Source organism: Erpetoichthys calabaricus, chromosome 3, assembly GCF_900747795.2.
Source record: "Erpetoichthys calabaricus chromosome 3, fErpCal1.3, whole genome shotgun sequence".
NCBI lineage: Eukaryota > Metazoa > Chordata > Cladistia > Polypteriformes > Polypteridae > Erpetoichthys > Erpetoichthys calabaricus.
In genome coordinates, this window is record NC_041396.2 from 98,716,152 (window position 1) to 98,832,780 (window position 116,629).

General features: G+C 38.6%; 3 protein-coding genes across 4 annotated transcripts in view; all 3 read right to left on the reverse strand.

Moving 5' to 3' along the window:
- Positions 1-3,496, reverse strand: part of kif25 (kinesin family member 25) — a 37,987-nt gene extending 34,491 nt beyond the window's left edge. Inside the window, exons 1-3 of one of the 2 annotated variants that reach the window (XM_028797224.2) lie at positions 3,259-3,492; positions 3,001-3,066; positions 349-471 (exon numbers count right to left, since the gene is read on the reverse strand). In XM_028797224.2, coding sequence (XP_028653057.1) covers positions 349-471; positions 3,001-3,066; positions 3,259-3,327 — 258 coding nt within the window. In that variant the 5' untranslated portion in view covers positions 3,328-3,492. Of the gene's footprint in view, positions 1-348; positions 472-3,000; positions 3,067-3,258 lie in introns of both variants that reach the window. The other variant, XM_028797226.2, reaches the window with a different exon arrangement.
- A 9,221-nt stretch (positions 3,497-12,717) lies between these two features.
- On the reverse strand, positions 12,718-22,402 carry hebp2 (heme binding protein 2). Its single transcript, XM_028797229.2, has 4 exons — positions 22,249-22,402; positions 19,641-19,776; positions 18,759-18,939; positions 12,718-13,680 (listed from the first exon to the last, which is right to left on the reverse strand). The coding sequence occupies exons 1-4, from the start codon at positions 22,321-22,323 to the stop codon at positions 13,503-13,505; spliced, it is 570 nt and encodes a 189-aa protein (XP_028653062.1). The 5' UTR covers positions 22,324-22,402; the 3' UTR covers positions 12,718-13,502.
- Positions 22,403-39,423: 17,021 nt separating this feature from the next.
- On the reverse strand, positions 39,424-98,053 carry serinc1 (serine incorporator 1). Its single transcript, XM_051924305.1, is given in 12 exon segments — positions 39,424-40,575; positions 41,016-41,243; positions 61,561-61,702; positions 65,146-65,236; positions 73,049-73,218; positions 77,287-77,424; positions 77,609-77,689; positions 77,990-77,997; positions 82,001-82,074; positions 82,076-82,195; positions 91,676-91,837; positions 97,907-98,053. Coding segments are annotated over 12 exon segments (1,392 nt in total). The 5' UTR covers positions 97,946-98,053; the 3' UTR covers positions 39,424-40,436.
- Between the last annotated feature and the right edge of the window lie 18,576 nt (positions 98,054-116,629).

Here is a 116,629-nt window from a genome sequence, read left to right on the forward strand (position 1 = left end):
TGTTAAAACCCTTGAATTAAAGCTGAAACTCTATACTTCAATCACATAGATTGATTTGTTTCAAATCCATTGTGGTGGTGTACAAAGCCAAAATTATGAAAATTGCATCACAGTCCAAATACTTATGGACCTGACTGTATTTTGTTAATGCAAGACCATTTTTTTGGAGGTCAGATTGCAGGGTCTGCCATTTTATAATACCCCTGGAGCAATTTTCAGGTTAAGAGCAGGATCTATTCTTGCAGTAACAAGATGTGAACCAGCAACATTCGAGTTGCCAGCACAGATCCTTCCCATCAGAGCCACTACTCTGCCAGGTTATGCTAAAACTCGGGGCTTCTCCAGTACCTGAATTTCTTCCAACAGTCTGGAGACAGCTTGCATTAGAATTCTCTTGCAGGTCTTCTGTTCTTCATATAACTGGCAAAGGCGGCTTTTCTCTTCATTGCCTCTTTCAAGTTTTCCATAACACTGTAACATTGAACAGTGGACCCTACTCAGAGCATGGTTCAATACCAAAATAGGGTTTTAACAATTAACATAATTATAAGCAGCCAATGGTTTAGTAATCAGAAATGCAGCGACAATATTACTGACTACAAGCACATTCATTCAGACTTAAAAAGTTAAACTTAAGATGTTCTATAAAAAAGTACTCATTAAAAACAAAAACAGTAATTTAAAATGTGACCTCTGCATTGCAGTGTTTGCAGTAAGCAAAGGTTTATGGATGTGGTGAGAGAAGACATGCAGGTGATGGGTGTAACAGAACAAGATGCAGAGGACAGAAAGATATGGAAGAAGAACAAGATGCAGAGGACAGAAAGATATGGAAGAATTTGATCCGCTGTGGCAACCCCTAATGGGAGCAGCCGAAAGAAGAAGATGACGGACAGATTATGCAATAAATTTGAACTCTGTATTATTCCCATTAGGGCAGGACAGTGGTACAATGGTTTGATCGCCTGCCGCAACATTCCAGAGACCTAGCTTTGAATAATGGCTGTTCACAATACCTATGGAGTTTTCACATTCTCCCCATGTCTGTAGGCTTTTCCCCCATATCCACAATGCCTGCATGTCACATTAACCAGAGACTCTACGCTGGTCAGGATTTTTGTTCTCTGCAATGGACTGGTGTCTAATTCAGAGACAATATCTACCCTGTGTTCAATGTCGCCAGTACAGGCTCTGACTCCTATTGTCCCTATAATGGAATAAGCGGATTCAAAAAGTGGATAGGTTACTTACAGTACACCATTAAAATGCATCTGTGGTCAGTGTCCTGTCTTTTTGTTTTTCAACCAAGACTTTCTTTGAATGATTTGGTAGATTTAATAGTTTTCCTTTTATTTTGTAAAATTTCTTAAATGTTCTTTTCAGTCTTTTCCAGGCTGTCTACTTTCTTTTTACTTCCAAGATATGTATATTAGGCTAACTGGTACATCTAAAGTACCCTAATTACACAATAATGTATATGAGCAGCAATTTCCTGGCATCCCTCCTAAGATTGTCTCCTGCCTTGCACCATGCTGCCATAAGTGGATGGTACCGATTACCTGGTAATGGATAAAGGAGGTTCAGAATGCGAATGAATAGATTATCACAGGAAGAACAGTTTGTTTAATAAGTGCAAGATGCTATTGATGCTTTTTTTGCAAAAGGTTTTCCAAGGTACTACATTTTTTTAGATCAAAATCTCTAATTATACATAATATGAAAGAGTCAAAACACCTAGAAAGTTTATTTTAGTGCAAGACATCTTTGTCTACCGAACATGAAGTCACAGATTTGTGTTGGCACCTTTCTTTCATTTTAGAAGTGAAATCTGGAATTCTAAATAACTAGCTGTGATACCAATCTAAGATGGGTTGAAATCTAAGTAATCAATATACACCTCATAAGTTAACATTTGCACTGCACCATGCAATGTTTATCTTTCTGTTATATGCAAAGTGGTATGGGATTTGTAAAAGCAGTACTAATGTTTGTGATGAGCCATGAATTAAAATGTGATTTCAATGCATTTTATTACTAAAAAAATTTTTTATGTGCCTTTTATTGGAATGACAGAGACATAGCAACCAGACAGGCTACAGACAAACATAGTTTAATTCCAGCCTGCAGTACCTATGAGGTCTGTTGTGTAATACCCCAACATTAATCGTGAAAACCATGCCTGACTACACCTATGGTTAAGATTAGGAATGTGGAAGGGTTACCTGACTCAAGAGGGTGTTCCATGATGTTGTGGGCGTTACATGATTTTTATTAAAGTAGATAAGACAGTTCAAAGTTGCCACTCCAGAATGTGGGAAGGGTGTATTACCCAGACTTACAGTATTTTAGAAAGGTACGGTATTTAAAAAAAATTTGGAAAAAAAAGAAAGGGTACAGTATTTTAGAAAGGGTAGTTAATGTGTGGGTGACATGGTGGCGCAGTGGTAGCACTGCTGCCTCGCAGTTAGGAGACCTGGGTTCGCTTCCCAGGTTCTCCCTGCGTGGAGTTTGCATGTTCTCCCCATGTCTGCGTGGGTTTCCTCCGGGCGCTCCGGTTTCCTTCCACAGTCCAAAGACATGCAGGTTAGGTGGACTGGCGATTCAAAATTGGCCCTAATGTGTGCTTTGTGTGTGGGTGTGTTTGTGTGTGTCCTGCGGTGGGTTGGCACCCTGCCCAGGATTGGTTCCTGCCTTGTGCCCTGTGTTGGCTGGGATTGGCTCCAGCAGACCCCCGTGACCCTGTGTTCGGATTCAGCGGGTTGGAAAATGGATGGATGGATAGTTAATGTGCTTCTCTGCATCATGTCACATAAACTTCCTCATTAATTACATTTACTCATATATGTTTTTACTGGACCTGCTAAATCAAATTTTGGGGACACATGGAGACTGACTCTATCATGTCTGCTATAGGAGCAGATTGGCAACATTCTAAACAGAATTTCAATGCCTCGATATGAATTACAATAAGCAGATTGCAAAGGAAAAAAAAAAGGTTACTTCAGATAATTTAAGGTGCATCAAGGCATTTTCAGTCTCCAGCTCTGCAATCCGCTCTTCTTTTCTCTGTAATATAAAATAAAACAAGATGTGTTAAATGGGTTGTACGACCAGCACAGCCACAGCTCTTCTTCTCGGCGGCCCTGTCTCAACCCCTAAATTCGGCTCCTGAACGCCGGCGTCGTGTTGATGTCGCCGTCTCCCCGTTAATCCCTTGTTTTTCTCTTGTCAGTCCCATACAGTTTTTATCATACTCACGCGGAGTTTGCTCTCCAACAAGTGTAGTCGTTGCACGCAGGCTTCATTTGGACTAATGCAGAGGGGCATGACTCGTACTGCTTGTTATTGTTTATAGTAAAAGGCGAACGATATAAACGCATCAACAAGTAACACGTCCATAAAATAATCGCACTTGATTATGTGCGAGCGAGCGCTCTGTCACTTGAGCTCCGTTTGTTACGTCAGAGCTCAGCGTGTAACGTGATTGGTTCAAACCTCACCGGGCAAAAGGTGGCCATTTGATGTCTGTCGGAGCTTAGGCTGCTGCTCGAAAGTGGATCTGAACGAAAAGTATCGCAGTTCCTGTTGCCTTTGTATGATTGACATAAATGATGGAAAACAAAGTGAAGGAAAGTCGTGTTTATTAACTGTGCGACAGGTTCCCCAGCAGCAGTTCTGAAGGTTCGTGCCTAATGTAATAAAAAGTATTTACCAGGTGTCTTTTGTAATGAATTGGTGTTGTTTATCTTTAACGTGTTGATGTTGCCTTCTTGAGAAAAGTAAGAACAAAATATTCCCACAGTTCAGTCAAATTAGTACAGTTGAACCCAGTTGTTATTTTAAAATCAATTAGTAACACTCGGACCTCTGGTCCTCGAAGAAAGGTGGTACAGAACACATCACCCCAGGTCACTCCACCAAGGTTGCTGCAATTTACAAAAAATTAAGAAAAGAATTAGTATAAAATGAATTAATATGGTAGACCAAGTAGTTATTATAAATTACATTTTGCAACAAGAACACCTGAACATGGTTGGAAGCATGTTAAGGGTAGGTTTTGCACAAATGTTAGAAAATTTTTCTTTATGCAAAGAACCACAGTCACATGGAATAAATTACCAAGTAGTGTGGTGCAGAGTAGGATGTTAGGAACCATCACATCTTGAGTTGATGTTATTTTGGATAATCTAGCAGATGGAAAAGCTTGTTGGACTGCACACAGCTTTTCTAATGTTCTGATAGTCTAAAAGGCAGCACTGTGTTTCCAGATCTCTCAAAATAACTTGTTTATTTCCAGATTTGTGAAATACATTTCAAGATATTTAAAAATAACTGCAAATTTAGAGATAACTGAAATGCATTTCAAGATATCGTATGGAAATGACCACTAACAAACTTTTTTCTTTTTCATACTAGTACACAATGCAGTGTACAGAGCCACCTGGAATTTTAGGAGGGCTTACAGGCTTTTACTGGCATTTTTCACTTGTGTGCAGATAACTGGAAGGGCAGAAATGGTGACAAACACTAGTCTAAGGAAGCAGGCAGATACTTAGTTTTTTCAAATTATTGCACCCCTTGGTAAGCGGGGCCAGGTATGTAGCACTGACTTTATTTAAAAGCATTACTGAACTTTCAAAGTTGTGATTTAAGTTTATTGAAAATATGCTGTTGTATTGTGTTCTATTTTTTCCTACCGTTAAATATTTTTGTAAGATTCTAAATATAAAAATTACAAAAATTGCTACATATTTTATTTTGCTTATAGTTTTCACAATGATCGGTGAATGGTGTCATGTCAAGATTTTTAATCTTCATTATTTAAATATTATGATAATCAATGCATTTTGATTATTAGTGTTAAGGGGCTGCTACAGTGAAAACTTGAAGCAGTATCTCATCCAACCTTATTTGTCTTGTGTTGCTCATTAACTCAAGGGATTCTTAGCACCTGATGTCCAGCAACTAATGTGCACTCAGTTAAGTTCAGAAACTGTCAGCAAAGGAAATATACAGACACTACAGATGCAGTAAGAGACTTTGGTTGATAAGAGGCACTGAACATTGATTACATATGTATACAGTACTGAAACCCATTTGAAATATGATACAATGATGTTCAAACAAGAATATTTAACCATTGAAAGCTAAAACTGTTTACCAAATGAATAGTTTTTAACTATTTAATAACTAGGAAGCTTAAAAACCACTATATTTTAGAATTTAATCATTTTAAATGTAAAGTTCTGTATATTTTTAGATATAAATGTTTAAATTCATAGGGGTTAAGTCAAGGTGAAAGTCAAAAGGGCTAAAATGTTTAAAAAGCGAAAAGTTTAATGCCATAATATGAAATTGTAACTCCTGAACCTATTACATAGTAAAAACATTTCTAACTGAAAAAAATTCAGACATTCACAGCACATTCCGTTTATGATTTTCACCCAGTCCAGTTTTGCTCAAATCTTTGGGCGTTTAAAGGTTATAAATGTCTGGTGTGGGGGGATGTTACTCAGAGCTACTCACTGTTGTTTCACTGTTCACTGAAGTAAGTCAAGTTAGTCAAACGACTACAAAGGTAAAACAAAACGTTGTCTCCTGCAGAAGAAACAGGCAATCCTGTAGAGAATCCGCAAGTCAGATCCAGTTCCCATGAGAGAAACCACACAGAGAAGAGCCAGGAGCTACATGATGAGGTAGTCGAGAAACATGAAAAGGCATTTACCAAGGCTTATGACTCAGAAGCAGATAGCAAGGGAGACTAGAACAGGACTGAAGATATTCTGTATACAAGAGGACCTTGATAAAACAAAACAGGGTCTGCAACATTATGAGCATAGTTGATACAACCATACAAATACTCCAGACTTTGTTAAGGGAATGGATATCTGTGCGACCTGGACTGCTGTAATCTATGAGCTCATGAGTAAACAACTAGAGGCTATTGATGAGAACTATAATGAACAACTGGAGAAAGGAAAGATGAGTATTGGTCTATCTTTGATCACACAAAATCAGAAACCGTAATCTTAGAATTATCACAAAGATCAAACAACTGCTCAGAAGTCAATTCCAGGGTTTCTAGTCAGCATGCAAATGCAGGAGCAGAGATGGTAGGCAAATCAGAACAGGGGAAGGCTATGCAGAAAATTCATGCTCAGCATCCAAGATTTTACAAACTGGAGAGTGAATGGAAACTCCATGAAACATAAATGTTGGGAGAAATAAAGCAGAAAGAAGCAGAGTGACATCTAAAGCTGGAGAAGAAGACAAAACTTCAGTAGCTCCATAAAGATAGAGAACTCAGTGTAGCAGCAGCCCCAGGTAAGTGCTTACAGCAATGTCAAAGGTGCTATCACTATCCACATATACACACTACGCTAAGGTGACCTAGTTAATTTAAATCAGGCTTGGGTTAACAATTTAAAAATAAACAGTGAAAGCATTTACTCAGCATACAGTATGTAAGTTTTGAAGGTAAAGTGGCAAAGAAGAAGAGAATTATGACATTTCAAATCCATTGAGCAAGAGTAGTTTTTAAAGTGATGACAAATTAAGAAAAAGTCATGTTCATTTTTCATGAAAGGAAGACAGAAATTTTGAGGAAAGGCAGTTAATTAAGGTAAGGTAGATAAATGTTCTGAGGTAAGGTTGTTGTACTCACTAATCATGGAAAGGAGAGCAGCAACATGTTGTATGTTGATTAGCATATTTAAGTAAACATTTCGCTGTGTTCTGTAAAAGTGACATTAATGACCCAATGACAATATAAAACCTATAAACCTGTCTGTCCATTTTTATTTGCAGGCAATAACTGTGTGTGTGCAGTGTGTGATTGTGACTTGAAGCAATAATTGAGTTCCTGTCTTTGTTTTTCTGTCCACCATGATCGCAATTGTTAGGAATAGCCAGAGTTTCATACTTATCATTTATTGTGTTATCATTATTGTATGATGCACAGTCTCTATATGCCTTTTTTTAGTTCTTTTTCTTGACCCCAAGAAAGAGGGGCCCTCCCTGACACTGCTGCCATGGGACTGCCCCAACCCTGTTTAACTGACTAGCAGGTCATAAGGTAGCTTGCTTTGGCATTAGTGAAACCTTTTCTTGTTTAGCTCTTTGTTGAATTTTGGACTTAGTTTTTTTCATAAGTGCTTTTTTTAATATTCCAGTTTAGATTTACAGTATATGATTGGATTTTGGTTTCAATTACTGAGTTACAGACTGGACTTTTTAAATTTTGGATTTCCATTTGGGCTTTAGTCTTTAAACATAAAGGAGCTTTGTTTTCATCATTTGGACCTGTTGTGATTCTTGCAAAACAAAACAGCTAAACAGGTAAGGCCTTCAAAAAGACCCACAGGAAGAAACTAGATTTCTCACTGGCTATAGGTTTCACCCCAGGCAAACCTAACCCTAGGCAGCTGAGAGGCTTCGGTCTACTCAGGCCGAAATGAGGCTCAGGACATACAGCACATTTCAAAAATAATCCAAACAGTCTATAAAACATGTCAAAAATATCTTACCAGGGAGAGAAACCATAAACATTCTGGCTCTAAGTAATCCCAAACAAACAATCTTAAAAAAGGAATTTATTTATTTAGCAAAGAGAAATATGATTAATTGCGCAGGAGTGAGCCTTGCAGCAGCTTGTTACAACAGCTCCGTGTCTTGTCTACGTATTTTAGGTTTTTTTAGACTGTTTTTTGTTTTCCTAATGATAGCTTAAAGTGCAATTAAGTATTCATAAGTGGAGCCCTCTTTGACCATGAGGTTTAAGAGAGTTTTAATCACTTTTTTTTACTTTTTGTTTGGTTTTCCTGAGCGCCACTAATGTTAACGTGGCAAGCAACATGGGACGGCTTCTGGTTTACTCACAGAACCAGTTACTCGCTCTGAAGCCAGATGCAGAACAAAACAGAATCATTTTGGATTTACCTGCGTAGAAACGTTGGGGGAACAAGCAGGTGGGATTGTGCAACAGGCGGGTAAGAGTGAAATGAGAAGAAGATACAAGCCGTATCTCCCCTCTGTGATCATGGGCAATGTTAGATCGTTTGATAATAAGATGGACGAGCTCATGGCATTGGTTAAGTATAACAGAGAATTTCGCAAGTGCAGTTTAATGTTCTTTACTCAGACATGGCTGCACAAGCTTATTCCTGACTCTGCTGTGGACATTGGCAGCTTCCAGTGTGTAAGAGCGGATAGAACACGGGCTGAAAGTGGAGGTGGTGGGCTCGCTGTACTTGTAAATGAACGATGGTGCCACCCAGGTCACATTGTGATTAAAGAACGTATCTGCAGCCTGGAGATTGAGTTGCTAGCGATAGGACTACGCCCATACTACATGCCCAGGGAGTTCTCAAATGCGATCGCCATTGTTGTTTACATTCCTCCTTCAGCAAATGCAGAGACAGCGTTCGATGTCATCCACTCGGTCACCGCAGGACTCCAGACAAAACACCCAGATGTTTTTATCCTCATTTCTGGAGACTTCAATCACGTTTCCCTTAACAACACACTTAGCAGTTTCAGCTAATAATAATAATTCTTTACATTTATATAGCGATTTTCTCACTATGCAATGCGCTCTCCACACAGGGAGGACCCGGGAATCAAACCCACAATCTCCTTACTACAAAGCAGCAGCACTACCACTGTGCCACCTGTGACTTAAACTTAGTTTGTTAGTTGTCCTACCAGAGAGGATAAAACACTGGATCTGTTGTATGCTAATGTTAAAGAGGCATACAGTTGTTCAGCCATCCCACCTCTTAGGAGATCAGACCACAACCTTGTGTACCCTCTTCCTCTTTATGTGCCACTTGTGAAGAGGCAGTCAGCCACTGTCAGGACTATGAGGGTGTGGTCAGAGGAAGCCAGTGTAGCTTTACAGGACTGCTTTGAGGCAACAGATTGGGACGCTCTCTGTGAGCCTCATTTGGAGGACATTGATGGTCTCACTGACTGTATCACAGAATATGTTAACTTCTGTGTAGATAACACGTTACCTTTAAAATCTGTACACTGCTTCCCTAACAACAAACCATGGGTCACCAAGGACATTGAAGCTCTTCTGAATGAAAAGAAGACAGCATTTAGATCAGGTGACAAAGAAGCAGTGAAGAGGGTACAGAAACAGTTGTCTGTTAAAATAAAAGAGGGGAGGGACAGCTATAGGATAAAGCTGGAACAAAAGCTGCAGCAGAACAACACCAGAGAGGTCTAGAAGGGCATGAGGGCAATGACTGGTTTTAATTCAAGCTGCCAGAGGACTGAGGGTGACAATGAAAAGGCAAATTAATTTATCCAGTTTTTTAGTAGGTTTGACAGCATGCCTCAGTCCTACCTGCCCTGCAGCTCCACCTCTGTGGCTGACAATGTATCCCTGGACACCACCATCAATACTTCACCTGCTAACTTTTCCCTCTCCCACCACTCATTACAGGGGAAAGTGTGGTGAATCATTACCTCCTACCCCCTCCTTACCAGCTGAACCCTACTCTGCCTCTTGTTCTATCCACAACACTGACACAACCAGACCATCCACCACCTTTATAGAAGACCAAGTCGTGAGAGAATTACTCAGACTTCGTTCTGACAAGGCGGCAGGCCGTGATGGCATCAGCCCAAAGGTGCTTAAAGTCTGCGCCTCACAACTCTGTGGTGTACTACTTAGGATTTTCAACTTAAGCCCGAGTGTTAAAAAAGTGCCAGTGCTATGGAAAACATTTTGTCTGGTTCCTGTTCCAAAGAAAGCACATCCTAGTGCCCCTTCTGACTACAGGCCAGTGGCGCTCACCGCACGCATCATGAAAGTCTTAGAGAGACTAGTCCTGGAAATACTTCACCCCCAGGTTAAATCAGCACTGGACTCTCTTCAGTTTGCCTACCAGGCGAGGATTGGAGTTGAAGATGCAATCATCTACCTGCTGCACCATGCCTACAGTCACCTACACAAGCCAGGATGAATTCTCAGGATTATGTTCTTCGATTTCTCATGTGCCTTTAACACCATCCAGCAGCCAGACTGGAGATTAAGCTATGCAGGTGGATGCTCCCTTAGTTTCGTGGATCATGGACTATCTGACGGGAAGGCCACAGTTTGTGCGGCTACAGGGCTCTGTGTCTGATACTATGCTGTGTGGCACTGGTGCTCCACAAGGGACAGTTCTGTTATCATTCCTCTTCAACCTCTACACTACAGATTTTAGTTACAACACAGAGGGCTGCCATATTCTCTGATGACTGTGCAATAGTTAGTAGTATCAGACATGGAGATTTAACGGAATACAGGAAGGTAGTGGACAATTTTGTTGACTGGTGTGAGCTGAATCAACTGCAGATCAACACCAGTAAAACTAAACTAGTAGTTGATTTAAGAAGATCGCAATCTCCAGCCACTCCCCTGTCTATTAAGGGTATGGAGGTGGAGATAGTTGAGGAGTATAAGTATCTAGGGGTGCATATGAGCAATAAGCTAGACTGGTCCAGGAACTCGCTGGCCATATACAAGAAGGGTCAAAGTAGGCTGTATTTCCTACGCAAGCTCAGATCTTTTAGTGTCAGCAGCACTATGTTGCGGATGTTCTATGACGGTGTGGTTGCCAGTGCCTTTTTCTTCGCTGTGGCATTCTGGGGGAGCAGCATGAAAGTGGCAGACATCAGGAGACTAAACAAACTAATTCAGAAGGCTTCCTCTGTTGTAGGAGAAAAACTGGACAGCTTGGAAACTGTGGCAGATCTGAGAATGTTATCTAGGCTTTGGTCTATTATTGAAAATGCTAATCACCCACTTCATAGTGTTGTGGTTGGACAGAGGAGCGTTTTCAGAAGTAGACTGACTAGCATCAAGTGCTCCACTGAACGTTACAGAAAATGCTTCCTCCCCACAGCCATCAGACTCTAGAACTCCTTTTCCAGTCACTCACCCATACTTTAAGCTATTACCCTTTTTCTTTATTGGATATCCAGGTACATTTTTCAAGTACTTGAAATATGCAACATACTATCTGTTCTTGTGCAATAAATTGTCTTCTCTTCACATGAGAATAACCTTATTTGTTCTCAGAATGTGCAATATTAACTTAAGGTGCAACATTGCACTCTAGTTTGATACTTACATTTATTATACTCTATTTATATTTACATGATTGCTTTATACTTGCTCTTAGTGTAACATGTCCCTTGTCTGTTGTTAAGTTGTAACATAAGTAATTTCCTTTGGGATTAATAAAGTTTTCTGATTCTGATATGTGCAAAGGCTCTAAAGAGCAAAAAAAGAAATTGCCTAAAAGGTAATCCAAAACAAACAAAACCAAATCAAAATCAAAAAACAAAACCAGAAAACAAGGGCAAATGTTCAGAAACCAGAAAAATTAGTACTAACAGATTATTCATTCATAATAACAATCAATGAACTGCTACTTCCCAGACCCAGTTTATACGATGAGAGCAGTCCCTTAGCAGTGATGAAAGGGTGGTCCTGCCTCTTGGGGGTTTTACCTTTAAAATACAAGGAACATCAGCAAACACATCTTACATAGGTAATAAATAATAAGCAGAATAATATTAACAAAAAACACATAAACATGAAACATACTTTAAAACAAAAATACACATAAGCCAAGTAAACAAAACACAGATTAAAATATAACAGGATTAGAGGTTTTAAATGGTTCCCCTCTCCCATTGTAAAGTTGTAGTAAGTCATTCAGCCTTAGCTCCATTTTGGCATGTGTAGGTTGTCATTTACAACTTGAGATCTGAATTGTTTGTAGCTTAAATTAACATTGACATTCTTGTGTAAAAGTGCTACTCTACTAATAATTTAACTCACTAAGAACATTATTTTCAGTGCAAAGTGTAATTTCTTTCTTACTAAATTTTGGGTTTGCGATACAGACAACATTCCATTGGTCAAGCCTTGTGCCAGTTTTATTTTTTTTTCAGTAAATCATGCACCAGAGATTGAACTGTCAAATTGTTGTGATTTTTAAGAGAGTTCTAAAAGTAATGCATAAACAGTCTTTATCAAATATTTAAAATAATACTCCACCAACATTATGCCTTTTGGATTAACTACCTTTTTACACCATTGTTACAAATGCTTGATAATTTTGGTGGACTGTAACTGTAATTAAGTGTTTTCCTTTCTGCTTGATAATTCATGTTTAGTAAATGCCAGATCTACAGTCCTTCCATTTCATAACTTGCTTATCCAATTTAGGGTCACAAAAACCTGTTGCCTTTTCCAGAAGCATTGGATGCACAGCAGGAACTGACCCTACATTATGCTCCTGTGCAATACAAAGCAACAGTCCAGAGCCAAGTTAAGCTACCAATCATCCTGTCCTTACATGTCTTTGTGAACCAAAACAGGAATCTGCTAGACAAGGCATATTGTACAGTGGGTGTCCTGGAGGATCTGGGTGGATACAGTGGCTAAATATTGTGTGGACATTCCTCATTTAGATGATCTAAATCAAATCTCTCTTGTTGTCTCTTCTACTCTAATTTAGAAATAAAAATCTTCCAGAAGATGCAGTGTGTTACAGAATAAGGCACTCTGAACATGGAACAAGAAGACATTAGATGCCTGTTATGTCTGTAATAATCCATACTCAGCCTTGATGGAAATATATTGATGCTACTTGACAGTTTAAATTGGGTGGAGATAGTTCAGCTCCAGTGGCTTTTCCCCAAGTCTTTAAAAAACAGACAACAATTTTTTGATTTATGGGATATGCAGTTTAAGCTCATAGTCCACTCCCTAAGCCTGATATTATGCTGTGCCACTCTGTTGGAATTCAGCAAACTGTCCAGGCTTTAGGTCTTTTTCCAGGCAAATCAAGTCACCTGCAGACAGCTTAACAGCGAAGAAGTCAGCCACCTGCAAGAAACTTGCACTTAATCTGAATTTCTCTGATGACATGCTGCCTTTTGTGCAACTGATGTTATTTGATTCAAGAAGAAATATCAGCATTAAAAGTCAGACTCAGTTTTTCTCTGATATTCAAGTGTATTTATTTTCCTTTCATATGAAATTGGAACAATTTCTTTGTGAAATATCAATTTTCTGAAGGACAAAAAAACAAAAATTAGTTCCATATTTGTTTATGATGTGGATAATAAGCAATAAAACAACAGTAACCATCTGTTAGCAAATATACATTCTTATTATCATTCACATTAGCTGCCAAGTATTTCTGCAATGTGTCAATCTTTTAGTTAGAAGCAAAATCATAGGTTCAGGAATGCTCTTTTGTGTTACCCGTATTAAAAGATACAGGTATACAAAGTTGTTTCATTTTATTAATACAAAAGTGTTTTATTATTCTACATAATAAAAAATAAATTTTCCATAATAATGTAATGTTAAATGACAGCTAATGTTTATAAAATTTAAAACATAATATAAAGGCATATTCATATTGCTGTTAGTAGGGTTATAGAATTACAGCATCACAAAGCAACTACAGTGAATGTTTTTACTGTTGTTAGTGTTTTTTTATTAGCCACACTTCATTCCGTCTGTTAATTATTTTGAAAGGACTGTCATAACCAGCTGTATAGTACATTTTGTCTTCAAACTGTTGTCCATCCCGAGTTAGACTAGTAGACAGTTTCATCAGTTCTTCTTTATATTTTTCTGCATTGGCAAAGCCACCAAATGTCCTACAATGCAATGTAGTAAAATGTGTTATTAAGCTTCTTCATAGGTGTGCAGTACTCCTTCTTTCCACACAACTTAGAAATGTTGCTTGAGTGTTTTTTTTTGTTAAAAGTATACCAATATTCACATCAACCATCAGAGTACAAAGACAAATTGAATGTAAAAAAAAATTCTAAGTATACAGAAATGTAATATCATATATAATATAAGCATGTTTAAAGGGTGGTCAGAAAAATGCAATGAAAAATGTTTATGAGAAATCTTATAGTTTATGATGCTGTATTTGAAGAAGCTACATGTTCTGTCACTTTTTAATATGAACTTGTTTTTTATAAATAAAATAAATACTGTGTATTACTGAAAACTTGTTTTCATTAGGGCTCCCACAATTAATTTGATGTAATCGACTAAAAACTATGAACAAATTGTATTTTCATAACTAATTGTCCCCATCCTTCTTCCACATTGCACATCTGTATTCTAATGACCTTCTGTACCGTTTCTGATTAAGTTATTCATGGTGGCAGATGCACCACATTCAGCGGAGGAAGGTTCCTCCAAACATTGGGGAAATTCTCCTCTGTGTGGGAGCATTCTGTTTCAACATCTGAGAAAATGGTTGTTCACGGAGTGTAAAAAACAGATTGTACTGCATAACAGCACTAGGTCAATGCATGAATACTTGAAGAAAAATCACTTTGGAAATATAGCACAGAACAAGCTAAACAATACCGTAAGTAACTGATCAACATTAGTTCTTTTACAGTTGTGAAGCTGGTTAAGTTCAGAAATTCATGCTAGTGACTAGTGCTATGAAAAAAGTTAAAGCCACAGTATTAGACAGAGCAGATAAATTGTCTACTAAATGTATTTGTCAGTGTCCACCATTATTACTAGCAAATGTACTGAAGTAAAATAATGTTTCAGTACACTGGCTAGCTAAATACAATAGACTAGTCTGTCAAGTGTACATATTTGCTAGCTTTAATTCAGACGGAACTGCATTTTCACCTTTTGCTAGATATGTTATGCCAGGGCCATTAACTTGTAACTCTGTCACCTCACCTGAAAGAAAACTACTCATCAACTATTGTGTAAATTGAACAGCAATAACATCCTATACAAACCATAGGTTAGCTTTAATAAAGCTGTTTTTAGGTGTCCTCCAGTTATTAAATCAAAAATTAAAATCACATTCAATAAATGATCACGCCAAATCAGTAAGTGTTTTTTTTTAATTCAGACACAGTTGATCAAAACTGAAAGAGAGTTTGTGGCATAGCAACACACAGCTGTCTGCTTGCTGGGGAACAGCTGCTGCTGCTGGGATGTTGTCTTTTTTGAAAAGAAATAATTGTTTAACTGCTGTTTAGATTGCTAAATGTACAGACAGTGTAGCTTAGCAAAATCATGGTCTTAATATTAAAAAGGTATGTATGTGTTAAGAAACTTAGTTCTGGGCTCTTTCTATAGTCTCTCTTTAGATGGTGCAGACAACCTGATGACCATCCCACTGCCACAGAAAAGCCACAAGCGTTCTGTGGTGTAGAGGTTTACCTCTAATATCTGAAACAAAGAGTATTTTTCTTTTAACAGAAGAACTCTTCCGAATGAACTCATTTGCACAGAACCTTTAGCGCAGGATTTTTGACGTATGACAAATTCACATTTATGTGGTAACCCACTGATTAAGATATCTAGTAGGTGTGATAAGTGGCCCATGGCACTGTACTGATTTTTTTATATAAATAATCAAAACCCTGTGAGGTACATCCTCCAATCGTGCATGGGTGGGTACATGAATGTGCTTTGCTCCAGGGTCAGCTGAAGAGCCTGCATGATCGTGCATGCACGTGAGAATGCAAGTGTCAGTCAGATATCTCATTATTGCCTCGGAGGGAACGGCGCATCACACCTGCATTCGATCAGGAAGGCAGAGTATAAGAGGAGCTTGCAAAGCAGTAAAAGGGGATCCACAAAGAGACATTCATAGACAGAGAAAAGATGACAAGACAGAGGTTAAGGAAAGGAGAGAAGCAGGCAGGAAGGAGAGAGAGTTGATGCGAGAGAGAGAAAAGAGAAGGCAGGCAGGTAGCCAGGAAGCGAGTGGCCAATGCTCAGGGACTGAAGCAGACCAATCCAGCTGAGCAGCTCAGGGAGCTGGAGTGACACAGACCCCGCTCCTGTGTAAGTCCAGGGAAGACAGCAGGAGTTGAAGAGTGGCTCAAAAAATGATGTGTGTAGCAGGTATGCCTAGTTATACAATGTAGATATTCAAACAATTATAAAATAAATTACTACTGATTAAAAAATTACTTTACCGAACTTTTTGGGAAACCCTATAAGGCAAAATTGTAGGCACGGTTCTTATTGTATTTACTTTATCTGTACATGAATAATCTAGTTTTGTTCATTGATAAAAGTTTTTGATATACAGTTGAATATAGAATCTTACACACACTTGGAGAGAATTCTTTAAAACTCACTTTATAATCCCTCCACAGATTATATACTAACAAACTATAAATTTGGCATATTGTTTAAGACATCTGCTTTGTGCAGGACAAAAGTCATTTTTTCAAAATTTCACACATGAAATTATTTAACATTTTACTGATTATATCACAGTTTCAGTGGGACATAAGTTTACATACTTTGTTAACTGTGCCTTTACACAGCTTGGGAAGTTTTAAAGAAGTCACCCTATGTATGTAAAGTTCTGACTTCAGCTATATAAACTGTGTTAACTGAACTCCTTACACTACAGCAACCCTGTGTCTAAGATGGACTTTCTGCAGCACGGGGTGCTCATAAGCTCTACAGGACCAAAGAGACTGCAACATATATACTTTAATACGTACTATCCTTCATTTAGTATGTATAATTACTTTCAGTACAGTTTTTGATTAGAAAATTCTGGTGTTGGAGAAGGATGAATTCATAAGAGATGGGTCCATCCTGAGAAGCAATGTAGAAAGTCTTGAGTATGAGTGACAGAGGGGGGATAAAGCTTTTAAAGAGCAACACTTATTATTCTGGTGGAATCCACTGGCCAGGCATGTGGCTGCTGGCAATCTCTTGAAGGATCCTGGCTTGAAACAGTTCAGCTCATAGAGAAGGGGAAAGTGAAGAGTTTTGCCTCTGACCACATGGAAACGAGTGGTATGAGGCAAAGCCAGCAGGATGAATGTGCAGGCAGGGGATGCAGTAGAAAAAAAAAATTAATTTGTGCTGGGTAAAGGGAGCCATGGAAGATTGGTCATGCGAGGGAGTAAGTAAGAAACATTAAGGTTCACAGTGAATTAAACCACCAGCACAAGTTACAATAAAATGTTAGACAAAAAAATGACATTAAAAAACATACAAAATGAAGATCTATCAACATACTGTTGTGCAGTACAACCACCAAAGGACAGTATCGAAAGATATCTAAATATTAACATAATTAATTAAAATTAATCAAAAGCAGAAACCATTAGTTTCTCATTTTTGTTCAGTAAGCAAAATGTTAAATTGTATTGCACCTAGTGATATATGATAATGATGACAACTACACCAAAATAGCAAGATGTAAAACTTTATGCATGTTTTAAATTGTGGCACAAAACATTTAAAGGGTCACTTAAAAGGATTATAAGTGTTCAAGCCACAAGGAGAAACTGAAAGGTTCACACTGCACATGTGCATGCATGAGAACAGGTATGCATAGAAAGCAGCTGATTCAATACCTAAGCAACCTGGAAACAGACAAACAGCACCAGGCACAAAGAAAATTTCACATACTGTTCAAAGAAGTAAACTGCATAGAGTATATCATGAAAAATTAATGATATACTTATCATTAATGGCAACTAATTTGAGTTTGTTATAAACATTTTGACAACACTAAGCTAAAAACTCTCCTGTTATTTAATTTTTTCACAACACTGCCATCTGCTGGGAAATAGGGAAGTAGTATCCTACTTTTCCTGAAAACAGAGACCCCACTGATGATTTCAATTTTAACTTTCAAAGAGCAGACTCTAACAAAACTCCTTATACAACTGCACATAGGGCATTATGTTATGTGTATGTGCCTCTCCAGTAAAACAGTACACAATACCCATCACTATAATATTTTGTTGTACATTTTTACATTGTTATAAATGATTAACTCCTAAGGTTAAGTCCTTCTTGGGGTCCTGGAATTAATTTACATATTGTTTTCATATCATAATTTCCATCTATATAGGTTTGTAGGATTACTATCATGTACAGAGTATAGTGAAATTCTTATTTTCATGTCATGTACTAATCAACCTCCTAAACTCATTTAATTCAAGTGTAAGGTTAAGAAATACGGTACATCTAAAAACACAAAAGCTATAACTGTAAGATAAATAATGATTAAGTAAGTTACGTCATGTCCAATAAAATTCAAAGTGTATATTGTACCAGTTGAACTGTGGGTATTTGTAAAAGAATGTAACAAGCAATTATAAACTTTATGTCTCATTGTTAAAATACAATTGCATGCTTTGAATGCTTATTCATTTTTTATTTATTAATTATACTCCTCAAGTGCAACATACTATCTGCGATGCTTCTGTCATTACTGAGACACTATCGTTACACAGTATGTATTTTATGAATGTGATATTACTTTAACATTTTACTAGTAACACTCGGAGCTTCACTTCTCAAAGAAATACCTCTAAAGAAACACAGCACCCTGGGACACTCTGCTGAGGTTACTGCAATTTTGTCACTGCCATCCGATTTTGCTATGGCCCTTTTCCTGACAGACATTCCACATACAACGGACCCAAATCCAAATAATGTGGGGAAGGAAGCCTGCACATCCAGCTCTTTGATCGTGTATGGATTTCTGTTGTGGTTAGAATATTTGACAAGTTGGCCACCACTGTGCTTTTCCTGTCTTGCCATGAAGTGGCAGCCACTTTGCTGCCTGCCTTGAGAAGGTCCCAAAGTCCAATTTCGTGGAATTCACGGGTTGTGTTACATGCATCACAGCATAAGCTGCCAACTGAGACCAAAGTGAAGTCTCGAGAATGCTTTAAGAGAATAAAACTACAAATACCTCACAAACACTGTCATATCTTTTCTGTCTTCAATGAACACGTCTGCTTCAGTTGGCTTGGGAGGGTCACACTGGTGTTCCTCAGGTACATAAAAGGAGATGGTAAAACTGCTTTTGCAGAAAGGCCCTTCACCAGCTTGAACTAAACAAGTCACCGGTGCAGTCATTTCAACCTTCATCTCTGTTATGACACAAAGGTAAATGAATTCACAAAGCAGTTCAGACACGTGTTGGCAAAACCATACATGACTTGAACCATTATTGTACAACCCCCAATAAAGTACTTGATTATTTGCATCAAAAGCACCTAAACAGTTCTCTTGATGTTTATTTGAATCGTCATGGATGAAGAGAACAGTCTATATCACAATTTCACTGCTTTACATTTATTAAAACATGAATAAAATGTGCCTTTCAACATTCTGGCTGCAATTACTATTCTGCAGACAGCAGGAGGGAGAAAATACAGATGTGTTTTCAGTTCACTGATTAGCTGAAGACACCACATACAGTATGTGCACACAAGCTTTTTAGATCCATGCTTTTGAAATTAAGCTAACAGCACCCTCTTTTGAATGATGTGGTTTCCCAAACATGAGTTTTAAAAAGATCTAAAGTGAGGATTAAGAAAAGGTAAAAGTAAACATGCTCATTAAATAATTTTTAAAGGGATACTTCCTATAATCCAGCCAACATTCTTGCAGATATTTTACAAAAAAGGAAAACAACCTTGGATAGGGCACAAGTCCAGCGTAGGGCTCATTCAGTCACACACTCAATTATAAGAGGAGTAATTCACAGAAATCAGCCACTAATAAATTATTGTCTAATTTAAACTTAAACAGCTTTGCTACAAATTCAAAGTTATAAAAATATTATTACTTTTGTCATTGTTGCCTTGGATGTAATTAAAAAGCCTCATGAATCCTTTGTTTAGAGCCGAATCAAAATCCATTTCACTCACTGATGTGCTGGCCCACTTTGTGGCGTCATAGTTTCGAACTTCATAATCTTCAGCCTTAAAAAATGGTAAAAGTAAAAATAATAATATTAACACCTTTAGGATTTTGCTGTTGGGATATATCAACCCCATCTTTTCTGTCACATGTTGAATCAACAACAGAAGAGGTTCTTAGCTCTAGCTGGAGATATTATTTTCTATAATATATATTAAAATTGGAGGCTGTTGTCTTTTGTTGGCTGAAAAAATTCTTAATCATTCTTTTTACTGTTCATTTGTTCAGTTTTCTTATTCACATTTCCAGCATATGGCTGGGGGATGTTCAGGTCTATTCAAATGTAAGATAGGAACAAACCTTGGATAGACTGCCAGTCCACTGCAGGGCGCAGTTACTCATACAGGGCCAGTTTACCGTCTGCAATCAATTTTACTGGAGTGTGGGTGGAACACAAGACATGGGGAGAATACATAAACTACATTAACAATGACTGGGCCCAGATTTGAACCCAGTGTCCTGAAGGTTTCAGTAAAAGTAAAAAAAAAAACTAATGTGAATTTAGTCTGACCTGTAAATTAAGACAAGATATCAGCTTTAGGTGTTTAAAGAATAAACTTCATTATAAATAGCTATAATTCTGAGATTAAGAAAATTACCTGAAATATAAGCAAACACAGTGCTGCTCCGGAATTAAGAAATTCAGGTCAAATTGCATTTCTTATAAAACAACAATTTTGGCTGTGAATATATATCAATATTGATATGTATTAAATGGTTCAGTCAAAACAAGTTTTTTGATTGCCAAAATCTCAAATAAAATTCCCACTGCCTAATCTGTCAGCAGGAAACAGCATACAGTGGTGTGAAAAACTATTTGCCCCCTTCCTGATTTCTTATTCTTTTGCATGTTTGTCACACAAAATGTTTCTGATCATCAAACACATTTAACCATTAGTCAAATATAACACAAGTAAACACAAAATGCACTTTTTAAATGATGGTGTTTATTATTTAGGGAGAAAAAAAATCCAAACCTACATGGCCCTGTGTGAAAAAGTAATTGCCCCCTTGTTAAAAAATAACCTAACTGTGGTGTATCACACCGGAGTTCAATTTCCGTAGCCACCCCCAGGCCTGATTACTGCCACACCTGTTTCAATCAAGAAATCACTTAAATAGGAGCTGCCTGACACAGAGAAGTAGACCAAAACCACCTCAAAAGCTAGACATCATGCCAAGATCCAAAGAAATTCAGGAACAAATGAGAACAGAAGTAATTGAGATCTATCAGTCTGGTAAAGGTTATAAAGCCATTTCTAAAGCTTTGGGACTCCAGCAAACCACAGTGAGAGCCATTTTCCACAAATGGCAAAAACATGGAACAGTGGTGAACCTTCCCAGGAGTGGCCGGCCGACCAAAATTACCCCAAGAGCGCAGAGACGACTCATCCGAGAGGTCACAAAAGACCCCAGGACAACGTCTAAAGAACTGCAGGCCTCACTTGCCTCAATTAAGGTCAGTGTTCACGACTCCACCATAAGAAAGAGACTGGGCAAAAACGGCCTGCATGGCAGATTTCCAAGACGCAAACCACTGTTAAGCAAAAAGAACATTAGGGCTCGTCTCAATTTTGCTAAGAAACATCTCAATGATTGCCAAGACTTTTGGGAAAATACCTTGTGGACTGATGAGACAAAAGTTGAACTTTTTGGAAGGCAAATGTCCCGTTACATCTGGCGTAAAAGGAACACAGCATTTCAGAAAAAGAACATCATACCAACAGTAAAATATGGTGGTGGTAGTGTGATGGTCTGGGGTTGTTTTGCTGCTTCAGGACCTGGAAGGCTTGCTGTGATAGATGGAAACCATGAATTCTACTGTCTACCAAAAAATCCTGAAGGAGAATGTCCGGCCATCTGTTCGTCAACTCAAGCTGAAGCGATCTTGGGTGCTGCAACAGGACAATGACCCAAAACACACCAGCAAATCCACCTCTGAATGGCTGAAGAAAAACAAAATGAAGACTTTGGAGTGGCCTAGTCAAAGTCCTGACCTGAATCCAATTGAGATGCTATGGCATGACCTTAAAAAGGCGGTTCATGCTAGAAAACCCTCAAATAAAGCTGAATTACAACAATTTTGCAAAGATGAGTGGGCCAAAATTCCTCCAGAGCGCTGTAAAAGACTCATTGCAAGTTATCGCAAATGCTTGATTGCAGTTATTGCTGCTAAGGGTGGCCCAACCAGTTATTAGGTTCAGGGGGCAATTACTTTTTCACACAGGGCAATGTAGGTTTGGATTTTTTTTTCTCCCTAAATAATAAAAACCACCATTTACAAACTGCATTTTGTGTTTACTTGTGTTATATTTGACTAATGGTTAAATGTGTTTGATGATCAGAAACATTTTGTGTGACAAACATGCAAAAGAATAAGAAATCAGGAAGGGGGCAAATAGTTTTTCACACCACTGTATATTCCCTGTTGATGCCTGTTCTAAGGCAGTTTTTTTTTTTTTTAATTAGCATACCTGAGTTTCAACTGGAATAAATTTGGGCATCTGCAGGCCTGTCGAAAATAAAGCTTGTTGTACAGTCTTCAACATCTTCTACAAAATAATAAACAGTACCTTAAAAATGACAACATATTGAGTCATTACACTTAAAATGTTTAACATCCAACTCATTTATATTCTATGAATATAACTATATTATTCTATATTAAACAAAATAAACAGTACATAGTGAGATTACTTGCACTTTCTATATACTGTAACCTCATAGCTCATTTGCCATCTTGTTTGAAGATTCCATAATCATCTTCAAGGCTCTTATTATTTATCCTGGATGTCACAAAATCTAATATTCAGCTTATATTAAACCATGGAATTAATGAGATCTTCTCAGACTGGCTTTGTCGTGAGTTTGTCCCAAAATTATGACACACTTCTTTTAGACAACTGGCCATTTAACCTTCCAGCACCAGACCTTGGAACTTGTGCCATCTTAGTTCTTTTCAGGCTCACCTCTTCAGAAATTAATTCTAAAGGCCAACAATCTTATAGTATATTTCATTTCATGGTTGGTAACCACAGATTTTCGGCAAAATACTGCAGCAAATTTTGTGTAAGCTGTCTTTTAGCAAGCAAGGGATTCTACAGCACAAAAATTGATCAAAATCAAAAGCTATAATTAGCATTTAAACCAGTCAGGATCAAAGCACTCGTGATCCACATAAACATCTTTGTTCTCATGAAGTATCGATCCAGATTATTGCAATGTGATAGAATTTAATGTTATTAAGAAGTAAAAAATAACCAGTAATCATTATAGATCTACGCCTAAATACACACTGACTGACAAATTTACCTTGTACTTATGTATTGTTTGTTGAGTTACCCAGCATTGCCTGGGAGAGTAAAATTATAAAGAGTGAGAAGGAAACCAGACTGTCTGGGTTAAAAGACAAGTTTACCAATAAGTAGAATGGATGATTCCAATTTATTGTGAGATTTGACTGTAGTGTAACAACCACTCACTATGACCCGGAGTCACTCTCTCTACACCAACTGTAGGCCAAAAGTTATGTATCAGAAACCTAACTTACAGTGAGAAGTACCTGTATGCCACATTGCAAGTCTGTGGCTTGAAAAACAAAGCTATACATAAAGAACTAAGAAAGACTGTGCTTTAGTAATGCAGAGATAAAGAAGCATTTACCATGTAGGAAAAATCATTTCACTTAATCTCAACTGAGGTAGATGATTTTAAGCAGATTTTTTAGGATGTAAGACAACATTCATTTCAAGTGTAAATATTCAAAGAACGGCTACAGGAAGACAGATAAAGAAGAAGAGAAGCCACAAAATCTTTTGGGTAACCCAGAACTTCCTAGAAATTTCCAAGCTACAGAAACACACAGAGACAAAAATAGACAAGTTTTGAGTAAATTTTGTAAACAGCATTTGAAGAAGAGGCTATAAAGAGCAGTCTTCTAACTCCCCCGCTGGTTGTCTGTCAGGCTCAATGGTTTAATGTCTGACTGCCATCCCGATCCAGCCTTTGGATGACAAAGTCATCTAAACTCCCAGGAAGTAGAGCTGTGCACAGAAGTTGTTTTTTTTTTTTACCCAAACACATTGTGACTGTCTCTCCTGTTCCCACAGATATTATTGACACTTCAGCCAGGTTCTCCCTAGGAAATGTCTAGTGAACTCACTGTAAACAAGATAGTATTTGATTATTAGAAAATAGTGGATTTGTTCCAGGTACAGAGATATACCAATGGAGCGTTTGTCACATGGATTGAAATATTTCAGTTAAATTGGAAAGATTTTGTCTTTATACTGTAATATATGGCCAAAACTGTGTCCCAAAGCACTCTAAAATGTGTTAGCTGGATAATGATGTAATACAGATTAATTATAAAAAGCAAATTGGGAGAGATAAGAAGGTGGTGTCAGGTATAACTAAAGTGACCAGGCTGCAGACTATTACTTTTGTGCCCATACAATAACTGCAATGGCTTAAAAATGCTGAGGCATAGTAATTATCTTGTTTATTTTAACAGTTACAAAAAGTAAAAAAAAAAAAAAAAATGTAGGCGGCATCTTCTTCAGGGTCAAATGCACTAGCGTGCTCACTAGTATATAACAATATAAATAACTAGAATACACAGAAAGGTGAAGTGAAAATCATGATAATGATAATAATAAAAGTCATAAAAACCAAAGATAAAAAAAAAAATCTAAATTATCTCCATGTACCACACATACTATAAATGTTACATTCCCATAAAATTTAGCAAGCCCAGCTTAGGAAGAAACTTCTATTAAGTATTTTATCATTCTGTCATTTGCTATACTGTCTAATGTATTCACAGTGTGAAGGGTGCCACCTGAAAACCTTACCTGGCCAGAACAGCATGGAAAAACAGGGGGAAGAGAACTTGCTCATGGCTCTATCTTCCCCGGAGCACTAGATAGCAGCTCCCCTGGGTTGCATCATTGTCAAAGAGACCCATAGAGCATCATGGGACTTGGAGTTTGTCGGCTCAGTCCTGTTGGGTTCTGTGGGGACTGGGGTGCCCTGCTTCATGGGCTCCAGCCTTACACAGGAATGCTCCCGGGCCAAGCTTTGGAAACACTGGAAATAATAACAACATTAAATATAAATATAAAAGAATCTGCCTATTATAGCTCAAGGAGCCAGAGTCGGAAGGAAGGATACGAAGCTTGCAGAGAGGAGTGGAGGAGGCAGTGATTGATGCAGAGAACCAAAGTCAAGAGGAAGGAGACAAAGTATTGTTGTGTGCTATTACTGTGCTCTGTACTGTGTCTGTGGCATGGCAAATACTTATAAAGAAAGAGTGTCCCACAACAAAACGTTCTTTGTGTTTTCTACTTGTGCCCAAGCCTTTGTGTTTGGGGAGCTGGAGCACCCCCTGGTGGCCACAACTGTTATTTGTCATAATTAGGATACATTTAAGGGAGCTTATGCCACAGAAAACAGTGACTTAATAGGATAATGACAAAAACAGAGTTAGGACCTTGAAATTATGTCAAATATGTGAATATTTATAAATTTATTTTGAATATAAATCTATCACTACAGCCCTTTTCTAAATGCAGAATAAGGGAATAAAATGCCAACTAATTAAAGAGTGAGATCGGTTAAAGGTAAAATGACTTGCTGATGAAACGGAGTTCAGTCCCCAGAACTGAACTTGGAAACCACACTGTAGATTCAAATTTGAGGACCATCATGGAGACATGATGGCTGAGCAACTGTTCCATTACAATGAATGCTTCCACTGATTTTTCTTGCAGTACAAATTCTGAATGCCCCCAGCCCGACTCGCTCCACACAGCTCGACTCACTTGAACATTTATTTAGTCCAAGCCAATATTACACTGTTAATATTTTTTTTAATTCAATTAGTATTGTTGTGCTGATTCTCAAAACACCTTTTAGATATTTTAGTTATTGGCCTTTAGGGCTCCTTTTTTAATTACTAGAGAGCTAGATCCCTGACCCAGGATCAGACATCAAAAACAACATACTTGTAATCATTCACTTTGAAATAGTCTAAAATGATGCACAAAATGCTTGTGTTTGAAATCTGTCATTTTTAACTTTCTGGGAGTGGGTCTTACAGTGCTAAGACCACTGGTAAACAACTAAATATCAAAAATATATTCATGATCAGTATTCTCAATATAGCATAAAATGACTACACATGCTATACTACTGATCCCCGTTGTTTCAAAGATTTGTTAAAATGAGTAACTTTGTCTCTCATTAAGAGTGTGAACCCCTGGAGTCAGTTAATAAGCCCTTCCGATCATTTTTGCTGAAGATAACAATTGGTTTAATCTTCTCCATAAGGGTGTAATTTCTAACACAAAATAGGTTCCAAAAATAATTTCTAAATAAGAATTTTTTGTCTACAGGGCAAAAAATGGAGGGGGTGTTCTGACACCTTGCTGATTTGAACATCAAGACAAGTCAAACAGAATGTCGTATGAGAGGATTTTCTTGTACTGATGAGTCAGAAGTCACTGGACAAAAGTGATTTCAAAGCATTCATAACTAATTCTTGAGAACACAAAAAAAAAACTTGAAAAGGCCTGCAGTCTCACTTGTACACACACACACATTGTTCGCTGCACACTAACCTGCCATCACATTCTCCTCTGACAAACACCAGATCCACATGCAGCAGACACCAGCACCAAACTAAGGGGAAGAAACTCAAAACAATCCTGGTAAGTTCAAAACAAAACAAGGAAAATTTTCTGCTTTTATCCCTCATAAAACTGTTGTTGTGAACTGTGCATAACAGGAAAATCTTTAACAGGATTGACTAGTGAAGCGTTTTTTCCCAGTTCAACATATACTGTAATGGCACTAACCGGTTGCGTCAGCCAGGCGATGAGCAGCCAACAGCATGAGGTAGCACTCCATCATGCAAATGAGTAGCAGTAGGGGAGTCACCTGCTAATCTCATTTAAATTCTAACTAAAGCCTTATTCAAATGGGATTAGTTTTACACCAGGAGGTGGGATAATTATTACTAGAGGACCTGTGTAATTTTAGTCCAGCCCAATTTGCTCATGTCAGTAACTTTTTATGGACTGTGCATTCACATCTCAGTAAAAATTATGAAGACATTTATTTTCTATAAAAAATCCATAACAAAAATAGCCCTGGGTTAAGCTACACCTGTGTGAATCAACATGTCTGTTAAATATCATCATTTAAATGATTTAAAAGGGACTAAAATTACGCAGGTCCTCTGGTAATAGTTACTCTACCCTGTTCCTGAAGTGGAAAAAAGAGCTGCCTATACTCCTTGTGTGTACTTAAGTGGAGGTATGGGGTGGGGCATGTTTGGAGGTAGGTTACATTCTCTTGGAGGTCCAAAGGCATGTACTGTAATATATACACAATTTATATAGAAAAGCAGGTGTATGTGGGGCTGGACCCCTTGGAGTTGCGAATGGACACATTGTTCTTATGCAAGGGTGTCAAACTCAGATCCTGGGGGGCCCAGTTTCTGCAGGTTTTTGTTTTCGATCACATCCCTCATTAGTAGCCAAGTACTGTTGCTAATTCAATGAATGCCTGTTGTCTTAACTTTAATTAACTTGCTTTTTTAAGATCCTTAATCATTAATTTTTCTCCACATCTTAATTAGCCTCCAAACAATAAAATCAATTCATCAACAGATGACCAGCTAAATAAGGCCACAAACTCCATTCCTGGAGGGCTAGGCTACCATTTACACTCGAATCAGATGGCAATTCTTGCTGTTAACGAAACATAGCTTCTTAGTACTGTACTCTCATTCTTTAGCAGACACTTCTGATTTCTTTTTTTCTGAGAGCACTATCAAAATGTTTTGAGGACTATATATGAGTAACAGTGCTTTTTCTTTTAAGAAAGAAGCAATTAACACTTCTGAACTGTAAAAAGCAATGTCAATTAAAATGAAGGTAAAATAAGCACATTCTATTAGTAGCAGTAACTGGTTACACATTTAAAATGTCTGAAACAAAACCCCACAGCTTGTCAAACCCTTACGACTGAAGTTTGACACCTCTGAAATATGGGTTGCTAATGTGTTCCAAACTAACGACACACATGCATTAACTACAGGAAAGAGGGAAATGCTGGTAACAGAGAACTTATGTGTATCGGCCCAATTCAAACACCTCCTAGTATAAAACTAATCTTGTCTGAATAGCGCTTTAGTGTGGCTGAAGTACAGTACTGCATTCTTAGTAGTGAGCTATCTATCAGACAAGCTACCATGTACAGTATATACAGTGCATCCGGAAGGTATTCACAGCGCATCACTTTTTCCACATTTTGTTATGTTACAGCCTTATTCCAAAATGGATTAAATTCATTTTTTTCCTCAGAATTCTACACACAACACCCCATAATGACAACATGAAAAAGGTTTACTTGAGGTTTTTGCAAATTTATTAAAAATAAAAAAATTGACAAAGCACATGTACATAAGTATTCACAGCCTTTGCCATGAAGCTCAAAATTGAGCTCAGGTGCATCCTGTTTCCCCTGATCATCCTTGAGATGTTTCTGCAGCTTCATTGGAGTCCACCTGTGGTAAATTCAGTTGATTGGACATGATTTGGAAAGGCACACACCTGTCTATATAAGGTCCCACAGTTGACAGTTCATGTCAGAGCACAAACCAAGCATGAAGTCATAGGAATTGTCTGTAGACCTCCAAGACAGGATTGTCTCATGGCACAAATCTGGGAAAGGTTACAGAATAATTTCTGCTGCTTTGAAGGTCCCAATGAGCACAGTGGCTTCCATCATCCATAAGTGGAAGAAGTTCGAAACCACCAGGACTCTTCCTAGAGCTGGCCGGCCATCTAAACTGAGCGATCGGGGGAGAAGGGCCTTAGTCAGGGAGGTGACCAAGAACCCGATGGTCACTCTGTCAGAGCTCCAGAGGTCCTCTGTGGAGAGAGGAGAACCTTCCAGAAGGACAACCATCTCTGCAGCAATCCACCAATAAGGCCTGTATGGTAGAGTGGCCTGACGGAAGCCACTCCTTAGTAAAAGGCACATGGCAGCCCGCCTGGAGTTTGCCAAAAGGCACCTGAAGGACTCTGACCATGAGAAAGAAAATGATTGAACTCTTTGGTGTGAATGCCAGGCATCACGTTTGGAGGAAACCAGGCACTGCTCATCACCAGGCCAATACCATCCCTACAGTGAAGCATGGTGGTGGCAGCATCATGCTGTGGGGATGTTTTTCAGCGGCAGGGACTGGGAGACTAGTCAGGATAATGGGAAAGATGACTGCAACAATGTACAGAGACATCCTGGATGAAAACCTGCTCCAGAGTGCTCTTGACCTCAGACTGGGGCGACGGTTCATCTTTCAGCAGGACAACAACCCTAAGCACGCAGCCAAGATATCAAAGGAGTGGCTTCAGGACAACTCTGTGAATGTCCTTGAGTGGCCCAGCCAGAGCCCAGACTTGAATCCGATTGAACATCTCTGGAGAGATCTTAAAATGGCTGTGCACCGACACTTCCCATCCAACCTGATGGAGCTTGAGAGGTGCTGCAAAGAGGAATGGGTGAAACTGGCCAAGGATAGGTGTGCCAAGCTAGTGGCATCATATTCAAAAAGACTTGAGGCTGTAATTGTTGCCAAAGGTGCATCGACAAAGTATTGAGCAAAGGCTGTGAATACTTATGTACATGTGATTTCTCAGTTTTTTTATTTTTAATAAATTTGCAAAAACCTCAAGTAAACTTTTTCATGTTGTCATTATGGGGTGTTGTGTGTAGAATTCTGAGGGAAAAAATGAATTTAATCCATTTTGGAATAAGACTGTAACATAACAAAATGTGGAAGAAGTGATGCGCTGTGAATACTTTCCGGATGCACTGTATGTTTACACACACATACTGTATATATATATTGTAACAACCCAAGACTTAGTACAGGAAGGATTGACACATAGATGCAAGCAGCTGTTTAAGAACCTTGAAAGGACCATTTATTAACTCTTTAAGAAAGGGGACCCTATAACAAACTCCCAGCATTTGGCATCAGGAAATGCTGCTCTTTATCTTTAAGGAAGATCCCTGTCCTGTCGAGTCTTCATGCCCTACCAGCTGCCTTCTTTTCCTTGCCAGGTCTGACCTACCACAGTATTCATTGCACCTCCTTTAAGTTACTTCAGTGCACATGGCACCACCCTCTCCCGAGTCTTATCTAGCCCCCTGGAGTTTCCCCAAGCCTGTTCTCCCACTAGTCGTGTTGCTACAATATAATTGCATATAATGTATATTTGCATATGTATTGACGAAAACGAACAAAGGTGCCGGTTCATACAATGGTACGTTCCATCTTCCTTGATGAGAAACTGCACCGGTAACATCACTCTACTTAACCCTGTTGAACCAACTCAAGTCGACTGAATTATTGCGTCCACTAAGGAGTCACGCGCACAGGTGACAGCGTCTGCAACTCAAAAGCGTGCGTTCGAAAAAAAAAAAAAGAAAAAAGACGCGCGTTGCAAGTTTCCCCGCAAATAAACACGCGCGCTCAACTGTCCTGTGCCTTACCTGGGAAAGATTAAGAGTATTTTTAGCTGCAAAGGAGTAAGAGGTTTTCTTCTAGCAGAACTGCAGTCGCACGCGTGCCCTCACTCGCAGGTGCAAAATAATCAAAAGCAGCTAACCACAGAGACAGCTGTTAAATAACCCGCTGTTTTGTAACGATCTTGTGTAACGCAGGGTGCAGCTGATGCGCATGCGTACAGGCAGAGCGTTGCATCGTTTTTAAATCATTTAATTTACTTTGGCTCGGCGTTACGTTTTCTGACTAAGTTTTTTTTTTTTACTTGTTTAAATAATTCAAAGACAAATACACAACAGAGTTGTTCTGCGATTTGAGGAACCGTTTGAAAGGGCGCCCGAGCTTCTCTGAATTATTTAAACAAGAACTCAGTAGTCGAAGAGGGTACTGCTGCAGCTCGGAGAAGTTATTAGCGGGTCGGGGGATAAATGTCAATCATATTCGACTTCAGCAAATTACGTTGTTGCCAGCACATATCAATCAAACGTCCATTTGTACTGACTTCAACCAATGTCTTTGCGGGCCTGTATTGGCGGTCCCACCTACTTATTTAAGAGGTAATTTCCTTTACGCAACATTGTACAAGGACGCCATAAACAAAACACAGTCATACGTCTGATATTAATGATGTGAAAAAACAAAATATACATTGAGGTGAAACACAGGTCTGCAAAATTAAACTCATTAAAGTTGTTTTAATTGTGAAGTTGTATTTATTTGAATTTAAAAACAATAAAAATACAGAAGGTATAGAAAGCAGAAGCTGAGCCAGGAATGCCACAAAATAGACGAAGGAAAACGGACATTAGGAGTAAATAAGAACTACTGTTATAAGAGATTTACTGACTTACATTACTGCAGATATGGAATAACATTGTGATGAAGAATATAGGAAAGCGGGGTAAAGTGACAATGTGGCAATGAGAGAATGTTTAAAGTTGGTGTCTGACAGACATAACAGCTGGCATGAAAAATCTAAAGTGTAAGCAGAGAAAGCAGAAGAAAAAAGTAGTATAGGCCACCCATTGTAAACGGTAGGGCATTAATAATGGTATCTGAATGAAACCCAAAGAAATTAGACTAATGTGAGCTTAGGTAAAAGAGTGGGAAGAAAAGGAGAGGACTGCCAGAAAGGAAAAAAGAGCAAGTACATTACTTTCCATTATTCTCCATTGCCCTGCATTTCCTTTGCAATTCTGTGGTATTTAAAGAACTTTCTACAATAGCTGTTAAGCAACTGTTAGGAAAGGTAGCCGGTGCTGCGTTGGAATTTAATTTAGGAAAAATAAATCATATTGTAGACAGAGCAGCTGGCAAGTCTGAATGACTGTTGTTGACTACAGTGCATGAACTGGATAATTTAGTCAGAGGAGTGAGGAAAATGTGGATTTAAAACAAAAGACAGTACATTTATTTATTTGGCTGATACCTTTATCCAAAACAACTTTACTACAGCATCTGAGATACAATTGGTTATATTTCCTTTCTTTTTCTAATTGGAGTACAGGCAAGTGAAATGACTTGCTCAGGGTCACTCAGTGTCAGTTGCAGGACTTGAACCCACAATTGTGGTATATTGTGAATTAAGGTTTTAAATAAAGTTGTTATGAACTAGATAACCAAGGCAAAAATATGAATAAATAAGGGGAGTGGTTAGTAACAAGAGTAATGGAGACAGGCGTCTTTTGTAAAGTTCTATTTCATGTGCTCTAATAAATTAATCGCTTTTCTGAGTTATCCATCTGCCTTGCACTGAATCATTTACGGAAGCTTCCAGAGCGAATAAAGAATATTACAACAATGTCCAGGTTTGAAGTCCAAAACCCTACCCACTCCCCGCAGTAGAAATGACAAATGTAGGTGCTTGTGTGTGAAAGTTTTCAAAAGTAAACTAGTACAACAGTGGCTCGAGTTGGAAGGAAAGTGGACTGATTTATAAGTTGGTTTGAATGAAACAGGGCAAAGCACTGGAGCAGAGGGGCACTTGTGGCCAAGCTGTTCCACTGAATTCCCAGAAGCAAGTGAGTGTTAGCACCAGGCCAACAGCCAAGATGATGAGATGGATAGAAATTGCTTTGTCATCTTCTGTTTTGCAGAGCTGCCCACAGAGCAGAATAAACACAAAGAAAAAAGACTCAAGACAAAGGCACAAAGAAGAACTGAAGCTGCAGAGCAAAAACAATACATCAGTTGGGGTTTTAAGTAAGTAGCAAGTCCACAGGTTATGCAATAATAGGACAAGCCATTAATAGTAACAGATTTAAAAAGGTATTCCAACATAATACATTTGCAGCAAATTACCATTCTAAGATTTGGAAACTCTGCAAACTAGTTAAGAATACCAAAAGTAAGGGTAACAATTTTGGGCTCAGAAAGTGTTGATACTGGGTATTAATTAATTTGAGATCACTAATACAATTGATATTATTATTTAGGAAGAGTAAATTGGTGACATTTTTAAAGAAGCAGGTGCAGCTGTTACAGTTACAAGTCACATTACGTTTAATTAGGTCAAACACTCAAAAAAAAACATAAGCCCTGCTGCAGTTGTCAGTTGTACAAGCACAGGACCAATTCTCAACTGAGGTGTTTATCACAGCAGGTATGCATGTGGTGATTAAACAACTATAACGGTGGCCTACAAGGAGAATGGTGAGGGTTGTATAGTAATCATGTTTCTCCTGTTGGACAGGAAGACACTTGGTACCCATGGTGGTGATGCCAGTGTATACTGGTAAAGGCTGATGGCAGTCAACTAGAGTTACAGCACACCATGCACGGAAAAGCATAAAAGGCAACTAACCTAGCAACTAAGTCAACACCAAATTTGTAAAGAGTGGCCACAAGGGTTGGTTTGTGACCGGTTAATGCAGAGGCACATCATGTGCCCCACATGTACTCTCACATGGGCAGAGGTGTGTGGCACTGGCACTTGCAGCATGTAACCTTCCAAATTTTGAAGTTAATAGTACAGCAGCATATGCTTTAAGGAATACCTGGAAACAGTGATCTAATTAGCAGTTAGACACAGGACTAACAAAGATCAGGTTAAAGAAAAAATAATTTTTCACATAATAGACTTAACATAAAATCAGGTCAGTTTAGTCAAAGGCTTGGACTTGTCTCATGTTGAACCACCAGATTTGAGGACTAATAAAGAGCTTACAAAAGCTTAAAAAAAAAGCAGCAGCAGCAAGCCGGGGCAGAGAAAAGGCATTAGTCACATCCAAGTTCTTCAGATTGAAAAAATAAAAGATAAAATTAAAATAAAAAAATAAATATGTAATATTCGATCATTTTCCTTAATAAATAAATGACCAAGTATAATATTTTTGTCTCATTTGTTTAACTGGTTTCTCTTTATCTACTTTTAGGACTTGAGTGAAAATCTGATGATGTTTTAGGTCATATTTATGCAGAAGTATAGAAAATTCTAAAGAGTTCACAAACTTTCAAGCACAACGGTGTAATATTTTGATAATTGTAATTTGTCATTAAAGAATTAACAGAAGAAAAGAAAGAAGTAGCATTCTTTAAGATATAGTAATTTAGTTCCCCTGCAAGCTTCAAGGATACCATTACCTTTTGCTATGTGCTGCTTTGGAAGTGTATTTATTGTAGGGGTTGTGGCAAGCCTCAAACCAGTTTTTCAAGGGTGGTGCTGTCCAGGACATTCTATAAGCTCATTCACCACACAATGATCATAAACTGCCTAGCTGGCAGGAGCAAGCTACAACTGAACAAAGCAACTGTGGGATGGGTTGTACCAGAGCACTTTCATTAGTGAATGGTCCAGAAATGGACTAGACTCATTCAAATGGTCATTGGAATTGGGATGTGTCTGAAATAGCACTGCACAAACCAAGGGAGTTTACCTGCACCCATTGGTCTAAAGGTATTCCAAAAGTTGGACCAGTAAAAGACAAGAATCGTATTTCCCCCTCAGTCAATTTTCTCTGTTCTCGTTCTCACCATCTGACCGTGAATAGAGGACCATCTCTCTCGATCATACAATTTCTCCATGATGAAGATAACTCTATCACAGCAGTCACATTGAGACAGGCATGAGGTCTGTTCCAATACTCTATTCAAAGGCCATGTGGTAGTAAAGTCAAAACTAGACTGACGATAATCTGAGTCAAGCCAATGGACGCAAGGTACATTGCTACTTAGGCTGTAATGGTCTATTTTTGTCTCACTTGTTTCATTTTGGTTAATAATTTGGGCATATCATCCATAACACAATTAATTTATAGTGCAACTCTCTCCTTTATTTGTTCTTTCTCTTGATCTGATTGCCTGAACTTAAAGATAAAAGATGAGAAGATGGGAGGAAGTGCTAAAATACAGTACCTGACCACAGAGTGGTAAAAGTATGGAATTCAAGACATTTTATTAAGGCCTACACAATAAAGAGTATAAAGGAAAAAACAGGGTCACAATAGGACCCTACAAGACAATACAGATGTACTAACAGCAGGCCTTATGCAAACAATCACGCAGCAAAACCAACTGATTGGGCCACGTGAATAGCACCAGTAACCAATAGGGTGGATGAACGAATGAAGATGAGGCGGTGTCCTCAACAGGAAAAAAGACATGTTATCATGTTGTGACATTGAAAGAGAAAGTCTGGCAAAGCTCAATGGTTAGTAAGTGCTGTTTTTATGATGTTGACTATTGGCAATCTTAAGATGCATGCTGACTCTCATCTTGGTTATCCGTGCTAATGTGTTGCCCTCCAAATCCTGGTCATGCTGAAAACTACAATATGGACTGATAGCAGCCCCGCATCCACCCCTTGCTCTTCAATCGCAATGCTGCAAACTCCAGTAGAGACCGACTCTTCACTGTTAAATCACTTAGTACTGCAGCATCAGACAAAGAAAATAACATCAGACACAGAGACATGTCCTAACGCACTCTGGGCTTTCATTGCAAACTATGTGCAGAATTTTTTCTAACAACAAAGCAGTTCTGATGTGGCGTCATCTACTCTAAATGATGAATTTTGAGCAGAGGATGATTATGTTGATGCCAGAATGAACAAAAGCCTGAATTTGGCATAACCGGTTATTGCAGCACAAGGAAGACATACAAACATATTTGAAATGCATCTATTCATGTACAGTAGCTCATCCACTCATAAGAATATTATACTTGCCCTTGCTCTCCTAAATTTGGTTAATGACTCAGACACTCCACATTTTTCTTTTTTCCCCCCTCTTAAAAGTTAGTAATAACAGGTACAACTCTTCTTCCATCTGTAAAGTGTCACTTCTCTGCTATGACAATATTAGATTTGCAACACTGACCAAAAACTATTACCCACCTTGTAATAATAATAATAATACATTTTATTTATACAAGGCGCCTTTCAGGGAACTCAAGGACACCGAACAACAATAAATAAATAAATAATTAAATAAAAGACACAATTATAAAAAACTTAAACCATCAGAAAATCTAGAAATTAAAACCAAACAAAACCATTATAATCAGGAGGAAAAAGAAAAAGCCATTTTAAACAGATGCGTTTTAAGTTTACATTTGAAGGATGAATATGATTTGATATTTCGGAGATCCGCAGGTAATGAATTCCAGAGCTTGGGAGCAGAACGGCTGAAAGCTCTGGTTAGACGGGCGGGAGGGACAGTCAGATGGGTGGAGGAAGAGGATCTAAGGTTACGGGATGGAATGGCAACATGAAGAAGGTCAGACAGATATGGAGGGGCGAGGTTATGGATGGCCTTAAATGTTAATAGTAGAATCTTAAAATCAATACGAAACTTAATCGGGAGCCAATGAAGCTGCTGCAAGACCGGAGTAATATGGTGAATAGATGGGATTTGAGTGATGATACGTGCTGCAGAATTCTGGACTAACTGAAGCTTATGAAGAGATTTATTCGGGAGACCAAAGAGGAGTGAATTGCAGTAGTCCAGCCGAGAAGTGACAAGACTATGAACAAGAATGGCAGTGGTGTGAGGAGTGAGGGAGGGGCGAATGCGATTAATATTACGTAGGTGGAAGTAAGCAGACCAGGTGATGTTATTAATGTGAGATTGGAAGGATAGAGTACTGTCGAGGATGACACCCAGACTCTTGACCTGAGATGATGGGGAAACAACAAAGTCATCAATAATAAGAGAAAGATTATTGGTTTTGGATAATGATGATTTTGAACCAATGAGGAGAACCTCAGTTTTGTCACTGTTTAATTTAAGAAAATTCGAAGAAAACCAGGATTTAATTTCAGCAATGCAGTCAATAAGCGAGGGTGGTGGAAAAGAGGAGGTGGGATTACCAGCAAGGTAGAGCTGGGTGTCATTAGCATAACAGTGAAAATTAATGTTATATTTGCGAAAAATATTGCCAAGGGGAAGAAGGTAAATAATAAAAAGAAGAGGCCCCAGGACAGAGCCCTGGGGCACACCAGAAGTAACAGTGGTGGGTTGGGATGTGAAGGTTTTAAGTTGTATGAACTGAGTGCGGCCTAAGAGGTAGGATCTAAACCAATCAAGTGGAGTGTGAGTAATGCCAATCAGAGATAATCTATTAAGGAGAGTGGTATGACAAATAGTATCAAAGGCCGCACTCAGATCAAGGAGGATGAGAATAGTGATTAGACCAGAATCAGCAGCCATAAGGAGGTCATTAGTAATTTTAACAAGTGCCGTTTCTGTACTATGAAGGGGGCGAAAACCAGACTGGAACTTTTCATATAGATTATTGTGAGATAAATGGGTGTGAAGTTGGATAGCTACTATTTTTTCAAGAATTTTGGAGGTAAAGGGCAAGTTAGAAATGGGGCGAAAATTATTGAAATTAGTAGGATCAGCACCAGGTTTTTTTAGTATTGGGGTTATAGCAGCAGTTTTAAAAGATGAGGGAATAATACCAGTAGTGAGAGAAGAGTGAATGATGGCAGAAATGAGAGGGACTAGAGAGGGGAGGCAGGCTTTAACCAGAACTGTAGGCAGGGGGTCCAGCTGACAAGTAGATGACTTGGATTTGCAGATGAGATCTGAAATTTCAGAGGAAGTGGGAAGCTGGAAAGAAGAGAAAAAGTGAATAGGCGAGTGTAGTTCAGAAGGAATATAGAGAGGATCTGGACCAAGGTGCTGATGTATCTTTTGGATTTTCTCGTTGAAAAAAGACATAAGAGAATTACAGAAAGCAGTTGAGTAAAGGTGAGATGGTAAAGAGTCTGGAGGTTGTGTAACATTATTAAGTAAAGAAAACAAAGTCTTGGTGTTACCTGTATTACGAGTAATTAACTGAGTGTAATAATTAGACTTGGTTTGAGCTATACAATCCTTATAATAGAGAAGATGATTTTTATACATCTCTTTGTGGACAAGCAGGCTATCAACAAGGCAATTGGATGGGCTGCTACAGTTATGAATGTGTTCAGGTCACTGACGGCACATGTACTTTACCTTGGGGTCTATACAAAGGCTTCATGCAGTAAGTATTAACAAGCCCTGAGATAGGGGTGCTAGAATTTCTAATGGGGAAGCCACATAAATTATGTCTCAACACTTGAAGCTACAAGCTCCACGCTCTTCATGCTATTAATATAACACATAAGGTACCAGTGCTTATGTATATCCACTTGAAGCACTGCTTTGCATATATATTCACATCTGCAGATTTTAAACAGGCACTACATACAACTGGTAAAAACACAAAAGTACTGTATTTGAGTGAAAAACATTAAAAAGCGAGAACTGTATAAACATTTAATAATGACAATATACTAACATTTCACATTATACTTACTGAATACCAGTTTCAATTCAAAAGAATATGACCATTAACAAAAGTCAAGTCACTAGGAGAAGGAATGTTTTTCCCATGGGCAATTGTGTATGGATGTTCGAGAGTAAGCAGCTCCAGTTACCCAATATTATTATTACTTATTATTTGGTGCCTTTATCCAGAGACTTACAACATTTGAAATACAGTTGGTTACAAAAAAAACAAACAAAAAAACCCCAGATACATATAGTATATATGTACACCTATTAAAAGAGACCTTTGGCTGGTCATCTCTCTCTCTTCCTACCACCAAGTCTATACAAAGCGTTCAGTTTTGACCTTTAATATATTATATTTACCTAGTACTACTTTTCTATACAGTGCTCATTTTTTGGCCACTACATCTTACCTTTGTTTACTTTACAAGAAATGTAACCATTAAGGCCAAATCCAACTACTATAATTATCTTAAAGAGAGTGTTATTTTTCCCCCCAATTATGTCTTTTTATGAAAACTAAAATATAACATATTCAAGCTGATTTAACCAGTATAGTACATACTTCTCTGAATGTTTCTTAATAACTGAGGTATGTCTTTGGAGCTCTGTTCTGAAAGAACACTTCTCAGATCCACAGAAATCTACAACTCTCACCACTGGCAGCTTTATCTACCATACAGCCCCTCTTTGACTCAAAATCCAAAGCAGGCCCCACTTTCTCCTGCCAGTCTTTCTGTGAATCGTATGGCTAACATGCATGGTAAAACTTGTTATTGACATTTACTATAGGTGTATGCTGAAATCTCACAATGTAGCATTATTTATAAAAATCCACAAAACACACTCCTATTCAATACATTTTAAAACTTGCACTATTTAAATACTTTGAAGAATTATTACATTTGTTTTGTTTTTAAACATAAGTATCAAAATCTTACCTGTTATGCTTCTACACAATTAAGTGTAAAACCTGTACATTGGTACATCTGTGTATACTAATCTATAAATACAAACACATTTACACGCAGAGAGAGTAACTTTATAGTGTTTTCTCTGATTTTGTTCAAAACAAGTCCTAGAATTAAGAACAGATAACAAAGATAAATCAGCTTCTATAAATAAATTAAAGAAACAATGAATATGCATGCATACATTTTCAATACGGAGTTTTGGGAAAGGCAGAGCTTATCCTGGCAGCATTATGAAACATACGGATCCAAGTGTACTGTTAAAAATGCAATTTACATTGTTTTTTACATTTTGATAAAGTCAGATTGCAGAGTGGTCCAAATAAACAGCACACAGTATGAAGCCAACATTAAATGAATTTAATTGCACTATGAAATGCAACATTTACAAAGAAAACACAAAAGTATGAAGCAAAACATATTTTTAAAGTGCAAAATGTTTAGCATTGAACCATGCCACTAATCTATGAGCAGACTAAGATCTGCTCGTTACAGAAACATAAATCAGTGAATTTAAAGGTGTTCTTACTAGGTCACCATATAAAATAAACATACAACCAGTGCAAAAATAACCAATAACTTATATGTAGCAACAGAACCAGTAACAGAAACACTAATGTTGCAACATATTCCTTTCTTACCAACTATATATCCGATACATAGACATTAATAAAAGGAAAAGAATTGTAAACTATTTAATAAACCACAATACATCAGAGTATATTGTATGATGTAAAGGAAATTTCTAGCATATGACATTCAGCAAATGAAAAGAAGCCACTAAGTAATGAGGTTGACGGTATACATGTATACAGTTTAAATATAAAGCTTACTAATAATTCCAGACTTCTGCTAATAACACAATTACATCTTTCTAGTGATTACACTACAACTGATAAAATGAGAAGACATTATTATAATATTCAGAAATGTAAATGTTACCCTTGAATGTTACATTTTTTAAAATAATAGTAATAATAATAAAAAAAATCAAACAGCATTGAAAAATGGAAGGGACACATCACAATCACATTAGCGGTTTCCTCATTAGCCTTTCAAAATTTTTAAATTTTTACTCATATCTTATACTTACGGTAATCGTCAATTCAACATTATTCAGAGCTTATGAGACTCTTTCGCTCATTACTCTGATTTTATTTGTCATTTTTCTAATTGCAGCCAAAGTATATGCCTCATATGCAAGCTACTTAGTACTTTCTTACATGCAATTAGATTAATGTGGAAGAATATCCATATTCCATTATTATTTTACAAATGTGATTATATTTAAATACTGTTTATATTCACAAGCACAAAACTCATAACTCTTCAGTACATAGCTGCAAAATAAGCTAGTCAAAATCCCTGTTTGTGAGGACTAATGGTGCAACCAATGTCCAAACATAAAGAGCAATGCAGATCCAGGACGAAGAGATCTTGACCCAGACAGATGGCCACTTACTGATCATTGTTTTAAACGTAGAATCAGGGCTGTTAAATAAACAAATAAATGGTTAATACATGACCAAGAAATTTCTAGAATTTAACAAGGTACTCTACTATGAATACTTTCTGGATTTTTCACTCTCCACCATCGCAACTACTTTGATCAAATAATCTGAAAGAATAAATTAAATCTCAGAACAAGGCACCTTACGTTTACTTTAATTATTCATCCATCTATCCACTGAACTCAGTTACTTTAAATGAGGACTGCTGGAGCCTGCAGCATGGGATCAAGAATCTGTAGTCAACCTAACACATTATTTTCTTCAGGCTGTAGCAGAAGAACTCATGTAGATATGGAGGGAATCTCCAAATGTCCCACTTTAATTATGCCCGGATATAAACCTAGCTGATTACATTAGCATTGCTGACTCACAGATATAATTAAAATGTCTCTACTTGTATAATAAAAGATGTATCCTCACCTATACCAGTTAGTAAGAGTCATCATAATGTACAGAGAAGCCAAGAAAAGCATGAAATGAAAAAAGGAGTAGCTGTAAGTAACTCCATCCTTTTCATTGTCTACTGCACGGTGTACACTGTCTCCTTCTTCAAAGTTGTCATTATGACTGTCACTTTCCTCTATCAATGTAGATTCGTCACTTGTAAGAGTCAACTTGTTTACTTGGCTGTTGGTTGAATTTCTGAAGCTGTAAGAAAAAAAGAAAAACACAACACCTTCTGTGAATGTCCCCTATCCCAGAAAAATACAACTTCATATATGTGTACTTGCTGATCTGTATTACAACAAGGACTTGTAGTCATGAATAATGATAACAACAATAATAACAATTATTGCTATTATTATCATCATTAATAATACATTTTATTTATATAGTTAAAATCAGTGACTTCACAAAAATAAAAACTCGAAACACTAACATTATTATTAACTTTCTAACACCAGCATTACACTAAAGTAATAAAATCCAAAGAATAAAGATAAATCACTGAAAGGTACCAAAAGCATACAGAAAAAGTTTGACAGCTTTAAGAAACTCATTTCAAATTTCATAGCCAACAGACCAAAATGATCACCTATGGTGCACAATCTCACTTGCAGGACAACCAAAAAAATAGAAAACCTGACCTAGGGAAAACAGTAGACATGTATATGCATTAAGTAAGCAATTTCTGAATTTAAATAGAAGGAACAGCATTACTTCATTTACCATTTTTACTCATGTACCACGTGCCCTTGTGTATGATGCGCACCTGATATTCTAATGCTAATTTTAGGGAAAAAATGTGCGCGTGGTACACACATAAATATGGTATACATAACAACTATAATGTTGAATCACATCTTCTTAACAAGTAACTGATATACAGATGACAAAACTGGAGTAATCTGAGAATTTCTTTCTGTGTTCATTAATATATGCAACCCAGCCACAGGGGATGCACAAACCAGTGTGTTTCTTCGTGCCGGTCCCAAGGAGGAGAGAAAGAAGGTAAAAAGAGTGGAACTGAGGGTAGGAACTTTAAATGTTGGCAGTATGACTGGTAAGGAGAAACAGTTAGTAGATATGATGGAGAGAAGGAAGGTTGATATAGTGTGTTTGCAAGAGACTAAATGGAAGGGGAGTAAGGCCAGGTGGATCAGAGGTGGATTCAAATTGTTCTCTCAATGTGTGGATAGGAGGAGAAATGGGGTAGGGATTATTTTGAAGGAACAGTATGTCAAGAGTGTTTTGGAGGTAAAAAGAGTGTCAGACAGAGTAATGATTATGAAGTTGGAAATTGGAGGTGTGATGATGAATGTTGTTAGTACACATGCCCCGCAAGTTGGGTGTGCAATAGATGAGAAACAAGATTTTTGGAGTGATTTGGATGAAGTGATGAACAGTGTACCCAAGGGACAGAAAGTGGTTATTGGAGCGGATTTCAATGGACATGTTGGTGAAGGGAACAGAGGAGACAAGGAGGTGATGGGTAGGTATGGTGTCACGGAGAGGAATGAAGAAGGTCAGAGGATAGTGGATTTTGCCAAAAGGATGGACATGGCTGTGGTGAATATTTTAAGAAGAGGGAGGAACATAGGGTTACGTACAAGAGTGGAGGAAGATGCACACAGGTAGATTGCAGTCTTCAATCTCCTTCTGCATTGGATGTAAAGTGGTGGCAGGGGAATGTGTAGTTAGGCAGCACAGGATGGTGGTCTGCAGGATGATGTTGGAGATCAAGAAGAGGAAGAGATTGAGGGCAGAGCCAAGGATCAAATGGTGAAAGATGAAAAAGGAATACTTCAAGGTTGAGTTTAGAGAGAAGGTGAAACAGGCCCTGGGTGGTAGTAAAGAGTTACCAGACAGTTGGAAAACTACAGCAGATGTAGTAAGAGTGACAGCAAGAAGGGTGCTTGGTGTGACATCCGGACAGAGGAAGGAGGAAAAGGAAGCCAGGTGGTGGAATGGGGAAGTACAAGAGAGCACAGTAGACCTCCGCAAAGTCGTGGTTCAGGGTTCGCGGACTCAAGTCGTTCGCGGATTTTACCTTAGAACATAACTATTAATTGTTAGTGGAAAGCGCAAATATCCTCCGCAATTTTTTATGGCTTTTTTCGTGGCAATACTGTGCTGTAGAGACAACAGGAAGCAACCGCTGAGGGAAACGCAGGTTGGGATAGTGAAAGCAGCCAATCCGAGAGCGTTATTCATTTCTCCTTGCTGCTGATTGACTGCTGCCCTGTGATGCGTCTCCAGCTGAGTGGGTTTACCACCACTGAGGGAAACGCGGTTTGGGATGGTGAAAGTAGCCAATCTGAGAGCGTTATTCATTTCTCCTTGATTCTGATTGACTGCTGCCCTGTGATGCGTCTCCAGCTGAATGTCCTCGTGTTTTCTACTTTGTTATTGTATTCATTTTCTTATTCTTAAATGCACAAGACGAAGCCGAAATGCAGTGCACCTTCTAAGGCTTCTGGCACTGAGTCTAAGCGCCAGAAAAAGTTTAAAACACCCCAGGAGAAGGTTGAACTACTGGATTTGCTCCAGGAACTAAAACGTTATGCTGCAGTAGCGCCACTATGGCATTAATGTAAGCACCGCATGCTACATAAAGAAGAGCGAAGCAACGATCTGGAGTACCATATCTGTAAGTTTTGGAGTACCATATCTGTACGTTTCTATGAAAGTGCCAAAAAGGTAACGACTGTAAGGAATAAAAATATCGTCAGGATGGAATCTGCCTTGGCATTGTGGATCACCGACTGCAGGAAGAACAACATCCCCTTGGATGGTAACATAATCTGTGAGAAAGCACGGAAATTGTACCAGCAGTTTGCTACAGGAGACAATGTAGCAACTTCCCATCACAATGTTCCTGAAACCTATAAAGAAGCCAACACGAAACCCCACCAGAAGAAGACCCGTTCAAAGATACGACTCATCCTGAATCACATGAAGAAGAGGCGTCACCCGAGAAGTTTTAAATCCTCTGCATCGTACTGCACAGCTACTTCATTATCATCATCTTCAATATCATTCATCATTGGTGAGTACCCATACATTTTACTGTATTTTAATTAAATGAAATTATTATGTATTTACTCTACTTATACCAAAGAAAACGCGCTTGTATGAATTACAGTACGTATAGTAGGAACATCGGTATTTTACATTCTAGCACCACGGGAGACATAGCAGTACAGTACTGTACAGTATACGGGTTTAACTTTACATTCTTTTTTTAGGTAATGTATTAAGCTGAGTTTGCAACGAAATTAAAGTGCTTTGGAGGCATAATACATTTAGGGTTTAAACTATAAAAATATGAATTTAAAAGGCATTTTTTAACCACATCCAAAAGTCACAGTTTTTCACAATTCACAGGTGCTCTAGGAATGTAACCCCAGCGAATTTGGGGGGTGTACTGTATACAGAGGAAGAGGATGGCAAATAAGAAATGGGATAGTCAGAGAGATGCAGAAAGCAGACAAGAGTACAAGGAGATAAGGCGCAAGGTGAAGAGAAAGGTGGCAAAGGCTAAAGAAAAGGCATATGATGAGTTGTATGAGAGGTTGGACACTAAGGAGGGAGAAAAGGACCTGTACCCATTGGCTAGACACTGGGACCGAGCTGGGAAAGATGTGCAGCAGGTTAGGGAAATAAAGGATAAAAATGGACATGTACTCACAAGCGAGGAGAGTGTGTTGAGCAGATGGAAAGAGTACTTTGAGAGGCTAATGAATGAAGAGAACAAGAGAGAGAAGAAGTTGGATGATGTGGAGATAGTGCATCAGGAAGTGCAACAGATTAGCAAGGAGGAAGTATGGACGGCTATGAAGAGGATGAAAAATGGAAAGGTCATTGGTCCAGATGACATACCTATGGAAGTATGGAGGTGTTCAGGAGAGATGGCAGTGGAGTTTTTAACCAGATTGTTTAATAGAACCTTGGAAAGTGAGAGGATGCCTGAGGAGTGAAGAAGAAATGTACTGGTGCCAATATTTAAAAATAAGGGGGATGTGCAGGACTGTAGTAACTACAGGGGGATAAAATTGATGAGCCACAGCATGAAGTTATGGGAAAGAGTAGTGGAAGCTAGGTTAAGAAGTGAGGTGATAATTAGTGATCAGCTGTATGGTTTCAAGCCAAGAAAGAGCACCACAGATGTGATGTTTGCTCTGAGTATAGACAAGGCCAGAAGGAGTTGCATTGCGTCTTTGTTGACCTGGAGAAAACATATCACAGGGTGTCTTGAAAGGAGTTGTGGTATTGTATGAGAAAGTCGGAAGTGGCAGAGAAGTATGTAAGAGTTGTACAGGATATGTATGAGGGAAGTGTGACTGTGGTGAGGTCTGCAGTACGAGTGATGGATGCATTCAAGGTGGAGGTGGGATTACATTAAGAATCGGCTTTCAACCCTTTCTTATTTGCAATGGTGATGGACAGGTTGACAGACGAGATTAGACAGGAGTCCCCGTGGACTATGATGTTTGCTGATGACATTGTAATCTGTAACAATAGTAGGGAGCAGGTTGAGGAGACCCTGGAGAGGTGGAGATATGCTCTAGAGAGGAGGGAAATGAAGGTCATTAGGAACAAGACAGAATACATGTGTGTAAATTAGGGGGGGGGGCGGTTAGTGGAATGGTGAGGATGCAAGAAGTAGAGTTGGTGAAGGTGGATGAGTTTAAATACTTGGAATCAACAGTACGAAGTAATGGGGATTGTGGAAGAGAGTGCAGGCAGGGTGGAATGAGTGGAGAAGAGCGTCAGGAGTAATCTGCGACATACAGGTATCAGCAAGAGTGAAAGGGAAGGTCTACAGGACGGAAGTGAGACCAGCTATGTTATATGGGTTGGAGACGGTGGCACTTTACCAGAAAGTAGGAGACAGAGTTGGAGGTAGCAGAGTTAAAGATGCTAAGATTTGCATTGGGTGTGACAAGGATGGACAGGATTAGAAATGAGGACATTAGAGGGTCAGCTCAAGTTGGACAGTTGGGAGACAAAGTCAGAGAGGCGAGATTGCATTGGTTTGGACACGTGCAGAGTAGAGATGCTGAGTATACTGGGAGAAGGATGCTAAGGATTGAGCTGCCAGGGAAGAGGAAAAGGCCTAAGAGGAGGTTTATGGATGAGGTGAGAGAGGACATGTAGGTGATGGCTGTAACAGAACAAGATGCAGAGGATAGAAAGATATGGAAAAAGTTGATCCGCTATGGCAACCCCTAGCAGTAGCAGCCGAAAGAAGGAGAAGTTCATTAATATATGCACAGCTCTATTTTGGATATATTTAAACCTCTGGAGTTAAGAGGAAGAATTATAAACAATGAGAGATGCAGTAGTCAAGGTGAGATAATATTAATGCTTAGACAGAAGTGGTCTAAGTTTTGCTACACTTCTAAGATGGTAAAATGAAGTGATCTTGCAATTGTGCACTATGATCTTGCAATTTAACTATTCAGTCATATCTGACCCCAAGCTTTGCAATTAATGAATAGTGGTCACAAAATTATTTTCCAGCTGCAAGTGCCACAACTGATGTGAACAGGGTTGTGGAGTTGGTATACAAAACCTTTGACTCCAACTCAATTTATGGTACCACTGACTATAACTCTTAACTTCTCTATTTGTTATTAGACTACTAGATTTACTAAGTTGTCTGAAAGCACACAACATACTAGATACAAGGCATTTCATCACTGCCAAAGCAAATCACTGGGCTGCGTTTTACTACCCTAACCTGTTAAAGTTTGGATTTAAAGGCTATAGCGATGCAGTTGTGGCATTTTTGTTATTTATTAAAGAAATTACAAACATTAAACTAAAGACAAAACCAACAAAATTAAAAAGGCTGTATTTTTTATCAAAAGACTAGAAGAAAAACAGCTTAATCAAATTAGTAGAAGTAAAATTAGAAATCTGAACAGATTACAGTGATCCCTCGCTATATCGCGCTTCGCCTTTCGCGGCTTCACTCCATCACGGATTTTATATGTAAGCATATTTAAATATATATCGCGGATTTTTCGCTGCTTCGCGGGTTTCTGCGGACAATGGGTCTTTTAATTTCTGGTACATGCTTCCTCAGTTGGTTTGCCCAGTTGATTTCATACAAGGGACGCTATTGGCAGATGGCTGAGAAGCTACCCAACTTACTTTCTCTCTCTCTCTCTCTTGCGCTGACGTAGGGGGGTGTGAGCAGGGGGGCTGTTCGCACACCTAGACGACAGGGACGTTGCTACCTTCTGTGTGCAGCTGCTTCCTGAAGGACATGCTGCACGGTGCTTCGCATACTTAAAAGCTCGAAGGGCACGTATTGATTTTTGCTTGAAAAACAAACACTCTCTCTCTCTCTCTTTGTCTGCTCCTGACGGAGGGGGTGTGAGCTGCTTTGTGCCACGGTGCTTCGCATACTTAACACTAGAATTACCAGAGCTTACGAAAAAACTCGTATATCCGGCCCACCTTAAATCGCTTCTTAAATCCGTTCACACCTCTCCGCCAGCATCCTTTGTCCTCTAAATGTGCTGATAAAAGACAAGCTGCCAGCAGCCGGCTATTCCATCCCCCCACCGACTTAGAACGTGAGCGAACTTTTCCCAGCTCACGCCTTGATTGTTTACCTGGGAGTGAAGTGCAGTTTTACAGTGGAAATGATAGATCGTTATTTGGAAGACACGCATGAAATGCGTGTTCCGTTTCTAAAGTAATCTGTGTAAACACATTGTTAAAACAGAAACTTTTTCATATTTTAGTAATAAATGTTACAAAATGTAGTAGGCATAAACAATAGAATATATAAAGCCCGAGTTCCAAAGATCAAATAAACACTTTCACAAAAGCTTCAAGAATGATTCAACAGCTTCTGTGGCGCAGCGTGCTAAGATTTGCCTCTTAGCGCAGAGCACCTTTTCCTTGCCTCACAGACCTGAGTTCGATTCCCCGCTGGGGATGAAGTGTTGCTTTTTTTTTCTTTTCTTTTAAACCTCAAACGGACATAAAATTTATACATTGGTATGCACTGTCAGTTACTGAGATCGTTATATTTTCATGTGGGATGCTCCTTTTCAAATATTTTTTTAACAATTGAGACTGCAATTAACAGGAACAACTGTCCTTATAACTTATTTTTAAGATCCATAACACACAGACAGACAGAGCACTGCGTAATAGAGAGACAGACAGGCAGAGAAGTCACTAGATATATAAATAAACAGGGAAGCCACGTGTACTGAAAGAAAAAAAGAACAACATGTGCGTTGTCCCTGCTGCACTGAATAAGCGCAGGCGCTCTAACATCACCCCTCCCCCGATCTTACTTAGAGAGTCAGATGGGGGGAGGGGTGATGTTAGAGCGCCTGCACTTATTCAGTGCAGCAGGGACAACGCACATGTTGTTCTTTTTTTCTTTCAGTACACGTGGCTTCCCTGTTTATTTATATATCTAGTGACTTCTCTGCCTGTCTGTCTCTCTATTACGCAGTGCTCTGTCTGTCTGTGTGTTATGGATCTTAAAAATAAGTTATAAGGACAGTTGTTCCTGTTAATTGCAGTCTCAATTGTTAAAAAAATATTTGAAAAGGAGCATCCCACATGAAAATATAACGATCTCAGTAACTGACAGTGCATACCAATGTATAAATTTTATGTCCGTTTGAGGTTTAAAAGAAAAGAAAAAAAAAAGCAACACTTCATCCCCAGCGGGGAATCGAACTCAGGTCTGTGAGGCAAGGAAAAGGTGCTCTGCGCTAAGAGGCAAATCTTAGCACGCTGCGCCACAGAAGCTGTTGAATCATTCTTGAAGCTTTTGTGAAAGTGTTTATTTGATCTTTGGAACTCGGGCTTTATATATTCTATTGTTTATGCTTACTACATTTTGTAACATTTATTACTAAAATATGAAAAAGTTTCTGTTTTAACAATGTGTTTACACAGATTACTTTAGAAACGGAACACGCATTTCATGCGTGTCTTCCAAATAATGATCTATCATTTCCACTGTAAAACTGCACTTCACTCCCAGGTAAACAATCAAGGCGTGAGCTGGGAAAAGTTCGCTCACGTTCTAAGTCGGTGGGGGGATGGAATAGCCGGCTGCTGGCAGCTTGTCTTTTATCAGCACATTTAGAGGACAAAGGATGCTGGCGGAGAGGTGTGAACGGATTTAAGAAGCGATTTAAGGTGGGCCGGATATACAAGTTTTTTCGTAGGCTCTGGTAATTCTAGTGTTAAAAGGCAAACAGCCCTATTGATTTGTTTGCTTTTGTCTCTCTCTATCTCTGTGACATGATCTGCTCCTGACAGGCACTCCTTTGAAGAGGAAGATATGTTTGCATTCTTTTAACTCTTTTAGGGCGGATGTCGACTTTTGTCGACAGGAGGGGTTGAAGGCGAATGTCGACAAAAGTCGACATCCAGGGATAGGGGGCGACAATCAGCTGTTAATGGCGACAAATCTCACTGTCACGTCACAGGCATTCCCTCTGTGCTTGGAGGAATGCTAGACTCGTTGACTCGGCAAATAAACATTGCGTGTGCGTGAGTTGCGAAATGTAAACAAAGGCAAGATGGCACCGACATGTGAAAAGGCAAAGAAGCAAGTGCAGAAAAGAAAACACTCGGCAGACAATGTTTTGTGCATTATCGCGGAGTCGGACTCTTGACTTTTCAGAATCGGACTTTATTGGCAGTGATCAAGAGATCGAGCAAGAGAGTTAGAAGCAGGCATCAGCTGATCAGACACCAGCCGATGCCGCTTGAGCGGATCTGCTGCCAGTTGAGTGCCTTCGCGCAGCCGATGCATCTACGGCAAGGTTCGCATGGGATAAATACACAGACATTGAAAAGTTGAGAGCCGATCTGGGTACCAGAGTTTACAAGACAGCATGGCTTGCTGTTGGACATGACAGATCACCAGCTGCTGTACTTCAGGCTGCTCTCTCCTGATGCTGCTTTTCAGCTACTGTCAGACGTGACAAACAGGTAGGCAGAGATTTTTTTTGAATCGCGGGCTGCGTTTGCATCGCATTCTCGTTTTTCAAAGTGGAAACCCACAATGAAAGACGAGATGAAGCGCGCTGTGGCATTACAAATAGAGATGGGACAGAACTGGTGATATAATTTCAGGGAGCATTGGTCCAAACGTGTTTTGTCCCCTGGTGGCTTAGGTACGTGCTGCTGCAAAGTTTTATTCACTTCTGTAATAAACAGAAGCAAATCCCATGGGGTGAGCCAGGCTATAATGCCATACATAAAGGTTCATAAAGTTTCAGAAGATGAAAAGAGGTGACAATACGGTTTTCATGCAGGCAGAAAACTTGGTGGCAGTGGCATGACATGATGGCAAATGTGTGACTTGTCTCTCTACAGTACACACTAACAATATATGTGAGAAAGTGCAGCAACAGACAATTGAAAAATAGGCACCAAAGCAACACATATTGTAAGGAGTGCAATGTGGCAATGACTGAAATTGGCTGCTTTGAGCGAGATCAGACGTTGCTGTGTAAAATGTATGTGATATGTATGTGAAATCATAAAGTAAATATTTTTTGTTGATTTGATATGTTAAACAATTGCTTTGTGTTCTTTTTTAAAAAATGTTAGTTTTTGGAAAAATATTCAGCCCTGGGAGAAAAGAAACAAAAAAAAATTAGCCCTAAAAGAGTTAATTGTGAGATGGAACTGTGATCTCTGTCTTGTCATGGAGCACAGTTTAAACTTTTGAAAAAGAGACAAATGTTTGTTTGCAGTGTTTGAATAACGTTCCTGTCTCTCTACAACCTCCTGTGTTTCTGCGCAAATCTGTGACCCAAGCATGACAATATAAAAATAACCATATAAACATATGGTTTCTACTTCGCGGATTTTCTTATTTCGCGGGTGGCTCTGGAACGCAACCACCGCGATGGAGGAGGGATTACTGTATATTACAACTTAACAATTCCAGTAATTCAAAAACTGCTTCTGACTCCACAGCTATAGATGAGATCTAAGAAAAATGTCTCACTTTCTTTATTGGGGGGTGAAAGGTCCACACTAAATCTCCCATCTTATCTGTCTTCACTTTTCCCCAGTACATAATTTCAAAGTCACAGCAAAGTATATGTATATGGCTCAAGTATATTATAACAAGAACACAAACTATCCTAACAACTAGTTATGAAATTACTATGTACTCATGTTCTATTTCCATTAAAAAGTATTTCAACATATATTCAGTTCTCTTAGTCAGCATGGCTTTAAAAAAAAGCAGCCAAATTATAAGTGGGGATGAACAGTCTCCCAGAAATCGAACATTCCTACCAGATTCCACAAGAAAGAAAGAAAGGTCACTATAGCCAAGGCCCTTTTCCTTCCAAACGGCACTTACTTTGACACAGAAGGTTTAATAAAGTCCAGAATAATTTGTGAAAATAAACCTTTTTGAAATCTATTCAATTATTCTGTTAAATGGCTTATATTTAACTACCTCGGCTTCTTTTTTACCTTCATTTCAAAGATTCTTCAAAAACTCTTGATAATTCATTTTAAAAACAATTCTAGTATCGCTTCCTTCAAGACAGATTGTACCTTCACACTCCAACGCATCTATGGCAGAGTCACACTTAAAAATACACATACTTTTAGTCCATTTTACAATATGCCAAAAGTGGAGTGCAAAATGAGTGATATCTATCGTACAAGTTGGTGAATATTTTTATGTCTTTATTTGTAAGCTAAGCAAAGGAAATGCAATATTAGATAGTGTTTCAGAAGACATGTTTTCCTTCATTAATAAGAACAGTGGTGCTTTGATGTTTACCTAAGCCAAGGCACCACCGAGTCTTTAGGACTAATCCAAAATGTGGCAGAGTGACTATGTTTGAACTTACATGAGCCTAAAGGTCATCTCCCTCAGGAAAGCCATAAAGTGACTAGCTGGCAGGAACAGGGTCCACCTAAACAAAGCAACCGAGTTTGCTTCCAAGTGTTGCTTTGGAAGTGTAGTTATTGTAGGGGTTGCTACATGCCTCAAATCAGTTTGCCAAGGGTGATTCTGTGCAGGACATTCTATAAGGTCATCTACCCTAGGAAGGCCCAAACTGACTAGCTGGCAGGGACAACCTACAACTGAACAAAGCGACTGGGAGATGGGATGTATCGTGTTTCCCCGAAAATAAGACAGGGTCTTATATTAATTTTTGCTCCAAAAGATGCACTAGGGCTTATTTTCAGGGGATATCTTATATTTATTCATGTACAACAATATACATTTATCCAAATAGTCATGTCATCTTCTGGAATATCGTCGTAAGTCTCCACATTCAAACCCTGAATTTCTGCCTGAAGTTCTTGCTACTCCAGCCACTTTTAGGATCCTCCAGGATCGATGTGCGTGCTTCGATGTTTGATGAATGGTTCAATGTGGTGAAGCAAAATGGCGACATACAAATGCATTCGTAGTGCTTTGATATTCAAGGGTTACATATTCCCCAAAATAATGACACGATACAATTTAAAAGTCTCACGCACCATCTTCTGTGTTTTTTTTTTTTTTTTTTTTTTGCACCTTTACAATACCATCAGAATGTACAGCGGTGTATTTGAGCCACAGAGGAGGAAAAAAAAAAAAGGACATAATGAAAATGTCTATTTTGTGATTAAAGTGGAAATTTCAGCTTTAAACTTGAAATGTCCTCTTTAACCTCTTAATTTACTTTATCATTAAAGTAGACTGTTGTAAACATCATCTTAAAACCAACCCAGTTGTTAAATCGCTATGCACTTCTGGGGCTTCCTCCTGATCTGACAACAGCGGCAAGCAGCATCATCACACAGAACACATTAAATTTATAATATTCCAGCTCTCTGCACATTTAGAATTCTTAGATTTATACTTCCTCTCCTCGAACTGCGACCTTATCGTGGCGGAGGGGTTTGCGTGTCCCAATGATTCTAGGAGCTCTGTTGTCCAGGGCTTTATGCCCCTGGTAGGGTCACCCAAAGCAAACTGGTCCTAGGTGAGGGATGAGACAAAGTGCGGTTCAAAAGACCTTCTATGATGAATAAAAAATTTGGATGGCGTTTTCCCTTGCCCGGACGCAGGTCACCGCGGCCCCCCCTATGGAGCCAGGCCTGGAGGTGGGGCTCGATGGCGAGCGCCTGGTGGCCGGGCTTGCACCCATGGAGCTCGGCCGGGCACTGCCCGAAGAGGCAACGTGGGTCCCCCTTCCTATGGGCTCACCACCTATGGGAGGGGCCAAGGAGGTTGGGTACAGTGTGAGTTGGGTGGTGGCCGAATGCGGGGACCTTGGCGGTCCGATCCTCGGCTACAGAAGCTGGCTCTTGGGATGTGGAATGTCACCTCTCTGAAGGGGAAGAAGCCTGAGCTAGTGCGCGAGGTTGAGAGGTTCCGGCTAGATATAGTCGGGCTCACCTCGACGCACAGCTTGGACTCTGGAACCAATCTCCTTGAGAGGGGCTGGACTCTCTACCACTCTGGAGTTGCCCCCGGTGAGAGGCTCCGAGCGGATGTGGGCATACTTATTGCCCCCGACTTGGAGCCTGTACATTGGGGTTTACCCCGGTGGACGAGAGGGTAGCTTCCCACTGCCTTCGGGTGGTGGGACAGGTCCTAACTGTTGTTTGTGCATATGCACCGAACAGCAGTTCAGAGTACCCACCCTTTTTGGAGTCCCTGGAGGGGGTGCTAGAGGGCATACATTCTGGGGACTCCCTCGTACTGCTGGGAGACTTCAATGCTCACGTGGGCAATGACAGTGAGACCTGGAAGGGCGTGATTGGGAGGAATGGCCCCCCCGATCTGAACCCGAGTGGTGTTTTGTTATTGGACTTCTGTGCTCATCACGGATTGTCCATAACGAACACCATGTTCAAGCATAGGGGTGTTCATATGTGCATTTGGCACCAGGACACCCTAGGCCTCAGTTCGATGATCGACTTTGTGGTTGTGTCGTCGGACTTGCGGCCACATGTCTTGGACACTCTGGTGAAGAGAGGGGCGGAGCTGTCAAATGATCACCACCTGGTGGTGAGTTGGCTTCGATGGTGGGGGAGGATGCCGGTCAGGCCTGGTAGGCACAAACATGTTGTGAGGGTCTGCTGGGAATGTCTGGCAGAGCCCCGTCAGAAGTAGCTTCAACTCCCACTTCCAGCAGAACTTTGACCACGTCCCGAGGGAGGTGGAAGATATTGAGTCCGAATGGGCCATGTTCCGCGCCTCTATTGTTGAGGTGGCTGACCGGAGCTGTCGCCATAAGGTGGTCGGTGCCTGTCGTGGCGGCAATCCCCAAACCCGTTGGTGGACACCAGCAGTGAGGGATGCTGTCAAGCTGAAGAAGGAGTCCTACCAGTCCCTTTTGTCCTGTGGGACTCTGGAGGCAGCTAATAGGTACCAGCAGGCCAAGCGGAATGCGGCTTCAGTGGTTGATGAGGCAAAAACTCTGGCATGGGAGGAGTTTGGGTAGGCCATGGTGAACGACTTTTGGACGGCTTCGAGGAGATTCTGGTCCACCGTCTGGCGTCTCAGGAGGGGAAAGCAGTGCAGTGTCAACACTGTATATGGTGGGGATGGTGCGCTGCTGACCTCGACTCGGGACATTGTGGGTTGGTGGGGGGAGTACTTTGAAGACCTCCTCAATCTCAATAACATGCCTTCCAATGAGGAAGCAGAGCCTGGGGACTCAGAGGTGGGTTTTCCCATCTCTGGGACTGAGGTCACCGAGGTGGACAAAAAACTCCTTGGTGGCAGGGCCCCGGGGGTGGATAAGATACGCCCGGAGTTCCTCAAGGCTCTGGATGTTGTAGGGCTGTCTTGGTTGACACGTCTCTGCAACATTGCATGGACATCAGGGACAGTGCCTCTGGATTGGCAGACTGGGGTGGTGGTCCCCCTCTTTAAGAAGGGGGACCGGAGGGTGTGTTCCAACTACAGAGGGATCACACTCCTCAGCCTCCCTGGAAAAGTCTATTCGGGGGTTCTGGAGAGGAGGGTCCGTCAGATAGTCGAATCTTGGATTCAGGAGGAACAGTGTGGTTTTCGTCCTGGTCGTGGAACAGTGGACCAGCTCTACACCCTTAGCAGAGTCCTGGAGGGTGCATGGGAGTTGTGTTTTGTGGACTTGGAAAAGGCGTTCGACCGTGTCCCTCTGGGAATCCTGTGGGGGGTGCTCCAGGAGTATGGGGTACCGGACCCCCTGATAAGGGCTGTTCGGTCCCTGTACAACCGGTGTCGGAGCTTGGTCCACATTGCCGGCAATAAGTCGAACCCGTTTCCAGTGAGAGTTGGACTCCGCCAGGGCTGCCCTTTGTCACCAATTCTGTTCATTAACTTTTATGGACAGAATTTCTAGGCACAGCCAGGGTGTTGAGGGGGTCCAGTTTGGTGGACTCAGGATTGGGTCACTGCTTTTTGCAGATGATGTTGTCCTGTTTGCTTCATCAGGCTGTGATCTTCAGCTCTCTCTGGATCGGTTCGCAGCCGAGTGTGAAGCGGCTGGGATGGGAATCAGCACCTCCAAATCTGAGACCATGGTCCTCAGCCGGAAAAGGGTAGAGTGCCCTCGCAGGGTTGGGAGCGAGATCCTGCCTCAACTGGAGGAATTCAAGTATCTCAGGGTCTTGTTCACGAGTGAGGGAAGAATGGAGCGTGACATCAACAGGCGGATCGTTGCGGCGTCCGCAGTGATGCAGGCTCTGCATCGGTCTGTCGTGGTGAAAAAGGAGCTGAGCCGTAAGGCAAAGCTCTCAATTTACCAGTCGATCTATGAAGAACAAGATCGCGAATACAAGCAGCTGAAATGAGTTTCCTCCGCAGGGTGTCTGGACTCTCCCTTAAAGATAGGGTGAGAAACTCAGTCATCCGGGGGGGCAGGGGTGGGTATGGGAATGGGTTTTACTCAGAGTAGAGCCGCTGCTCCTCCGCATCGAGAGGAGTCAGATGAGGTGGCTCGGGCATCTGATCAGGATGCCTCCTGGACGCCTCCCTGGTGAGGTGTTCCGGGCACGTCCAACCGGGAGGAGGCCCCGGGGAAGACCCAGGACACGTTGGAGGGACTATGTCTCCCGGATGGCCTGGGAATGCCTTGGGATTCTCCCAGAAGAGCTAGAAGAAGTGGCCGGAGAGAGGGGAGTCTGGGCATCTCTGCTCAAGCTGCTGCCCCCACGACCCGACCTCGGATAAGTGGAAGAGGATGGATGGATGGATGGATGGATGGAGATTTATACTTGATATCACTTTCATGATGAAATGCATTACAAATATGTATGTTTCATTTTACAGATAAATCTTTAAATAACTGTTTAAATAATGAATACTGCTAATAGTTACACATATGGGGTGGCACGATGGCAGAGTCGGTAGCGCTGCTGTCTCGCAGGGAGTCACATCCCTTGTGATCCCTGCCTGGAGTTTGCATGTTTTCCTGGTGGGTTTCCACAGTGTGCTCAGTCTTCCATCCAAAGACATGAAGGTTTGGGGATTTGGTGAAGCTACAATGACGCCAGTGTATGTGTGTGCTTGTGTTCACCTTGCGATGAGCTGATGCCCCGTCCAGAGATTTTGTTTCTGTCTTGCGCCGGTGCTGCTGGAATGGGAGCATCCCTGAATTAATAGATGTAATCATTAAACATCCTTTTCAGAGATATTGTGGCAAAGTGTCCTCGGAATTTAATGGATGTTTCGGGCACATGCGTTGCATCACGTGAAGTAAAAACCTGGCCTTAGGCGCCTTACTTTTCACCCGACGATCTTGACTAGGGCTTATATTACACAGCAGCCTGAAAATCATGCTAGGGCTTTTTTTCGGGGAAACACGGTATCTGATGTGGTAAGAGGTACATGGTGAGCGGCAGTTTTTAAATAAATGTGTCCCGGGAAGTTCACGCAGTGATTGGGTGCAGCTGTGCACATGCCCATGTCGCTCCCAAGTTGAATGGTGTGGTGGCTGATCGCATACTCCTGTGCAAATGCAAACAGATCAGTCAGGTACCTCAGTCACACCTTGGTGGAGGCAGTGTATCTCAGGCCGCATTAAAAAATGAGGATGAGGAATGGAGGTTAATGAAAACAGAGAGAAGGGCAGCAATGGGACAGAGGTTGGTGCAATTGTGAGGAAAAGCAGGTTTACAGGAAAGTGACTCCAAAGGAAGCTCTTGGCCAGTGCTTGAGAGTCAGAGGGGCTGCTCCTGCTGAGCATTAATGGAGCAGGAGTGACCAAATGCTCTGGGAGGCTCCCATGAAACCCAGACGGACTACAGCATGTAGAGAGCAAGAAGTAAAGCCCTGCGTGGCACCCTGTGAATGCTGATGGACTATCAACAGGGACCCCAGCTGGATTAAGGGTTGCCTGTACCTGTTGGTGGATGTTTCCTCAAGCTGAGAAATCCAAAAAGGGTAATCTGGATAGATGTTGGATTTTAGAAGGAAGCACCAAAGCTTATAGTCTTTAAAAGACGATGATTGCCCTTGGTTTTAAAGCCTTGTTTTAATAGTTACTTATTGAACTTTTTAACCTCCATATTCACTAATTTTATGATTTTACTTATTTGTTGGGTATATTTTTATGTACTGCACGGTTTTAACACTTTTCTGTTTGCTTTCAATAAAAGCACCAACACTTATGTACCAACCCCTTGCTGAATGTACTGTATGTGTCCTCATTTCCCTGGCTCATCATGATCTATGACTATCGATGGTTATGGGTTGAAAAGGTCCCCAGAAGCAACTAGGGAGTGTGGAGCCAACCCAAACCTTCACACCAGAGCACTTTCACTGGTGAATGGCCCAGGAAGGAACAGATAGAATAATTCTATTGGCCACTGAAATTGGATTTTGTCTGAAACATGATTGGACAAACCAAAGAAATGGCTTGCACCCATTGGTCTAGGATATGGTTAGGTCACTTCATTATCCTCTCATCATCTGGCCATGAAAAGATGACAAACCTCTCTCTTTTGCAATTTTTCCATGAGGAAGATATGCGGCCTGTTTCAATATTCCACTGAAAAGTCAAAGCTAGACTGACGATAAGCAGAGAGCTGCCAATGGACGCAAGATGCACTGCTACTTAGGCTTTAATGGTACATTTCTGTCACTTTCACTTTATTTTGCTTAATAATTTGGGCATATTATTGTTAATACATAATTGATTTAAAGTGTAACTCTCTCCTTCCTGTTTGTTCTTTCACTCGCTCTAATTGCCTGAGCATATATAAGGGAGTTTGGGATGGAGGGTGATTGATAAAATATAGCACCTAACCACAAAGTGTTTAGAGTATGGGATTTCTGACATGTTATTAAGGTCTAGACAGTTTAAAGGGGAAAATAGGGTCACTACGGGACTCTACAAGACAAAACATAAACAACAATTAGGTGTCACTGATAAACAGGGGTCAACTGACCATTAATTATATAACAAGTTAATACTAAACTTTTTTTTTAATCTGATTAATACCCATTAGTGTGTCATTTTACTGCTATTCAACACTAGATAGCTAGCTCTGGACATCATAGACAACTTAAGTGACTAGAGTTAATACAATATGGTCATTAGGAGAGTTCTGATGATGAATCTGATTGTTGTTTGCATTACTATGAAAAGACATGCTGTGCCAACACAGACTTTTGCCCAGAGGCAGCAAACAGACCAAACATAAAAACTGTGTCAAGTACGAAACCTTGAAAAACTCCAGCAATAACAAAACAAAGCCAGGATTTGTACTGCTCAATAGCAACATATTACTTTTGTCTTGGAAAATAATAGCTAGTGAACAACTAATGCAGTTCTATAGATTCCAACATCTTCAAACAACCGAACAGAATGCCAAGGTCTATGGTATCAAAAGCAGCAGTCAGGTCTACCAAAACAAGACAATGTAATACCTCGGTATCTGCTGCTATAAAATCATTAATGAACTTACTCATTGCAGTCTCAATACTCTGAAAGTCTCCAAAATCCAACTGAAAGACTTTATATAACTTTACATATACTATTTAGATAAGTCTGCAGCTGCAAAGTAACAGCCTTCCCCTAGCATTTTAAAGAAAAATGGATGCCTAGAAACAGGACAATAATTAGATCTCTCTGGAATATCGAGGTTGGTGTTATATCAACAACCTTAAGTGAAAGCAAGGATGTCACCAGAAACCACAAAAACATGTTAATAATAGTACAATAATGTAAAAACAACTTTATAACAAACTGGTAGAAAGAAATAGAATCCCAGGAGCTAGCAGATAACTTCATCTCAAAAGCCATGCAAGTAAGGCCTGCTTTGTGACCTTAGTGAAACAGGATAAAAAAAAAATTAAGAAATTACAGGTTCAGCAGAAAATTGAACAGGAACAGAATTAGACTGAGTAACTACTACAGGTTTTACCTGTTCCCTAATGCTCAAAATCTAATTGGCCTGATGACACTGAAGAAACAATTTGCATCATTAGGTTCAAAATGTGTACCTGTTGTACATAGATTGTGTAAACAGAAAAACAAACCTCCATATTTTGTCCAATGTAAGTAATGATCAAAACCATATCCTAAATAATTTAGTAACAGTAGAAATCTATTTTAGGTCCCAAAAAGAGGAGAAACAGAGTGTCTGATATCCTTATTCTATTTATGTACAGTATCTATCAATATATTATTTCTTTGGAAATTATGGGAATAGTCCAAAACAATCAAACAGATCTACTCACATCTGTGTGATTTTTTTTTTTTGCCATGTAGATTCTGCCGTTTTAAGAATCAACTTGGGCTATGAGCCCAAATCAAGTGCCTCTTGGAAGGAAAAGCAGGAATGTGTTTGGGTGTGGAATGGAACTTTTTGCGGGAGTGGGATGAAGTATGTAGAAAGAGGTGGAGTTTTGTCAGGAATGGCTGGGTGTGGGATGAAACTCTGGCAGGAGCAGGATTCAAAAATCAGTATTGTGCAGACCCATACCCCCATTATTACCTTATACTGTACATGGGTATTTTCAGCTGAATTTTAAAACAAATGTAATAACCTTAATCTATAGTGCTTTACTCTGTTAGTTTAACTTGTCCCAGACTGTAGTGACGTAAACAGTAGTGATGCTCCAGTCAACAGGGTGCAAATCTAAATCAGTCACTGCAAAAAGCTTGATCGGTGTTTGGTAAACTGGCCAATCAAAATTTTTTTTCGTAGTATCTGCTTTTCTAAGCTTTACAAATATTTAATTGTAGTGCTCCCTTTGTTGTGGTATTATATCTTTTTGCTGCAAAGCTCCTATAAACAGAGAGCAGGAAGTACAGACTTTACCAGAGGGAGAGAGAAGACCAGAATATTAGGCTTTACATTAAGGAAAGTGGAGTAATAAAAAAAAAAAAAAAGGAATCAGAGGGGTTACTACTTTAATTAATATCAGACCTTTTTACTTTGTCCTTTAATTAAAATGGACATTGCTTGTCCGAGTTCGAATGATAAACAAGCTTGTGTTAGGTACAGCATTTTCAATTTGAAAAAGTAGAGATAAGGAATTGGAAATAGCTGTTTAGTAAACAATAGGTTTGTTGGCTTAACAGAAAAATTTGTCCATTTCTCTTGTAAACTTGTTAAACATGTTAGCCTTGTACCTTCTTGATAAATATATTACAAACCTTTAATAGATTTCTGGCTATTCTTTCTATTCTATTTCTTGTTTCTGTGTGTGTGTCATACAATATAAGTTTTGTTAAGAAAAATACTGCATAATTAAAACGGTAATCTATATTCACAAGTATACCTCAACAATCAGGAATGTCTAGCTGGTATTCTGGGGCAGGGAACTGTATACAGTAAATCTATATTTTAACAGCAATAAAGCTGTAGTACAATTAATGATTAAAAATCAGTAGAACCTGTAAATGTAAGTATTTTTAAATTTAAACAGTGTTTAACTGCCAATATCAATTAGTTGAATCAATGTGTGAGAATACAGTATATATTTTATGTTAGACAAATGGTAAAAAAAAATACTTTTAATTAAGTTTTCATAAACTTCATTACAGAAGAAGTTAAACAATATGACAGCTTGTAATTATAGCATTAAAGAAAATAAAATTGTCATGTATTATGGATATTTTCTCTACATATATATCAGTTAAAAAAATATGGATTTTAAGGGAATTTTATTTTTTCAGTATTTTTATGGTCACTGAACTTGAAGCCTACAGAATCTCAATTTGTTAATGAAAAAATGAACAGGTAAGACGTGTTGTCTATAGTTTAATTATAAAAAACACTTTAAGAGATAAAAAAGCTGATTAGAGCATCCCTAGTAAAAAAAAGTATATAAAGGTTCTTTGTATCAAATGCCAGTCATGGCTGGGGCAAGGATTTATAATTCGCTGTATTAATGCTGTGTTGAGTATGTGGTTAATACAGACAAAAAAAAAATTCCCAAGAACTGTTTTTCAGAGGAAAATTCCTATAACCGTTTTCCACATATTAGGTAATAGTTCCAAGTACATGGCAATCAAAGTGGATTCAAGATCAAAAACATTACACTCAAACTCACCTGGAGTAGAGAACACACATCAAGAAGAGAAACAAGCCAATTACACCTTGAGCATCCCACCACTGCGCAACCTGACCACGGGGTGGGGTTCCTGTGGCATTATAGCCAATAATATTCAGCAAACTTGGATTGCATTTTCTCTCTGAAAATGTAAAAAATACTTACAATAAATCTAATAAAATTAGATTATCAACAGGTATAACACTTTTAACCATGTGCAGCAAAACATTTTAGATTACCTAAAAATGTAAATTAACTCTATATTTTATATATTTGTATTCTAAATAGCTAATTTCGGCAAAATCGGGTAATGGAGCCTTATTTTTTGTGATAGCCATGGTTTTGTTAGAATTTGGAAATATTTAACCTACAGCACAGTAGCTATATTTTTGTTTTGCTAAAATACATTTAGGACCTACAAATAAAGTTTTAATTATGTAAAAAAATGCATATTCAGAAAGATGTACAAGTCACTACTAACAGCGCAGTGCTGACGGTGTATGCACCCAAACTTTACACTGGCTGTTACGGACTGAAATCAAAGGCTTCTTCTTTTTGGGCACATACACTGTCAGCATGGCACTGTCAGATCTAAACACTAGCTCGGCGAACTAGTTGAGTACTGAAGTGACTTTAACTGTAGGTGGAAGTCCTATTTTACTTATGGTGCCAAGCAGAATTGAGTTACGTTACAGCAGTCTATTAGCCGGCGAAAGCGCTGTGAAGAAGCTGTCTGTTGCTACTGTCCTGCGTTTGTCCAGTCTGATAGCGGTCACAGGATATTGTATCTTTGATTGCCAGTACGACTAATAGTTCTGAGCAGGCATCAGCCACAGTGCTGCTGATGTGAAAAGAATGGAGATAAATGCCATCAACTCAGAGAGGGAGAGGCAAGTGCATTGTACCACGTGAACATCACTGAGAGAATAAAACTGAATAATAAAAAAACAAGCGCCAACTCTTACAAGTAGCCAAAATTTACATCGGGTGTTACAGACTCAAATCAAATGTATGTTTTCATTATATTGTAGAAATAATAATAATAGCAGCTCACTACTCAAAATGTTGAGCACCGGATCTCAAACCCAGGACCTTTCAGTTATAAGGCAGCAGTTCTTACCTCTGCACCATTCAAGAATACATGTAAACTTCCTGTCGATTGACGTTTGAGCTCGAGTTTTTAACTCACTGACAGCCACATGTAAATCAAATGCTTTTTTTTCTTTGGTTATATTGTTGAATAAAAGCGCACATGTATTTGATATCTGGACTAAAGTCTTCACATATTATACGCTTCTCGTCATTATTAGTATAACATGGAAAAAGTTTCTGCTTTAGGTATGTGTTCAGCATTTCTTGCATTTCTCTCATTTCCTTTCATCCTATATTTACCCAGATCTTTCTAGACACGGAACACAAATGAAATGCATGTATTCCAAATAACGATATACTGTATTATTTACCCTATACAACTCCAGGCACATCACACACAGATAAGGAGCCTTGGCTTCAGCTGGGAGAACGTTTTGCCTGACCTGAACTCCATCAAGGCTGTGGATGGGACAGCAGGCTGCTTGCTGCTTCTGCTGATCGATGCATTTACAAAACAAAAGATGCTGATGGAGAGGTCCGAATGGATTTAAGGTAGGCCAGGATTACAAGCTTTTTCGTAGGCTTCGGGAATTACAGTAGCACAACATGTTAATCACTGTAATCCTTAGAAAAGCACAGCCTGAGAAATAAATCTTTTTGAGATCTGCCAGTTCAGAAATTTTCAAAAGCATCACTAAGCTTTCTCAAAATATGGTATTGCTCCTACAGCCTACTAGGTTATATCCAGAACACAACTAAACTTTGCAGGTCTCATGGTTATATAAAATTGCATATAGCATGTTTATTATTAATATGCCTAAGGCTACTACATTTTACTAATCTATGATAAGAGTATGCTTTACTGGATGTTATACTTACGGTGCCTTTCATTTTGTCAAAGAAATGCATGAATGTCACAGATAGGAAATTGTCAATTTAAATTTGTCGTGTCCCAATTCATGTTATATGCATGACAATTTACAATGCATTTAACAATGGAATGTTAACATGTTTTTATTGTCCTGATAAATTCCTTTACAATTATGAAAATGCAAGGACTGCTTTATACCTTTTTGGTTCAAGTAGTGACTGCACATCTTTCTGAATGTGCATTTTTTTCATAATTAAAACTTTATTTGTAGGTTCTAATTGTACTTTACCAAAACAAAAATATAGCTACTGTGGTGTAGGTTAGAGATTTCCAAAATCTAACAAAACTAAGGCTATCACAAAAAATAAGGCTCTCCATTACCTGATTTTTGCATGGATTTTTTTTTATTGTTTAAGACACTTCAGGAAGCTAAACTTACACAGCATATGGGAAAATAAACCTGCAACTGAATAGGAAAACAATGTGAACAGATACAGGGATCTTTCACTGAAATTAAAACAGAAGCTGCTTTAATAACCCAAGACGTTTTGATTTTGCCCTTTCATTAAAAGGGAAGCTTCTTGTGGAAGTGTGGACAACGAGCAAGCTCTTTTTAGTATAACAGTGCACATTTAAAAATAGAAGAGAAACAGACTGCACACAGATTCTCATATTGTTAAACAGAATATACCCTCAATGTTAAGTACACAATAAAGCTTTAAAGCCTAATTACACTGCTTCACTCATATCTCCCTGATAAACATCTTAGGGACATTTTTATTTTATTAGACTTGTGGGCAGGAATTAAGACAAGCATTTTTTTTGTTCGTTTAAGCTTTTAGTTAAAGCTGTATCTATATGCCAGATGTAATGTATTATGGATAATTGGGATAAATATGTTATATGCATGTTTAACTGGTAAAAACAATCTACTTTTTCACTTGTTTTATTCCAATGATCATTGAACAATACGCAATCAATAATTAATTTTGTATATTAAAAAAACTGAATGTGTACCTGTGGTCTATAATAACATTAAGTTGTAAAATACCAACAATAACACTTTAACATAGGACATGATACTTAAACATTGTTCGGTTGTTATGCCTTAGCTAGGTGTTATGTTAGACACCATCAAATTCAAATTGGTGGTTTCCCTAAAACACCAGACTGGAGAATGTTTAAGCATTTTGTTTAAGTGTAATACGGATGTTAATAATTACAGACATTTTATAAAAATATACCTGAAAGAAATCAAAACTGCCATTGTATTGTAATTATTATTTTGTAGTTTTCACTCAAATTATAACATGCAGGAAAAAGCAGGATCAATTACATTTAAAGGGGTTAATACCACTCTGATATCCATGGTAAAGATTTATCTATAGTAAGATGTTTCAGTTCCTTTTCCCAATGAGAATAAGTTAATGATTTGAAAATGCAAAAAACAAAAAGAAATAATGTAGTAGCAAATAAACTAATACAAATGCATATTTTATATTAAAAACAGGGATTATTACAGTATTATACCACAAAGGAAGACCCTTATATAATCAAACATTTTTTCAGATTAAAAATTAAAATTAAAAAAATAAATAAATAAATAAATGAAAGAGATTTACCTGGTTCATTGCTCATTGCTGACCACGTCAAGTACATTGTGTACAGAGTCACAATTGAGGACTGCAGCAAGCCAGAACGAGGCTGAGACTCCTTCATATTAGCAGATCAAAAAAATATAAAAGTATTTTAAACATGAACAACATGATAGAATTTCTCTTAAATTACCAGACAGGTAGATTATATACATTATATGACCAACAATATGTGGGCATCCCTTCAAAATAGTTAGTTTGGGTGTTTCAGCCACATCCATTGCTAATAGGTACAATAAATCAAGCACATAGCCATGCAATCTCCACTGACTAACATCGGCAGTAGAATGAGTCATAATGAACTGCTCAGTGACTTTAAACATGGCACTGTCATAGGATTCCACATTTGTCACAAGTCAGTACACGAAATGTCTGCTCCACTAGATGTGCCCCAGTCAACTGTAAGTGCTATTATTGTGAAGTGGAAACGTCCTGGGACAACTACAGCTGACAAGTTTTGAAGTGCACAGCTCATAAAAATTGCCTATCCACAGAACAGAGTTCTGAACTGCCTCAGGAAGCAACATCAGCACAAGAACTACGCATTGGGAGTTTCATGAAATGGCTTTTCATGGCTGAGCAGCTGCACACAAGCCTGAGATCAAAATGTGTAATTCCAAGCATCAGCTGGAGTAGCATAAAACACAACATCATTGAATCCAGGAACAGTGGAGACGTGTTCTCTGAAGTGATGAATCATGCTTCACTATCTGCCAGCGTGATGGATGAATCTGGGTATGGCAGATGCCAGAAGAATGGACTGCATAGTGCCTATTTTGAAATTTGGTGGAGGAGAGATTATGGTCTTGGACAGTTTTTAAGGGACTGGGCTAGGCCCTTGGTTCCAGTGAAGTATACTGTTAGTGTCTCACCATACAAAGATATTTTAGACAACAGTTTGAGGAAATCCCTTTTCTGTTCCACCATTTGACAAGTTTGGTTAGGAAGAAATCGAGTGGCCTGCACAGAAAACCTTACCAAACAGTTTCCATATGAAATGGAGTGTCTTCTCGTCCAACATCAATAACTGACCTAACAAATATGCTTTTGGCTGAATGAATGCAAATTCCCACAGACATATTCCAAAATTTTGTGGAAAGCCTTCCCAGAATAGTGGATGTTGTTACAGCCACTAAAGGGGGGGGGAGGCAACTTCATATCAATAACTATGGTTTTGAAATGGTATGTCCAACAAGCTCCTATAGATGTGATGGTCAGGTGTCAACAAACTTCTGGCCACATAATATGCATTCAGAAGTCCTATTCACAACAACACATCTAAGACTAAAATAAAATTTTAGTGTAATCAGATACAGTGCATCCGGAAAGTATTCACAGCGCATAACTTTTTCCACATTTTGTTATGTTACAGCCTTATTCCAAAATGGATCGATTTTTTTCCTCAGAATTCTACACACAACACCCCATAATGACAACGTTAAAAAAGTTTACTTGAGATTTTTGCAAATTTATTTAAAATAAAAAAAATTGAGAAAGCACATGTACATGTTTCATAGCCTTTGCCATGAAGATCAAAATTGAGCTCAGGTGCATCCTGTTTCCCCTGATCATCCTTGAGATGTTTCTGCAGCTTAATTAGAGTCCACCTGTGGTAAATTCAGTTGATTGGACATGATTTGGAAAGGCACACACCTGTCTATATAAGGTCCCACAATTGACAGTTCATGTCAGAACACAAACCAAGCATGAAGTCAAAGGAATTGTCTGTAGAACTCAGAGACAGGATTGTCTCGAGGCACAAATCTGGGGAAGGTTACAGAAAAATTTCTGCTGCTTTGAAGGTCCTAATGAGCAGTGGCCTCCTTCATCCATAAGTGGAAGAAGTTCGAAACCACCAGGACGCTTCCTAGAGCTGGCCGACCATCTAAACTGAGCGATCGGGGGAGAAGGGCTTTAGTCAGGGAGGTGACCAAGAACCCGATGGTCACTCTGTCAGAGCTCCAGAGGTCCTCTGTGGAGAGAGGAGAACCTTCCAGAAGGACAACCATCTCTGCAGCAATCCACCAATTAGGCCTGTATGGTAGAGTGGCCAGACGGAAGCCAGTCCTTAGTAACAGGCACATGGCAGCCCGCCTGGAGTTTGCCAAAAGGCACCTGAAGGATTCTCAGACCATGAGAAAGAAAATTCTCTGGTCTGATGAGACAAAGATTGAACTCTTTGGTGTGAATGCCAGGCGTCACATTTGGAGGCAACCAGGCACCGCTCATCACCAGGCCAATACCATCCCTACAGTGAAGCATGGTGGTGGCAGCATCATGCTGTGGGGATGTTTTTCAGCGGCAGGGACTGGGAGACTAGTCAGGATAAAGGGAAAGATGACTGCAGCAATGTACAGAGACATCCTGGATGAAAAACTGCTACAGAACGCTCTTGACCTCAGACTGGGGCGACGGTTCATCTTTCAGCAGGACAACGACCCTAAGCACACAGCCAAGATATCAAAGGAGTGGCTTCAGGACAACTCTGTGAATGTCCTTGAGTGGCTCAACCAGAGCCCAGACTTGAATCCGATTGAACATCTCTGGAGAGATCTTAAAATGAGAGGTGCTGCAAAGAAGAATGGGCGAAACTGGCCAAGGATAGGTGTGCCAAGCTTGTGGCATCATATTCAAAAAGACCTGAGGCTGTAATTGCTGCCAAAGGTGCATCGACAAAGTATTGAGCAAAGGCTGTGAATACTTATGTACATGTGATTTCTCAGTTTTTTTACTTTTAATAAATTTGCAAACACCTCAAGTAAACTTTTTTCACATTGTCATTATGGGGTATTGTGTGTAGAGTTCTAAGGAAAAAAATAAATTTAATCTATTTTGGAATAAGGCTGTAACATAACAAAATGTGGAAAAAGTGATGCGAATCACACTGTGAATACTTTCCGGATGCACTGTATGTTGAAGTCTACCTGATACAATATATCAACAAATTACAATGTCACAATCAATTCATTCTGTACTCAAATACACAATTCCACAATAAAAATGTTCAAATTATTATCCTCACTTCTAGAGAGAATTTCTAATGTACATGCAATAAATATCTATCAGTCTTCTCACAATTATCTTTATAATACAGTGGAACCTCGAGATACGATCACCTCTGTATACGAGAAATTCAAAATACGAGGAAAGTATGAGCAAAAAATTCAGATCTAAATGCGAGCATTGGCTCGCGTAACGAGCCAGGCTGTGGGTATAGCTCGCGGCTTAGCGAGGGGGCGTGGTAGCAGCTGCGAGCCACGATCTGCGGTGTCTGCGTTTCTCACTTAAGTGCACAGGTGGGAAACTGCCCACATCCATGATTGTTCCTGTGGCTGATGGGCTGCAGCTGCCATGTCCTCCCCGCATATATAGAGAAGCGCGAGCCGGTTAAGGGGGAGAAGAAGTAAAAGAAAAGAGGAGAGAGAGAGAGAGAGAGAGAGAGAGAGAGAGAGAGAGAGAGCAGGCAGGAAGTCGGTGCGGGAGAGCGAGCGAGCGAGTGCAGGCTCGCGTGTAGCTGAACAGTGAGCTGAACAGGCGAGCCAAACAGCTGAAGCAGGACGGTGTAGAGAAGGTCAGCTGCATTAACAGTGTCTCGCCTGTTGCAGAGCCCGCAGGTGAGACGCTAACAGAGAAGAAGCACCGGGGATTGTCATCTGTTTTTTAAAGACTGCATCCTTTTGACGTTTTAACCTCGTGTTAAAGGATTGTTATTCTTGTGTATTTTAAACCTCCACTTCACAACTGTTTTAAGGATTATTTATTTAAAGATTTATTGAATGCTCTACTGCACTTTGGACACCTGTTTTGATTCTTTTAATAATCAGTTATTATTTACCAGTGTTATTTATTAAAGGTAGACTACAGTATATATAATTTATCAGTGTTATTTGTTAGGAAAATTGATTTTTATGTTAATATATTTGGGGTGCAGAACGGATTAACTGGATTTCCATTATTTTCAATGGGGAAGTTTGTTCTAGATACGAGAAATTCGCTATACAAGCTCAGTGCTGGAACGAATTAAACTCGTATCTAGAGGTTCCACCGTATTATGGCACAGACAGAGTGGGGTTTAATGGTAGTGTATATCCTGACTGTCTGGACTGAAGCTGAATGTTTAATTTTATTAATTAAATTATTTATTAACAACAACAACAACATTTATTTATATAGCACATTTTCATACAAAGAATGCAGCTCAAAGTCCTTTACATGATGAAGAAAAGAAAATTAAAAGACAAAGTAAGAATTAAAATAAGACAACACTAATTAACAGAGTAAGAGTAAGGTCCGATGGCCAGGGGGGACAGAAAAAAAAAAAAAAAAAACCAGACGGCTGGAGAGAAAAAAAATAAAATCTGTAGGGGTTCCATACCATGAGACCGCCCAGCCCCCTCTGGGCATTCAACCTAACATAAATGAAACAGTCCTCTTTGTATTTAGGGTTCCCACTGGAAGGACTTGATGATGATGGTCATGCAGACTTCTGGCTTTTAATCCATCAATGTAGGAACATCATGATGCTTTGCATGCATTTCATTTGAAGACACAATCAATTCTTTTACATACTTTAGATTTAGAAATTAATCTTCAGGTGGAAATAAGAATACAATACAAACACTACAGTGTGTGATTTTGGCAAGTGCTATACCCTGGTTCTTAAAATTTTATATGAAAACCAGTTAAGAATGTTACTAATCACACTAGTACTTGTTCTCTGAAGTCTGTTAGTTTAACAAAACGGCTTATTTATAGGCGGCAGAATATGGCTAAATCAACAGACATGAACTTCACAGTCACAGGTTAGTTTAGATGTTATTTTAAATACAACTCTAACTCTAAAGGACTCATTTCAAGCTTCTCAGTGCATAGAATAGGTTGTCATTAAGGACCGAATTAGAATGCAACTAGGGGGCTCCGCCCCCTGCTCGCTTCGCTCGCCAACCCCTGGCGTTGGGGCATGACAAAGAGTGAGATGTATGAATTAGATATAGAATAGTGTGCAGGTTTGGATGATGCCTATATAAATACAAAATAGAGTGTTTGGCATAGAGTAATGTTTTATTGGAATATTTCTCTGTATACAACATTAGTAGTAAAGATGGTGTCTTGTCTTTGAATGAGTCTTCCTTGGCATGGATCATTTTTAATTTTAACTTTATTGTGAGATGAACGTCGAACACATGAGAAGGCAAAATAAAGTTGTGCATGTCCAAAAACGGGTTCAGAGAGGTAGATGCCAACCTTGTCCATGGTTTGTTCTTGTGATTTTTTGCTGGTCATGGCAAATGCAGGTTTAATGGGGAACTGTCGGTGTTTCAATGTAAAAGGTAATTCTAGGTCAGAACTCGTAAGGTCAATTCCAAGAATGAGAACAGTATTGTTAGCATGTCAATCTGAAAGAACTGTTGCTTGAATAACATTGTGTGTTATGGTGTTGACGACTAACCGTGTGCCATTGCATAAACCCTGTTTAGTGTTAAGGTTTCTTAATAGCATGATTATTGTTCCGTTTTTAAGGGTAAGGTTGTGTTGTGGTCATCCATCCGGGTTAATAGTGTTCAAATATTCTAATGGGAAATTCAGATGTTCATTGTCGTCATCAGAGTCAACTTTGTCAGAGCTTAGAAAGAGCCGTGTCTCTCCAGGAAGTAATGAAATGACCTGGTTAATAATGTGATTAACATTAATATTTTTTGGACATAATATAGTGCGTTGTGTTAACCACATATGCGAAAGCAGTATGGGCCATTGCCTTTTGGTGTCCTGTTATGTTCTCTGGTAGATGCAAAAGCAAATGAACTATTGTAGGATCTAATGCAGTTCATAAAGTTTTTACTTTCAGGCACATCCTTAGTTAGAAGCTTCTGTAGATATTCCGGATATGAATGTAAAGGAGGCAGTCTAATCTGCCCCTTTTGACGACAACGTGTAAATTCATTATTTGTATTGCCAGTTGTTTCTTCTGTGAAGTTAAGTGAATGACAATGATTGCAAATGACATTCATTAATCCCAATGAATTTTCCTCAATAGTGGACTCATTATTGAAAGCGTTGTCAGCCAACTGGCGTAAGAGTTTAGCAGACGTCTGGTGTTGATGTCTGCGACGGGCATGTTTTGCTTGTGGTGTTTGAGTGCCGCGTTGTTGCATGTCCATTATTTGTGACGCGCTATTTTTGAGTTTTAATTGATCCGCCTCCGCTTTGCGCAAAGTCCGTTTCACTCTACGTCGTGCATTGTTTGTATCGTGCCTTGTCCGTTTTTGTATGTCGGTCAGTTGAGCTTTCTGCTTTTTGAGTCCTGCTTGCTTGTTTTCTGGCCGGTCATATGCGCGTTGCTTTGCTCCCTTTTTTGTATGTCTGAGACGCAAGCTCTTTCTTTTGAAATCGTGCTTGTTTTGATGCAGCACTTTGAGACGCGCGCTGTATGCATCTACGTTCAATGTGTCTGTTCATTTGGGCACGTCTCTGTAACGGGGTTACTTGAGCTTTGCGTTTTTTGATCCGAGACATTTTTTCTCACGTATTTTCCGAAGCGCATTTTATGCGCCGCCGTGTATTCTTTTTGTTTCATTCGTGTTCGTGTGTTTTGTTCCGTTATCCGATCCGAATAGTTTTGTACCCGTGACCGTGTATGCATGACTTGTTTGTTCCTCAGCGTGCGAAATATGGATAAGTATTTAGTAGGATCGTACTCACTGTTAATATGGAGCCTTTTCTCCAGTTGAACGGTTAATAGTGCTTTATTTTAATGAGATCCACCTATGCTGCCTAGTGTGAAGGTTTTGAGATGACGTATGTTTAATATGGACGTTTCCTTTAGATATGTGGCTTTGGGTGTCACTTCTTATTGATTGGGGGGGGATGTGTGGGTGAGGATTGTTGTTGAGCGAGCGTCTTCTTTCGTTTTGTGTTCCAGGGGCTTGTTGAATCCCCCTCTTTGTGTGTGTCCCGTCCGTTGCTTGTAGGGTGTGTGGGGCGGTTTTGTGTTCTTTTTTTTTTGTGTTCCAGGGGCTTGTTAAATCCCCCTCTTGGTGTGTATCCCGTCCGCCCTTTCTTGCGCCTGCGCAGTACGTCTTTTTGCAGCTACGGCCCATGGCCGGATGTGCCTGCGTCCATCATCCGGTTTAGCATTCTCGGTTAGTAATATGGATCTTCTTGTGAACATTTTACAAAACAATCAATGATCTGTGTATTTCTTAAACTTAATAAGCTAAAGTAACTCACAACTGCTACAAACTGAAGTCCGGTAGACTTCAATTTACGAAATGGTAAATTGAAGAACTGTACAGTGGGTACTGAGTATTTACACACACCCCAAATCACATGGGTTTTTCCATGGGCAGTCTGACTTTCCTCCGAAATCTTTAAGACATGCATGCAAGCCTTACTGGCAATTCTCCGGTATTGTGCGAGTAACTGTAGGTCTTCTTCTAGTGGGCCACACCTGGGAATATCCCAGTTACATGCCCAACCAAACCTAACTAGCTCTTCTCGATCCAGAGACGCAGTAGGTCTACTCAAATGTTCCCTAGCATTGCTGAGCTTCTCAATCTCATTACTGAGACCATTTTGGCCACTAGTACTCAAAATCGTATTTGTGATTATAAACTGACTCGTAAATGAAAAGCTCTGTGTCTTAACCCTGCTTCAACACTACACTCTGATACAATCTACAATTTGGCCTTGTAAGTCAGTGTTGCAATAGTAAATCTCAAAATTATCTTTACCAAAATGAATGGGCGGATCCATATTTCTAGTGTTAGGACAGTTTTAAATTGAACTTAATCAAATTCAGGATCATTTTATATCAGAATATGAATAAAACAATGAAATAGCAGCAATTTAATATGATTGTTAAAATATGTACCTGAATTTTGGGCAAAATAGACATGACAGAGGCACCAATACAGAGGAGCATATTAACACTGATGAAGACTTTATTCTCCGTACAGCCATCAGAATGAGTGTAATAGACATAGAACAGGACCACAGCGACTAAGGACAGTATGTAATTCAAAGATGTAGCAGACAGAAGTGCTGTAATGAAGAGGAAAAAAAAAACAAACTAGTTTGACTACTGTACATTTTACATTTGTAACACATTAATTTTTTGTAAAATGTATTCCACAAGGGGAAAAACAACAAAAATTCTTGGTAGTGTTATTTTCCACTTAGATGTTTTATACCATGACACGTCAATAAAGTATAATACAGAACAACTGAGCATATAATAAGCAATAACACATTTTACATCCAATTCAATTTCTGCATTATCCCCAATCCATTTCTGCAGTTGTGAAATTAAATAGCTCAAATGTATAATTGATGCTGAAAAAATACTGAAGTTAAAGGGTTAACAGAGTTTCACCAGGCTTGCTTATGCACAACACTAATAAATTCTTGAAAATTCTTAAGAGACTTTGAACAGATCCTTAGTTTTATATAATTTTGAACATGTCTTTTTTCCATAGCATTATCGTGAGTGAAGATTTCCCAGCAGACTTTTCACTATGCAAGATTATCCTGTCCAGTAGTATTCAGAATACTGCTCAAAGTGGGTTTGTAGTTATAATGGTTTTAATACTGTCTGATCGGTAGGCAAAGGATTTTCTTAGTGTGGAGTTCTCAAAGCAGATGTTAAAACAAGAAATATCCGTGATGACATCACTTACATTTATTTTTAATAACCTGAGTTAAATGTTTGTAGTGCATAAATATAACTTAAATTACACAATGATTTTTCACAGATTGATGAGCACTGTATCTTGTGATTGGCCAAGTTCCATTCTTTATGTGAAATTCTGACTGAAATATCCCCCCTCTCAGTGCTGCTTGAAATCATCTGGTGGAGAACTTTTTGAAAGATAGTGGAAGAGGAGGGCTGTCAAATTAGCCAAAAAATTGTTCTGAATGTTCAAATTAATAAGTATTCAAATATATTCGAACTTAGATTAAAAATTCTGTGGATTACATGTTTGTTTGTTCGTTTTTTTTTGTTGTGCTCTATGCCCTAACAAAAAGTGCTTTTCCCCGGGCTTCACTCCAACCTGGCTTCCCATTCCTCACAGTGTGTCCTTGAAGCAGCAAAACACATCACAATATATTTTTACACCATTTGTGTAAAATGTTACATAATGATGTAGCAAAACGCAGTGCTAACACATGTGGCTCGTAAGGATTTAAGCTCCTTTTCATGGCTGCTTCTACAGCATGGTGAATTAGAAAGACTGCAACAGTGTGAGAATAGCAAGGAAAGTAAAAGAGTAGTCAAGAGCCAGGAAGGTCGAAGGCATATTTGTTTTATTATTTTTGAGGTGTCCAATGGGCAACATTAAGGTACTGATTATATTGTGGCATTTGTAAATAATAATCAAGTCAGGCACAATTGGACTCACCTGGAAAATTGGGATTGTCCCAGTTTCAAGTGAGAGTCCTCAAAATTGGTATACTTTTTTTTCTCCTTTACAGATTCAGCAATATTTTAATAAAGTCAAACTGAATATTTCCAAATACTCTTCATTGTTTTATACAGTGTGTCAAATCCACAGCCACATAATGCAGAGAAATATGTTGGGACATTGTATATTGGCTGTCATGAGTCTCTTTTAAAGTGGGGATTTTAAATTGTTGTAATAAAAAGGAAAATAAAAATTACCACAGACATTTTCAATTTGCTTTGATGAGGTCTTAGCATTAAACAACAGTTGGGGATCTCATATTTAAGAGTAAATGGCACAGAATCAGATGCAAAAATGATACTTTTAGATCACTGGAGAGGTGTTTAAAAAACTGCTCCAAGTACACTTATGGATAGAAGTGCAGGGAAGTGGGATAAAAGAAAAAAGAAAAAAAAACTACTAAGTGAATGGATCTTACTGTTTAAGTTTTACTAATAAGGATAACATGCTTTCCTTTCAAAATTATGAAAAGGCTATCATAGAAGTGAAGTGCAAAAACAGATCTGTAAAAATATTGCAGCTTTGCACAGGGTGTCTGGAGTAACTCAGTGCCATGAACAGCAAAGGTAAAACAAACAACCGTTCCCTTACAATCGAATGCGACGTTCAATCTGACAGCCCCATGGCAGAGTGCACAGGTACTGCATATATTTCACTGTAGAAACTGTACTTCAGTTTATCTGTACTTCACATTATCTTGTATTATTAATGCCATGTACAGCTGCAAAAATATTTTGAACCTTTCATAATTACCAGTTTTTTTCTGCATTATTTTTTATATAAATGTGTCTGATCTTCACCTGAATGACAGTAACAGACAAACGCAATCTGCTTAAACTAATAACGCAATATCAGGTGTACTTCTTGTCAATGCTGAACACATCATTTAAATAGTTACAGTCTTAGCTAGAAAACAAATGTCAACCTTTAGGCTAACGACTTCTACAAAAGCTAAATTAAGCAAGTGTTACAGTTGATGAGATGTCATTGAAGATGTGGGTGAAAGGTACTCTTCCTATAATAAAAAGGCACACAAAGTTTCGTGACTACTTTTCTCATGAAAGATTTTTGTTCAGATTAGGTAAGCCCTAATCAGAAAAAAATATCAAGAGGACCTCAGAGGAAGAACTGTAGAAACTCATAACTACATACATTTCTAAAGACACCGGCATTCAATCTACTGTTTACAACAAGCTGTCCACATATGGAGGCAGTTCAGCTACTCCCCTTAGGAACAGGTATTACACAAAGATGACAGCAACAGCCCAGCATGCAGTAATGAATAGGGTGAGAAAAATACCCTAGATTAGTGTTATAACACCTGCAGTAATCTCTAAAATTTGATATAAATCTGTTTATATGTCCACTTTAAAGAAAACACTATGGAAGGACACCATGGACAACATCCATGCACTCACTTTCCTAACCCACTACACTTAAAATAAATAATGCTTTATTTTTCCAATCCTTCTGGAACATCAGAAGGACGAGAACTATAAGGACAGAAATGTGAAACACTAAGTTTGGAGAGAAAAAAGTACTGCACATTAAAACCAAATCCTTATCTCAGCTGTGAGGCATGGTTGAAGAAGCATCATTATTAGATGCTGCTTTGTTGCCTCTAGGCAAATACATCATAGTGGGAAAATTAAACCAAAATTGTAACTAGAAACTTTATAAGCGAAAGTAGTGAACAATGACCAAAACACAGGAGTAATTCAATAAGTAAACAGCTTAAACAGAAGTAAATGCTGTTCAGGAATGATCAAATCAGCCCTCATTCCAACTAAGATGCAGTGGCAATACATGGAGAGATATGATCACATAATAAATCCCAAACTTTTCCATGAACAGAAAGAGTTTTGCAGTATGAATGGTCTAAAATTCCCCATAACCACAGCAAATCTCATTAGCTTTGTGGAGGTTAATGCTGTTAAAGGAGGTTCTTATATCTGTTATTAAATATAATTTTTTTCTGTCTGGACTGTGAATAGTTAAACAATGTGTTCATCTGAAACCATCCATGAAACACTGGGTAGTTCAATTTTCTAAAACAAAGGTCAAACTGCACTTGGAATATCTTTTACTTTAGCACAGTTGGGTTTTTTCATTTATTAATATACTAATATGGAGAGGGTAGTGTGATGCGAGGGTAGAGCTGCCACCTCATTGGTCCAGCATTCTGCATTTAAATCTTACAGCTATCACTTGTATGGAGTTTCATGTCCATCCCATCTGGCTATCCTCCCATATGCCCAAAGAAATGTTGATCAGGCTACATGGTACTTATAAAATTGGCTCTGTGTGTGTGGGCGTGGGTGGCTTCAGGATAGTTAATAGAATTAAATTTTATTAAACATGCCACAAATAATGTTATTAGTTAGCAATGACTGACTGTACATCATCTAAAAGAGCTTTAATTCTAAAGTGAATCCATATTAATTTAATAAAGGTTTTAAGTAAAATATGCTGCTCCAAGTTTTCCATTCTTTGGACCAAAAAAAAAAAAAAAATTTTCTCAGAAACACCTTTAAGTGCGTTATAAGGTTTAAGAGTATTACTGTAAAAGATTTGTCCTCTTAGAAAAACACCTTTTGGAACATCCCAGACAAAAGAAAATTGTTAATTTTTAATAATTTGTTCTTACCTGCATACCAGCATCGAGAGTTTCCTTCTTCCATCTTTTCAACCCATGATTCATTCCAAGAGTGGGCAAAATCAATTAGGAGAACCAGCTGAATCAGGATAAAGCAAAAAGCTCCTGCCATACCAACATAAAACCACACTGGAGAGTGGTAAAAAAATGTATTAGTTGTTGTTAAATAAAATAACGTAACTAGTTTCAAATACTTGTGCTTATTTGTTTCAATATCAATTGCAAACAATTAAAACTAAAAAAAAAAACTGTTAAGGATTAATATGTACAGCTGGCCAAATTTAAAAAAAAAAAAATTAAAACATCTAGTTACCTGTAGTAAAAGGACCTTCTGGGATGAAGAATGCTCCAATGGTAATTGCCACAGCAGCAGCAAACTTAAAAAAACCAGAAGCTGAAAGTAAAATATAGTACAAAAGCTTATTGTGCATGTCAATGAAGAACCAAGTATGTGCACATGAGTTTAAAAGTTCTGAAAAGTATTTTGGAGCAATGACTTGGTACTTAAGGTACAAGATTAGCAACAGAAGTTGATGTCACATTACATGACAGGGGTGTGGAAATCAAATTTTTTTTCTACTTGTCCACGGACAAGTAAACTTAGAAAATCCACTTGTCCGCCAGTTAAAATTCACTTGCCCATAAACAAATACAAAAGTGAAAAAGTTTATTTTTTCTGATCTCTTTTATTGACACCAAAACCTCCTTCCATTTTAAAAACTGAAAAAGTTCTTTCAGGGAGTAGTATTTTGCCACCTTGCTCTAGAACATTATATAAAAGATTCTCTTATTTTAACTCACTAATAAACAATGCCTTCATTATAGCTACACTAGTTCTGTTTCAAATATTACAGTTACATAACAGAACACTGTGCGGATTCATTTTTTGCCTTGTTCTTCAGCTTTTGTCTTGCAACATCTTCTCCCCCAAGAATCTTTACCATCTCAGACAGCATGGGCTGAATGCTGTTCATTTCTGCTTGAGCTGAACTGCATGGTTCCTGGACTGATGGTCCTGCAGAAGTGGATTGCTGATGACTTTTCAGGTTTTTATGAGTGATGTGCCTGTTGCCAGATGTCAGCCAGAATTCCACAGCTGGTAGTGGGTCATACTCTTCTAAAGGTTTGCCATTAACCCCTTAACCACCCTCTGCCGGATATATCCGGCATCGTAGCTTTATTGCTGACGCCTTACTGCCGGAATTATCTGGCACATCTGCCTGTGGTTATGTGAATGCCTGGCGCGTAGTATAACTGACAGTTTGGCGTGGGTATTATTACTACGTTGTATTTCGACAACTCTGCGGTTGTATTGGCCGCTCACGTGATGTGATTCGAAAGTGAAAGCTGTGAATATGGCGAAACGTAAACTGACTTCAAGTGAGGTTTTGCAGGCGATTTTGGACAATAATTCTGATCATGATTGTAGCAGTTCTGAAGAAGATTTTAGCGACAATGATGATCAGCAACGTGCGCTGCATGATACTGTGAATGACGACGCATCGGATGATGGCGATGAGTGGGTGTATCCCCAGCATCTCAATTGGACTGCTGCCCGTTACCTGAGCCAGATATGAAAGATCCAAACCGTGACCGCTTGTTCAAGCTACATCCTTTGATTGACCATTTATTTGAAACATTTCAGCAGGTATTTCAGCAGGTAAATACTGCTTGAATAAATGTAAAGTAAAAAAACGAAAATTGTTCAGATTTCTCCTGGCATGGGGAATATTTAGGGAGTTGGCAGTTAAAGGGTTAACAACAATGCGCATCTGGTTTTGAAGGTTTTCCTGAGTCAGGCGGGTTCTTAGAGAACTCTTTACTAAATTCATATTGGAGAATAATCTCTCACAAGAAGAAAAAATAATCACGTCTAAGTGAAGATTTTTATAGATATTTCATAACATTTGGAAACCGTTAGAATGTTTTCTTCTTTATTTTTAATAAATTGACAGCATGAAACCAACTTGTTTTATATGAAAATTTCTCTAATCAAAAATGATCTATAGACAGCTCATCAAAATTGATGTTGTCACGCAATAAATTTCTTAATTCCTCAATATATCACAACCTACGCGAAATCGCAAATTTCAGGAAAGATCAACAGCCTAACAAGCTTTGTTATGTGGTGAAAACATTTGCATTGTAAGTAAAATGACTGCATTTTTATGTAGAAACAATGAATTTTATCAATCGTCTTCTATAATATGCTACCGTGGCTGTTCGTTTGTCTGTCCAGGATTTTAAATCACCTGTAGCTCGCAAACCGTTTCACCTATTGACTTGAAATTTGGTACACATATACTACGTGACGTCTACTATCCGCTTTCGGGGTGATGATTTGTATTACTCTTCATTTTTATTTTATTTTATTGTTGAATTAACTCTCAGCACCGTGCAGCAGGGCGGCTGTGCGGCGCATGCGTATATGCGCCGTTCTTAAGTGAAAAATTAAAGAAAACGTACTAAGTAATTGCAACACAAAAACTAACTTAATCAGTTTTAACACGAAAAGATGCTAAAGAAAGAAGAGAAGCAGTGAGCAGCTAGGGTGGAGAAAAGAAGAGCTGCTCAGGAAGCAGCAAGCGCATCAACCTCTGAGCAAACGAATGCTAAACAGAGACAGAGAAAGAGGATGAAAACTAGAATGCTCAAGTCAAGTGTATTCACTGCACGTTATCGTGCAGTACGACGTTACTGGTAATATATAAAGTTATTGATTATAATGAAAAATCATCATATTACATTGTAATGTCAGCATGAAAAAAATGATCGCATCGCCAAGCGTGTAAATAGTAGGGTAAAATACTTATGTAAGACCATAAGAGTGCTTCCCCTTTGAAAAATCAGCCGTCATTTTGTAAACAATATTGAAGACCAATTTCAGACATGAAGAACATGCTTAAGTAGACGGTTTCCGCACGAAGTACATACCCAAATGTTTAAAATTTGAAAGTAGTGGTAAAGATGTGCCCTGCACAACACATATAATTCTTTTTTCTTTTATCTCTTGCACTTGTCCGCGGACAACTGAAACCAGAAAAACACGCTTGTCCGACGGTCAATTTACCCGTGTCGGACGTTGGATTTCCGCACCCCTGCATGACATTTTGTCGTAGAGGAAATGTCATATTTGCCAAATGCAGCTGCTAATTTCAACTCTGCCCCATGTCAAATTGCGTGACTAAAAATCACAGCCCATGTCACAATTATTGAACAAGCACAAATATTACAGCACAGTTGTGCTCACCCCTTCTTTCTGACAACCAATAACATGCTGTCTGACAGAGCCGGCGCATTCTGAAGGGTTAACAGCTGAGGAAAGTTCAGTGGCAATTTTGTTCTTTTATTTTTTTTTCCCCCATTCTATTATGATAACGTAAAATATAAGACATCAAACTGACAAGCTTCTCTTCTGTTTGTGAAGTTCAAAACACACATGTTCCTTATTTCTCACAGCTACATTCCATGAATTGAATTTCTGAATGAGCATTCATTGGCTATCAGCTCTCCTGCATAAACAGCCTGTTTGATTTTATCATTGCAAGTCACAGACTAGTTGGATTGAGTCACACACACACACACACACACGCACACACTAGCCAGCCACTTTATTAGGTACACCTTACTTGTATTGGGTAGGACCCCCTTTTGCCTTCAGAACTGCTGGAATTCTTCGTAGCATAGATTCAACAAGGTGCTGGAAACATTCCTCAGGGATTTTGGTCCATACTGACATCATAGCATCAAGCAGTTGCTGCATATTTGTCAGCTGCACATCCATGATATAAATATCCTGTACCACATCCCAAAGGTGCTCTACTGGAATTGAGATCTGGTGACTGCGGAGCCCATTTGAGTAAAGTGAATTCACTGTCATGTTCCAGAACCAAGTTTGAGATGATTTCAGATTTGTGACACGGTGCATTATCCTGCTGGAAGTAGCCATCAGAAGATGGGTACACTGCGGTCATAAAGAGATGGGCATGGTCAGCAACAATACCCTACCATCCACATGTCGTAGCGGAGTCATCAGACAAGGCAAGTTTTTCCAATTTTCCATTGTCCCAATTTGGGTGAATCTGTGTGAATTGTAGCTTTAGTTGCCTGTTCTTGGTTGACAGGAGTGGCACCCAGTGTAATCTCCTGCTGCTGTAGCCCATCTGCTTCAAGGTTCAACTTTTTCTGCATTCAGAGATGCTCTTCTGCTTACCTCGGTTTTAACAAATGGTTATTTGAGTTACTGTTAACTTTCTATCAGCTTAACCAGTCTGGCCATTCTCCTCTGACACCAACAAGGCATTTTTGCCCAGAGAACTGCCGCATCTGGATATTTTCCCTTTTTCAGACCAGTAGATCACCAGTTTCTGAAATACTAGCACCAACAAATATGCCACATTCAAAGTTACTTAAATCACCTTTCTTCACCATTCTGATGCTCGGGTTGAACTTCAGCAGGTCGTATTGGCAATGTCTATGTGCCTTAAATGCAATGAGTTGCTGCAATGTGATTGGCTGATTAGACATTTGCATTAACAAGCAGTTGAACAGGTATACCTAATAAAGTGGCTGATGAGTGTACATACCTACACCCTAGATTTATGAGGTTCTGATATTCAGATAAGCACTTATCCAAACCTAAATAATGTGAACCTTATATTTTATTTAAAAAAATATTTATTTAAAAAAATGTCTGTAATCTTACCCATTGTGAACAGCTGCTCTTGGATCCTGACTGCTCTTAACCTTAATCATTAGCAGGGAAAAAAGCAGAAAAAAACATAGCCATCCCAAAACAAACTCTGTAAACTGCTTTGTATCCAACCAGCACATCACAGTTCACTTGACCTTTAACGCCAGGAAAAGATGTCCCTAAGCCTCCAATGCAAAATCCAGGAATCTTAAAAATAAAACAGAAACATAATTTAATGAAATGATGCATGTGACATATTACTGCATTGCAAAAAATATATACAAGATCAGGAAACTTTATTGTACACATAACCTCTTAAAAGATATGTTTAATTTTCTCCACAAGGTAAATGCTTAACAAAGACTACGGGACATATTTAACGTGACGATTATAAAAATTCTGGGTCAGAATGAAATGCCCACATTTATTCTCCTGGTGTGTTTACAGTTTTTCTTTTGGTACTCCAGTTTCCTTCCTACATCCCAAAAGGTTAGGTTTAATGATGACTGTAAATTAGCCATTTGTTACTAAGAATGTGGGTCGGTATAAGCTGGTTTTGTGCCCAAATACAGCCAATTCCCACACTGTGCCCAAAGCTGTCAAGAGAGGCTTTGTGAAATTTATGTACAGAAGTATATTTTTATGTAAATAAATTTTGAATAAATTTAAGTTACATGTATGTTATTAAATTAGGGAGTATCCAAAATGTTTTTTTTTTCTTCAGATATGTTAACATAAGAATGTGAACAGACAAGTGTGGTGCTTACTGACTTTTTGAAAACATCTTACTACAAACAGGCAGACAGTACCTGTAAGTGTCAAACAGATAGTGTGAATTCAAAAAAATAATTCCTGTAGATATCACCAAACACTCTGACAAGAAAAAAAATCTACATTTATTTTTCATCTCCTTTTATCTTTTAGCTTTTTGTGAATGGCAGGTTATTTTGCTCTTTGACAATGATCATGAATCATGACTAAGATATGAGGTATATGCTAAAGCAATGGAAAATAATTATTTTTTGTTTCTTTTTTCCCTTTGATATTTGAATGGGTTTCATTTTTGAGTGAACTTTTAATGTTCGGTTGAAAGGGGGGGCAGTCAGTAGGTACTACTACTAACCAACGTTCCCTCTAAGCTGCGCTAGCGTGCGCTGGCGCACCAACTGTTTAACCTTGGCGCACAACTTTTAATCCTAGCGCACGTGGCGGCCGATTTGTTAATTTTCGTAAAATCACGTGCCGGCGGACTGCGGCCTGGCGGGAATCCTGTTGCCTGCGTGACTCGGGAGTCTCGGGCTACATGATTCAATCGGCATAATAACGAAGTAAACTTTGGCCTTGGGCGAAGTTGGGCCTTGGCTGGTGTAATATGGCATGTGACCGGTGACCGCGTGATTGGTGCACTTTCCCACCATTCAGCTGGTCTATATTTCAATTAAAGTCCATGATGTTGTCTACTGAAAGGTCGGAAGTTCCGGTCCGGTCCAGTTCGCATTCATAACGTTCGTTAAATTACTGTTTTCGCAAATTCGCAGTAAAAAATAAAAATTTGAACTTTACAATTTCTTTTCATTATTTATGAAAATGTCGAAGCGCAAAGCTCAAGATGAACTGCTATGTAATGCGACAAAGAGAAGCCGCAATAACTTCAAGAAGGAATGGTTAACAGATTATTCGGTTGAAACCATCCTGCCAAATGGGTCCGGACATAAGAATGTGAAACTCGGAGAAATTTTTAAATATCGTGAAACGGAAGACGTTGTTTGTACGTTTTGTCTTAAAGCAGGAGTTGACGGAGAATGGAGTTCAGGAAAGAAATGGGGTGAATGGAAAATTGATTACTTGAAGCGTCACGTAAGTCACAAAATTCATCTGGATGCTGTCACGAAACTTCGAAATCAGAATCGTGGATTCATACAAAATTTTTTAAAAGAAACGCCTGAAGATAGGATTGTTAGACAAGAATTGAATGAACGTGACAGATCGAATCCCGAAGCGGTAAAGGTGTTGATTGACAATGTTTTACTTGCAGTTAAGTTGAATGCATCCATGCTGTCTGTGCAAGAAATTCATGACCATGTGGCAAAATACACAGAAATTCCTGAATGTTGGAGAAGCAAAAATTATGCTTTTGAATTCATTGAATGCATTAACAATGTTGTAAAAGCAGAAGTTTTAAATGAAATTAGAGAATCTGATTTCCACACACTTATGGTGGATGAAAGTACAGATATTTCTGTTTCAAAAATGCTGATTATGTACATCAAATTTAGAAAAACTACTGATAAAATTCATAAAACTGTTTTTGCTGGAATTACCAAATTGACTGCTTGTAACAGTACAGCAATAGTTGAGGCAATAAGGAGATTTTATAATGAGAATAACTTGAACATAAATCGCATGGTCATGTTTACATCTGATGGTGCATCTGTGATGCTTGGAAAGCATAATGGTGTTGCTGCTATATTAAGACAATCAATTCCTCACTTGCTAGAGCAGCACTGTGTAGCTCACCGAGAAGACCTAGGAATTGATGATGCTTGGAAACAGTTACCATTAATGAGGGAAATTGAAACTCTCATAAGAACAGTATATACACTGTTCAGTAGATCAAGTGTAAAAAAAAATAAATTTCAGGAAATGGCCAGTGCTGCAGACTGTGATGCTGTTTCATTTAGACCTATAAATGAAGTTAGATGGCTCTCAAGACACTTTGCTGTACTTGCCTTGAATAGGAGTTATGACATTTTGTTAGAATATTGCAAAGAACAAGTAGAAGAGGACAATGATCCAGTTCACAAATATTGTATTGATAAATTAAGCAAACCTGAATATCGTGTGGCATTACATATCCTATGTGATGTACTTGGTGAACTGGCAGAACTGTGCAAAATTTTCCAGAGAAGTGCTTTAACCACTGTAGAGGCATATCAATTTGCCAAAGCTAAAATCAGGAAACTGAGGTCTCAGTATCTGGGGGAACACGTGCATTTCAGTGACACTGTAAAAGATTTAGTTGCTTCTTCCCCATCTCCAGTAAAAACAGATAACATTCTTAAATTTATTAAGCAAATTTGTGATCATTTGGACAGAAGATTTCCTGCTGATGAATTAAAAGACTGGTGCATATTTGATAAAGACCATTTCTGTAATCAAAGAAATCTGGATGATTTTGCTTTTGGTCATGAAAATCTTGCACAGCTGGCTAAGCGTTACTCTGTCTTGTTCAAGAAAGATGAGAAGATTTTTGCCAAGGATGTTTGTAAAGAATTTTCGGATTTCAAATGCATCGTTTCAGAGAAAATGAAAGCTGGATTAATGAATACATTTCAGGACATACTAGCATTCACCCAGCAGGAGCAGGAGCAATTCAAAGGACTAAATCTTTTGCTTGATGTTTGTGGAACTTTTCAAGCTTCCAGTGCTGATTGTGAAAGGGGGTTCAGCTTGATGAACGCCATTAAAGTTAAGACCAGGAATCGCTTGGACAGTGATCACCTGGAAAATCTTATGCGAATTAAACTGTACACAGCAGCTGGATATGATGTAAATATCAACAGTGTTTATAAGTTTTGGAAAAAAGAAAAGGGAAGAAGAGAAAGACTGTAAGACATGTACAGAAATAGACATTCATGATACATGTACAAGACTTCAAGTTTGATTTTAAGTTACCACACTGTTTCACTTGAAACTTACTGATTTGGGATTATGACTATCTATTGGTAATTTAATAAATTGGTATTAATATTTATAATGCTTAACTTTTGAATTTTCAAGTAATTTTACTTTGTAATTCTAAATAACATACTTTGTAAATGACATACTTCATCGCCACTAAAACGAAGGCCTACAGAAGCGTTGATAAAAAGCGCAATCAACCGATGTTGGTAAAATAACAAATCGAAGCCGGTAAGGAGAAAGTGGCTCACAAGTTTTGAAATTGATAAAATTTTGGCTCACAAAAAAAAAATTTGGCTCACAACACCCAAGTCCTTAGAGGGAACGTTGCTACTAACTCAAGGATCCTGGGTTTGAATACAGTGCCTTAACATCATCCCTGGGGAATCTGTACATTCTGTCCCTCTCTACGTGGCCTTTCTTCCAGGTTCTACAAATCCCAGCATGCAGCAGGATCACTGCACCACTAGATTGCCTCTAGAGATGCCAGTTGAGTTGCAGTTTAAAAGGGTATTGGTTTGAACTGAGAAGAAAACTTTTTGTTTGTGTTTTGATTATCGATGCTGCAGCTATCATTTTGTTCACCTTGTTTGGAATTCATCATTACCCACAAGTATTACAGTTCTTTCCTGGACTAATGCTCTTTTTTTTCCTATATTAATTAGTGTTCCCTCGTTCTAATTTGTATTTATTTTGTCTTTTTTCTCTTTCTTCATCATGTAAAGCACTTTGAGCTGCATTATTTGTATGAAAATGTGCTATATAAATAAATGTTGTTGTTGTTTGTCTGGTTTGTTTGTGAGATTTGTGTGCTTGAAGTTGTCACATGGAGCTCACTTCTGCCATTTTGGATTATCAACAGACAAGATATGGAAGGACAAAGTTAACATTTTTCCAAAGAGATCTTCAATTGAGCAAATTGCACATCTAATTATCAACTCCATCTAGTAATTGGTACCACACACATGTGCATAGGATTTTCTGGATGGCACTGGTAAGTCCGCAAATACTACCTAGGGGCATAAGAATAAGTGATCACTAATTGTCTCTACTCTCTTCTCCAAAGCTCAGAGTAGTCTCCAGGAGAGGAGGAATAGTCCCATACCTAACTGGCTATGTCAGTCCCACCCCCTATGTGCCGGGGCCTATAAATATGGAAGTTTAAAGCCCCAAAGGTCATCTTTGACCATGAAAAACCTGTAAGAAAGGGAGAGAGACAAAGCTCTCAATGTTTACAATTATAACTTTTGTTACAGGCACATCACCAGGACTACACACACTCATTTACATTTTGTTTTTTTTTCTTCAAAAATACCAATTAACCCCTTCACCGCCCTCTGCCGGATATATCCGGCACCGTTGTTTTAATGCTAACGCCATACTGCCGGAATTATCCGGCACATTTGCCTGTGGTTATATGAATGCCTGGCAAGTAGTATAACTGGCGGTTTGGCGTGGGTATTATTACTACGTTGTATTTCGACAAGTCTGTGGTTGTTTTGGCCGGTCATGTGACGTGATTCGCATGTAACAGCTGTGAATATGGCGAAATGTAAACTGACTTCAAGTGAGGCTTTGCAGGCGATTTTGGACAGTTCTGATCATGATTGTAGCAGTTCTGAAGAAGATTTTAGTGACAGTGATGAGCAGCAACGTGCGCTGCATGATACTGTGAATGAAGACGCATCGGATGACGGCGCTGAGTGGGTGTATCCCCAGCATCTCAGCTGGGCTGCTGCCCGTGGTGAACTACCTTTTCTGCATTCGTTTGAGGGAACGTGTGGCTTTATTGTTGATGTAAACAATTACACTGCTGAGCAGTTTTATGAGCTGTTTGTGTCACCTGATTTGATTAGACATTTTGTTCATCAGACAAATCTGTATGCAGCACAGTTTATTGAGAAAAATCCCAATTTACCTCCACATTCCCGTGTTCGTGCTTGGTTTGACACTGATGAAAACGAAATGAAAAAATTCATTGGGATTTTGATGTTGATGGGAATAATCAGAAAACCAGATATTGAGATGTACTGGTCTACAGATCCTATGTATGCAACACCTATTTTTGCAGCTGTCATGACACGTAACCGATTCTCTTTGCTGCTGAAATTCTTTCATTTGAATGACAACAGAAATGAGCCAGATAAGAAAGATCCAAACCGCGACCACTTGTTCAAGCTACGTCCTTTGATTGATCATTTATTTGAAGCATTTCAGTTGCCCTACATGCCAGGACCGTCAGTTGCAGTTGATGAAAGTTTATTGTCGTGGAAGGGCCGCTTACAGTTTCGACAGTATCTACCATTGAAAAGGGCACGGTTTGGTATCAAGATGTTTTGCTTAGCTGAGAATTCAGGTTACATTTATAGATTTCGTGTATACACTGGCAACTTGCACAACATTTAGTGGTCAATACTGCTTGAATAAATGTAAAAAATGTAAAAAAAATGTAAAAAAGTAAAAAAACAAAAATTGTTCAGATTTCGCCTGGCGTGGGGAATATTTAGGGAGTTGGCGGTTAAAGGGTTAAAAGGGAAACTGCTAAGTTGGCACCCTAACCGTTGCACCAGTTTCCCGCAACTTTACGACACTCAACTGTGTTTTTCAGTGTGTGCCGAAGTATTTTGGTTATTGGGGTGGGTTTTTGTAAGTAAGTGTATGTTTTTAACTATGTATTTGTAAATAGTTTTTTTAACACATTACTTTGGACCTTTTACCTAAGTAGGTATCAGACTAGGATGGGTTGTGACCTGGCATACCCTTTAAAAATAAACAAATCACTGATATAAACAGTGTAAAAAAATGTTAGGGCAGGAGGGCCACTACAGTGCGATGAACTGCCACATGTCCAGGTCTGTTTCCTGCTTTGCACCCAGTGCTGCCAGGATCAGCTAGTTGTGGTGATTGTAGGTCAGAGATCCATGATATTGTATATGGTGTAATACAATAATCTATTGTGGGCCTGCTGTTATTTTCAAACTATATACTACCATTAGGCCAGACTGTTTCAAAACACAAGGTGAACTACCACAGCTAAACAGACAACGCATAGGTAAAGCACCTGATGACCCTGATGCTCTGGGCTGTCTGACCCAATGTCTGTCTTGTATTTCTGAATTGATGAGTAGTAATTTCCTCAAGCTGAATAAGGAAAAAACTGAAATTGCAGTCATTAGTAAAAATGAAAATAATGAGAGTTATAAGAAATAAACTTGATCCCTCAGAATTAAAAGTTAAGACGGAAGTAAAAAATTTAGGTGTGATCATGGACTCTGACCTAAACTTTATATCACATATTAGCTATACAGTAGAACCCCGCGAAGTCGTGGTTCAGGGTTCGCAAATTTTTCCTTAGAACCTAAATATTAATCGTTAGCGGAAAGCGCAAATATCCTCTACAATTTTTTATGCCTTTTTTCATGGCAATACTGTGCTATAGAGAGAACAAGAAGCAACCACTGAGGGAAACACGGTTTGGGATGGTGAAAGTAACCAGTCTGAGAGCGTTATTAATTTCTCCTTGCTGCTGACTGACTGCTGCCCTGTGACGCGTCTCTAGGTGAGTGGGCTTACCACCGCTGAGGGAAACGCAGTTTGGGATGGTGAAAGTAGCCAATCTGAGAGCGTTATTCGTTTCCCCTTGCTGCTGATTGACTGCTGCCCTGTGCCGCATCTCCAGTTGAGTGGGTTTACCACCGCTGAGGGAAACGCGGTTAGGGATGGTGAAAGTAGCCAATCCGAGAGCGTTATTCATTCCTCCTTGCTGCTGATTGACTGCCGCCCTGTGACATGTCTCCAGCTGAGTGTCCTCATGTTTTCCATTTTGTTACTGTATTCATTTTGCTATTCTTAAACGTACAAGATGTCGCTGAAACGCCATGCACCTTGTAAGGCTTCTGGCACTGAGCCTACGCACCAGAAGAAGTTTAAAACACTCCAGGAGAAGGTTGAACTACTGGATTTGCTCTGGGAACTAAAATGTTATGCTGCATTAGCACGCCACTATGGCATTAAGGAAAGCACCGCACGCTACATAAAGAAGAACGAAGCAGCAATCTGGAGTAAAGTATCTGTAAGTTTCTGTGATAGTGCCAAAAAGGTAACGACCGTAAGGAATAAAAATATCGTCAGGATGGAACTGCCTTGGCATTGTGGATCACCAACTGCAGGAAGAAAAACATCCTCTTGGATGGTAACATAATCTGTGAGAAAGCACGGAAACTGTACCAGCAGTTCGCTACAGGGGTCAATGTAGCAACTTCCCATCACAATGTTCCTGAAACCTATAAAGAAAAGCCAGCACAAAACCCCACCAGAAGAAGACCCGTCCAAAGATACGATTCCTCCTGAAGCGCCTGAAGAATTGGTGAGTACCCGTACATTTTATTGTATTTTAATTGAATGAAATTATTATGTATTTACTCTACTTATAACAAAGAAAATGACAGCAATACCAAAGAAAACACATTTGCATGAATTACAGTACAGTATGTATAGCGGTAACATCTGTATTTTACATTCTAGCACCGCGGGAGACATAGGAGTACAGTACTGTACAGTATACGGGTTTACCTTTACATTCTGTTTTTAGGTAATGTATTAAGGTGATTTTTTAGGTAACGTATTAATGTATTAAGCTGAGTTTGCAATGAAGTTAAAGTGCTTTGGGGGCATACTGTATTTAGGGTTTAAACTATAAAAATAGGCATTTTTAACCACATCCAAAAGTCGCGGTTTTTCACAATTCGTGGGTGCTTTAAGAACGTAACCCTCGAGAATTTTGGGGGTGTAAGGTATTACTAAGACTGCATTTTTTCAATATAAGGAATATTCAAAAGTTAGACTTCTTAGAACAATTAAAGATGCTGACAAATTAACGCTTTTGTTTTTTGTCAGCTAGATTGCTGTAATGCACTCCTAACTGGTCTACCTAATAAAGACATCAGTTGGTTGCAGTTAGTCCAGAATGCAGCAGCAAGAAAACTAGCCAGAAAAAAGAAAATCTGAGCAAAACTCACTAGTTTTAGTTTCACTAAATTGGTACCTGTATCTTTTAGAAGTGACTTTAAAATACTACTCATGGAAAACAAAGCTTAAAATAATCTTGCTCCTTCCTATATTTTGTGGAGTGCCTATCACTCTACATTCCAAGTCATAACCTTTAGATCTTCTAATAACGGTTTGCTCATTATTCCAAGAGGCAAGTATAAAAGAAGTAGTGAAGCAGCCGTTAGTGGTTACACACCAAAGCTTTGGAGTAATTTAGCAATAGTGATATGCCAGGCTAACACTGTGGGGATTTTTTTTAAAAAGAAAACTTCTAAAAACCCACTTTTTAAATTTGGACTTTTCATAACTACATTTTAGTTCTACCCTTAATTAACTAGATATGCATAGAATTATATTCTTCAAAGAAACTACAATCTTTACTAAGCTTTATTTTTCTGATTCTTTTGTGGTGGTGCCAACAGCACCTGACCAAAGTCCTGTGGAGCCACCTGTGATGCTTTCACGGTGGACACCCACCCAACCATGAGACCCAATACATCAAATCCTCTAACATGAAACCATAAAAATAAATAAATAAAAAACTGGAACTCCTACAGATTTGTTTTTTTTAGCTTAACTGGAGTGTTTCATTTTTTCTGTTTACCATGCTCAAGTGACCTTATCATCAATCCATCATTTAAACTTTACAGACTTAAAAAATCTATATTTAAGGACTCTACTGTTAATTATATATTTTATGTAAATCTATATTTATTTTCCTATACTATTTATGCATTATTAATCTTATCTAATTTTAATTTTGTTTTTCTTTCCATGTAGCTACTTCTTTGACATTTTGGAAAACACTTTGAGCTTCATCCTTTGAAAGAAAATGTGCTGTAGAAGTAAATGTTGTTGTTGTCGGATGAGTTTTTATTTTGTATGACACAAAAATCAAAATTATTACCCCCAAGAGAAATAATAATTACACATTGAACACTATAATGTGTTACTTACCTTGTTTAATTGTTCTTCCATTCCTGGCATTAACATTATACATGCCACTGCCACACCCAACAGAAGAAAGATGGCATAGATAATTCGGGTCACGGTTGAATTATTCCCGCTTGAACAGCATCTGCAGAGTAGACATGGAGCACTGCCACAAAGGCATGGAATCTGAAACATAGCAAAAAAAAAAAAAAAAAAAAAAAAAAAAAAAAAAAAAAGAGGCAGCTTTTAAAATGGAAATACAAATACTGGATAAATAGTTGTTGTCAAAACAATAATGAATACTGGCTACACATGAACATATAATAAACTCAGTCACAACCTATTTGTGCATTTGTATTTCAAACCTACTTATCCCTAAGGGTACACCCAGATCAGTTGTACAAAATTAACACCACAACATATACATCTGAACAATGAAGAAAACGGAGATAGTCACTAATATACAATGCAGTGACTTTAATCTGTGAAGAGGAAACTTTTGTCTCTTCAGAAAACTCACTTGAACAGAGAGGTACATGCAAATACCACTAATAAAAAACAACCCAACATGTCCTCAAAACAGCTCAACCATTTAGCAATCATCCTCACCAACACCTTTCATTAAAATAAATATTGTTTACTAGAACCAAAATCAAATAATGTATAATAAAACAGTGGTTACTTTACTAAGTTCACCTGCTTTATTTATTTATTTTATTTTTTACACAAACTGCTTACACCTCTAAACAGTCAACCATGTGGCTGCAATTATATATAGCATGCAGACATGGTCAAGAGGTATATTTGTTTTCCACCAAACATTAAAATTGACAAGACGTGTGATCTCAGAGACTCTGAAAGTGATATGACTGTCGTTGCTGTAGTTCCAGCATCTCAAAAACAGCTGCCCCAACTGTGATTTTCATGCTTGATAGTCTCTAGAGTTTATAGAGAATAAGGCAATAAAAAACATACATTGAGTGGTAGTACTGTGGGCAAAAAACTAATTTTAATTAACAGTGGCCAGAGGAGAATGACCAGATATTTTAAGCAAAATTTTAAACATGATAAAGCCATACCCAAATAACAGCTCTTTACAACAACTGTGTGCAGAAAGACACCTCATAATACATTTAGCTCTGACATGAACAGGCGACAGGCACAGACCTTACTGGGGACCACTCCTGTCAGCTAAAAAAAGAAGGACCAGGCTACACTGGATATGTGATCACCAAAACTGAACCATTAAAGACTGGAGAAATGCTGCTAGGTCTGACAAATCTAAATTTATGCTGCACCACACTGGAACAAAATTTGGTATAAAAAGCCAGAGTTTAATGAAGATGACCGTGGTAGCTTAATAGTGCAGAGATTTGTTTTTCTTTGAACACATTAGAGCTTTTAGATGGAACTGAGAATCATTTGAGTACCACTATACCTAAACACATTGCTGCTGACTAGGTACTTCTCTTTAAAGCCTCTTTTTTTTCAAATAGATAACTCCAGCAGGATAATGCACTTTTTCTCAAAGCAACTCATCCACAAACATCATGTAATTTTAGGTATCCCACTAGCCTGTACAGTTCCCAGATATAAAAACCAAATGAAACATCTTTGGGGTTCGTGAAGGACTCAGAACATAAACATCTGACCAAATGCCCAAACATTGTGATGATACTAAGTCAGGGATGCTTCCAGTGCTTTATTCAATCCCTGCCTTCATGAATTCCTCCCATTTTGGAAGTGAATCAGGATCCTATCAATACCAGGCTGGAGTACCCAATGAAGTGGATGTTAAGAGTATATGACTTAGTCTTTCATTGATAAGGAAAAAAAAAACTGTTTACTGAATGTGAGATGCTGACAAATAGTTTCACAATCCTTCTCTTTATTACAATGAAATTTTAATATTAATTGACAGATAAAGAAAATGTAACAGTAAAACAAAATTCAACTATTTAAAAAATAACAACCAAATGTCATTTGTCAACCACTTGCTACACTTTGTTTTCAATTCCTGTGCCATATCACAAGGAAGAATGGCAAAAGCATCCCAACAAACCACCTCACTCAAATAAGGATGCTATCACATGACAAATTTCTGGCAATGAAAGGTCTTAAACAGAGAAACTGCAACATGACTTTCAGAATCAACAACATTTTAGCTAATCTATGATAAAGAAAACACCAGGCAAATCAAATTAAAAATTAGGTTAGTCAGTTTCTCAACGTAATAAATGCAGGGACCTTCCATTGAAAAGCAAGCATCAACAACAATACCCAAGCAGATAAACCTATGCTCCCACATCATAACAATTTGTATGGGCCAAGATAATGACTGTGCACATATTAGTGCCCGACCGATCAGGGATTTTTCCCACTTATGCCAATTCCGATAGAGAGTCCTAGATTTCCAATAACCAGTATTAGCTGCCAAAAAAATAATACATGTACAAAATTATTCAAATAAATATAACAAAATTAGATTATTTCAACTTTATACAAAAAAGTGTAATCAAACAATTATTCAGATAAATAAGCATAAAAATAAATAACAGTATATATAACAATACTAATATAAATCGGAATTAAACTTTTATCAGTATAATCAAACTGACAACACTCAAAATTGTGAAACAATATTTTATTTCTATTGTAAAGAGCAGCTAACATGAGTATCACAGTCTAACTAACACTCCAATTACAGTAAAAGGGAGGGTATAATGCACAGCACAGACCTTCCCCTGTATTTATGACAAGGGCAGACTCCTTCTTGTCCTTATAAATGTTGCTCATAACAATAAACACATGCTCAAAATGCACTGATGATGGTGGACAAGCCAAATATCATGTTGCCAGAACAGAGGAGATAGTAAAGGCAAATAGCTGAGCAGAGGGCTGGAAGAGGCACAGGGTTTGGGGGAACTAAACTACTGTATTGCATGCTATTAACATGTTTAAGTAATCAGGAGCGATTCTGTTTGGTTTCACAAATGCATGCAGAAATGTATCCCAGTCCCACTATTCTCTTTGATCATGTCTCATTCCACGCATGTTTTTGTGATAGCTGGTATTTTTCAAATGATGGTTGTGCAGTGCAAAGTCAGTATCGCTGAATGCTTTGCTAGATGCAGCGCAAACAAAAAAGCTATTAGTACAAAAAAAAATTCAAACACATGTTAACTACAAATATATAAATAGTAGTGCTTAGTACCTTTAACCTACATTAAAATTTTTAATATGCGCAATCAAACCCTAATTTTTTAATATAATTTGATATCCCAAGACAATATTCTAACTAACTGAGCTTTTATTTATTGGTAAATAAATACTGTCTAAGTCTAAACACTAAAACAGTTCCAACATCTACAACTCCTTCCCCCATGCAAAGCTGTCTACCACTTGTGTTCAGAGCCACCAAGTAGTTTATACTTTGAATAACTGTCTTTCAGAAGTTATTATAATAATGAAGTACATGTACTGTAACATACTGTAAATTCACCAAAATAACAGTTAAAGATAAGGTGCTGGAACATTTTTTCACTTTTGACAAAAACAAAGAGGGCAGATGCACATATTTGTTCAACCCATTCAGTTCTTTTATCTTTACGGTTCAAAACCTGTTTGGGATGCGCCAACACAAACAGCAGCCACTGATCTACATAAAACGACTTTTTTTATGCAGCGAACACAAGCAAATGTTAAGTCACATATGCTTTAAGTATTTTTGTTAATTACTGATGGCATAACTGATTTTGAAATGGAAGAGAAAGTTTACTATTGTTTAAAGAAAAGACAAAGAACTGAACACTTACTAGCTACATTGAAACTGTTTTCTAAGCTTAACTAAGAATCTATCTTTTGACACTGGCATTGTGTGCAATAACATGTACATAATGTATATATACACTTATTCCTCAAGAACAAATAAGGCTTACTTATTGTGTGAAATCAGTATTCTCAATTGCACTTACCTACACTTTGGGGATCATGCCTTTTGTGTGTGCACCAAATCATATGATTTTTGACAAATCTGTTACTCAAAATGCTGGCACCTAATCAACATCACTCCTGCCAATGCCAATTAAATTATCAAACTCCATTATTAGCTAACCAAATTTGCCACAGAATTAATTTGTTTATTTAGTCAAAACTTAACATTAGTATTCCTCAAGGAATTTCTAATATTTCTTAAGATGTTGTTGTCCTGTAAAGAAGTAAGAATAGGATAATGACAACTGAGGGAAAAGGTTTATAGGTGGACTTCTGCAACTGGGAATAAAGAACTGTATATGGGCTTTCAGAGAGAAGGAAAGAAGTCTGAAAAAGGAACCCTATCACATTTGAATTTAAAAAAAGTATTTCAAACTATGTCTCTTTTCACTACAAATAAATCTGGACATATACTTAAACTAAAACTTAACACTACCTAAAGACTTATTTTCTCTATCTATGAAATGCAGCAAAAAATAAAATTAAAATGTTTAATTCAATAACTTGGATCAAATACATCTGACTATTGCAATCCTTCATTGTCATACTGTTCTAATCATTCATTGACAACTCCATTTTAAGTAAAGCAAATGGCAGGATCATGACTAAACTAAGAAGTATGGTTTTATAAAAGCAGTTCTTCAATTGCACCATTTGCTTCCACATAAGATTAGCGATTATAAAGTTAACCTTTTCAAGAAAGTCATTAAAGGTTTATCAACTCATTTAGCGTACATAATTTTAGTGTCTTTATACTCATAGTATATTAAAATCAAAAGCTAAATGCCTTGCAAAAAATGTCAGAAAAAAATAACATTATGGTAGGAAACACAGGTTTATTTATACAATGAGCCCAAACTATGGAGTGATCTGTCTGTCTGTCTGTCAATTTTGCAGAGGTCCCATCAGCCTCACTTGTTAAGTCAAGGAAGAAGATAATATTATTATAGCATAGAATACTGCTACTGGAGCTGTTAAGGATCTTCATATTGATTTTTAGCAAATGTTGCTATCATTTTGGTTTCATTTGATACTGTCTTTTCTATTGTTTCCCTTTTTGGTGTCTTGAAGGCAAACTTGGACTCACTACATTTTAAATCATAATATTGTGTTACAAGATTGGTACTACTTAATTCATAAGGCTAACCTGGTGAGCTTATTTAAAATAATTAATTTTTACTTTAATGTTTAATATCAATATTGTATAAAAAAGCATTTAGGTGTATTTTATCATAATATGTTGCAAATACAACAACAAGCTTTAACATATAAAGTTCTTACAAGTGTCTGCGACACTGTCACAATTATTGTATGAGCACACATTTATACTGAAAAACCCAACGGTTAAAACGAGTCACAATGCCTTAAATATCGGGCAGAAGAACATCAAAACGGCAGTGTACTTTCTCTCCAACTCAAAATTTAAACCTAAACACTCAACCCACAATTTCTGCCTAAATATATTTCCTAAAATGTACATTGACATTTTAACACTCCTCCTACTACAAAAAACTTCGCATGATTCTGTATCTAGAAGTCTTGCAAGATATTCAAGGATGCTCTAACGGAGAATGCGGTCCTCTGCAAAACTGTTTTTCCGTTTCATTATAATAAATTGCAATAAAAAAAAAAGATTACGAACAGCTTTTTAAATGAAGCTAAATGGTTATCGGCTCTCACGTACAAAAAAAAGCTAATGCAATTTAAGCGGAATTAAAAAAATATGACAGACATGGTATAAACCGATGACTATGAAAATGGTAATTAATGATAACCGATATATGTCGTGCTCGTTTTTGGTTTCCTCTCAAGGTTAGAAATTTGTATTGCACATCTCGTCACAACTACAATCTACATAAATAAACACTGATACGCTGTTAATTTTATTTAATGATCACTTCTGGATTACTTCACTTTTAGATTACTATCTCCAATGTCACGCTATCCACCGCTCTAGTTGAAAATAAAACTTGTCGCAATTGCGTTGATCTGATGTCGCTGGTGTATTCTAAAAGCATATAGGTCAAAATTTAGAAAATAATATAATACTTTACTGTACTTGCAAGGAAATCACACCGACAACATTATGATAGTTATTTTGAATAGTCATGGGCCTAGCATAGTAACAAGGCTCCATGTTTCATCTCCGTCATCTTATGAGGAGTCGCCTTTTTACGATTATTGGGGTCCTAGTTCACTATTATTGGGTGGCCTTTAAGTATATATATATTTTTTTTTAGGACGAGAGCCCCAAATTCTTACCCAGCTAGCCATAGAGCACAACCCCAATACAGCCCCCATCTTCTTCTCCTTCACTCTTTCCGCAGCTCTATATAAAAATGGACAGTCGCAGACTGCAGATTGTTTACAGTGGCGCAGAGGACTTCCTGTTTGACGTCACGCGAATCAGGTAGGCGGAGTTTCATTGCTAACCTTCCGCTCCAGCAGTCTGTCCCGGAAATAGGGAGTGATTTTAATTAATTAGTAATTAGTGTTCTTGTTAATCGAACGATGGTTATCTTTTGTTCACAAAAATGTCCACGAACTAATTTTATTCTGGATATATATTAAGTAAACTTCAAGTCATTAAGGATATTTTTTATTAAAATCAATACAAATTAAACAACTGGCTCGAAGATGCCAACGAGTCGACCAGAATAGGAAAGTGCGAGTAAGAGAAAGCTCCCAGAAAAATGATAAGTCAGATTAACTTTTAGTGCACATTACAAATCACATTGGCTGACAGAAGTGGAAAAATATAACAGTTTAGAATGCGTTTGAGTTAAATGTAAAACATGCAATTCTGACCTTTTTCAACCAAAACAAAAGAGAAAAAGAAACCCTAATCACGTGCGTACTGAACTGTCAGGGTTAAGTACCCACAGAAACAGTTAGAATTCAGCTAGGAAAAAAAAATCAAACTATAAACATTAGATGCAACAACTAGGCTTGAACAAGGAGGCCACTGTTTACAGAAAATATGTAACAAAAAATATGAACATTAAAGTAAACTGAAAAAGGAGAAAAACTAGAAAATACACGTAAAGGTAAGCCAAAAAACGAAAAACTGTGAAACGTGAAAGCAAAAGGCATTACTCAAAGTAACTTGTAGTTCAGGGCAGAACTCCATGTCAGCTAGGTTTGTAGTAGGTGAATGAAAAAGTGTCCATAAACGCTCATTGACACTGTCTTCATCAGTGTGTATGTTGTAACTAACTATTGTAAATATAAAAATAAATAAATAAATGTAAAAATATTGTGCTGGAGTACATCAGATACAAACCTGTAGGTTTCCTAGTAGACTAACTCAGCAGGCACCTCACTTACAAACAGATGTTATTGCCACCCAACAAATGAAAATCACATTATTGCTACTTGTAAGGCTGCAGGAAACATGCCTGTTGACGTAGAAGTTTAAATCATCAGAGTCAGATAAAGCAAGGAAGGGCAGATTCTGAATCACACCTCCTCTGCCTTTCCCAAATATTCAGTCAGCGGTGACCAGTAACTCAACAAATGCACAAATTCTGCTCAATGAATCTGTTCATTTTCTGAACCTGCTTATTCCAGTACAGGATCAGAGGATGCAACAGCCTATCCCAGCATTCCCAGGTACAGCTTGTGTCTAACCCTGGATGGAACGCAAATCCATTACTGAGCAGACTCACATATCTGGAGTACCTGGAGAGACACCATACAGACATGGAGAGAGCATGCAAACTCCTCACAGACAGTAACTGATTCATATCCTAATCTCTGATGCTGTGGATCTAATTTGTCACCATTGTTATTTTTTCAGTCAAGGTTACATTGTCGGCTCAAGTATGTAATTTGTTTACTTAATCCAATGTTATTTTGTATATGCTGTTAAGTCTGTTTTGATTTGTTTATATTGTGAGTAATGGTTATTGTGCGGTTTACTGTTTATTAGTGTTTCTGGTTCTCTGCTGTGTCTCCTGGATGTGGAGCCTAAAGAGATGGGGCCACCTAATTATGCTCATACTTGAAGGTACTGTTTTCTGGATTGTGATTTATATGGATTTGTTTGTTTTTAGGTTTGGACATTTAGAAAAAAAGAATAATTTTTTTGTTTTGTTTATCCTGAATTGCCTTTTTGTGCCTTTTTTAATTCTTTCCTAATAAATTCTTTCTTATGAGGAAATGTATTGTTTGTTCTAGATAGATAGATACTTTATTAATCCCAAGAGGAAATTCACAATTTTAGACCAGAGATATGCTGGTTTTGCTCGTGTCCTTTTTGTGTACATTTTGATATTTAGAATTATAATAGCCTTTAATATAATTTTGAGTTTTCTAATCATCTTTATGAATTTTTTGTACATAACTATGCTTGATTTTAGAACTATTTTAGAGCATTTCTGAGCCAGAGAATTCAATTCTGGCTTTTGTTTTTTGATTTTCTTAATATTTTAAGAGTTGTATCATTTTTTGGATTATTTCATCCACCATTTTGAATTCTTAATAATTGCTACTATTTTCCTAACCCATCATTAGGTCTGCATCTAGTAATAACAGGGGTGTGGCCTCAGAGGTCATGACCTGTTGGTGTTAAGTGCAACAGGTTAAAAGGTCTGCTATAAGTGCACATCTTGCAGATTCAAAACCTCCTTTAAACCCTTTTCTAAAATGCTTTCTTGTTTATTGCTTTTTGGTACTGACCACATACTTTTTTTTACCTTGATTTTGTCTTGTGCTCCGATATTGTTGTTTTTTGATCTCCTAGTTCTGACCCTTTTCTGTCTGACCATGCCTCTCCTGGTTCTGTCAAAATTGACCTTTGTCAGTTTGCTGACATAACAAGCTTTTGCCCCATTTTTGGGCCTGTTCCATTTGAGTTTGGGGGCTAGGCTACTTAAGGTGAGGCATATCTTGTGGACTCAGATGTTAAGAAGGAAGGTCTGGCTTTTTTTTGTGTTTTCCAAAAACTGCAACTATTTTTGAGCTTTAGATGTGGCAGAAGTGATAGCAACTGTGTTATACCACAGCCAGATACTTTCCAGGTTAAATACAGAGAAAACTAAAAGTAATAAAATGATCAGGCTAATGACCTCAAAGACTAACATGCCTGTTTTGTTGTATATTGAGCTCTGGGAGTAGATATTGCCCGTGTGTCAGGAAGCAGTTTAAGCTCTGCTCATAGCCACTACTATTGCATGTTATTTGTCCTTGCCCTCTTGCAACAGGGTCTATTGATATGCAGCTCTAATTAGTCAGAAGTCACATGTTTAAGAGGGAAACAATAATAAAATGAGGCACTTGGATAATGATTTTTTAAATATGGTGAATCCTTTTTTATCTGTTAATCAATAGTCAAGTTCTTTTAATGTCATCAGTGTTTTTCTAGTGCACAATGGCTTTCTGCCTATTATTTTGGATATTTTTTATTTTGTGATTTTTTAATATGTTTGCTTCTTTGAATGATCTTCTGTCTGAATTGATTACTTCTTGGATCATGGACTTAAATAGTTAAAATATATATGTTTTGTTGAACTGGCACACATCTTTTGTGATGTAAGCGGATGTCATAAGTGTCATGAAGCATTGTTTTAAAATTATTTTGGAAGAAATGAATTTTTCTTTAATAACCTAAAAACTCTTAGTAAGGTTATATTTCTTCAGGATCTTTTGAGTTAAATTAGTTTCTTTTTGAAGCTTTGATTATTTTAATTATTTTTTATTATCATTTCTTGAAATCCACAACACCATTTTGTGCATGGTTGTCATGCAGTTATCAATAGCTCACATCCCAAGAGTTTGCAACCTTATGCATCATCTCCATGATGGCATAAATAGCTTCCAGGCTGGCAAGTCAGTGCCCAACTGTGCTACGACTTAATAAATTACTTTTAGCTGTGTTACTTCATGTTTGATTTTGCTTTTGACCCCGATTTTGTTTTTGGATCTCACTCTTGTGTAACACATGGTCTTGACCCTTGGTAGTATTGTTCTCTCAGTTTTGTTTTGACTTCTCTTCCTGGTCTTTCCTAATACATGTCTGTTGTCACGAACTTAAAAACAATAAGGTGTTCTGGGACTTTCAGTATCAGACACTGTCACCCAGGCAATCCCAGCAGGATTGAACAGGCCCTGACCAGTTTTCCAGTAGCACTCACAATCCAGAACTCAACTCTTCCTAATCAACACTGTGATCAGGAGGTCTTAAAGGCCTGCTCTTGTTATCTTGTAAACTGTAAACTTTACTGACTGAATTGTTTTATTTTACATTCAGCTTAGATTTAGATCCTGCCTGATAATCTTTACAGGCATAAATTGTGGATACAGTTACTTACTAAACAGGTTATCAAAATTTAAACAGAATAAGAATCCATTACGTTATATTTTGTGTTGGTTAAAGTTATGTAAGCTGTCCTCAAACACTATTTTCATCTTAGATAGGTATCTACAGTATAGTATTGCCTACGCACAGGCACATAGAGCTGGAATCAGATAAGCAGCCAGTCATTCAGTCCTTATTTTAAATTGTATTTTTCCCACATAGATAATTATAATTATTATTATTATAGATAATAATAATAATTATTATTATTATTATTATAGAGGGGATATTTAAGTCAGTACCACCTAATACTTCTCTCACAAACAACTCAAAAATGCATTTATAATCTTGTTGCCATCAGAGAAACCTTTATATTGAGCAATGAAAATGTTAGATGTTGCCCACCCATGCAGTGCTAATATGCAGAATTTTTTTGCCTGAATTTAAGGTGGTCTTTTTAAGTGAATGCATTTAATGTATGTATTTAATTTAAGACTTTGTTATGGTGCATCTAAGCATGAAATGGCCATACATGAAATTAGGTACTTAGCTAAAAGAAAGAAAGAAAGAGAAGTTTTGAATCAGCACTACCTGAATTTCTATCAGTAACTAAGAGGATATACTCACCTAAGGGAGGTGGGAGAGTTCTTTCTTATTGTAACTAAAATGAGGAAAAACATTCAGATAGCTTAATTTTTTATTATGGTTCTTCTGGGCATATGAAATCATCTTGTCAAAAACCACAGGGAAAATCAGGTCTATTCAGTTAGAAGAATTAGAATGGTGAGTTAAATTCAACTTTCTGTTTTGAAACTTTTATAGATGATGCATGTGCCTACATCTGTATCAGTGCATTATTGGTGCAAAATTGAAAAGTTAAATATTTTTTATGATATTATTCATTGCTGATGGGAACCCAGCCACAGGGGATGCACAAACTAATGTGTTTCTTCGTGCCTGTCCCGAAATGGGGAGGGTTACGTCAGGAAGGGCATCCGGTGTAAAATTTTGCCAAATCAATATGTGGACAACAATACAAATTTCCATACCAGATCGGTGGAGCCCTGGGTTAACAATGACTGCCACCAGTACTGTTAGCCAACAGGGTGCTGGAGGAAATTGGGTTACTGTTGGCCGAAGAAGAAGAAGGAGAAGAAGAGGGGGGGAGACGTGTCCAGAGGCAGGAGGAGAGAAGGAAAGTAAAAAGAGTGGAACTGAAGGAGGAACTTTGAATGTTGGCAGTATGACTGGTAAAGGGAGAGAGTTAGCAGATATAATGGAGAGAAGGAAGGTTGATATATTGTGCGTGCAAGAGACTAAATGGAAGGGGAGTAAGGCCAGGTGGATTGGAGGTGGATTCAAATTGTTCTATCATGGTGTGGATGGGAGGATAAATGGGGTAGGAGCTATTCTGAAGGAACAGTATGTCAGGAGTGTTTTGGAGGTGAAAAGAGTGTCAGGCAGAGTAATGATTATGAAGATGGAAATTGGAGGTGTGATGATGAATGTTGTTAGTGCATATGCACCGCAAGTTGGGTGTGCAATGGGTGAGAAAGAAGATTTTTGGAGTGAGTTGGATGAAGTGATGAACAGTGTACCCAAGGGACAGAAAGTGGTGATTGGAGCGGATTTTCAATGGGCATGTTGGTGAAGGGAACAGTGGAGACGAGGAGGTGATGGGTAGGTATAGTGTCAAGGAGAGGAATGAAGAAGGTCAGAGGATAGTGGATTTTGCCAAAAGGATGGCCATGGCTGTGGTGAATATGTATTTTAAGAAGAGGGAGGAACATAGGGTTATGTACAAGAGTGGAGGAACATGCACACAGGTATATTACATCCTATGCAGAAGAGTTGATCTGAAGGAGATTGAAGACTGCAAAGTGGTGGCAGGGGAAAGTGTAGTTAAGCAGCATAGGATAGTGGTCAGTAGGATGACATTGGAGATCAAGAAGAGGAAGAGAGTGAGGGCAGAGCCAAGGATCAAATGGTGGAAGTTGAAAAGGAAGACTGCAAGGTTGAGTTTAGGGAGGAGGTGACACAGGCACTGGGTAGCAGTGAAGAGTTACCAGACAGCTGGGAAACTACAGCAGATGTAGTAAGGGTGACAGCAAGAAGGGTGCTTGGCGTCACATCTGGACAAAGGAAGGAGGAAAATGAAACCTGGTGGTAGAATGAGGAAATACAGGAGAGTATGCAGAGGAAGAGGATGGCAAAGAAGAAGTGGGATAGTCAGAGAGATGCAGAAAGTAGACAAGAGTACAAGGAGATAAGGTGCAAGGTGAAGAGAAAGGTGGCGAAGGCCAAAGAAAAGGCGTATGATGAGTTGTATGAGAGGTTGGACACTAAGGAGGAAAAGGACCTGTACCGATTGGCTAGACAGAGGGACTGAGGCTGGCAAAGATGTGCAGCAGGTTAGGGTAATAAAGGATAAGGATGGAAACGTACTCACAAGCGAGGAAAGTGTGTTGAGCAGATGAAAAGAGTACTTTGAGAGGCTGAATAAAATTGATCAGCCACAGCATGAAGTTATGGGAAAGAGTAGTGGAAGCTAGGTTAAGAAGTGAGGTGATGATTAGTGAGCAGCAGTATGGTTTGAAGTCAAGAAAGAGCACCACAGATGCAATGTTTGCTCTGAGGATGTTGATGGATAAGTTTAGAGATGGCCAGAAGGAGTTGCATTGCGTCTTTGTGGACCTGGAGAAAGCATATGACAGAGTGCCTCGAGAGGAGCTGTGGTATTGTATGAGGAAGTCGGGAGTGGCAGAGAAGTACGTAAGAGTTGTACAGGATATGTACGAGGGAAGTGTGACAGTGGTGAGGTCTATGGTAGGAGTGACGGATGCATTCAAGGTGGAGGTGGGATTACATCAGGGATCTGCTCTGAGCCCTTTCTTATTTGCAATGGTAATGGACAGGTTGACAGACGAGATTAGACAGGAGTCCCCATGGACTATGATGTTTGCTGATGACATTGTGATCTGTAGCGATAGTAGAGAGCAGGTTGAGGAGAGGTGGAGATATGCTCTAGAGAGGAGAGGAATGAAGGTCAGTAGGAACAAGACAGAATACATGTGTGTAAATGAGAGGGAGGTCAGTGGAATGGTGAGGATACAGAGAGTAGAGTTGGCGATGGTGGATGAGTTTAAATACTTGGGATCAACAGTACAGAGTAATGGGGGATTGTGGAAGGGAGGTGAAAAAGGGAGTGCAGGCAGGGTGGAATGGATGGAGAAGATATGGTCGCTGTGGCAACCCCTAATAGGAGCAGTCAAAAGAAGAAGAAGAAGAAGAATTCATTGCTGATGGGAGTCCCATTGTTTCAGATATTATAGATAAAAGAGTGAGATGATAAAATCAATAATGATGACTGTGGGGATTCTGCATAAAGACAATATGTTTTTTCTAGTAATTTACACTACATCTCCCAAATATTATCTGCTGCTTTCCTTACAGAACCTTGCTTTTGACAGAGTTAAAAGGGATTTTATCAAGTGTAGTTTGAGCAGGTTCAAGAAATATATTACTTTAGTCCCATTGCTCTGTTTGTTTTAAGATTTCAGCATTTTGCATGTTTTATATGGTTTTCTTAAATGTTTTAAGTAAAAATAAGTAAAAAAGCATTCAGTTTCCTTCTCATAGAGAATATGATTGTGTCATTGACTTGTTGGTCACGGTCCCTAAGGAGAAGCTACATTTGTCATGGAAAAAAACTTTCCTCCATCTTCAAAGAAGGCAGTCATGGAGCCCAGATGAGAATGCAGAACATTTTTTTTATTTACACAGAATTATGCACAAATATCTTAGTCCATGGAGTGAGCAATCAATTAAACAAATCATCTACTTTTATACTTTTTTCAAATTACCATTACCTCATCTAATACATCACATCATCTAAATCTTAATATGCAGAACTTTATTACCTTCTCCAATCAACTAATTTCAACAGTAATTTCTGACTCTTGTCGACTGTCACATTATTCTGAACACCACCTCGTTAAGAGGTGTGTTTTGTGGATTGTCCTATTAATCTTAGCACTACTTCATAGGAGGGGTATATGAGCTTTCCCATCAGTTTATTCACACTTTTTGGAGGAGTGTTCGTTACTCATTTACCTCATTCTAACCTTGAAAAATTAAGTTGGTAGCTTGTCTAAGACAAGGCATAGACCTCTCACGGTTTCAGCTTTAAGTTACATTTAGTTAACCCTTGAGTTACATTTAATCCTTTTCGTTGTGTTTAATAATTCATTCTGTTATGGCTTCATCTATACTAATTAATAAAAGGCAAAGCCCTCACTGACTGACTGACTGACTCATCACTAATTCTCCAACTTCCCGTGTAGGTGGAAGGCTGAAATTTGGCAGGCTGATTCCTTACAGCTTACTTACAAAAGTTCGGCAGGTTTCATTTCGAAATTCAACGCGTAAGGGTCATAACTGGAACCTCTTTTTTTGACAATATACTGTAATGGATGGCAGCTCGATGGCCGTGGAGGCGGAGTTGAGTGTCACGTCATCACGCCTCCCACGTAATCACGTGAAAAGACTGTGAACGCAGTAGGGGGGAAATGAAGGAAGAGCCGCAAACAAGAAGAACAAAAAATTCATTAAACAATTGAGAAGGGAGCGAAACAATAAGAAGCGAGCGAGTGAAGCATACAAGCATCTTCATAAGGGAAACAAAGCATGGTGTTAAAACGTAAGTTTAAATTAAGTTTATAGAAACGCTCCCGCTGCAGATTTGCAATAACATATTCGCGAGATAAAATTTTAATGAGAAGACACGAGGTATAAACGAACCACACGCCGTAGCGCAACGTTAGGGGCTTCACTTCTGGCGCTGACGTTCGAGATTCGATTTCCGAGAGGGGATGCAATGCGTGTGTACGCATGAAGAGCACAGAATTAGGGCGAAAACACGTGTCGCATACTCTTTGCATAATTTGAAAGTAAACAATTTCAACCATTCTATGATCTGCTTCTCTGCAACTGAAAGACGGCACATGGCGGATGTCAGCCGACTTGAAGCCCCTAATGTTGTGGTCAGCAAACTCTGGCGCTGACGATAGAGATTCGATTCCCGAGAGGGGATGCAGTGAGTGTGTACGCCTGATGAGCCCAGAATTAGGGAGAAACAGGTGTCGCATACTCTTTGCATTATTTGAAAGTAAACTATCAAAACCATTCTATGATCTGCTTCTGGGAACAGAAAGAGGGCACGTGGCGGAGTTAAGGCGACTTGCTGACCAACCACAAGCGTAATCTGGCAGGTAACCACCCATACAATCAGATTGTGATTCAGAAAACGAATGCCATGAATGTAATTAGCACAATCTACATACTGTCAAATAAACGAAATACAAGCCGTAGCGCAACAGCTGTGAAAAGGGAGGTTCACAAAAAAAACAGATCTTTAACAAATTGTTATTGGTATATTTTCGATCCGTTTAAAAAGGTTTTCTTTTCTTCTTAATAAAAAATTAAAAGCAGTACTTCGCCGCAACGAACCGTGAGAATTTGGCTATATATATCTGCTTTTTGCAATTAAAAGAGAGCACGTGGTGGATGTTAGACGACTTGATGACCAAGCATAAGCATTACCTGCCAGGTAACCACCCATACAATCAGATTGTGATTCAGACTAGGAAAGCAATGAATGTAATTACCCCCGATCTACATACAAGGCGAAAGTCTTGCAACATTCAAAGATGAATGGTTTGGGATAAGTACACCATAGAACATAAAAGAGCTTATGAAGCCTTGAACCGAAAAAAGCAAGATCTCAGAGATCATAAAAAAAAAAATAGGAGGTAATTTCATTTTACTCGCTGTAGATTTTAGTCAAACATTACCAGTTATTCCACGAGGGAGACCAGCAGATGAACTCAACGCATGTTTAAAATCCATGCTTCTCCACGGTCGGTTATATGTCGCGTGTTCTCGGGTAGGTACAACAAAAAATGTATACATTTAAGCATGTAATGGGCAAACAAAAAGAATGAGGTATACCCCGAAGGCACTGCAAGTAGTACTCAATGTAACTTTACTTCTTAAATGTTAATGTTTTACTGTTTAATAATTTATACGTTTCTTATATGTTGTTCAAATTCTTTTATCAAAATACCAGGTGACAGCGCAATGCACGATAACATGGAGTGAATACACCATACGCATCCGCCCACGGCCGCCACTGGTGTGCGCAGATAGGAGTTGATTCTACAATAAAATAAAATAAAGACAAAAAGAGTAATACAATCATCACCCATAAAGAGGATAGTAGACGTGACGTACTATATGTGTACCAGATTTCAAGTCAATAGGTGAAACGGTTTGTGAGCTGCAGGTGATTTAAAATCCTGGACAGACAAACGAATAGCACGGTAGCAAATTATAAGAAGAAGATTTTACTGTTTAATAATTTATATTATATGAAATGTGCTTCTTATATATTACTTCATATTCTCATATGATAATGATGTTAATGTTGTTTATATTGATTTCTATGTTATTGCATATATTGCATATATATATTATATATATATATTATATATATATATATATTATATATATAATATGTGTGTATATATATATATATCTAATATATGTGTATATATATATATATATATATATATTATATATAATATATGTGTATGTGCATATATATATATATCTGTATATGTGTATATGTGTATATATATATATATATATATATATGACAGCAACACTCATAACAATGACAACACAATTACATTGACAATCATGTTACGTTATTTTTAAAATGTTTCCTTTACTTTTTCATAACTCTTTAACACACTACTTCTCCGCTGCGAAGCGTGGGTATTTTGCTAGTCTATACTAATAAAAGGCAAAGCCCTCACTGACTCACTCACTCACTCATCACTAATTCTCCAACCTTCCCGTGTAGGTGGAAGGCTGAAATTTGGCAGGCTCATTTCCTTACAGCTTACTTACAAAAAGTTAGGCAGGTTTAATTTTCGAAATTGTACACGTAATGGTCATAACTGGAACCTCTTTTTTGTCCATATACTGTAATGGAGTGCAGCTCGATGGCCGTGGGAGGCAGAGTCGCGTATCGCGTCATCATGCCTCCTACATAATCACGTGAACTGAAAACAAGGAACAGCCACAAAGAGCGCTGAAAAAACATTCATTACACAATTGAGAAGGCAGCGAAACAATAAGAAGCGAGCGAGTGACTGACTGAACACAGCACGAGTGATCACTTCGATGAATCAAACCTGTTCAAAAAACAACATTACACAATTGATAAGGCACAAAAAGAATATGAAGCGACTGACGCATACAGGCATAAATTAAGTTCATAGACCTACAAAAGATTGCCATTTTTCTCCTGTACAACTATACGTTGCATTCTCAACAGTAAGCTTCCACGGCTTGATCATATTCCAACTGGAAGTGCTCAACTGACAACGTGGGTATACAAAGACAACTATAACAATCGTCAGTCACTCGCTCGCTTCTTATTGTTTCGCTGCCTTCTCAATTGTGTAATGAATGTTTCTTCAGCGCTCTTTGTGGCTGTTCCTTGTTTTCAGTTCACGTGATTACGTAGGAGGCGTGATGACGCGATACGCGACTCTGCCTCCCCACGGCCATCGAGCTGCACTCCATTACAGTATATGGACAAAAAAGAGGTTCCAGTTATGACCATTACGTGTACAATTTCGAAATGAAACCTTCCTAACTTTTGTAAGTAAGCTGTAGGAATGAGCCTGCCAAATTTCAGCCTTCCACATACACGGGAAGTTGGAGAAATTAGTGAGTGAGTGAGTGAGTGAGTGAGTGAGTGAGTGAGGGCTTTGCCTTTTATTAGTATAGATATATATTGTAAACAAGGGAGACAAAACAAGAGAAAAAGGTTTGGGGTACCACCTTGGTAACTCCGTATGTTTGAAGTTTAGGCAATGAAATAAAGTACGTCTTTACAGAAACGAGTTCTGAACAGAATCAAAGGATAGAAGTCGGATGCTGGCTTATGGAGTATAGACCAGAAGGGGGGGGAGGTCCAGAAAAGTGGAAACCAGAAGTGATGTCATTGGTGGCAGAGATGTAAGTCAGATGGTCTGCAGAAGGAAAAAGAGAGAAGGGTTTAGAACACCGCACCAACCTTTGGTTTGAAAGTAATCACACATAATCGAGCCTATAAGCTGTATCCTATGTGAACACGTGTGACTCTAATATACAGTGTATATATATATATACTATATATATATAATTTATTCTGTATATTGTTACATGTGCAAATGGTAGACTGCTTAAGAGCTCAGATAACTGTGATTACCCATGGAACCAGGGGTTGGCGCTGTCCTCTAATCCTTTTTCTCTCTCTCTCTCCCTCTGCAGACCAGCTGACTGACCATTCCATGATGTCAGTGCTGCTTCCCACTTCTCTGGACCCGCCCTTTCTTGTCAATCGGCCATGTAAATTCGCCATTTTTTCAGCATCACCAGTTCTGTTAAGAGCTGTGTCTGTAAAGACTTTATTTTTCAATTGCCAGATCCAAGTATTACAGGGTTATCACCTTGATAACCCCAACTCTTTATGTGTGTTTTTGTGCTTTATCCACAATACTAGAGGCCTTTGCCCACTACTCACTTCGCTCGCCAACCCCCCCTGCATGTGCTACGTGCCAGCCATTTCACGTCTCTGCCGCCTGCGTATGTGGATTTGACTTTCATCAAACAACAAAATCTTTTAATTCTCGCGGATACACCTCTTCATTGGGAAGAACACTACTTTTCCCTGATGGCAACCACGAATTAGACAATCTACAAGTCTCCGACATAAAGTTTAAATCTGAACAATATATTCGATCTCTTTTCGCTGTTCGTTATTTCACCAAGTAATAATTTCAGCTTGTTTGCGCTAATGCAATCTTTACTATCATTTTTTTGAGACATTCTAATTTTAGTACTTTCATTATCTGTAACCTGCTTTGCATGTGTATCACGTCAACATTTTTGAATTCTTTATGATGTTCTACTTTGTTATCTACTCTGTCTTTATTTTCAGCCCTGGGTGTGGTTAAATCTCTTGGCACAAAATCTCATTTCGCGGGACGTTCAAAGTATCTCTTTGAAAAACTCACGTCTCGTCCCAGGCTAAAAAGTCTCGTCCACGTCCCAGGATTTTTTTTATTATAATAGAGAGATATATTATATAATATTGTAAAAGATTATTCTGTATTAACAAAAATTCCATACATTCTCTCTCCAAGAAAGAAGTGAAGGCTTTATGAAAACGGAAAATCTAGCCAATGGTTTTCCTTTGCCCATCAAGCAGTCTTGTTGGTGCTGGATTTGCTTTTGATAAGTAAAAAGAAAGGATTTCTTTGTTAATGTATTGATTAAAGAGAATTAAATAGGATAATAATAAATAACCAATTTCCTGTTCTCATCTTTTTCCTCTTTTTCTTGATCAGTGTTTTCAGAATTAGACTTTTTTCAACACATATGACTTAACTAGCAAAATACCCGTGCTTCGCAGCGGAGAAGTAGTGTGTTAAAGAGGTTATGAAAAAGTAAAGGAAACATTTTAAAAATAACGTACATGATTGTCAATGTAATTTTGTTGTTATTGTTATGAGTGTTGCCTGTCATATATATATATACTAGCAACCCGCAGCGTACCATACGCCGCATAATCAGGCCAGCCTTTTTTAATGATTTTTAAAGCACAGGGGAAAAATTAACATTTGACAAATCCGGAGGAGAGGGGAAGGACGCCCATTACGCCCCATCCGTCATGCTAGTCTGCTGATTTCTCGTTCAGTAACCTGGTGAGTAGTGATGGGCGGGCGTGTGAAGCCACGCGAAGCATCAACATGTTTGAAGCAATTGAGTCGGAAATCGTATCGAAGCTTCGAAGCATTTGACACTCACCTCTCTCGTGACCACCTCCTGGCCATTTTCATTAACGTTACAGAAACTTATGATACACTTCATGATGTCTGTTAAAAGTCCCGTATTGCTTTTATTTTTTCGTAGCTACAGACTGACAACGAAGAGAAGGGTACGTCAGCAGCTTCTAGTGTCTGATGTCTAAAAATATTAAATATAACTAATGTCGACAGGCAGAATGCACTATAACGTAGCAAGAGTTAAACAAAATAAGACGCCTCACCTCATGCATTCCCGGCTCTTTCAATTAGTATTTACTTTTGCACTGTATCATTATAATCGCTCCTGTTATTAGTATTATAATTAACCCTGATGTTTTCTTGAGATCACATTTAATAGCCTTAAATGTTTTGTTTGGTCTGTCTTAAATTAAAACGGAGTAGACAGAAAATAAAGGTTTATCCTGTACTTTGCCATGATATAGGTAAGCACATTTGAGAAAGAAAATGTGAAATCCTTAAATCACAGATGTCATTATTCGATCAAGTATTAAAATCTGCAGTGCTTCGAAAGCTCGACACAGTGTCGAAACCTTAGTATAGAACGGCCCATCACTACCTGTGAGTCACGTAGAGTTTTCATTGTTGTTTGTGATTCTGGCCGCTTTTCGCGTACTGAGTTGTTCGGGAGTCACAGTTGAGAAACAGTTTTTAATGTCTTTTAAGCACAGGGGAAAAAATGAACATGTGGCCCGGTGCATTCTTTAGCTGCCTTGTGGCGCTGTAGTAGTACGGCTGCTTTGCAGTAAGGAGACAGTGGAAGATTGTGGGTTCACTTCCGGTTCGTCCCTGTGTGGATAGCAAATTATCCACGACAAACAAACTGTTTTACACGCTGCAAACCAATCCGCGCGCTTTTTCAATGTTTTTTAATCCTTCGAGTTGCTAATTAACTAACTAACACCCACCCACTCAGCTTGTGTGAAAAAAAATGCGCCCGTTCTTTCATCATTTTGTTGCAGCCTATCAAAGATTTGGTGATCATGTTTTGTAGACTCAATATATATTGGCTTTTCACTCAGCGCGAGGGCGCGCATTCATCTCGGATTATTACATCTTGCTAGACTAATCTGCTACACGGCTGCGTTTGAAAAACCGACTTATCCCGGATGAGTTTTCACCGGCATTAATGATTAGGAATCTGGTTGGAACAAAATCCTGCAGCCACAGGGGTTCACCAGGACCGAGTTTGACAAACACTGCTGAACACAGACGAAACCGACTCAGGTGAGGAGTGGGGGCGGGCAAAGTAGTTGGAGCTATTGATTATTCAGTGTTGTTTGCCTGGGTGTCTGATCTGCTCAACAGGATTATAAATAAAAGGAAAACAATGTGAAGGCAATGTCACAGGTGATCCTGTGGTATAGCGGGTCCACAGCTCCCCTTCAAAAGCCCATTTTTAAATAAATAATCATCGCACTCACAGTGTAGACTCGTGCTTCGGGCATTTCTCCCCTGTGCAGTGTGTGAGCGAGTGAGGAGAGAGAGAGAAAGCCGGTACGTTAGAGTGAGCGAGAGCAGGCTCGAAGGCAATGTGTTCCTGTGGTATAGCGGGTCCATAGCTGACATTCAAGGCCATTTTTAATCAGGCGACTGACAGTAGTGGAGTCAGGCACAGAGAAGGTCAGCTGCAGAGAGAGCGTCTCGACTGTTGCAGGGCCTGAAGCAGGTGAGACGCTAATGAAAAAGAGGCACAGGGCTTATTGATTTTAAAGACTGCTTCCTTCATTGTGTTTTAACTTCAGTTTTAAAGGATTGCGCGGCTCTCTCTTGCGCTGCCTGGTGTGCCTCTGTCTCTCTGTGGCGCTGCCTCTGTGTGTGTGCGTGGCTCTCTCTCATGCACTGCCTGTGTGTGCGCTTGTCTCTCTCTGGCATTGCCTCTGTGTATGTGCGCGTCTCTCTCTCGCGCGCTGCCTGTGTATGCCTCTGTCTCTCTCTGGCGTTGCCTCTGTGTGTGTGTGCGCGCGTGGCTCTCTCTCTCGCGCTGCCTCTGTGTGAACCAAGATTCCACTGAGGTTGACTAATGAAAAGTCAACATAGCTCAGAGCTGCAAGTGGAATGTGGCACAGACAAACAGAAATGACGGCATGTTTTTCGAGGCGTCGCGTCCGAGTTGGTGGACGTGACTGTGATTTTTTCGTCGTATCCAATGGTCTAAGAGTTGGTGGGCGTGGCTCCTCCTGCGTGCGCCATTGGCGTCTTACTTGTCGGCGGTTTAGTGAATCCACGCCCCTTCCGGCGTGCTTTCCATGGTCGGCTACTTGTCTCCTGGCTTAGTGAATTATATATATAGATATACACATACATATTATATATATATATACATATATATATATATATATATATATATACATATATCTATACTAATAAAAGGCAAAGCCCTCACTGACTCACTCACTCACTCACTCACTGACTGACTGACTCACTCATCACTAATTCTCCAACTTCCCGTGTAGGTGGAAGGCTGAAATTGGCAGGCTCATTCCTTACAGCTTACTTACAAAAGTTAGGCAGGTTTCATTTCGAAATTCAAAGCGTAATGGTCATAACTGGAACATATTTTTTGTCCATACACTGTAATGGAGGAGGCGGAGTCACGTATCGCGTCATTTCCCATTGGGATTAATAAAGTATCTATCTATCTATCTATCTATCTATCTATCTATCTATCACGCCTCCTACGTAATCACGTGAACTAAAAACAAGGAAGACATTTACAGCACGAGTCACACGCGGGAACGAAGGTAAATGACGTTAATTTTTGACTGTCTTTTAATACTGTGTAAGCATACATATTAACACATGTGCAATTAAACGTGTGCATTTACGGGGTGATTTTCTCAGGCTTAAAAGCTCGCCTTTTACTAAAAAGGTAAATGCAAAACTATTTTCAATCAGTTTATTGAAACGCTCCGTTAAGGATTGCAATAACATATTCGCGAGATAAAAGTTTAATGAGAAGACACGAGGTATAAACGAACCACACGCCGTGGCGCAACGTTAGGGGCAACAGTTTCAACCATTCTATGATGCTTCTCGCAACTGAAGACGGCACATGGCGGATGTTACGACTTGCTGACGCAAACGTTAGGGGCTTCAAACTATGGCGCTGACGCCACATCTCAGTGCCACACTTGCAGACTCTACTTAAAAGACACGCCCTCCTCACTGGACAGTTAAAAAGACCAATCAAACTAACGATGACATCAAGTATTACCCAATCAAAAGTAGGAAAGGAGGCATCTTCATAAAATGCGTGTGGGATGATTTGCATGACACGCTGCTTAAAAAAAAATGATAAAAAAATACGGGATAAATCCCGTCCAGTATTGATTCAAAACGGGACGCGCAATTTCATTCTCAAACGCGGCACGATTCCGTATTTTAAAGGACGGGTGGCAACCCTACAGTGCCAGGTAACCACCCATACAATCACATTGTGATTCAGACTAGGAATGCAATGAATGTAATTACCCGATCTACATACAAGGCGAAAGTCTTGCAACATTCAAAGATGATGGTTTGGGATAAGTACACATACAACATAAAAGAGCTTATGAAGCCTTGAACCGAAAAAAGCAAGATCTCAGCGATCGTAAAAAAAAAAATACGAGGTAATGTCTCTTTTACTCGCTGTTAGATTTTAGTCAAACATTACCAGTTATTCCACGAGGGAGACCAGCAGATGAACTCAACGCGTGTTTAAAATCCATGCTTCTCCACGCTCTGTATATGTCGCGTGTTCTCGGGTAGGTGCACCAAAAAATGTATACATTTAAGCATGTAATGGGCAAACAAAAAATGAGGTATACCCGAAGGCACTGCAGTAGTACTTAATGTAACTTTACTTCTTAAATGTTAATGTTTTACTGTTTAATAATTTATACGCTTCTTATATGTTGTTCAAATTCTTTTATCAAAATACCACTGACAGTGCAATGCACGCTAACATGGAGTGAATACACCATACGCATCCGCCCACGGCTGCCCTGCTGTGCGCAGATACGAGTTGATTCTACAATAAAATAAAATAAAGATAAAAAGAGTAAAACAATCATCACCCATAAAGCGTGTGTGTGTGTATATATGTGTATATATATATGTTGATATGTGGATGTGTATATGTATATCTATACTAATAAAAGGCAAAGCCCTCACTGACTGACTGACTGACTGACTGACTGACTGACTCACTCATCACAATTCTCCAATTCCCGTTGTAGGTAGAAGTCTGAAATTTGGCAGGCTCATTCCTTACAGCTTACTTACAAAAGTTAGGCAGGTTTCATTTCGAAATTCTACGTGTAATGGTCATAACTGAACCTGTTTTTTGTGCATATACTCTAATGGTGGAGGCGGAGTCACGTATCGCATCATCACGTATTACGCCTCCTACGTAATCACATGAACTGAAAACGAGGAAGAGATTTACAGCACAAGTCAACACGGGAACGAAGGTAAATGACGTTAATTGTTGACTGTCTTTTTAATACTGTGTACTTGATGAGTGTCTTTTTAATACTGTGTAAGCATAACATATTAACACATGTGCAATTAAACGTGTGCATTTACGGGGTGATTTCTCAGGCTTAAAAGCTCGTCTTTTATTAAAATGTAAATGCAACTCTTTTCATTCTGAAGGGCACAAACCCGTTAGATTTCAGCCGTTAAACGTGCAAAAATGTCAGTAACCAGATAAATAAGCGCAACATTATCAGTTGTATTGTATGCTTACAATACATATAG

Bases quoted from the DNA above. Each gene is read 5' to 3' on its own strand.
- hebp2 (XM_028797229.2), bottom strand. From the start codon at position 22,323: ATGTTGAAGACTGTACAACAAGCTTTATTTTCGACAGGCCTGCAGATG. The intron at 19,777-22,248 runs GTATGCTAATTA...CCATTTTTTAAG, and splicing joins TTATTCCAGTTGAAACTCAG to GCTGAAGATTATGAAGTTCG. The intron at 13,681-18,758 runs GTATTTGTAGTT...ATTGCATTGTAG, and splicing joins GATATGACAGTGTTTGTGAG to GACATTTGGTGGCTTTGCCA.